The sequence below is a fragment of the Vigna unguiculata genome, chromosome 5 (genome assembly GCF_037176805.1).
Source record: "Vigna unguiculata cultivar grain cowpea cultivar isolate G323 ecotype 2 chromosome 5, ASM3717680v1, whole genome shotgun sequence".
Classification (NCBI taxonomy): Eukaryota; Viridiplantae; Streptophyta; class Magnoliopsida; order Fabales; family Fabaceae; genus Vigna; species Vigna unguiculata.
The window spans coordinates 44,728,460-44,872,638 of NC_140796.1; the positions used below are offsets into that span (position 1 = coordinate 44,728,460).

Sequence of the window (144,179 nt, forward strand, 5' to 3'; positions counted from 1 at the left end):
AATAAGTTAAAATATCATTTTTCTTTAAATTAAAAGTTATAACAGGTCAATAACCCTCTCATTTTATACCATCATATTACAATTGTTACTCTTAAACAATTTAACTTATATTTTAATTAAACATTTTAGTTTTAAAAAAAGTTATAAATCTACTTGTTGGAAAAAGGTAGGTGTCAAATATCATGAATATCCGCTTTGTGAAGAAAACCATCAATCCACACTTACAACTTTGAATCATATAATGGTATATTACGAAATAAAACAAAATTTCCACCATGGTACAAAAGCTATATCGCTACATCTAATGCATAAATAATAACTAAATAAAACCAATACTCAACAAAACAAAACCTCTCATGTGGGTGCTCTTATGATCTCATAGCACATAGCAGTACTTTCTCTATCTCACAAATCCAAACATCAATACAGCAACATTCCCGGAAGCAAAATCGATGCATTTAACAAGCGTCGTTGTGAGGTAGATGAACTCCCAAAAATGAAGCTGGCCACAGAAATGATGCGAAAGGAAAAGGAGTTGTTCTATTCCAAGCTTTTTAGAGGATGGAAATAGAGCCAACTTATAATTTACATAAAATTTCCTAAAACCTCCAATGCAACCATAAGTTATTACTCACTGATTGGGCCCAGCTCAGATGGAACCTTAGGAGGTGAATCCTGTTCAGATGTAACACTATCAGGAGCTGGAATATCTTCGTCTGCGTTATGGTTAGGTGGTTGCTCAGTCGCCTCCCCCTTCAACTCATTCTCACTATATAAATCCTTTTGAACAGGAACACTTATTTGCTGCTGTGATGAAAGAACATCTGCGATAGCCTTAATAGCAGCAGATGCTTCATTGCCATCAACTGTATCATCTATGTCAACACCATTAACATTAGGTTCTTCAGACCCTTCTTCCTGCTTAGGAGGAGGAACAAAAAAGGGAATTCTACCCCTCTGCCAGTCATGAAGTACCATTTTTGCTCCAGTCATCAGGTCAGGCTCACCACCCTGAAACAACCAACATAGGAAATAGTCACACAGTACGTTATCCAATCTTATTACTTAAACAGAAGTTGCTTTTCATTGGATGGATCAATTAAATAGATCACAAGACACCATTAAGTTCAGTAGCAGATTGGCTTCTGACTCTCAATAGTCAGCCAACCCATATTAGAAGAGGATGCATACAGAAAGCGTATCTAGTCTCGGCCAAATTGAGCATAGCCAAAACACATTAGTAAAGCTGTTCCCTTTCCTCGACAACAATGCTATCATGAAATAACTATCAGATGTTGAACTAATAATTCAGATCAACTAAAAAAGAATACCCTCAGAAGTTTGCCACTTGATTTGCAAAGCTGCAGTAAGAAGTCATTCTCGTCCTCCCTGGTGACAACAAAAAATCCTTCAGACATGACAGAACAGAAAAACAGGGTGAAAAGTTACTGCAAGGTATAATTCTGTCATTTTTTGTTTACTTGTAAATTGTCTAGTCTATAGTTAGCATGTGGGTTGATAGTATGCAATGGCATAAAAATGTTCTACATAAACTACAACAGCACATTATCAGAGATGAAGATTTATCACTGGATTGGCAAACTTTGGATATTTCAATCAAACAAACACACGAATACAAAAGGAGGACACACTATACAGTTAACCACATCTACAGCACAAAGTTGAGGAGACAGAACCATACCAATCTTTTATTTTGTATGCTCTCTCCAAATGTGCTTTCTTCACACGTTTCAACACCTCGCCTATATGGTCTGCAGCATCTTTCAAATTAGTTACCCGCACCTGAAAGTAAAACATCAATTAGCATGACTGTATTGAATAATAATAATAATATAATCAACCACAGAAAAATTAAATCCACTTCTACAAACAAAAGCAAGGAGCACATTGTCCACTGGACAAGCAAAACAAGTATGCCTCCTGAAAATAAGACTACAACATCAGATTACCAAACTAAAACTATGATGGTGCAGGAGATGTCAAGTTGAAACTAACTTCATCTCACTCAAATATACTATCATATATCAGCAATAGATAGTCACCATTCTGATAAATCAGGGAGAAAAACATTAACCACCTTCATATTTTTTGTGACATCAAAGTTTTTTAACAGTTTAACTTGTGTGTCAATACCTGGATATAACACCCAATTAAGTAAAACTGGTCATTCATCCTTTCAAAATACAAGAATAGTTTCCTGGACTCTAGTCCAACAAATCACAGTGTAATCAAATTAAGCAACCCAACAAGTTAGATGATATCACAGGAGACAACTAGGTTGATTAGATTACATTAAACCATATCCCTAGACAGTTTTAACCATTACAACACCAAAACCTTTTCCCGACTTGGTGAAATTGCCTACAAGGACTAAAGGACTACATCAATTCATTAAACTACACTAATAAAATAACCATTAAAACAAGTCTGAACAAAACATTCTTGATAAAAGCACATGACAACCAAAATTAGAGAAACCAGAAGGTAACCTACCACACCCTTCAACACAACATCTGTCTCAGAATCATTGTTGTGGTAGACTACACCTGGACAATCTATCAAAAAGATTCTCTTCGTAAGCGTAATATACTGCCAGACTTTCGTTTCCCCTGGAATTGGAGCAACCTTGCAGACCTTTCATCACATATAGTTAGATACATGTTAGTCAAATTGTTAAAGTGATTATTTCACAACAATAACTTAATACTTCAAAATATCATGCTGCCATTAGAGTTTGCATACACGCATAAGCAAAAGCTTAAGCAAAAAATGAGAAGAATTAAAGGAGATAGAACTATTACATTCTTTGTACGCAAAGTGTTGATTACTGATGACTTCCCAACATTTGGATATCCAACAAATCCAACAGATATTGCTTGCTTATCCCGTTTCAAACGTGCAAATTGTCTAAGTACTGATAGAAGAGAACCCTAAACACAATAATGACAAATAAGAAAGCAGAACATAGCAGATGCACAATAGCTATATCAAATTTCAGTTATATTTCTATCATAAATTAATAAAATTGGCAGATAAAGTAAACAAAATAAATGAAAGTGTATCAGACATACTTTTCCAAAGGACTTGTTAATGTTTGCATGGAATGCAAGAGTTGGAAATTCTTTAGACAAAACTCTAAGCCATCCTTTTGTTGCCCAAGCAGGAACTAGATCACACTGGAAAGGGAGAAACAAAATTAAGTTTGTTTTATGTCACAAAATAGCAATACAGGGCATTTAACATTTTAGATTAATACTAAAAACAAATGATATTGTTACCGACCTTGTTCAATAAAAGCACCATGTGTTTGTGCTTACAATTTTCCTTCAAATGCTTCTCTAAATGGTAACACCTTGTGCCTTGTGGATCCCTTGCATCTAGAACCTGCAGGAGGATGCATAAGGTATTCAAACTTAGAGGAAGAGAAGATGGATATGCAGGACAATTTCAAGGGGTCATGTTCAAAGAAATTTCGCCTACCATAGACTCTTCATCAAAACAAAGCCCAAAATAAACACAAAGAAAGTTGCTTAAAAAATGGAAAAAACTAACCGAGACATTTTTTCAAATTTGAAAAAAGATCTAACAACGACCATACATTGAAAGCAACATAACAACAGAAATGTCTAACATAAAGCTCATTTCTTTATGGCACAACCATGTCCAATAGAAACACAAACATGCACACTGCAGAAACATAGACATGAGAAAATCTACAAAGATAAAAAGAAAAAAAAAAAAAAGAGAAAATACCTGGACAACCACATCCGACGAATCTATCACTTTGTAAAGCTCACCCCATATGCGTTTACTTTGACCCTTTTCAAACATGGTATGCCGCACTAAATCTCTAAATCCATCCCCATCATTAGCTTCTCCAGATGCACTAGAACCATACTTCTCTTCAAAAGCATCTGTGAAGTATCATAGAAAAGAGTAATGACAATAATCTCATACTAAGTAAAACACAATTAATTTGTACAAAGAAACTACCAATCACATAAAACAAGAATTCCCAAAATACAAACAAAGAAATTGATTGTTCAGTTTCACGTGAGAGAATCTGTTAAGTACATTATCATAGAACAAGTAATAGACCAAGGGGTGCTTTAGATAAGAAACAAAATCTAAACTTCATAATATAACTTTTAGAGCTGTTATTTCTAACTTTTACAAAAGTACTTCCCATCTCCTGTTTTCTCAAGTGATCTGGTGAAATGTAGGTCAGATAATTTATATAAAATAGTAAACTACTTTAGAAAAGAGTTAATAAGCAAGACATAAATAAATAAACATCATTGTTCTTGAGATTTCCTTATTCGGAGAAACTCGTGTAATCTCTGAATTTTTTTTGCTCGAAAATTTTTTCTCAGAACACACACACAAGCAAACAGGCCCTAGAATCTTAAAGATGATAACAAAACCCCATTGCTCATCCTACCTACAAATTCAAATAGAAACCATCCTTTTACCTTGAGAACCATCAGCTTTCTTCAGTAAGGACTCGTAGTCAGCCGCCAAGAGGCTGGGGCGCTTCCTTTTGGTCTTAGGTCCGAAGGCATCTTGAAAAGGCTCTCTATCAAGCAGGTGAACCCTGGCTTGCTACATTCAAAATCCATCAACTATTACTAAATTCATTCTCATTTTTACTTTAAAAAATGAACACTAGTCGTTCAAGCAGAACCTATCAAACAAACCTTCTGGTGATCATTGAGCAGCGACAGCGGCAGTTTCTTCTCCTTAAGAATCACATTGTAATTACTCGACATGCGGCTCTGCAGCTCTTCCCGGAAGAACTCCAGCTCCTTCTGATTCACAACACGCGTATTCCCTGCGGATTGTAATATTCGCAAGTTCAAGTTAACGAAACGCGATTATTATTATTATTATTATTATTATTATTATTATTATTATTATTATTATTATTATTATTATTATTATTATTATTATTATTATTATTAAATTAAGCAATTAAGTGATTGTTGTTACGAAATTGGACGTACCAAACCACCGGCGATCAGGTTGAATTCGTGTGCTGGGAAGCTCCTTGGATTGAAACTCGTTGGAGAGGACTTTTCCTTTTCGGTCGCGCACGGGCCTGGTGTTGTACATCTTGAGGCGGCGCACGGTGGCGGCCGAGCGCCTCTCCTTCTTCGTGTCATTGCTGCGATTAACGTCGAGAGAGTGCTTCGGCTTGCCGGAGACATTCACCTTCTTCTCCTTCTTCTTCGCCATTGCAGTGCAGATAGAAAGAGAGATTCAGTTGGGTTTGCTACCACTGAGTGCGAAACCAGCTAACGATGTGAGGGTTAGGGTTTTAGTTATGTGGAGAGGAACAACGAGAACTTTTTTCTGGCCACAACGATGGAATTAGAGACCCGGTTAAGTTAGTAAATGGGCCTGAAAGCCCAATAAAGGAAAATACAAATATTTTTTAAAATAACAAAATTAAATTCATCAACTTAAAATATAAAGACGCATTTTAAAAAACAAAATAGACTTAGAGAATTTATTAAAAAATATGCGCTAATTTATTTATTTTCAAAAGTAATTTAGATTTAAAATTTTGATTTATAAATAATTTTTTATTGTATAATCTTTAAAGAGTAAAATAAAATATTTAAATAAAATTTATTATCATATTAAAAAAATTAAATACCTCCTCTTTTAGAAATCAAAATCGTAGAGTTATCACATCTTAACCATATTCAATTGGTCATATATAGAAGGTTCAAGAATGAGTATTTAAAAAAAATGATTGGAATAATAATAGTTTATTATTTAAATAATATATTTTTAAAAATAATACAGAAAATTATTTGACTGATATATTTTCAAAATAATAATAATATGTAAATAGATATCGAACTAACCAATTAATAATTGCGAGTCAAACAAAAGTTCGTGTACTATAACTCCATAACCTTATGCTACAATAACTTTTTTACATGTTTCTAAATATTGTGAAATATCTTTAACATATATATAAATAATATTTTATAATATAATAATTTATTATTAAATTTTATTATATTTTTAAGAGATTATTGTATAATTATTGATTATCTAATATTTCTAAGATATTATGATATAATAATTTATGGATTACATATATTTGTAGCTTTTCAACTTGTATGCGAAATTGAAATATGTTTATGTCCAAAATTTTGGTATATTTTTGTTCCAAAATTTTAAAAATGAATGGATATAATCCTCTTACATGTTAAATGGCCTTTTAAGCTCCCATTAAGTTTACAATGCTTCAAATAGTATAAATAACTCAAACATTTTTTGACATGTCAAAAAAATGTAACGCACTTGGGTTAGGAGGATTATATCTATTTATTTTCAAAGTTTAGGAATCAAACTGTATCACATATTGAGATAAAGACAAATTTCAATTTTACGTCAAAGTCAAAGTTTAAGAACTACAAATGTATTTAACTCATAATTTAATAATATCTCTAAGTTATAATACTTAATTATTTTTCAAATAACAAAATCTTTTTAATATATTTTTGTTACTTGGAGAGTTAAATCCATAATCTCTCTCACCTCTCTTTTAAACTCATTAAATCAAAATCTTATTTATTCAAATTGTTAACAAGGGAATCAAACCTATGACCTTTCTCTCCCTTCCCTTCCATCTAACCATTAAGTCACCTTATCACTCCCCCTCTCATTATGCATAAGCTCAGCCCAGACTACTCTGAAGTAACAACTCAACATTCAAAAGCAACAACTCTGCCTTAAAGATTCCTCAATAAAATCTAGAAATAACATTTGGCACCCACCATGGGGCCCGAGTAAAGCCTGACTTTAACCTATTAACTATCATCATGTCAGGTACGCCATGGAAAAATGATGTTGTCATGGAGGTGTTCTACTTCATCTCCTGCCACACCCCTCAATCACCACGCTCCATCGGTCACCAGAGTGTCTTCCCCCACTGCACCCTGATACGATAACACAACTTTAACTTTGAACGCCACAAGCTCTGCAATAACTCATTGTGTGTCATATGTTCCATGTCCCACCAAGCCCACTACACAATCCACCTTAACCCATTAAAACCCTCGAGTCCTTTCACTAAAACGAAGCCCACTTTGCCTTTGCCCATTCCAAAACCAAGTGCCAACACAACCAAGTATATATCTCACCCAAATCTCGAAGCCCTAAAATGATATATATGGAGTACCTAACTCCAATAAAAATGAACTTCAAGATACAAGGGCAGAATCTCTGATATTACCTTATATATTTGTTAAAGTCGATATTCATGGCTTAATAGCTCTTTCTCTCTCTTTATCTTTCTCCCTTTATCTCCTTCAGTTGCACTCAAAGCTCAGTCTAGGTTACTCGATTGTAATAGTATGCCACTCAAGACCAACTTCACCTTGGAAACTTGATAAGTGTGTATTTATGTCCTCGTTTAGTCTTTAATTTTGGATTTTTTAATTGATTTTGTGCTTAAAAGATTAATTTTATTAGGATTCTGATAATGAGGCTTATTGAGCTTGTAAGATAAAAAATACCTTAAAAAGTGTTTTTTTTAGTTGCATAAAATATTTGTTGATGCAACTGAAGTTAAGTTAAGCTCATTGAAGGAGTAAAAATAAATTGATTAAACTTACAAAACATCTAAAAAATAAGTCAAAATCAGCAAATTTTAGAAAAATCAGTATTACATCCCTCTTACATTACTTATACATTCCTCTTATTCAAATGGACTACACAAAACCTATTCCTACACTTTATTGTTTGTTTATTTTCACCCCCTACCACTCACCAAATCAACCCCAATTAGATGTAGACATGTGTCATTATACCCGCTTACAAAACTGGCCAACCAAATGTTGCCACATTGCATAATCCTAACACTCAAAATTTGGCCAACCAGAATAAGCCATGTGTCCAACAGTTTCTTCCCCCTAACCAACCAAAATGTGAAAGTTCATACCACCATAGCTTCCTCCATGTACCTTGTCGGCATTCCTCCACCAAATCATAGCACCAAGCCTCATGAAGCCACCACAAGCAGATCAAAGATCACCCACGTTGGACGAATCGAGAACCACAGTGAGAGCACTTCGTGACCACCACCATTCTCCAACATAGATTGACGATGAGAAGCAGTGAAACATCCATGCAAGTCGTGAAGCAATGCAGCTCTCCACCACCATGCACTCGTTGAAGAGCCTCCATCGAACCACTGTCACCCTTTGAGAACTTCTGCGAGCTACCCAACAACAACCACTTGAAACCCTAATGGAGGAGGAAATGCTTAATTTGAGATAAAGAGAGAATTGTCACGTTACAGTCTCTCATTAGGTAGTAAGCAGGTCAAACAATCAAAGTTTGGTCAAACAAGAGGGGTTAAAAATACAAATATTGATATCTTTGGATTTCTCTTCAAATTTGGACTACATGATTGCAAGGACTGAATTGGGAGATTAATGCAAAAATTAGTTGTTGAATATTTATGATATATTTTTAAATAATTTTATTATTTATTTATATTAGTAAATATCAACAAACAATATTTGTCAAATATTTTTAAAATTGGCTAGATGTCTCCAAATCCTTTTAGGTATTTATTATAACCACCATAAAAACAAATTATATTTATGATTATTTAAAAGATATTTGGAGAATATTACATTATCAGAGAGGAAATTTCATAAACAAAAAAGTCAGACGAAAGCCCAATCAAATTCTATATAAGGATACACAAGGGAAACACATTAGGAATGTTTAGGAACCCTTTGCGAGACCTAATCGTGTTATGCTCTCCATTTTTTTTTTGTTATTTCTATATTTCATGGAATGCTAAAGCCTATGAGATTGATTATGCTATAATTTTACTATGGATTATGATATTATAATGAAACTGTACCGTACCTAGCCAAACTCAACCAAGTAAACAGTATACACATCGAAACCACCTAGTATCTGGTACCCGGACACCACCAGCACAAGCCATCTAGGCAAGTAGCCGGTCGAGACCGACTACTTGCCTAGAATGGTAGCTAGCATCGATGCCTCGCCTTCAATAAGTTTCAAGAGCCTGATTTGGGGCCCAGGCCCATTCATGGCCCAAACTAGAGCCCAAGTCAAAACCCGACCCATGAAATGGTCAAACGTCATTTAATGCTCTATAAATACGCGTGGACCCCAGTAATTAAAGGTACGCATTCATTAATCACTGGTTTGACTCTCTGAGAGCTTTGACTAACTTGAGCTTCGGAGACTCTTCTGCAGGTAACCCCTCCTGGGTCCAAGCCGACATGTATCGACTGGGAAGAGGCCAACTGAAGAGATAGCGGACTGCATGGTAAGGTGACGCTTGTGCCTAACTTATCTTGTTTGTTCTCTGCAGGAACAATTGGCGCCCACCGTGGGGCACGAGACGAACACCTTTAGTACCCGTTTTTCTCTGAAGATGGTTTCTACCCGTAGCAAAGCTGGAGCTAACAAGCAAGTGGACGCTGGTCCCTCTGGACCTTCTCGCATCACCCCTGACTTGGCCGCCATCTTAGACGGCCAGGTGAAGATGCAACAGGAGCTCGCAGACCTGAAGAAGCGCAACGCTGAAGAAATGGAAGCGCTGAAACAAGAGAACTCCCGCCTCAGAAGGAAGATCGAGGCAGATGCCAACCTGAAGGGGAAAGCCAAAGAGACCTCTGAAGCTGTGAAGTCTCCGCCCTTCCAGCCTACAGAGGAAGAAAGTGAATATAATCCCACCCCCCACACCTTCACCACCACCCAACAAACCCCCCTTACCTCCACACACCCCCAACACTTCCCATCCGGTCACCCGGGGCCCACAGCTCCCTCAACCACCCAAGCTCCCCACAACATACCCACTGCTCTCCACACAACATACGTCCCACCCTACAATCCGCAGTATCTTCCCACAACCCACATCCCTCCTCATAACATCACCTCCACCTTTCCTACTATGATCAACCACCCACCCCCACCCCACATTCCCCCCCCTCACCAGCCCAGACGCCGCCACCCATTCACAGATTTTATCGTTAACACCCCTCTCCCGGCCCAGTGGGAACCATTCAACCTCGATCGCTATATTGGCGAAACCGACCCCGATGAACACCTTAAAGTTTACATCACACACGTTGCCCTATATACATCCCAAGACGCAGTCTTCTGCAAAGCTTTCCCCACAACCCTCAAAGGCCCCGCCCTAGAATGGTTTACCACCCTCCCACCCTACTCAATTGATAATTTCGACACCCTTTCCCACATGTTTTCCACACATTTCGCCGGAAGCCGCCCACATCAAACCACCACCATATCCCTACTGGGCATCAGACAGGAGCCCAATGAACCCCTCAGAAAATTCATCGATCGCTTCAGTAAAGCAGCCCTTCGTACACCACACCTTAATCAGGAAATGATACTCCAATGTATGACCCTCACCCTACAACCCGGACCCTTCGCCAACAATGTCTACCTCCACCCACCCACATCCATGCACGAACTCAAGCTGCGCGCAGCTGACTACGTTCGCATGGAAGAAATGCAAACTCTTCACACCAAATTTTGTAACGACTATGCCGCCAACACCTCCAACCCCACCTCCAATCCTACCCCACAGCCCCACCCGCGCCCTGACACCCGCCCACGTGAACCCCACCAACCTCGTTTCACCAGATACGCCCCACTCACAGTAGCCCACTCCCGCATCCTAGACGAGGCCCTCCAGGCTGACCTCCTCCCCCCACCACGAAAGACAACCACCCCTCCTAACGCTGACATGACCAAGTATTGTCGGTACCACCGCAACCACGGTCATACCACAGAAGAGTGCAAAGCGCTCTAAGATAAGATCGAAGAACTGGTACGCGCTGACCATTTTCGTCGCTTCATCCGCAGGGATGACCACGCCTCCTCCTCCCGAACCCGCCACCCTCCACGACACGACCACAGAAGACATCCAAGCGGTACCCACCACAATAACCACCCCACCCAACCCGACGACCAACAACCACAGCCCGCTCACACCAATGTTACCCCTGCTGACCCCTCCTTACGAGACACCATTAACACCATCTCTGGTGGCTTCGCAAGCGGAGGCTCCACCTCTTCCGCCAGAAAGAAACACCTCTGCCACATACAATCCATCAACCACATCACCCAATCCCATCACAGACGACGTATGGCCCCCATCGTATTCACAGACGACGACTTCCATGACCTCGACCACCAGCAAGACGACCCCATGGTCATCACAGTTGAAATCGAAAATTACGCCGTTAAGAAAGTCCTGGTAGATCAAGGCAGCTCCGTTGACATCCTCTACTGGACCACCTACCAAAAGTTACAGCTCCCCGACATTGCTATGATACCATATGATGAGCCCATATACGGCTTTTCTGGCGAACAAGTATCCACCCGAGGCTACATAGACCTCCATACCATCTTTCGGAAAGGAACCCAAACAAAAACAATCCTAATCCGCTTCCTTATAGTTGACGCACCCACATCCTACAACATACTCCTGGGCCGTCCTTCGCTCAATACCCTTGGTGCAGTCGTCTCCACCCCGCATTTGGCCATGAAGTTCCCAGCACCATCCGGTGACATCCTAATCGTCCACTGTGACCAACGTTTGGCACGCGAATGCTACATGGCAAGCTTAAGGCCGCAACTCCCAATCCAACAGACGAACCACATTGAGAGACCACCTAATTCCCGCATAGCCCTATCCGGCGAGGACCCTGACCCCAAAATAGGCCGAGATGTCCGCCTCGAACCAGTCGAGGACACAACCCCCCTGGAACTTCCCAACAGCCATTCCATCAACTTGGGCACTGGTTTGAATCTTGATGAGCGTGCCACAATTACACCCATCCTCACAAACAACACGGATCTCTTCGCCTGGTCAGCCGCCGACCTCCCCGGGGTAGACCCTAAGGTCGCATCCCACAAGCTCTCAATATACAAAGAAGCCCGCTACGTATCTCAGAAAAAATGCAAACTTGGGGAAGAACGCAGACAGGCAGCCAAGGTAGAGGCTGAGAAGTTGCTGAGCGCAGGATTTATAGACGAAGCACAGTACACCACCTGGCTTTCTAACGTTGTCTTGGTGAAGAAAGCCAATGGCAAATGGCAGATGTGCGTGGACTACACAGACCTGAACAAAGCGTGCCCACGCGACGCCTATCCCCTACCCAACATCGACCGCCTCGTAGACGGCGCGGCAGGAAATAAAGTACTTAGCTTTTTAGACGCATACTCAGGTTATAACCAAATACCCATGGCCACAGCAGACATGCACAAAACCGCCTTCATCACAGATGATGCCAACTACTTCTATAGAGTCATGCCCTTTGGCCTCAAAAATGCTGGGGCAACCTACCAGCGGCTAATGGACAAAGTCTTCAGCCACCTCACAGGACACTGTGTCGAAGTCTACGTCGATGACATGGTCGTCAAGTCCTCAAGCCATCATCAGCATGCTAAAGATTTAGAGGCAGTTTTCTCCGCCCTGCGCCAGTACAACCTCCGCCTAAACCCCGAAAAGTGCGTATTCGGCGTCGACTGGGGTAAATTTCTCGGTTTCATGTTAACCCAGCGCGGCATAGAAGTTAACCCCGAAAAATGCAAGGCCATCATCGAGATGCGTAGCCCCACCACCATCAAGGAAGTCCAACGACTAATTGGCCGTCTTACGGCTATATCTCGCTTCCTACCAAAACTAGCAGAACAAACTCAGCCCATAATTCAGCTCCTAAAGAAATCCGCCCGGTTCACGTGGACTGAAGATTGTGAACAAATCTTCCTTAAGCTCAAAACATCCCTAACCTCACCCCCATCCTTCGCAAACCCAACATCAGCCAACCCCTGCTAGTATACATCACGGCCACCGATCACGCCGTCAGTGCTGCTCTTGTCCAAGAAGCAGAAGGCACGCAGCATCCTGTTTACTTTGTAAGCAGAACACTACAAGATCCTGAAACCAGATACCAAATGGTAGAAAAACTAGCCCTGTCCTTGGTCCACGCTGCACGCCGCTTACGCACGTATTTTCAAAACCACACCATAACCGTAAAGACCGATTACCCAATTCAAAAAATACTACAAAAACCAGATTTAGCCGGACGCATGTCATCATGGGCCGTGGAGCTCTCCGAATTCAACATCCGCTATGAACCACACGGCCCCATCAAAGCACAATGTCTCTTAGACTTCGTCAATGACCTACAGCAAGCACCTGTTGAGGACCAATGGACGCTTCATGTAGATGGCTCCTCGAACCCAAGGGGTGCCGGTGCCGGCATCGTACTGGAAGGCCCCAACGACATCCTCATCGAGAAATCTCTTCACTTCGCTTTCAAAACGTCGAATAATCAAGCCGAATACGAAGCTATCCTCGCCGGGCTCTCTCTAGCCCGTGAAGTCGGCGTCAAAAAGTTAACATGCAAAACCGACTCCAAGCTCACCGTAGGTCATCTGAACGACGAGTTCCAAATCAAAGACCCCATCCTCCAACAATATTACCATCTGGTTCGCGCAATCATCCAATCCGCCTTTGAACAAGTCCGCGTCGAACACATACCCAGAACCGACAATGTCAGAGCCGACATCCTTTCCAAATTAGCCAGTACCAAACTCAAAAACCGTAACCGGTCCTTGCTACAGCAAACACTATCCACACCCTCCGTCACACACTTGCCAAACGTTAACCCACACCCCATCAAACAGTATCACCCCCACCCAAAACCTAAACTGGACCACCCCTTACATTCAGTACCTCAAGACTGGCAACCCCCTGCCGATGCGGACAAAACTTGGCTGGCCAAGGCCGCCAAGTACACTATGGTAGGCGACGACCTCTACAAACGCGAATACGGCCAGCCCCTACTTAAATGTGTCACGCCAGAACAAGCCCAGTACGTCATTAAGGAACTACACGAAGGGATCTGTGGTTAGCATTCAGGCGCGCGCACCATGGCCACAAGAATTCTCAGAGCCGGGTACTTCTGGCCCACAATAGAGGCGGACTGCCAAGACTACGTCAAGAAATGCAAACCATGCCAGAAGCACGGCAACCTTATACATCAAAAACAAGAACAGTTACACCACATATTGTCCCCCTGACCATTCGCTAAATGGGAAATGGACATCCTAGGCCCCTTCACACCCGGCAAAGGACAGGTTAAGTTCCTAATCGTAGCCGTTGACTACTTCACCAAATGGATTGAAGCCAAGCCATTGACCACTATCACGGCCCAGCAAGTCCAGCAGTTTGTGTGGAAGGACATCATATGCAGATATGGTATACCGCATACCATCATAACAGATAACGGCCGACAATTCATTGATAAGGAGTTAGCAAAATTCTACACTAGCTTAGGCATCAAACATATCACAAGTTCTGTAGAACACCCACAGACCAATGGGCAGGCAGAAGCGGCAAACAAAGTTATCCTCGTGGAGCTGCGTAAAAGATTGGATACCGCTAAAGGCCGATGGCCAAAAGAATTAATTGAAGTGTTATGGGCCTACAGATGCACCCCTCAATTGTCAACAAATGAATCCCCTTTCAGCCTAGTCTACGACGCAGACGCCATGATACCAGTAGAAATTGGCGAACCATCCCTGCGCCGAGAACTGTACGACTCAACTCACAACCACCAAAACATGGCCTTACATCTCAACCTCCTTCCCGAACTCAGAGAAAAAGCTCAAATACGCAATCTCGCCGCCAAACAACGAGCTGCCAGGAAATATAACGCAAACCTGCACCCACGATCGTTTGTCATAGGAGACCTAGTATGGAGATGGCCAGCAGTGCTAGAAAGAAGGATGGCAAGTTCTCCGCCAATTGGGATGGCCCATACCGCATACGAGAAGACGCAGGAGGTGGGGCTTATCGCCTAGAACAACTATCTGGGGAAGAAATCCCCAACACGTGGAATGTATCCCACCTCAAGTTCTATTTCAGTTGAACATGCACCATAAGCGGATCCATACTTGTAACCACGGGTGTACTCTTTTTCCTCACTTGGTCTTTTTTCCCTAAGGAGGGTTTTGGCCAAGGAGGTTTTAACGAGGCACCCCTATTTGAATAAATAAAATGAGTGGTTCCCTACTTTATGACTCTATATTGCTTTACTCGTGGTTAATTCGTTTAAGTTCTCCACCCTTACCACAAGTAAGCGGCCTGGGTCGAACACCCTTTACTCGTGGTTAATTCGTTTAAGTTCCCCACCCTTACCACAAGTAAGCGGCCTGGGTCGAACACCCTTTACTCGTGATTAATTCGTTTAAGTTCCCCACCCTTACCACAAGTAAGCGGCCTGGGTCGAACACCCTTTACTCGTGGTTAATTCGTTTAAGTTCCCCGCCCTTACCACAAGTAAGCGGCCTGGGTCGAACACCCTTTACTCGTGGTTAATTCGTTAAGTGGCTTGGGTCGAACACCCTCAATAAAAATCGAATTTACAAAACATCACATACATCAAAACACTCGCTCATAATTATACCATACCAATAACGCACCGCTATCACACAAGTTATCGGCATCCAATAAAACACATCATACACAGAACATTCATCATGTTAAAAACAAACAATGTACGGGGTATTACAGACATAGTGTACGAATTATTACAAACATAATTCCAGTTTTCAAATTATAAACATTAAAGGTCTTATGCTGCTTTGTTGTCATCACCCTCCGCGGTCGCGTCCGCATCCTTCTCTTCCTCGGCCGCCTCGTTCCCAACCTCTTTCCCACCCTCTTCATCCTCCCTTACCAACTTTCCGCCAACCACATCTTTATCCACATCGAATCTTGAATCCTAGGCATCCACATCCTTATAGAAGAAGGCCGCCTGTCGCAACCCCTTCTCAAAACCATTTATATGCTCTTGTATAACGCTGTTCTTCAAATCATCCAACTCCCCAACAGCCCCGTCATACTTGTCCTTCAAATCCTCATAATCTTCTTCCAGCTCCCCTATACACTTGTTCAGTTTCTCCTCAGAATCTAAACAACGCACCCTCCATGACGCCAGCCTCTTCCTCTCAGCTTCCCACCCTTCCTTCTCCTTCTCTAGCGCCGCCTTCTCCTCCACAAGCTTGTCTACCTTACCCTACAACTCCCCTACCTCCTTCACTTCCCTTCTGTAAAGGGACCCTACACGTCGGCCCAAGACTAAAGCCTTACTTCCAAACTCCACCATTGTTCTCACGATGTGATCAACCTCCATGTTATCAATAGAGTTCACAACAGTGTCTGGAAGGTTGATCGAGATGTCCTTCCTCACGGATATCTCCGGCAACTCAATCAGCCCGGCCTCCGGCAACCTCTCCCCGCTAGCCGATCCCGCCCCACTAGCCGACCCAAGGATAGCCGCCCTTATCTTCTTCACATCCTTACCCTTCCCAGGTCGAGGCGGGAGTTCAGCTCTCCTCTTCGTTCCACCGTGCACATGTACTTCCACAACCGATTCCTGCAAATTTAGAACATCAGCTTTCCCAGCCTCCTTGGCCTTGGCGGCCATCTCCTTCCTCAGCGATTGAAAGAGCACCAGATTCTTCTTACCAGATTGCGCCATATGCCCTGCAATAACATATCACAACTCGGATCAAAACAACTTAGCATCATTAACACAGCTTAAGTAATAAACAGATACCTTCAATATCTATTATCGGATACACCGAATTATAAACCCTAACTAGGCCCTTAGTGGGCAACTTATCCACAAATCTCAACAATATTCCCACCACCTCCTTGTCTCCGGCCGACAACTCCTTCACTCCCATGTCTTTGTAACGAGAAGGATTGTTGGTCCAACTAAAAGGGAACTTGGTACTCCCATCCGCATTCAGAAAATGCGGCTCACCTCCCTCCTTCACTACGACCTTGAAGTACCCGTCTTTGAAGTGCTTGAAAGATTGGGAGAATGCATCCAACCTGCTGATGCTGGGACGGCTGATTAAAGAAAGCCAAGTAGTCGGCCTTCGGGGTCTGGTATCATAAAAATACAAGAATGCATGGGGGGAAGGCTCCAAGTACAAAGACTCGCAGAGAATGCGAAAGGCCTGTAGGTAAGCCCAACTATTAGGGTGTAGCTGAGTAGGCGCCACATTCAACGCCCGCAACACGCCCATAGTGAAGTCGTCAAAGGGTAGTCGTACGTGAAGCTGAGAAAAATGGCACATATACATATAAAAGAACTTCTCAGTAGCCCCTTCCTGCCCGTGACATACCCGGTCGATGGCGCTCACCCTCTCCAGCGAAACAATATCTCCGCTGACCCCCCTAGACATGACGGGTGTGCAGTTTAACCAAGAGTTTAACAGGCGAGACCACCTAAACAATGATGACTGGTCACGAACATCAGCAGCGACCCATCCATAGCCGCCCTTGGCCGGCCAGTTACTCTCCTCCAGCTCCTCGGGAGGATCCTCTCGAACTTCCCTCACCACTTCCATCGACATCCCACTTGTACCCACTCCAGAACTCATACCCTCTCTGCCAAGCCGGTCATCCCTACTCCTATCCGACTCAGTACTTTCACTACTACTAGACGCAGATAACGATGTGCTATCGCTACTAGACATACCTGTTTTCGTTTTTACGGGAAGATGTCGGCTGAATTTGGGAACTAGTCGGACAGTATGATGCGCACAAGATCTCTGAATTCGAAACTCTCGCAAATGAACCAAGTAAACCCTTTGTTGCTTTCAAACCCATATTTATAGCCCTCGATCCCGAACGACTAAAACTCTTCCCGCCAAAATGAAACCCCAGACCAATCGACACCATCATTATGAAGGATATGACACCTAAAAGAAAAAAGAACGACGGCGCCAAAACTTTAACGATGTGACCACCTGACGCCCTTTCACCTACCTTCTGACTAGAGATGGCAAATAAACCCGTCCCCGTGGGTATTATCCGAACCCGTCCCCGTTTTGACGGGGAATCCCCGCATTGACTGGGTATGGGTATGGGTATGGGGAATCCCCGATTTTTTCAATTGGGTATGGGGATGGGTATGGGGATGTACATATACCCGCCATAATACCCGTCCCCGCCATATCTTCATTCTCGTTTAAATTATTAAAATATTCACAATTAATCAAGTAACCCATATATATATATATATATATATATATATATATATATATATATATATATATATATATTCTATTTTTTATTTCTTTTAATTATTTCATTTGTCATTAAACTCATTCTCATCTCCAATATATTTTTTATCTTATCATAACCTTTATGTAATTATGTTAAAATAATGTATGTTAATAAAAAAAAATTATGCCTTACATTTGAATATTTATATTATTTTTTAATATTTTTATTTATTATAAATTTTCCTTTCACATGAGAATGTTTATACTCTCAATTTAAGGTAATATAAAAAAAATTCTTTACTTATTATTATTATTATTATTAATTTTTGTTTAATTTGAAGAACTCTTTTGTTTCATTAAAATAATTTTCGTTATTTTTCAACCATTAAGTATATATGTTGATATTTGAAAAGTTTTCTTAGTTCTCTGAGATATTTTTCGTCTTATCATACCTTAGTTATACATTTGATTTCCTTTGTGTGATTTTTTTCGATAGTCTCTCAAATTATTTCTAAAACACACATTTGTTAGTTTTTTAATATTTTTATTTATTGTTTTTATTTTCATCATGTAGAATAATATATCATAATGTAATTGTTTCACTTTAAATTCTGTTTGAAGTGGTTAAAATTATATATATATATATATATATATATATATATATATAATGATATTTAGGAATAGTATATGATAATTCACTACAAGAAAAAATGAAATGGTGACTGATTTAGTCAGTAACCCATATCAGTCACTATTTTTCGTCATTGGTGGTAGTAGTTGATTTATTGTCTAAATTAGTGACTGATTCAATGATCGAATCGGTACTTGATTTAGTGACCAATTTAATTACTAATTTATTTGTAATTTAATGACAAATTTTTTGGTCACTAATGATATTTCTATTTATTTTTAACCACTTCAAACATAATTTAATAATTAGTTCTCTAAGGTTTTTTTCATTTTATCATACCTTAATTATACATTTGATTTCCTTTGTGCGATTTCTTTCGATAGTTTCTCAAATTATTTCTAAAACACACATTTGTTAGTTTTTTAATATTTTTATTTATTTTTTATTTTCATCATGTAGAATAAAATATTTCGATATATTCTATCTAATTATTTGTTATTTTATAACTCACTATTAATCATACTGTAATTTTTTTTTACTTTAATTGTATAAATAACTTTTATTTACTACAATATACAAATTTAATGTAATTTCTATGAATATTTTTGTCACTATGCAACATATATTGAAGTTCAAAAGATACAAAATCTATGTCAAAATTTTATTATTATGTTTATTATTTGTTTTTTGTGTTATTTTGATCAAGTGATGTATTATAACTTTTTATTAGTGTATAAAAAAGAGATTCATTATAATTTAAAAAATTGAAGTAAACAAATATTTAAAATATATTTTAATTTGAATATTTGTTCTTTGTATCATTTTGATCAAGTGATATATTATAACTTTTATTAGTGTATAAAAAAGAAACTCATTAGAATTTAAAAAATTGAAGTAAACAAACATTTAAAATATATTTTAATTTGAATATTTGTTTTCCTTTTATATTTTTTTGAAATATTTTTTAATTTTATCAACTAAGTTCATCAATGTTGTAGTTTGCAAATTTAATAAATGTTTTGGTTCACATGAAATTTTATTTGGTATTCTAATATAAAATATAAACAATTATAATTTATTTTATTGTATTTGGCATCGAAGAAAATCCTCCTAATATTAAATATTTCATAATATTATGTTTTCTTTACCGTAATTTTTTTTCTTTTATAAAAATTAATATTGAAGTAGTTAGAACATGGGTACGGGTATGGGTACGAGATTATACCCGTTACCCGGTGGGGATGGGGATGGGAAAAAAGTTTGATACCCATTGGGTTTGGGTATGGGGATGGGGATGAATTTTTTATGCGGGGATGGGTATGGGATAGTGAAACCCGTCCCCGCCCCGCCCCGTTGCCATCCCTACTTTTGACACTTGCAAATTCCAAGCCTTAACACTGTTCACCACACTTAAAGGCTGGGGGACTGGTGTATCACACCTAGCCGGTTCTACTAGCTCACCAAACCACATATCATCCTTGACCGACAACCCATATCGGACAAGGCTGGGGGACTGGTGTACCGTACCTAGCCAAACTCAACCAAGTAAACAGTATACACATCGAAACCACCTAGTATCTGGTACCTGGACACCACCAGCACAAGCCATCTAGGCAAGTAGCTGGTCGAGACCGACTACTTGCCTAGAATGGTAACTAGCATCGATGCCTCGCCTTCAATAAGTTTCAAGAGCCTGATTTGGGGCCCAGGCCCATTCATGGCCCAAACTAGAGCCCAAGTCAAAACACGGCCCATGAAATGGTCAAACGTCATTTAATGCTCTATAAATACGCGTGGACCCCAATAATTAAAGGTACGCATTCATTAATCACTGGTTTGACTCTCTGAGAGCTTTGACTAACTTGAGCTTCGGAGACTCTTCTGCAGGTAACCCCTCTTGGGTCCAAGTCGACATGTATCGACTGGGAAGAGGCCAACTGAAGAGATAGCGGACTGCATGGTAAGGTGACGCTTGTGCCTAACTTATCTTGTTTGTTCTCTGCAGGAACAGAAACAATTTCTTTGTTCCTTTTATTATGGTTTTGGTTTATATTTTATCTGTATCTCTTGACTCCAATTTAAGTAAAAAATAATGATTTTTACATTGTAGCTAATCAGCAAGGTGTTTTAATTTACGACATACTCATCATATGAGTTTAGGGTTTTATCAATTTAATTGAGAGTTTACTTTTATTTTATTTAGATATTTTCATGTGATTAAATGAGTTTTTACCAATAATTAAGACTTTACTTTAATTAGAGGTAATAACTTCAAGAAGAATTAATCAAGACTTTAGTTTGGTAATTAGCTTTGTACTTGATAATGATACAAATGAATAAACATGATTAGACATAGTAGAACTTAATTGAGATTGTACTTTTGTTGAATTTGCTATGAATAATCTAAAAAGTTATCACTTTTAATGGGAATTATACTTTGGTTAAAAGTGAGAACACCAACAAGTTAATTGAGACTTTACATTAATTAGTTTAAAAATCTAAGATATTTATTAATTGAACAATAATCTTTAAATAATCGATGATGAATATATTTTGAAAAAATAGTGCAATTAACATATTTTCTTTATTATTGTTTTTATCTATTTTTATCTTTTTAGCAAATTAATTTCTTTTTTCACTTATTATTTTGCTATCTAATCTTTTACTTATTTTAATCTTCTTATATTATTTTTATTTTATATGACTAACCCTTTTGTATAGTTTATAAGAACTAACTTGTTAGAAATTAATTACATGTTTGTAAGGAGACGACTTAGAATTGACTTTATCCTTTTTATTTTATTGGCTACTATATTAGCAATACTGAAGTTGTTATGATTTAGTAGTATTAATTTGACCGCGTCAACGATAACGTTATCAAAACTTTCCGACAATGATTGTTCCTTGGGATGCCCCTAGTCTAAGGATGGAAAAACAGGCTAACCAAGCCTATTTTAGCCCGACCCGCCAAAAATGAGTCGGGTAGGTTGGCTCGTGATACGAAAACGAGTTTAAACGTTGAACCCGACTCATAACAAGGTTGGCTAGGCTGCCAATTTTACTTTTTTTCTTTTACTGATGAGGCCCATTTTTTTTCCTGTAACTAACCACTTATAAACCAAGTAAATCAACACAAATAAACAAACAACCAATTCATGATCCAAAATTCAAAATAATACATATACATGCCATTGCCAATTCCACCTAAATACACAATGCATATACCTATTCATCATACGCAATACATATCCATTAACACACTAAGAAAAGGAATACAACCCTAATCCAAAAACAGAACAATAAACAATATGAAATTGGATGAACACAAAATCGCAACTGAACAGGAAATCAAAATCACTCCACACAATCAATCCCAATACAGGGGAAAATCACGAAGAGAAATCGGGCAACATCGCGAAATTAGGGTTTAGAAAACTGTGAAATCAAATTAACTTGTTTCGAGAAATTTGTTGTGGTCGTCGCTCTCCCTCATTGGTGGCTCATGGTGGTAAGAGAGAATCCACGAGTTGCCCCGACATAACCTGCGGGTTGGCCCAACGGGCCATCGGGTTGAGTAAGCTAGGTTGAGATTTCTCATTCGAAAGGAATCATAAACACAAAATTAAAAATTAAAAAGAAAACGCTAGGAGGAGGGCTTGAACCTCCGACCTTGTGGTTAACAGCCACACGCTCTAACCAACTGAGCTATTCCAGCTTTACTCCTTAAAGCATAAGCCAATAATATGGTAACAATTTATATAATTATAAAAAGTGTAGAAAGTATGATTTCACACGCTCCAACCAACTCTTTAATGCTTAAGCCAATTCCAAACCACACATCTCTTACTAAATGTAAAAATAAAAGTTAGAAGGAAAACGCTAGAAGGAGGGCTGAGCCTCCGACCTTGTGGTTAACAGCCACACGCTCTAACCAACTGAGCTATTCCAGCTTTACTCTTTAATGTTTAAGCCAATAAGATGGGAAAGATCTATATAATTATATTAAGTGTAGAAAGTATGATTAAGTATTAGAATTGAGTGGTGAAATGTTGTATTTATAGGCTTTTAGACCATTAATAAACAAATATATTAAAGATATTTTTATTACTTGAATAATTAAGTCTTATTTCTTGAGATATTAGATAATCAATTACTATACCATAATAACTTTTTGAAGATATAATAAAGTCTAATAATAAGTTATCACATTATAAGTCAGATGAGAGACTTTGTCGCGACATTAGAGGAAACGAGAAAGCACACCACATGTTATTTCTTTAACACAACGAGCAACGAACTACCCTGACTGACCAACGAGTTGAGCAAAATGCTAGAAAGAGGGCTTGAACCTCCAACCTTGTGGTTAAGGGCCACACACTTTAACCAACTAAGTTATTCCAGCTTTACTCTTTAATGTTTATGCCAATAAGATCGTAAGGATTTGTATAATTATATTAAGTGTAGAAAGTAGGATTAAGTATTAGAATTGAGTGGTAAAATGTGGTATTTATAGGCTTCTTAGACCATTAATAAACAAATATATTAAAAATATTTTTGTTACTTGAATAATTAAGTCTTACTTGTTGAGATATTAGATAATCAATTATTGTACCATAATAACTTTAAGATATAATAAAATCTAGTAATAAGTTATTATATCATAAGATATTATTTTTAAATATCTTAAATATATTTTATAGGCTTAACTAGTGATTTAGTCTCCTAATTTGTTGATTTGGTTCATTTTGGCTCTCTTATTATTTTTTTGTTCAATTTGGTCTTCTAATTCTTTAAAAAGGTTTAATTTGGTCATTTCCGTTAAGTTAAGCTTAATATGGTGTTTATACAAGCCATGCGTCATTTTGTGGAATTTTCAATTTTTTTTTTATATTTCTTTAATTTAAAAAAAAATGTCATGTGTTACATCATGGTTGTATCATGTGTCAATTCGAGATTTTTTTTTAATTTTTAATTTAAAAAAATGTCACGTGGCAAATCATGATTGTGCCATGTGTCAAACTAACGATGACTGTTTTCATTTTAGTATCTTTATTTACAATTTTGATTTAATTTAGTCTCTATTTTTTAAAAGGCTTAAGTACCTTTTTGGTCCCAATTTTCGTGAGCTTTGTTTCGTTTGGTTCTCATTTTTTTGAAATGTTCAAAATGGTCCTAATTTTTGTAATTTGTGGTCAATTTGGTCCTTTTTGCATACGCCGTTTAAATCGTTAACAGAAGGTGAATAGTAATTGTCATGTGTCACTTTATGGTTTTTAAATTTTTTTAAAAATTTTTAAAATTTTTATTTTTTTTAATTTTAAAAATGTTGTCGACGTGTCAAGTCAACATTGTGACACATGGCAGTATCTCGGGGCTTATATTCAATTTGGTCCCAATTTTCGTTAATTTTGTTCAATTTAGTCCCAATTTTCGTTAATTTTGTTCAAATCAGTCCCAATTTTGCTTCTCTTCAAATTAACCAAATTTAATTTCTATATAAAGGTTGTACTGAATCATTTAAAAAATAATGAAGAATTTTTCTTCTAATTTTAAAAATAATGAAGAATTTTTCCTCTAATTTTAAACTAACTTTAACCCTATTTTTTACATGTACCAAAAAATTAAACATATATAATAATTTTCCTCCAAAAATATAGTTAGGTTTGGTATAAAAATAATGAAAGAAATATTTAAAATAAATTTTAATAAAAATAAAAATAAATTTTTCAATATAACATTTATATAAAAAATAAATTTGATCATTTTGGATAGAGACAAATTTACGACTGAATTAAACAAAAATAATGAAAATTGGGACTAAGTTCAACAAAATTAACGAAAACTCTGTCCAAATTGAATATAAACCACGAGATACTACCACATGTCACAATGCTGACTTGATACGTGGACCACATTTTTAAAATATTTTTTTTTCTAAAAAAAAAAAAATCATGGAGTGACACGTGACAATTACTGTTCACCTTCCATTAACAATTTAAACGACGTCTGAAAAAAGGACCAAATTGACCATAAATTACAAAAATTAGGACCATTTTGAACACTTCGAAAAAATGAGGACTAAACGAAACAAAGCTCATGAAAATTGGGATAAAAAATGTATTTAAGCCTTAAAATGATTCAATTTTGTCTTTCCCAATTTGACACATGGCACAATCATGATGTGACACATAGTAGTTTAATTTTAAAAAAATAGTAAAAAATAAAAAAATTTAAAATTTCACAAAATGACACAGGGTAGTGTTAACGTTAACTTAACAAAAATTAATAAATTGAACATTTTTAAACAATTAAAGAACCAAATTAAACAAAAAAATAATAAAAAAACTAAAATGAATCAAACCAAATTAGGTAACTATATTACTAATTAAACCTATTTTACAATATGTCGAAGGTAGGTGCAATTATCACGTAAAAGATATTAATGATATATTAATTTTTACTTAATTTTCATATCAATAAACATCGTGGATTATATTTTTAAAACAAAGATAATTAGACTTATGTTAGTTATAACAAAATAAATTCAAACTTAAATTTAAAAAAATTTCAATAAAGTACCTAAAATTCAAAGGGTATCTCTGTATTCAAATTTACTTGCGTATTTATAACAAAATCATTATCGATATAGTTTGATTTAAATTTATTATTTTAAAAGTCAATAGAATTATTATATATAGTAATACTAAAAACTTATAATATTAATGTGTTTTAATGAAATTATTTCAAAACTACATTGACTCTTAAATTATGATACACTAAAACCAAAATAAATAATGTATTAAATTATCCAGTTTTCAATATTCACAATCAACTTATAAGAGAGCTTTGTCATCACACTTTTCATTTGTTTCGGTTAGAAGGAAATACAAAAGTTATGAGATAGAAAAACTAAGGAAAAAGCTTTTTTGTGCAAGTATTTGGCTGAACCAACGTAGAAACAAAGAAAAAAACGCTAGAAGGAGGGCTTGAACCTCCGACCTTGTGGTTAACAGCCACACGCTCTAACCAACTGAGCTATTCCAGCTTACATTTTGTGATGTCAAAACACTTTATTTAATATAGGTCTTGTCTAACATTTAAGTAGCATTTTTCTTTCTATCCATGCATGTAAGTTCTTGCAGATGAAGAAATACCACTAACCAAGAAAAGGACACCAAATAATCTCAGAAAAATATGCATTTAGAAAATCCTTCCAACTTAAAAAATACCATTAGTTTTTGCGGAATATAGGAGATTTTAAGCATATTAGAAAAAAGATATTGATAGTGTTTTGAAAATAAAAGTTGTCAACGAGCTTGTCGTACATTGTCTAGGTTCAACAATGAATTCAAACATTTGCTTATGGTGGTTCAAATTTGTGAATTTGTCTCTCCTACAAGACCCTTTTTGCTTGCTGATGTTGTGGTTGTTGGTTCATATTCTTCAACAAAAAATGCTATAAACAAAAAGATGAGTGAGTGCTACTGATACAATTTTTCAAACATACTCTGATATTATTAAATCACAAGTGACACTCAAGAAATTCCAAGTTCCAGAAAATTTTATGACTTCCAACAAATTTCAACCAACAATGAAATATGCTACTAAAGAGTATGTTGCTAGTATTCAGCTAGTTCAAATAACTTTGAAACCAGAAGTCATTGCATCTTTGCTCCTAACATATTGCTCACTCAAGTCTTGTTCTTCAGTGTTGGTAGTGTTGTTGAGAAAACTAGAAAACCATTGAACAGAAAGTTTAGGAATCCGTTCAAGAGTATCTCTATCCACATAATAAAGACCATATCTGACATCATAGCCACTTGCCCATTCAAAGTTGTCCATCAATGACCATATCATATATCCTCTTACATCAGCACCATTCCTGCACATAACAAAATCCTCCTTCTCAACAAAGTAACTAAGAATAGGCCTTAAACAATGTTGCTACTCATATCATACCTCATGGCTCTAAGCAGAGCTGCAAGGTAAGCTTTATGGTATTCTACTCGTTTGAAATCTTGCACTAGATCATTCATTGTCACATCTGGTTTTGGTGGTGATGAATATCCTGAAACAATTTTCAAGTGGCCATCCATGAGTTATTAATTAATACCTTCAGAAAAGCAACCCTCAATAGTTAAGGTTCCTTGTCCCTTAGGTAAAGTGTTTGAGATTACATTAGTCATTCATTGATCAAGAAGAACCCAGGAAAATAACAAAATGGGAGAAAAAGAGATCATGAAATGTATATTAGTTTTCACTTACCATTTTCTGTGATATACATGGGCCTGTTATTGTATCTTGTCTTGATGTAGTCTACAATCTTCTCCAAGCCCCTTGGAACCACAAAGAACCTTGGGTTTCCTGTCTACTAGGACAAAACAAAATGTATCACAGATAATGAATGTTTATTCCTTTATCAAACATTTGAGTAAACCCTATAACTGATGGGAATAGTCCAAGTGAGTCTAAGTTAAACTCATTGTTTTAAGGTTTTGAATTAAAAGTGGTGTCAATCCTTTATATGGGTTAGAACAGTTGGAAGACACAATAGTACCTCATCACCAATAGGAATGCCATCTCTTATTCCGGTTGTTTCTACAAAGCCTCTTATCGGACGATCTGCTCCTAGAGGACAAGCAGAGAGGGAGCAATCCTTGGCATAAAGAGTTCCATAGTTATTGATGCCAATGAAGTCTAAGCTTCCTTTTATGAGATTCTTCTCCTCATGAGAGAATCTTGGCAACTGGCTCCCAAGAATAGAACGCATTTCAGCAGGGTACTCACCAAAAACCAAGGGATCTAAGCACCTGCAAAATATCAGAATTTTCTTGTGCTGCTAATCTGTTCATTAATAAAGTACATACATAGTGATTTATGATAGTACTTATTAACACAACTTACCAGGACACAACAAAAGACAAGACTCTTTTCACAGCTTGTCTATGACATTCTTCATCTCTAAGAGGTTCATACATGAAGGTATGAGCAACAATGCCAATGATTCCACCTTGCTTTTTCTGGATTAGTTTACGAATTAGAAACCCATCTTAGGCTTTAACCCTTTTCCCCCTAAACTAGAAAGTGTGACAACGAATACCTGAAAATGCTTTCGGTACAACTCAACAGCCTTGGCATGTGAAAGTAACATATTGTGCATGGCAATGAGAGGCTCAACATCAGAGTTACCAGTAGAACAATTTCCAAAAGGTGGAGAGCAGTGACCAGGGGGATATTTTCCTCTTATAAAGCCAAAGTCTGCAAGTAAGTTTGGTTCATTGATGGTAGTCCAGTACTTAACCCTGTCTCCAAAGCTCTTGAAACAAATCTCAGCAAAATAAACAAAATCTCTCCTACAACAAAAGAATACACGGTTATCAAAGTTTTACAGTAAACTTAGCTTAACTTTCTGGCTACAGTTATCCTGAGGAATTAATCAGCTTAGAGTACAGTTTCTTAGAAGAAGTGGAAAATTTCCAAAATCACTAGCATATGTATATAACAGGAAAGAAATAGTAAGAACAACGCATTTACTGTATCAGGGGACTAAGCCAACCACCATATTTTTCTTCCAGTTCTTGTGGCAAGTCATGATGATGAATTGTCACAAATGGCTCAATCCCTGGATTAAGCACACCATGCTCAGATTTAGGTACAACTTAGGACAATGTCATGCGGTTATAAACACAAACATTAAATATAAAGTTCCACAAAACAGCTGTAGTTTGGGTGAGTTAGTTCTTGTGTCTTGCTAAAAGTGAATGCCATCAATATGAAGCCAAAACAAAGTAGTTATGGAATAAAGAACCATGGGCAATTTTACTTCACCTCTAAGCAGCAGATTGTCTATGATTTTGTTGTAGAACTTTATTCCATTTGGATTTATGCCCCCATATATCCCTTCTGTTAATAAAGACCAAATTCATCAGAAATTTTTTATGATAAGATCATGACAGTTATTTACATGTATTGTTAATTACATACTAGGTAGAATCCTTGCCCATGAAATAGAAAATCTATACACGTTTATCCCAAGAGAGGACATCAACTTCATGTCTTCCTGTCAAGTAAGAAGGACAATGATTAAGCAATTCAGTGAAACCAAAAACAGGTAAAATATGAAGCTGATATTTACCAAATATAGATGATAATGATCATCTGCAATGTCACCATTCTCATCATTGGTTATCTTTCCTGAAAATTCATCAAATTGCAGAATGATCATTCAGGTTCATCATTATAATTCCATAACTTTATTCTCAACAATAAATGAAGAGATCGACTTTGCATATTCAACCGACAGAACTTACCTGGAATATGACTGAAAACATCCCAGTTGCTTAAACCCTTGCCATCTTCGAGAGGTGCTCCCTCAATCTTTCATTTGAGAAGAAAGAAGAAAAAACCCCATTATAAAAACAGCAACTTTTAAGTATTTCAGAAACAGAGAAGGAAAAGTAAGCAACTGTGTAACTCCAACAAACTTGGTATGTTTCTGGGAAAAGTTAAAGTTTGGAGTAAAACATGAACCTGGTAGGAGGAAGTGCATGCTCCGAAGAGGAACCCTTTTGGGAATTGAGATCTGCTGATTTCATCTTCTAATCCAAGACAATTTTGGACATGAAAAGGAACACAGCAAAGTAGTATCAACACAAGAACCAGTTGTTTTTTTTCCAACATAATCGGTTTATTGACTTGTGTTAGCCAAAATGTTGGAAGCATTATATAAATGGAGCACGTGGTTCAGACATAACATATCATATGATTGACAAAGTAGTCTCTGCTAGTTTTGTAGCTAACTACCAGTCTACCATCATCATTTGCCGCCCGTACTTTGATAATGTTATCTTTTGGTGAAGACAATTTTCCTGGCATTTTTTTTTTTATCAACTTAAATGATGGCTACATTTTTTCTAAGTTTTTAATAGATATTTGTTTATGTTTTCAATATAATGGCATTTCAGTATTTTATTTTTTTAATAGTTTGAAGCATTTAATTTTCATATATAATAATATAAAAAATATTTTTTATTCAAGTATAAATTCTCATATAAAAATATAAAAAAATATATTTTAATGTTTTTTTAAAGGTTAAATTAGATAAATAATATATAATATATGAATAAATTTTGTTAAATTATTAGAATTACGTATTTAATGTGAGTACAAATTTAAATAAGATGAGACATGTGAATGTTATGTTACGAAGTACTTAAATAAAATTATATGTGATTTTTAAAATATAACACATGTAATATCTGTAATTTAGTAATTTAAATTATACAAATGTTTATATTATCTTTATTGTTTTAATTTATGTAGATATAATATGACTTTATATGAATAGGAAAGTTCTTCTTTTAAAAAACTTAAAAAAATAATAATGTATAGTATATAATATATAAATGTTTATTTGTCTGTCTTATATTAGACAGTAGTAACTTTTACTCAAATGTTTCGTTAATAAATAAAAAAAACTGTGACATTCAGGAAAAAAAATTCAATACAATAATTTCATTAAATAATATATTATATTATAAATATTTTAAAATTATTAAAAAATTGTTATTAAAAATAATAATGTATCCATTATAATAAATTGTGAACATATAAATATAACAATTATAAATATATAAGAAATCCAAATTAATTACATAATAACAATATAATAATGTTACACTCCAAAATTATATACAGGTTTAACGGTATATAAATATATGTGTATAGATCAGAATATACAAAGTATGAAAATAAAATTGAATAAATACAAACATTTAAAATTTAAAGCAAATGGATAAACATAAAAATTGGACTGAATAATAAATATATAACGCAACAATGAATGAATAGTGTTAGAAAATTATTATTATATGTAATATAAATTAAAAATTACAAGATAATGTAATATTTAATGACTTAGTGTAGACATGTCAAAGTGGGGTCGGCTCACCACTAGTCGGGTTGAAAATGAGTGAACCCAACCCAGCTAACTTTTTGGTGAGCCAGAAATTTTGTAACCCGGCTCAACCCACCACGGGTTGGTGGGTTAAGTGGGTTGCCTCACCAACCCACCTAAAAAAATTATATTTTTTTTTTAGTATTCAAATATTTAAATAAATTTTTAAGTAACCTTTGAGATAACAATCATAGTAAAATCAATGTTTTGATCATGCTCACCACCAATATATGAAGAATTATTTCCAAGAAAGTATCCATTAGTCTAAGAAAGCATGACTAATATTACAAATTTTCTGCCATGCTATTCAACAAAATATAAATAAAAAAACTATACATTTTTTTCATGCTAATTTAGAAAAAATTGTTTATAAGACGGTTACTTGAGTAATTTACTATAAAGATTATAGTTAAAGATTAAAGTAACAACATATATATATATATATATATATATATATATATATATATATATATATATATATATATATAACTTGACAATCAAATTAATTAAACATTCAAACTATTCAAATATAATTAAGCAACATTCTAGTATTTAAAAATATTAAATTATGAACAAATATAAAAGAAGTAGTAAATAATTATTAAAAAAATTAAAAAGAAATTAAAAGAAATTTAAAAAATTAAAAAGAAATTAAAGAAATTAAAAAAATTAAAAAAAAATTGTAAAAAAATGTTGGTGGGTTAAGTGGGTCAACCCACTTTTGAAAAAGTTGAATTTTTCTCAACCCAACCCGGCTCGAACCCGTGGTGAGCCGGGTTGGCTCACATGTTGAAACCCATTTTGACATCTCTAACTTAGTGACATTATTTATCCTTTTACTGTGAAAAGAAAAAGAAAAAAAAATCTCCGAACGAGAAATTCATATCAAACTAAAATAACACACTAAAGAGATTAATTTCAAATCAAACCAAATACAATTATTACTTTGATCAAACTAAAATAGCAAATCAAAGGAGATTAATTTCTCTTTAAACCAAATGCAGTGATTACTTTACCAGAATAAATAACAAGGTAGGTGATGAAAGAGAAAGGGAGGAAGAGGTGGAGAAGAGGCAGTCAACAAAAGAGTTGGTGGAGAAAAAAATATTATTTTATTTTTATTATTTTTTATCTGTTCATAATTATTTTTATTTTTATATTTTTATATTTATTTTAATTTCTGTTTTTTGGAAAGTTTTGAAAAATCAAGCGTCGATGACTTTCATCAAGTGGGTTCTCATGTGATTGAGTGTTGTTATTGTTGTTGTTATGAGAAGTTGTTTATCTTTTGTGTGATTCAAAGGAGATGTTTATTTCTTGTGGATTTAAGAAAGTTGTTTCTTCATCTTGTGATTCAAAAGAGATATCTTCTTTTTCTTGAGACTCAAAGGAGATGTCATTTTTTGTGGATTTCAGGGGAGATATTCTTCATCTCTTGTAGCTTTAAAGTATAAATTTGTATTAGTCAAACCATTTCACCATATCCTCACGGATTTTATACAAACGTGAATATTGTAGGCAAAATATGCCTAAAATGGATAAAACCATAAATAAAAAGAATTCCTGAGGCGTGTAGAAAACACTGCCCTTAAGGATTTATCTGCAGTATATGCGCAAACCCAGGTACAACAGGAACATCTCGGATATATCCCGAGGATAGTAGAAACTAGCAAGATAAGTAATCCAGGATATAAGAGAAGAGAAAAGGAAGAAATAAGAAAAGGAGAGATGAGAAAGGTTCTGTCTTGGAAGAGGATTTAAGCTCCTATTTATAGGTGATGAAAAAAATCCAATCTCTGTAACTGAAGTCTAGTGTGGAAAATAATATCCCATAAAATGTGGATGTGGGATTAACATGTGGAGGAGATCTCGCTGCAACAACATGCACCATCCTAAAAAGGAGGGAGACTTGTTCACGTTGCAGCAACTGCAAGACTATTATTTTTGCAATATTATTATAAATATATAACAATCCCCCACATATTGCAAAAGATAAGAGATAGAAAGAAAGAAAGAAAATCCTGGGTCTCATATTAGATGTAATGCATCAGAGTTGGTATAGCAAGCTATATGAACCAGTCTTAGATTGAGAAACTTAACACACAGTGTAGTTGGTATAGCAAGCTATATGAACCAAGGACACTTGACGTGTGTTAGCGTTGTATCAATCACAATACACCCCCACAATTCTTGCTGTTATCGTTGTGTTGCGCTACTAGGCCATGCGCGTGCCCGGTATTCATGAGTGCTCTAGAGATCATGCCAATATCTCATACAAGTGGCCCCACTCGACACTCATATAGGTGATTTCATCAAGTGTATGCTGCAAATCATACACCACCCATAAAGGATATGAAAATCATTAAAACTTTGTTTAAAATTCTTCCACCTCAAAGAATTTTAATTACAAAGTTTATCCTCTCAATAATGCAATCTCTAGCACTTTCACATACACCATAGGAATGGACATAATTGATTAAAATCAATCAATTAATTTAGTGCTATTAGAACTAACAAGTGACTTGTTCTTACCCATATGAACCTTATTCATGGGATCTCCAATCACAAAGGTTGGGTTACCATCACTTGTTTGTTTCAAATGGCTTGAGTCTCATTCCCCTCGATGTTTCTATAATCATATTTCATCCTAGGATTTTGTCAAAGGATCTACTAGATTCTATTTTGACTTCACATACTCACATACTCAATGTTTCACTCTTCAGTAGCTACTGCCGATTGGCAATCACAATATATTTTCATTCCTAGTGGAATGTTAGGTAAAAAGTTCATCAACTACTCAACTTCACTATCAGCCCTTTCAAGAACCACATACTCACATTTCTTGTTGATCTAGCAATATCATTTGCCTGGTTGATCTCTAAAGAATCACACTACCCCTAAGTGTGAATTTATTACCACTAATGGATTTTGTCTCGTCTGAATCAGAGATTCAGTTAGCATCATTATACCCTTCTAGTACAATAGGAAAATCCACTATATTCAATGACATATTCCATTGAATCTCTTAAGCGTCTCATAAGTCTCAATATTCCTAATTAGAATATTAAGTGTATCTTCTCAGTCTACTTACTTCATAAACAACACTAGATCTAGAAAAGACCATCACATGTAGTAAGCTCCCAACTATTTGGGCATACTGAGGTTGAGAAAATAATTCTCCTATATTTTTCTTTAATTAGTATCATAAGAGATATTCACTTATTTATAATTTCTAAACTTCCTAAGAAGTTTCTCAAGAACACTTTTAAAATAGTAATACTATCACCCTTCCTTATCTTAAAAAATAATCACATGGCTTCATCTAGAAACAACTTATATTTTAGAATAAAATTCTAAAACAACTTAGTTCTAGAAACTATCAAATTGCATATATCAATCATCAGGTGAAAAAGCCATCACAAATAATTATTTTATTTTCCTTTGAAAATGGGTTAAATTCATTCACACATTTATTTATTTTTATTTTAAATAATTGAATAAAATTATTTACCCCCACAATCTTAAATATTATGATTAGCACACAAATAAATACCTGATGATATCATCCACCGAATAACTCCATCCTTGAAGATGAGCTCTCACGAAAGTCCATTCTAAAAGCCCACTTTCATCTCTTAACATTGTGGACCAACGTTGCACCTTAATATGATAGACTTTAAGTTTTGAATATATGCCACTTCCGTGGAATGCACACCTTGATCACCACCATTTCTTCAAATAATTAAATTTATTCAACAAAGGGACCTACCAGCATATGCGTAACTTCATGCATTAAAACTTTTTTTTCTTCGTAACTTCTTTCTTAGGCACGTAGGGCAGTTTTATTCTTCATATGACAAACTCCATAGCGTAACTGTTCATCACTTGCCATTGGAGACATCATCCACCGCACGTACTCGCATGTTCCTCTATCATGTGAAACCGCTGCACGTGCGTTAGGCCAAAAGACGCGAGCTCTAGAATAGATTGTGCATCAATGACCACTACAGCTCCTCCCTGCATGCTCGTCGGACTTTGCTTTCAACCCTCCTCGGAGTGGGTTTCAACAGGTGCAACTCCGTCATACTTCTTCTCACACGAGCCACACCATTTCATATAACCCCTGCATCACTGGTCGGACTCCATGTGTAGCCTCCAAGATCGCCCATGGAAACCTTTGTCGTAGTCGCCTCACACGCGACTCACATCTCCTGGACGCTGATTAAGATCCAGTGGGCTTCTTCCAGCAACTACGTCAAGACGCTCACGCACATGAGGCCTTCGATCCTGCCCTCTCACCGCCGGAAACACCACATCGTCGCAAAGAGACGCCAATGTGAGGGAAATTTGTAAAAAGGGGTCACTTTGACCAAAAATTTGTAAAAAAGGGTCGTTTGAAATTTTATTTGCAAAACTGGGTCATGTCGTCAGAGGGGAGGACGACTTTAAAGGTGAAATCGTCCTCCCAAAGGCCGGTTTCCACTTTTTTTTTTCTTTAAATGAAGTCGTCCAGCTGAAGGCCAGTTTTTGGTTTGGCGTTAGTGAAGTCGTCTTTGCGGATGACGACTTCATTTTAGTTTTTTTTTAACCGTAAATGGGAATAAATAGAAATAAACTTTAATATATTTTTTAAATGATTAAAAATTAAAATACAATAATTTAGTAACATGAAAATAATGAAACAGTCATCTATGTCCTCCGATTCCACATGTTGGTCTTCTTCTGGGTCTGTTGGGACGTGTTAGTGGTTGTTGTTGTGGTTCATCATCGTCATCGTCATCTTCATCTTGTTGACTTTGGACATTTTGAGGAATTTGTGGTGATTGGGAAGGCATTGGCGGAGGATAGAATGACATTGATGATGAAGATCCTAGATAATAGGTAGATGGTGGTGTCATGGTTGTGGTTCCAAACATATGTGATGGACCAGCACCATAAGTTGACTGATGCGGGAAGAAACCGTATGAGGAAGGGATGTGTTGGAATGAGGTGTTTGATGGGTTGCCAAATTAAGGATGTGAATGTCCAAACATTTGACCTTGACCTATAGGGGACTATCCGAAAAAGGGTTGGTGATGATGCATGAAATCTGGAGAAGACCCAACATGGGCAGTGTAGGGTTGTGAAGCAGGCTGAGAAGGTTCTTGTGATATGTCGTACTGTAAAATAAATAACATGGTTATTGCCATGAATAAGTATGTATGATAAACAAATGTACTACAAATGTATTATAAATAACCTCATCGTCGGAAAATTCTGATGGAGATATATAATGGATAGTGTGGTTGATGTACCACTGCATATACGGTGTTTCATCACGCAAATGACCGTTTCCGCTGAACGGTGTACCTTGAATGATCCGATTTTGACGATCATTCCAAATTGCAATCCATTGGTGATGATGCGCCACCCAATCTTTGTCGTTTCTCCCCCTCAAGTCATCCCTGTGAACTTGATCCAGGTTAACCGGCTCAGGCAGAATATTTTGTCTTAAACCAAATTGACGCATCACCCTATCCGCCTGATGGATTTCTACTGTCGCGAAGCAAATTATTGGTACTGTTGCTCTGGACACCGGAGGGTTGTCAACCACAATCAATCGCCTAAGTTCGGGTTGAATGCAAGGCCTCCACAAGAACTGAAACCAAATTGTAGACATTAGTTTTAAACTTTTAAAAACAAAAAACTTGCAATTACCTTAAGTATTACCTGTCTTGTACGTATTTGATCAAATCTCAACCAAAAATCAGTAACTGAAATTGAAGCTGGATTTATCCGATGCGTTACGTTCATCCACCTAAATAAAAATGTTGCAATTTAAAGTTAGTTAAATGAGAAGGAAAAAAATAATTTAAAGGTTAGCTTTCTACCTTCTACAGACAGGGAAACCATCCCCATCAACCACCTCCTGATCACTTAAAGGTTGAAGTGGTGGGGTTATAGAAGTAATCATTTCCCAAACCCAACATTGTAACAAAATCATGCATCCACCAATATTTTCTTGGCGTAGGTGAATGCCATGATCTAGGAAACGATATAGACAAGCCAAGACTGCAGAGCCCCAACTATAATTTCTGACGACATCCAAGTCAGCTAGCCTAAGTAGATACATGACATGTACCCTAGCTGCAGACGTGTCTGGCATTAAAATGCTTCCAATCAATGTGAGAATGTACGCTCTCGTATATTGAGCAATAACCTCATTGTTTGCATTGGGTGGAAGCTGTTGGAAAGTAGTGTTTAACCAAGATACTCGAATTGAGTTCCCCCTTATCACCGTCGGTGATGGAATGACACCTAGATGTTCATGGAAGGTGGTGAATATGTCGTCAACCGTAGTGGGACCAGTTACCACATCTCCTTCTATTGGTAGGCCAAGGAGGATAGCTACATCTTCTAGTGTCACGGTGGTTTCTCCATGGGGGAAGGGAAATGTATGAGTTTCTGATCTTCATCTTTCTAATAAAGAACTGATGAGGAAGTGGTTGGCATCCATATCTGGGATGTACAAGGCGTGTCCGAATCCAGCTTGATGCATTAAATTTATGACACGGGGATCAAATATGTCTTGATTGTTTAGTATCCAAACTCCAGCTCTTCTCGATCTAAGAACTCGTTCTCGTCCTTCCCATAAGTCGTGAGTGATATGTTCGTGCTGAAGTCGGAGTAGTGACATATCTCGAGGTAGACGTCCATTTCCCACCATGCTAAACATGTTTAGAAATGGTAAACGAAAATTAGAACATACGTATGCAAATTAATGAAGTTAAAAATATTAAATGATACTTAAACCTTGAAAATAGAAGCAACTAAAAGATTGATGAAGTGTTGAAAACTGAATACTCCCCGCGCACAACTTGAACAAATTTTCTGCCAATGCAAACACAATGCACAAACCAAAGTGATGGAAATGGGCACAAGTTGAAGCTATTTAACCAATACCAACACTCACGTGAATGCACAATGTAGCTGTCCATCAATGCACTATTTTTTCGTGCAGTCCATAATTAATTCCGTGAATTGTTACTGACTATTTTCGTGCATTCAGAAAAGTAATAAAAGCTGCCATTTATTTATACTATTACATGCAAAATTTAAAGTGTGCATGGCATAGGGAAAGCAGGAATCTCTGAATTCCACTGTTGCTCCTGAATTTATGTTTGAAAGTGGTGCAGCCAGGACATAAATATATCACGAGCATGGTCAAAGATGCAATAAATGCGCGTAGATTCGCGCGTGTGATGGTGGCAGCGCCTCGGGACAGCGAAGTCGTCATCAAAGCGGACGAAAACCAAAGTGAAGTCGTGCTCGGTGCGGACAACTTTCAATTAATGTCGCCAGGCCCCGTGACGGTTTCAGTGTAATGGTGTCGCGTGGTCCTTAATGAAGTCGCTGGGTTATTAATGAAGTCGCTGACTGATTTAATGAAGTCGTTGGGTTATTAACGAAGTCGCTGATTGCTTATTAGTGAAGTCGTTCCCATTAATGGCAGCTTCTGTGTGCATTAAAGGGGGTATTTATTAAGAAACCGTTTCAATTAATATCGGCTTCTGTGTGCATTAAAATTGTTGTTTATTAAGAAACTGTTGTTTATTGTTGTACACACGATTTAAACCCCATTGTAGATGATCGATTTATTTAAACAGTTCTGAAGTCATATATTTTTTGTCACCTTCATATTATCCTTCCCTATGAAATATTCACTCTTCACCAAATTTGCAATGGCCGGACAAAGTCAATATCCATATATTTTGTCTGATTTCAGTGAAGATGAGTTGGTTACCAACCAATATACAATCCATACAACAAACCATACTAGCAGTATACTGCATATGTCATATTGCTTCCAATTTCAACAAAAAATTCAAGAATCACGAATTGAAAAACCGGTTAAAGAATATGGGTAATAAAATTTTTCTTTCAGTCACCATATTCGATAATTAAATTAACTAATATAATTGCATTTTTACAGCTTACGAGGTCAAACAACCCATATTCGACACTAAATTTGCGGCTTTGAGATCACATTCACCAGAAGTGGTATCTTGGATCGATAGGATACCACTACAAAAATGGACTCAGGCCTACGACGGGGGTAGTAGATTCAGACACATGACAACAAACCTGGCAGAATGTATGAATTCTGTTTTGAAAAGAGCTCGTTCATTACTAATTTGTGCTCTAATTAAGGCGACATTTGAAAGGACCGCATCATGGTTTGATGAGAGAGGGGTTAAGGCAGACTCCATGTTACAAGCAGGCCACCAGTATCCCGAGGAAATTAATACTATTACTAGAAAAAATCAACAACAAGCGGGAATGTGTCAAGTGCGTCGATACTCACGAGACAATAATGAATTTCAAGTTTAAGAGATGTTTTCTCCACATGATCACCGCCTACCAATGTCTTTTACAGTTAAATTAAATGATTGGTGGTGTAATTGTGGTCATTTTCAAGCTGTTCGACTGCCTTGTCATCACGTAATAGCTGTTTGCTCTTTCTCACATATAGACCTAACCACATACATCCACCTAGTTTATAGCCTTTACAACATCAACAAAGCATATGAAATACAGTTTCATCCGGTTAGGAATAAAGAATATTGGTTCATATACACCGGACCAAATTTTATTCCAGACCCAAACATGCGTCGTAGGGTAAGGGGAAGACCACCAACTAATATAATCCATAATGAGATGGATGAACCAAATCCAAACAGACGAAGCAAATATTCATATTGTAGAAATGAAGGACATCATAGGGGCAACTGTCCCTACCGTCAATAATTTATTACTTTATCCAATTTTCATGTAACTTTTATTATATTATTTTCATTATGTAATTTTTATTATGTCATTTTTATTATGTATTGATTGTGAATTTTTATTATGTTATTTTTATTATGTGATGTATTTTTTTAAATTAATTTATTATACTAATAAAAGAATGCCAACAAATTAAATATACTATAAAAAAAATTAAGAAATGTAAATGATTGAAAAAACTGAAAATTGAAAATTTATAAAACATAAAATAAAAATACAACGAAAAAAAAAAAAAACTGAAATCAGCCTCCAGCCAGACGACTTCAGCACATTACATGCAGAAACTAGCCGGAAGTCAGACGACTTCATTTAAAAAAAAAAAAAAGGAAACTGGCCTCTGGGAGGACGACTTCACCTTAATGTCGTCCTCTCGCCGGACAACACGACCCACTTTTGCAATATAATTTGAAACAGACCCCTTTTTACAAATACACCTCGAAACTGACCCCTTTTTACAAATTTCCCCCAATGTGAACCAACGCCTTCATCACGAACAATTATTTCTGCTACGATATATCTCTTTGCATGTACAACAGATGGAGAAAGAAGTTGATCGGAAGCAGCCTCCTTGAAGGTGATGCGTGGCGATGAAACCCAGGTCGAACGGCGGCTCATGAGAAGCGTGTACTCCACGCCCATGATGAAAAAGAACCCCAAGGCGAAAAAACACGGCATCCAACGGTGTATCGCCACGTGGACAACATCCACCGCGGACCATTTCATGAACGAGGCATAGGAGAAGTACTTAAAACGGTTTTGGCCATGGCGTCATTTGCCACTCTAAGGCATTGGTAGAGTCGACGGCCTCAGTGGCGACAAGGACCGGATCTGGTAAGGTGGGGTCTAGGGTTTTGTTAGGGTTTTCCGGTGCAGGATTGTTGTCATTGCTGTCGGTAACTGTTGCCATTGGAATCGGAAGTGCGATCGAATCATCAAGGGAACGAACGACGAAATAGAACAAACGAGGAAGCTGAGAATGAAACGAAGCGACAACAAAACGTTGGCAAGGGATTCCATTCTCTTCCGAAGACGAAGAGGGGTTTTTGTTGTGTAGTTCTTTCTCTAAGTTGTAGTGAGTATCATTTCTCAGATTAAATCCTTAAGATTGTAGGCAAAATATGCCTAAAATAGATAAAACCATAAATAAAAAGAATTTCTGAGGCATGTAGAAAACACTGCCCTTAAGGATTTATCCGCAGTATATACACAAATCTAAGTACAACAGGAACATCTCGGATATATCCCGAGGATAGCAGAAACTAGCAAAGGAGAGATGAGAAAGGTTCTGTCTTGGAAGAGGATTTAAGCTCCTATTTATAGGTGATGAAAAAAAATCCAATCTCTGTAACTAAAGTCTAATGTGGAAAATAATATCCCATAAAATGTGGATGTGGGATTAACATGTGGAGGAGATCTGGCTGCAACAACATGCACCATCCTAAAAAGGAGGGAGACTTGCTCACGTTGCAACAACTGCAAGACTATTATTTTTACAATATTATTATAAATATATAACAAATATTCTAGTGCACGATTCTAACACTTTTCAAAACCAAACAAAAGAATTAAGAAAAAATATATTAAAAGTAATATAAAAATCCCTTAATATTTTAATCTTAAATTTTATTTATATTATTCAACTTTATGTAAATAAAACATTTAATCTAATTAATCTTTAAAATTCAAACAAATCTATCTATTATAAAGAAGATAAGTTGCAAAAAAAAAAATTAACAAATCTTATTAGATTAAACTCTAATATTAGCTTAGAAAAATTTAATTCAATTTTATGAAGTCAAAGAGATGATATTTGTATAACTTGTATGCTATAATTTGATCTTATATGAAATTTTTAACAAAAATAATTTATTTAAAAACAATACACATTATTATCATATAATACATGAATCCCCTCATATTTATACAAGAATATGAACTTATGAAAATATATGAACTTACAAAAATTATAAACTGTAAACAAAACAGCCCTCCAGGGCACAAAGTATTACAGATTGATAAAATGTAGAGAACAATGAGTGATTCCTTTTATTATATACTTGCACAGTTGCAGATGAAGAACATGTTAACAGAAACTGATCAGATAACTCAAATCAGCACTGGTAACATCTTTGATCATATGATGCTGTGACTCAATTCTTCTGTTATGTTGGTTTTCTTGAGGAAACCAGAAAACCATTGTGCAGAAAGTTTTGGAATTCTGATAAGAGTGTGTCTATCCACATAATGAAGTCCAAACATTGTGTTATAACCCATTGCCCATTCAAAGTTATCCAATAAAGACCATATCATGTATCCTCTTACATCTGCACCATTCCTACATATCATAAAATCACTCTTTATTAGCACACAAAGTAATTCAAATGGCCCTAATTCAAACAAGGACATTGGTACCCTTCACACACCTTATGGCTCTAAGGAGGGCTGCAAGATAAGCCTTGTGGAATTCTATTCGTTTGAAATCTTGCAATAAATCATGTACTGTTTCATCTGGTTTGAGCAGTGATGAATATCCTGAAACAAATTTTGTATATAACAAACCAAAATTTGTTATCTAACTCATTTCTCAAAAACCAGACATACATAATCATTAGCAAATTTCCATAGTTATTGTTCTTGGCCTCAGATGAGTACCTTTTTTAAATTATTTATAAGGTTTCAGCTAACTAGGTTTACCAAACACATCAAAAATGGAAACAGAAAATGTTTTTGGATAATCAATTCACCCACCATTTTCTGTAATATACATAGGCAGATTATGGTATCTTATCTTAATGTAGTCAACTATTTTCTCCATGCCCTGTGGAACCACACAGTAGAATGGTATTCCTGTCTGCTAAAAACAACAAATTATACCAGAGATTATGTTCAACACTTACTCTATTGTCAAAAATTTGAGTACACAACACAACACAATGAAAAAGAGGGTGAGGGACATAAAGTTATACCGGATCACCAATTGGAATGCCATCTCTTGTTGAAATTGTTTCCAAAAAACCTGTTATTGGATGATTTGATCCAAGAGAACAAGTAGAAAGGGTGCAATCTTTGACATAGAGGGTTGCATAGTGATTGATGCCAATGAAGTCTATGCTTCCTTTTATAAGACTCTTCTCCTTAGGAGAGAACACTGGCAACTTACTCCCAAGGATAGAGAGCATCTCTGTAGGGTACTTTCCAAAAACCAGAGGATCTAATACCCTTTTTGTCATCAAAAAGAAAAGGAAAATTTTTATTACTTAAACCACAAACACTGAACTCTAGTTGCATTGCATCTATTAAAACATTAGTTCTTAACAACTTACCAGGCTATGCTAAAAGCCAAGGCCCTTCTCACAGCTTGTCTATCACATTCTTCGTCTCTAAGTGGTTCGTACATTTCTGTGATTACAACAATGCCAATATTTCCACCTTGTTTTTTCTGGATCAGCATGATTATTTTACTGGTTAAACTCTTATCTTAGCCTTTAATCCTCTTTTCCCTAACTAGAAAACGTGACGTGACAACAAATGATATGGTTTACAACATTCTTTGTTACCTGAAAGTGCTTGCGGTATAATTCGACAGCCTTGGCATGTGACAGTAACAAATTGTGCATGACAATGAGAGGCTCGACATCAGAGTTACCAGCAGAACAATTTCCAAAGGGTGGAGAACAGTGACCAGGGGGATATTTTCCATTCAAAAATCCATAGTTTGCAGTCAGTGCTGGTTCATTGATTGTAATCCAATACTTAACCCTGTCTCCAAAGCTCTTAAAACAGATTTCAGCAAAATGAACAAAATCTCTCCTACAACAAAGAAAGTACAGTCATAAAAGTTTCTTTCACTGTTCTCTTGGCTCAGAATTTTGGACTATTAATGATTATGCAGGAGGAATTATCAGTTTACAGGACAATGCACTGAAGAAATGATATACTTCCAAGTTCTTTAGCATCACACATCAGAAGTAAACTAAGAAGACAGCAGTGGATTTACTGCATAAGGGGACTGATCCAGCCACCATATCTTTCCTCCAATTCTTGTGGCAAGTCTTGATGATGAATTGTCACAAATGGCTCAATTCCTGGATTAAGTACACCATGTTCAGATTTATGCACAGCTTAGGACAATCTCATGCTGTTATAAATATAAACAGAGAAATGTTAGTGACACACTCTCATGTATTTGCTGAAATTCAGGAGTCTACTCATTTTTCATTTGTTAGGTTTCACTCACAAACTAGTAGAGCAGAAATGAGTTTAACCAACGGAGGAAAGCCTAAAAGAGTGTGTTGTATGGAGAATGTTAAAGAAAGTATTGCTAGCTCTTCTAACATTAACCATTTGAAGTTTCACTAAATTATTTTAGTTAGATGTGTTAAAATGGGTTCCTAGGTTGGCTCGACTCGTACAGTGAACCGATCCGTGTAAGCTAAGTTGACTCTATTACTTTTTTGAGAAGTGTTATTTCATATAGTATTGAGCCTTAAAACATCCAAGGATTGAATACTATCAATCTAAAGACAAAACAAAGATGCACTATGAAATATGAAGAACCGAGTGAGTATTGACATTGGCATTGGCATTTCACCTCTAAGCAGCAGATTGTCAATAATCTTATTGTAAAACATTATCCCTCTTGGGTTTATGCTCCCATATCTCCCTCCTGTTACATCTCATGAAGATCAAACTAAGCAGAAAATGTGAAAGAGAAGATTATGGGAACTAGCATGTAAGTATTTTAAATGATTACTTGGCAAAATCCTGGTCCATGAAATAGAAAATCGATATACATTTACTCCAAGAGACGAAATCAACTCAATGTCTTCCTGTGGAATGTCAAGGAAGCAGTTAAGTGAGTCAATAATACAAGTAAGTCAGAGTATGTAAATACAAAGATGACATTTACCAAATAACGATGATAATGATCATCTGCAATGTCACCATTGTCACCATTGTTTATCTTACCTGAAAACAGATCAAGTTCCACAGTGATTATCCATAATTCTGCAGCTGAATGCACCACAAGCATTCTAGAGTGAAACAAGCTCATCAATTTTCATAATTTATTTACCTGGTGTATGGCTAAAAACATCCCAGTTGCTTAAACCTTTGCCATCTTCAGAAGGTGCTCCTTCAACCTGTTGTTGCAGAAAGATTTTAAACTCCAGTATATACATTTTTCTATGTTTAATAGTTGTTGATAACTTCATATAAGTATCGGTGAAAATATTGAAGGTTTAACCTGATACGATGAAGTACTTATTCCAAAGATGAAGCCTTCTGGGAACTGAGATATGCTGATTTCAGGTTGAATTTGATGCGAACTTTGGACATGAAAGTGGAGAAAGCAGAGCAGTATCATCACAGCACTTCTCTTCATTTTGTTGGTATGATTAAACTGATGCAACAGAAACGTTTCAAAGCTTATAAGACAACATAAATTATTCAAAAATTGTCGCCACCATGCATTAAAGGTATACAGTAACAGTTAATTAACCATCATGATTAGAATAAACTTTAAATTTTATTATATATATAATTTAATTCATATCTATTTAATTCTGAATATTTTTGTAGTTGAAGATTGAAGAAAAGACTGTATTGATGTGATTTTTGAGAGTCACTAACATCCAATGATTTGTTATCTTTAACCTAACTCCCAATTATGATTGGTCACCCGTGATCTTGAAGCTTGCGAATCTTTGTCTACATCTGGTTAAACAAATATACTTATCAATCTTTCTTTAGGAAAATGTTTTTTTTTATACCGCTGTAAGTTGATAATTTATTTTTAGAGATATTTTTAGTAATTAAAAAAAATTAATTTTTACATTTTTAAAGAAAAACGAAAAACGAAAAATGAAAAAAATAAAATAATAAGTATAAAGTGTGTTTAAAAATTTATTCTTGTTAAAACAATAGTATTATTATTTTTTTGAGATAGATCACTTAAAGATGAAAAAACTTTATTAATATTAAAAAAACACATGTGTATGTTTATTTTTTTTATTATATTCGAAAATAATAAAATTACTATTATAAATATGAACATGAATAATTTATGATTTTTGGCAAAAATGCCACCGCCTCCTTATAGGCTTCGGTTCAATGGCAACCGAGGTCTATAAGGCGAAGTAAAATGTCAAATCTGCACCAGTGACTACATCCTCAATTATATTTTCTTAATACGTTTGCCTCTTCTTTTCTCTCAACGTAGTGCATTTCCCGTCCAATTCAACCTTGTTCTTCCCCATTCTTTTATGATCTTCATTTTTTTCTTGAATCAGATCTTCATTTTTGTCTTGAATCAAAGGTCAGTTTTGGGTTCGTGGTAGAGTCCTCTTCAAATCCACTCAGACAGTTTCCTTCATCTTCTCTACACTGGTGCATGGCGGTGCATAGAATTTTGGATACCACCCAAAAATTCTTGCACCTGTAAAGGTTCCAAAAATCCCCAATTTCATTTCTCTGCCTATTTTCACAATCCTGCAAGTGACCATGGTTAATGTTGTAACATTTCTCAACCCAAACCATATCCATTAACATTTCCAGTTCAATTCATATAATCATTAATTCTAGAACATAAAACCCTAAGTTTCCAAACCCTAAAAGTTGTTCATCTGATTACCTCCAATTAACTCCAATTACAACGTAATTCAATAACCGTATCCAATAATCAACCAACAAAAGCAACTCCCTTTTCCCCCTATTGGAATCAACCCCAAAACCCCAAAACAACAAAAATGAGTCACATTTAGCTCCAATCGCCTGGCGGATGTTCATCATCGCTAGGCGGATCATATAGAAACCTAGAAAATTCGGTTGGAAAGCATGCGTCACCTGACGGTCAGTTCATGTCGTCAGGCGGTTCCTCTTTGGAACCCAGAACTATACATAAAAGGGTATGAGTCACCTGACGACTTTGATGGTCTGTCAGGCAGTTTCTGGAAAATTTTCAAAACCCCGAAAATACAAAGAAATTTAGAGGGAAACATATATTATCATATCATACACCATGCAATATAGCAAAAAACATGAAAATTACGGGTTCAACTCCTCTAACTTGGTTGTTCTGACTGAAATGGAAAATGCTAGAGTCCTCTTGCACCACAATAGATCAAACTCCTACAACCAATTCATGTTTCATGATAATTCTTATAAATCTATGATTATATTATCACTCATCATGATCAAGTACATTATAAAAAAAATAATAAGCAAATAAATCAACATACAATTGGCATACGCAGGACTCAAACCCAAGTCCTTTCCTAAGGACCAAGTACTCTCAACCAATTAAACTAGTACTATTCAACGTCACAAACCCCCAACATTAAATGCCATAAATGTTTCCATCACCCGCATTTATTAAATAATTATTTATTTAATTATTTAAATTTCTCGGGTCTTACAAGAGCCCTTGTTGCTCAAGCAAGTGTCCTTGTCGCTCAAGCAAGAGTCCTTATCGCTTAAACGAGAATTTCTAGCTCAGGCGAGAATACTGTAAAGTTTTAATTTCCTTATTTTTTTAATCTGTAATTGACTGAGTTAATTTTAAAAATATGATGTATGAAACTATCCATGAACGATGTTAGTATTTTGATACTTGACTTGATATGTTGTTGTAAAATATGTGATTGTTTGATATTTGGAATTTAAGATTGAATTATTGATATGTGAATATGAAGATATGATTGTGAAAGTATTGTTGTGAAATTGTGATGATAATGGGTTTGTTGATACATACAAGCATTATATGTGTTTGACGTAATTCCATGGATCTCATGGAAAGATTTTATGGTGGTGTTATTTTAATGCATGCATTGGACTATGGATTCAAGTAAGGTGACATCCTGAAACTCTAATGATCATTCGCACTCAAATAGAGTATAATGGTCCATGTGGTGAAAGTAGCAGGAGGTATAGTCTAAGGCAAGATAATGACCTTAGATGATCATGGATTAACCTTGTGTGTGGTAGGTGAAACCCACTGACAATGACTTTGCAAAGTAGTAGAGGCCACCACAAGTGCAAGTCTCCAGTGATTTCAATTTTAAATGCATGTATCTGGATAATTGAGTTTAGTGTCAATTGTTTGTGTGCAGTTATTTGGATTATTTGTAGTTACTCATGCATGACTTATAGTTGATATGAATTAAATGGTCTTAGGACAATTCTTTTCTATATTAGCTTACCCTTGCATTATGTGGTCTTGTGTTGTGTTCTTTTGCGATGATCATCATTATGGAGGGAGTAGATGAAGATGCGGGTTTAAAGACACCTTTAAAGGATGAGAAGTTCGTAGTTAGAGTTGTGAAATTGCAGTGAATGTATGAGTGGTTAGTACGTTTAGGGGTGTAAAAAAAATTCATACCCGTAGGTATCCATAGATAAAACCCGCAACAGGTAAAAAATGGATATATTGTAAATGGATACCCGTGGGTAATGGGTACGAGTAATTTTTATACCCGCTTGTTAACAGGATGGGTTTAGGTATCATAGTATCCACATTTGTGGGTACCTATACCCACTATACTCTAATTTAAATTAAAAAAAGAAAAAAATGATTAAAATATTAACACATTGATTTTGGGTTGTTTTTATCAATTGGTTTTAAAATGCAATCTCATTTTCTTTGTACCCGATCATTCAACACTATTTAAATGAGTTATTTGAACTTTGTTTGAAATTTATGAATGTTATGTATTCCATTTTATTTAGATTTATGGTTAAGATATGTTATTAAATATTTCAATTGTTTTTTTAAATACCTGCTGGTATCCGCGAATATCCATGAATATTAAAAAAACTATGTAGATACTCGCACAAATATGGGAACAGGTACGAGATCAATATTTATCCAGCAGATAGAGTACAGGGGAGCTACTACCCGTACCCTATCCACCCCATTGATATCCCTAAGGCTCTGTTCGCTTGAGCTGATTTGAATAATTAACAGATTTGGAGAGATGCACTTTTAGTGTAATTTGTGTTCGATTGTGGTGAAACATAGTGATTTGAGATGAAGGATTTTCCAAATCTAATAAAAACTTCATCTTCTCATTGATGAACGAATTTGGGTGAATAAAACTGCATTTTACCAATTTACCCCTTACACATATTTTTTTTTACTCTCATTTATGTACTTGTCATTAATAATAGTTATTATTAATAATATATGTATATAATAGTTAATAATTATAAAAATATATATGTAACATAATAATTAATAATATATATATATATATATATATATATATATATATATGAATATTAATAATATATATATATATATAATAATTAATAATAAAAGTTAAAATATTATTAAATTTTAATATTTTTTATTTATTTAAAAATTATTTATTTTTATTTTTATTAAAAGGGTAGTTTGGTAATTTTTAAATTTGATTTATTATAATTTCTTTTTTAATCTATCACATCACTCAAAATACTCACTAACTTTCACAAAATTCATCTTCAAATCCATTCATTTTACCCTCTAAATCCACTCAAAAACATACACATATTCATTTACACAAATCCACATAAATCCATCTTCACACTCTCCCTTAAATCCATCTTCTTAAGTGAACAAAGCCTAATTACGTTCAGTATAGGGATACCTTTGCTTTGCAGGTTTGGTGGTGTTGTATAAATGGTGTATTTTTATAGTCTGAACTATTAAAGAATTGTATTAATATACTTCCTATTCCATAATTAGCCTTTGAATATTATTATAAAATGTCTTATTTTATTAGTTTCATACTACTAAAATGAGATGTTACAATTTTATTATAGATAATTTTTATTTATTTTATAAATACCTTTTTATATAAATAATTATTTTAGTTTTAAAATGATTAATATTAAAAAAAATAAATAGAAATTAATAAAATTATTATTTTAATTCAAAAAATTATTATTAAAAGATAAAATTAGAAATAAAATATGTATAAAGATTGGAGTAGTATGTAACAATGCTTTTATTTTTTATTTTCTATTTTTAATTAACAATCTCAGGCTTTCTATTTCCTATTTTTAATATTAATTATTCTTTTAAAATATTACAGTGGATTTTATCTTATAATAAAAACATGTGTATATATTATTATTATTGATGATAATATGATTTTGTTATTTAAATTTAATATTAGTAGTAAAAGTAATGTAATTTATTTTAGTTGTGAGAATCTGAAATAACTTTTCATTAAAAATGGATATAACTTAAATAGAAATAACACAAAAATCACATGTAACAAATATACATAAACAACTTATACAAATACAAATATATTTAACACAAAATTTCTAATGCCTTAGCATTATACAAATAGAAAAACCTTTCATTTATAAAATTGGTGTAATAGTCTTTTTTTTCCCAACTATTTAAGGTGATCATTTAATTTTTCTTTTCCTTCTCACATTGTTCTTATTTTTGTTAAAAAGAGTGTAACAAAAGAATTTACATGGTCACTTATATAGTACTAAAGTGACTTGATTTTTATTATTTACAACATTATGTTGTCGGCCTGATTTAATAGAAAAGAACACATTAACTTATTTTAATAAAAATGACATTACATTGACAAAAATATTAAAGAAACACATTGAATAATATCAATAAAAATAAAGGAAAAAAAACATTAAACCTATTAAATCTATCTATAATACAATTGATTGAATAATATCAATAAAAATAAAGGAAAAAAAACATTAAACCTATTAAATCTATCTATAATACAATTGAAAGTATCACAAAAAGCAAAATGTTACACGTGTCATCTTCTTAGTAATTCTTCAATTTCAGATTTCAAACTTTCTTTACCTCTTAAAGTAAATTTTACACGTGTCTTCCCAGTAAAAATTCTCAACCCCTCTTTCTTACTTTCCACCACACTCACTTTTTTCAGCTCTCTTCACTTTCCATCTCTCAAACCCTACCATGTCTTTCGCACTCTCCACCTCTTTGCCTCCTCAAACCCTAGCCACCTCTCTACCGTCGCCTCAAACCCTCTCCCTCTTTTGCCTCCACAAACGCTTTCCACCTCTCTTCCACCTCTAACGCTCTCCACTTCTCTTCCTTATCAAACGCATTCGACCTCCACCTCTAATGCTCTCCACCTCTTTTCCTTCTCAAACGTATTCAACATCTCTGCCGCCTCAAACTCTCTCGGCGTCTCTTGCGACTCAAACCCTCTCCAGTTTTGTGCCGCATAAAACCCTACCATTTCAATCTCATATCTTCTTCGAATCGCACTCTCCTCTTCCTTCTCGTGGATCTTTTATTTCTGGTTTAGAGTGATGTTTTGCTCTCAGATTCATGAGCACCGTCAAGAACATCAAAAAGGTAAAAAACTTTTCTGATATTTTTCGTTCTTCTACCATATTTGTTCTTCTCGCAGATCTTTTCTTCTTCTCCAAGATATGAATACTTTGAATACTCTTTTATGTTTTTTTGTCTCTAATGAATGAATGCTTTTCGGCAGATAGATGAAATGTGTCAAGAACACAATAAAGGTTGAAACTTTTGTTCTTCTTGCGTTGTTCTTCTCGCGGATCTTTTGTTCTTCTCCCAGATCTGAATATTTTTTTATGTTTTTTTTTCTCTGATGAACGAATGTTTTCTAGCAGATGGATGTACTATTCCAATAACACAATAAAGGTCGAAGCTTTTTGTTTTTCTTGCGATATTTTTTTTCTTCTCCAGATCTGAATACTTTTTTATGTTATTTTTCTCTGATGAATGAATGCTTTCTGTCAGATGGATGAACGGGTTGAGGAACACAATAAAGGTAGAAGCTTTTGTTCTTCTCGTGGATCTTTTCTTCTTCTCCTAGATCTTAATAATTTTTTGTGTTTTTTTTCTCTAATGAATGCATGTTTTCTAGGAGATGGATGAACTGTTCAAGAACGCAATAAAGGTATAAGTTTTTATTCTTCCCACGAATCTTTTCTCCTTCTCCTGGATATAAATACTTTTTTATGTTTTTTTTTTCTCTGATGGATGATTTCTTTCGGTCAAATTGATGAAATGTTTGAAGAACACGATAAAGGTACAAGCTTTTCTTCTTCTCGCGATTTTTTTTTCTTCTTCTCCCAAATCTGAATTTTTTGTGAATCGTTTTTGCTTCTACCACCGATATGTAATGTTGTATGTCTTCTTTCTTCTTTTTATCAATGCAGTTTTGATGCTTAATGTTGGTGTGATAGGAAAGAATTTTTTTTTTTTAGATTATTGGTGCTCTGAGATGAAGTTGACGAGGAAATGGTTAGTTTTCGAGTTTTTCTTTCAAAATATAATCTTAAATCCAATAATTTAAAACAGTAATTGTTTAATTTCAGATAAGATTTCGTAATCTAGGATAATATTGCATATGAATGAGATTATATAATTTTAAAACTGATATCAACACATACATTACAAATATTGAGTTTTTTCTATGTCTTTAATTTGTTCACCCGGTAATCCATAACTTTGTTCTCTATATTTCTTACCAACTTTAGGCTATGAATTTGAGAGGAAGTTCATTATAGCATGTTATCTAATTTGATAACTGTAATATCATATTCCAAATAATTTAATTCCTTATGTAAGTTATATATGTTGAATCTAACTCCAAAATAGTTCTGTTTGACAAATAGTTCTTAAAGAGTATGTACTGTAGTCAAACCGTGAAAAAGTTAAAAATAAATTTTTTTATATAATTAATATATTTTAAAAGAAATTATTGACTTTCAAAATAAACATGTTTATTGATTTGGAATATTTTATTATAAATGGATTGTCATTTTAAAGTTGTTATCTACATTATTAATATTCATTCATTTATAAAATTACTTATATTTGTAATTTGATGTTAAATTTAAAGGATTATTGAGTATAAAAATAATGATAATGAAAATATTTATATTATTTTTAAAGTTAAAATTTATAATTTTTTTTTGTAAGTATAATAAACACACACACACCTACGTTTCCTTTTCTATTTGGTTTGCAACCTTTTGATGAGTTTTGAATTTTTGATGTGCAAGTGGCAAGGATTTGTTTTTTTGGAGGTTAGTCCTGCTATCAAAAGATGGAGTTGAAGAGTAAAATGGAACTTTAACAGTTAATTTTTGGGTTTTTTTTGTCTTCTCTAATTGTCTGTTTGAGTGTTTGTTGGTTCTATTTATCTTTGTTTCAAATGAATGTTAACTTCATTTTTTTTAATATCTGAATGGATTTTTCATTCATATCCATCAACTCATTAGTATCATATCTTCTTGAGCTCCTTTATTGCTCCATATTAACTCCTATCTTTGTAAATATATTTGGCAAATCTCTGTGTACAAGATCAGACTGATTTTGTCTCTGAAATTTTACATGTTGAAATTGCTCCAGTGGAAATGGTGGCTATTTGTTTTTAAATTTGATCACACACCCAAAATTACTCCTCTAATTCTCTCTTGCACCCAAAATTATTTTACTTTTAATTTTTTTTGTTTTTTTTTCGTACTAATCTAGCAAAAACTTGACAGAAATCAAAATTGCTTATTCAAAATGTTTTTGAATTCAAAATTTGAATTTCAATTATTGCATCCACATCTATTGTACCTTTGCAACTCATTTATATGTACACCTCTAGACTTTGTTCAAATTTATGCTTTTATAACAACAACTTGCCAAACATGGAAATTGAACAAACCAATGAGGCTGAAGTTGGAGAAAAGAGTTGAAGATTAGAGCAGTTGAACATGCAGTTTAGGTTTGAATCCTTCGCAGAAGGAAAAATTCAAGTCATAGGTTTGTTCTTGGATTTCCTAATGATACTTGATTTTTAACATATAAGTTTTAACTACTTATACTCATTTTTGTATTTGTATCATACAAGTGTTAAAAAGTGAAGTTTAGTTGGTATAATATGAAAGTTTGGGGAGAATTGGTTTCAATATTCAACAGATTGTTTCTTTTTTAATATTTATTTTATTTATGTTAATGTTGTTTTTCTTTTCAGTGACATATTTTGATAATTTGAGGAGAAGGAAGACTTTTAGCATGGAGTGGTGTTGGATAAGTAAAGTTGATTGTGAAACGGTAGAAGGTATGGATTTGCAATCACACATAAAGGAGCACAAGAACATGACTATGAATATGGTTAAGACAATCAAATTTTTAATCATCATAGACTTTTAACTATTGGTGCTCTTTTTCATTTTATGTTTTGACACATATTAGAGTAATGTTCAGAATTTTGATCCATTTAATATACATATTTTCTTTACTGGGAGTTAATTTTTGTTATCAATATTTTATTTGTTAGGCCTTCTTATGTAAATGTAAATGTATCTGTTAATTATACTCAAGTTTCTGTTCTACAGTGATGACATGATTAACTTCAGAGATATTATGATTCTAATGCGAATGAATTGTAAACTTTTGCACTTTATATTTTTTTATTGCGTATGATGCTTGACTTATTTATTTTTAATTTTTTTTGTTATAATTTTATTGTTTTGAAAATTAATTAGAGGCTTTTGGTTGATGCAGAAGAGTTTTTAACCTTATGTGATGAAGTCTACAAACTCTATAATAGTTTTTGATTCAATCGTATAAAGTCGTCATTCTTTCAATATGTATATAATCCTTTACTCTTTCTTTCCTATCTTTGCTAAATAAAACTTGGATTTCTGCATTTCAATTTTTTTTTTATGAGTACAAATTTTGATGTAAAGTACGATTGTGAAGCCGAATCAAATGAGAAAAGTTCAAGAGGAAGGAAGAGTATGGAAAAAGGTCAAAACAAAAAAGAAGAAGAAAGAGAGTCTATTTTAAATATGAAAATTTAAATAAAAATATAAGGAAAGAAGCTTTAGTCCTTGCCTTTTTTATTGTGAGTTATTACTAGATTTTGATTGTAGAGGGAAAAGTTTTGTTAAAACCTCTTATTTGAAATGGTTTAAAAAAATTTATGTTCATATATTTGTAATAAATTATTTTTAAAGATCTTTCACAAATTAATCAATTAATTCAATTAATTATTTTAAATTTCTTTAATTACCTTTAGATTTCTTTAATCCATATATTTCTAAATTGGATTCTTCTATTTTTGAATTTAAATAATCTGAAATTATAAATAGAATTTAAATAATATGAAATTATTTGAATCCATATGTTTGCAACCATTACTTATATGAATTGTTAAAAACAGTTTCCATTAATTATTTTGATTTTTTTATTATTTACATTATTTAATCATATTTTGTTTAATTATTATTACCATTATTAAATACATGATTTTTACTAAATAATATTTTTTTCAAAATCAGAAAATAGCAAATTTTAAGTACACACATTTTGAAGAAAAATAAAAATAATATTATATAATTATATCAATATTTTAATTAATATAACAAAGTTAAGTAAATAATTTTCAACAAAATATAAAAAGAATTGAAAGAAATATATTTTAAACAAGAAGACTTACATATATAATTTTTTTATTGTTTAGTGTACTTCATTTAAAATATGAATTGTTATATTTTTAATTTAAATATATATATATATAACTAAATTATGTTTTTATAATATTATACTTTTAATCCATTGTATTTAAGTAAACTTTGTCAGGAATAAGTATCGATAACCAATTCAACGATTTAATAAAAATCACTTTTAAATAAATACTTTTTATTTGGTAATATTTTATTATAAATGAATTATAATATTGTTTGTTTTAAAATTGATCTCTATTTCATTATGTTTATGATTTATTCAATTATATTTTAAGTCTTTTTTATATTTATTTTTTATTGAGGAAGAATTATAAAGATAACAATTAAAATTATTCAATTATTATAATTATTTATTTATATACCTAAAATACAATCATTATACAAACAATATTTGAATACATATACTTCATACACATACACTTTATTAATGATATTATACTGTAGTTCAATCTTTATCAAAACACAAATCAATTGATTTATTATATTAATGAGCAAATAGTATTTTGATAAATTTAAATTTTTTTAATAATTTACTCATTTGACCAAATGGACGTTCATGAACTTTGTCGGTAATTATTTTGAATGTCAGCTATACAATGATAATTCAAATAAAATACTTCAAATTACCATTAATTATAATAATCAATATACATGATTTTATATATATTATTTATTATGATTAATATATAATATTTTCTTACACCAAAATTATTTATTTATTTAATATATTCTAAACTTAATACATTACATTACATTGAACCAATTTTTAAAATATTTAATGATAATTCCGATTAAACCTTAAAAATTGATAATAATATAATGTTATAAATTTAATCATTAAACTATTTATGTTATTTTAAGGTAAAGAGTTTGAAATATAAATTTGTACTAAAATATGATTATTCCACTAAACAGGTTAACCAAATGTCCGATCTTTATATTTTTAACAAATTTAATTTTTATATTTGATATTATTTGTAGTTATAGATCCTTTACTATTTTTCTTTTGTATTGTTTAACCTTTATATTTTTAAATTTTTATAGATGACATATCATATGTAGTTTTATATAGTCTATTTTTTATAGAGATGTCAAAATAAATTGGAATATGCGAGTCAACCCGGTCCACCACGGGTTCGGGCAGGATTGGGTTAATTTTTTTTTACAAATTTTAATACGGGTTTATTTTTGACTTAATCCATCTAGAATCCGGCTTACTCAGTTGAACCCATGGTGAGCCGAGTTGGCTCACCAACCCGCATATAAAGGGTCATGAAGTATTTTTTGTTAAGATGAGTTATATTTTAATGAACAAGTTATGTTTTAAAGCTTTTGGTAAATCCTTGATAGATATAGTGAGAGCTAAAAGTGAAGATAATGTTGAAAGACCATTTGGTGAGAAAGTTTTGGTGTTGGAAGTTGATTTCAAACAAATTTTGTCGTTGTAAAAAAAGGATTAAGATTTGATATTGTGAGGATATCAATATACTACTATGATTTGTGACAACATTGCACAGTTCTAAAACATAAAAAAAAATGAGATTAAGACTACAATTTCAAATCAAAGTGCAAGAACTATAAAAGAATTTACTGATTGAAATCTACAAATTGGAGATGGAGGTATTGATTTGAATGAAAATGGTGAAGGCAATATTTGTATAACATTGGATCTTTTAATTCAAGAATCTGAAACACCTTTACTTTTTTTTTTAGTAAACTTTGTTTATCCTGGTCTATTAAGAATATCATGAATCGTTTGTGATGGGGCTATAACAATTGACTTTATTAAACAAGTAAATGACTTCATTCTATCTTTGATACATAGTGAAGAACAAACAAACTTATTTAAGTTCAAACACTCCTTACCAATATGATGAAAATCAAAAAATTCATGGTGAGTATTTTACTTTAGAGTTTCTCAAAGATATTAAATGCTCAGGGATTCCCAATCATAATATTAAATTGAAAACTCCATCATGCTTTTAAAAAACATTAATCAAACAAATAATTTTTGTAATGATACAAGATTTAGAGTTAATTATTTGGGAAGAAAGGTTATCTCTACCATAGTAATAATAAATAAAAATATTAATAGTAAAATATTCAAACTAATAATAAACTTGACTCCTTATTCCAATATATCTTTCAAGTTTCATACCAATAAATTTATTTTAATAAACTCATGCATTTTTTTTAATAAACTCGTGCGTTGTACGGGTAAAAATTCTAGTATTATAATTAGATGAGAGAATATAAAACATGCTCATCCCATCATTCAAGGTAAGTAAATAAAATCATCTTCACATCTATTAAAGAAAGATCAGATAAATACTTAAATATATAACTTTTCTACTATGTTTGACAGATTCCAAATGAAACAATAAATGGATCATATTCATGATCGATGAATTTTAATCCAAATTGCCGACGCAGTTCAAATACAATATAAATCAACATTTCTCACATCTTTGCCTCTAAGATGTTGCATCTTCAAATCTCAAATCTTCTCTTGTGTTTGTGTTGATAGTGTTGTTGAGGAAACTAGAAAACCATTGAACAGAAAGTTTTGGAATTCGTTCAAGAGTGTTTCTATTCACATAATAAAGCCCAAATCTCATGTCATACCCTCTTGCCCATTCAAAGTTGTCCATCAATGACCATATCATGTATCCTCTTACATCTGCACCTTTTCTATACATCACAAAATTACTGTTTCTCAGCAAACAAATCATCCAAAATAACCTTAAACATGGATGATGCAGATATGTTTATCCTCATTACTCACCTTATGGCTCTGAGCAGAGCTGCGAGATAGGCTTTATGATAATCTATTCGTTTGAAATCTTGTAATAGATAATCTATTGTCACATTCTGTTTGAGTGGTGAACAATATCCTGAAACAATTTTGAATTAACAATCCAAAGTTTGTTAATAAACTCATTCCTCAGAACCAGACTAAAACTCAGAAACACATTAGTCTTTGATTATCAGGTTTGAAACATTGTAAGAACAGAGATTAAAGCAAAATGGGATTTTGGAGATACCATTTTCTGTAATGTACATGGGTATATTATAGTATCTTATCTTAATGTAGTCAACAATTTTCTCCATGCCCGTTGGAACCACAAAGAATGGTGGCATTCCTGTCTGCTTAAAACAAAAGAAATTGCATGAAAGATTATGTTCAATGTCTGTTCCTTGATCAAACATTTGAGTTCACAACGTAAAACAATGAAAAAAGTTCAAAAAAGGAAAACATAGATTAGGGAACCTGTTCACCAATTGGAATACCATCTCTGATTCCAGTTGTTTCTACAAAACCTGTTATTGGATGATCAGCTCCCTGAGAACAAGCTGAGAGGGAACAATCTTTGGCATAGAGAGAACCATAGTGATTGATGCCAATGAAGTCTATGCTGCCTTTTATGAGTCTATTATCCTCAGGAGAGAACACTGGCAACTGATTTCCAAGGATAGAGTGCATCTCATCTGGGTACTTACCAAAAACCAGGGGATCTAAGACCCTTCATATCAGCAAAAAGAGCAGAAAAAGAAAATATTTTAAGCTAAAACCCTTTTGATTATGTTGCACGTATGAAATGGCACTTGTTAACAACTTACCAGCTTATGACAAAAGCCAAGGCCCTTTTCACAGCTTGTCTATCACATTCTTCATTTCTAAATGGTTCATACATGAAGGTGTGTGCAACAATGCCAATGGTTCCACCTTGCTTTGCCTGGTTTAACATGAGTTGTGTACTAATTAAACAAACTATACAATCATGGCCTTTAATCCTTCTTTCTCCTAAAAGGTGACAACAAATTGTACGTGAGAACTTTCTTTTTTACCTGAAAGTGTTTGCGGTATAATTCAACAGCCTTGGCATGTGACAGCAACCTATTGTGCATGACAATGAGAGGCTCAATATCAGAGTTACCAGCAGAACAATTTCCAAAGGGTGGAGAACAGTGACCAGGGGGATATGTTCCTTTCATATAAGCATTGATTGTAACCAGGCTTGGCTCATTGATGGTGGTCCAATATTTAACCCTGCCTCCAAAGCTCTTGAAACAGATTTCAGCAAAATGAACAAAATCTCTCCTACAACAAAGAAAGTATGCAGTTATAAAAGTATCACTATGATTATGTGGGGGATTCTGCATGGTGATTTCCAACCACAGCAACAAAGTCTTGTTCCTCATCCACTTAATGAAGTTGGTTAATTGAATCATGCGAGATATTTCATAGAAAAACTGATAAAATCTCAAACCCTTTAGCTTTATTATACATTACGCGTAAACAAAAGTGAGAGTTGTAAATTTACTGTATTAAGGGACTAAGCCAACCACCGTATCTTTCTTCCAGTTCTTGTGGCAGGTCATGATGATTTATTGTCACAAAAGGCTCAATCCCTGTACCAAGTACATGTTTATATTTAGGTACAGCTTAATGGATTTAGAGTAGCAGTAATACTATCTTATAAAATAGTTTATTTAAATAAATTGTACGAAGCATCTTTTAAGAAATAGAATTTAAATTTAACTCAATCTTATAAAAATAGTATGTAATGTAAGTCTGCACTCAAATGTAATCCTAAAACTTGTTTGCAACATAATTTTCTCTCCAGTATTTTGTTGAGTGGTGAACAAACTCGTATAGGTTTATGGATTCTTCTTTCATCTTACTTTTATTCAATTTTGTTTATAATTCACCTTAAATTCCTAAGAAACTAAGTCCACACAAAGTAGAAACTATGGATATAATATAATGAACCAAATGAACATTGACATTGCTACTTCACCTTTAAGTAGCAGATTGTCTATTATCTTGTTGTAAAACATTATCCCACTTGGATTTATGTCCCCATATATGCCTCCTGTTAAGGTTAATGAAGATCAAATTAAGCAGAATTTTTGAAAATTAAGATTATGGTATCTACTGAACTAGTATGCAGGTTTAGATAGTTACTAGGTAGAATCCTCGTCCATGAGATAGAGAATCGATATACATCTACCCCAAGAGACGACATCAACTCAATGTCTTCCTGTCAAACATCACAAAGAGAACACTTCATTGGTATTATCATGTACTTTGATATCTCAGTTATGCCGAAAATTTTAGTACTTTGCATTAGTCAAACTCAAAGTATAATTAGTGTATCCTAAATACTAAACTAATAGTTACCAAATAACGATGATAATGATCATCTGCAATGTCACCATTCTCATTATTCTTAATTTTACCTGAAAATGGATCAAAAGCACTAGTGATTATATGCAGCAGAAGCAATGAAGATAGAGTGAAATGATGAAATGACCAGTGAGCACTATTTAACCTGGTATATGGGTAAAAACATCCCAGTTACTCAAACCTTTACGATCTTCAAAGGGTGCCCCTTCAATCTGTTGTTGTCGTTTCAGAAAATTCCATTAACAGAAACACCATTTTCAATATTTGAAGAGGGAAAAGAACCACTGTAAGGAAAAATAAAACTACTTTAAGGTTTATGGAAGCAGAGAAAGCAAAGTAAACACTAAAGACGTGCCTGGTAAGAGGAAGTGCTTGTTCCAAAGAGGAAGCCTTCTGGAAAGTGAGATCTGCTGATTCCATCTTCAACTTCATCACAGCTTTGGACATGAAAATGAACGCAGCAAAGCAATATCATCACAACTCTTATTTGCCTCTCTAGCGTTTTCATCTTGTTGGTATGTGATTAGTGATATCACTCATTCAACATGAACACTGTCTCAAGTTATGGGTACCAGAAATTGATGCTTGTGCTCAACATTCAATAATTGAAATATATGTGTATCAGGTGCTTTTTTGTCACTTTACAGGACACCCTACTATTATTACTCTTTCATCATGTCTCATTCGTTCTCTAACTTTACCTTTCTGCCTTTTATTTATTGGAGAATCATTTGAATGAGTTTTTATTTCATAATTAAGGAAAAATATTATAAAGCTGTTATACTGTGAGATGTGATTAACCGATTGATCCGCAGCCATGATGAATTGATGTAATAATTGATTTTATTTTTCTGACAGGACAACTCCCATTTTTGTAGTCATATTCTTTATTTTATTATTTTATGAGTAGTGTGAATCATTAATTTTTTTAAAATAAATATAATATTACATCAACTAATGATTTACATTCAATCATGTAAATATAAAATGAAAGTCAATGAAAATTAAAGTATAATTTTTTTTCGTCGCCTTGTTAATTTAATCAAAAACTTTATACAATGAATTTCTAATTTTTTTTTAAAAATCTTTAACTTTATTTTTATTATTCCGTAAAATTTTAATTTACAATCGAATTATTCATAATAATAATAATAATAATAAAAAAGACTATTTTAGAATTGACAATCTATTCTTCGTTAAACACGAGGAAATAACAGAATAATAATTTTTTCTTTATTCACTTTTCAACTTTATGCCTTTCTACCTACCTTAGAGAGTTGGTGAACCATCACATCAGCCGTTTATTTATTTATTATAAGAAAAAAAATATACTTTAACATAAAATTTTAATTTCATTATGTTCTAATTTCACTAATAATCCAGGTTATTCAAAGTTAAATATATTCATATATTTATTAAAATTACAGAATTTATTTATTTTTAGTAATTATTACGTGTATTTTGTTAAGAAAAAACAATTTTAATATCTAATTAATAAATTATTAAATATTTTTAATTAAAGAATAAAGCTTAAATTATTTGGACATAAATTTTTTTGTTCATTCAATAAGAACACGTAATTTATGCTTAATTATATTAATTAATTATGAAAACAAAATTAATATTTTTGTATTAAATATAATATTTTTTATTATACTAAAAGTAAAAATATGATAATATTTATTATAATGAATGAATTATTTCTAATAGATTATATATATATATATATATATATATATATATATATAATCGCTTAAATTTATTTTTTTAATAGTTTTGTAAATGTTTATTTTTCGTCTTCATAAAATTTTAATTATATATTTAATTTTTCTGATAATATTGTGCACATTAAAAGTAACACTGGCATATGTTCTGATAAGCCTCAATTATCTATCTCTCACTTAAAATTTATTTGAAACTAAAAAGAAAAACGTATACGAGAAAATTGAAAAAATATTTAATGGATTTCATTAAATTTTAATATTTGAAATATAATATTATATAATATTGATTAAAGCTTTATATATGACATTGATTTTGTTTTCACTTTAACACGTGCCTCTTTTCTATAATTCAGAAGGTATTCTTGAAAGTATTGATTGAGATTGAGAATATTTTGTCATATAATTGATTTTGATTGACAGGTCCGAAGGGAGTAGGGATCGCAACGGGTGGGGTGGGACGGATTTCGCTATCCCATACTCATACTCATTTTTGCATAAAAAATTCATTCTCATCTCCATATCTAAACTCAACGGGTATCAAATTTTTTTCCCATCCCCATCCTCACCGGGTGACGGGTATAATCTCGTACCCATACCCGTACTTGTGTTCTAACTACTTCAATATTAATTTTTATAAAAGAAAAAAAATTACGGTAAAGAAAACATAATATTATGAAATATTCAATATTAGGAGGATTTTCTTCGATGCCAAATACCTTAAAATAAATTATAAATGTTTGTTTACTTCAATTTTTTAAATTCTAATGAATCTCCTTTTTATACACTAATAAAAGTTATAATATATCACTTGATCAAAATGACACAAAGAATAAATAATAAACATAATAATAAAAGGAAAACAAATATTCAAATTAAAATATATTTTAAATGTTTGTTTACTTCAATTTTTTAAATTATAATGAATCTCTTTTTTATACACTAATAAAAGTTATAATACATCACTTAATCAAAATGACACAAAGAACAAATAATAAACATAATAATAAAATTTTGACATAGATTTTGTATCTTTTGAACTTCAATATATGTTGGATAGTGACAAAAAATATTCATAGCAATTACATTAAATTTTTATATTGTAGTAAATAAAAGTTATTTATACAATTAAAGTGAAAAAAATTACAGTATGATTAATAGTGAGTTATAAAATAACAAATAATTAGATAGAATATATCGAAATATTATTCTACATGATGAAAATAAACAATAAATAAAAATATTAAAAGACTAACAAATGTGTGTTTTAGAAATAATTTGAGAGACTATCGAAAGAAATCGCACAAAGGAAATCAAATGTATAATTAAGGTATGATAAAATGAAAAATACCTTACAAAACTAATTATTAAATTATGTTTGAAGTGGTTAAAATTAAATAGAAATATCATTAGTGACCAAAAAATTTGTCATTAAATTACAAATAAATTAGTAATTAAATTGGTCATTAAATCAAGTACAGATTCGATCATTGAATCGGTCACTAATTTAGTCATTGATTCAGACAATAAATCAACTACTACCACCAATGACGAAAAATAGTGACTGATATGGTTTACTGACTAAATCAGTCACCATTTCATGTTTTTCTTGTAGTGAATTATCATATACTATTCCTAAATATCATTATATATATATATATATATATATATATATATATATATATATATAATTTTAACCACTTCAAACAGAATTTAAAGTGAAAAAATTACATTATGATTAATAATGAGTTATAAAATAAAAAATAATTAGATAGAATATATCGAAATATTATGCTACATGATGAAAATAAAAACAATAAATAAAAATATTAAAAAACTAACAAATGTGTGTTTTAGAAATAATTTGAGAGACTATCGAAAAAAATCACACAAAGGAAATCAAATGTATAACTAAGGTATGATAAGACGATAAATATCTTAGAGAATTAAGAAAACTTTTCAAATATCAACATATATATTTAATGGTTGAAAAATAACGAAAATTATTTTAATGAAACAAAAGAGTTCTTCAAATTAAACAAAAATTAATAATAATAATAATAATAAGTAAAGAATTTTTTTTATATTATCTTAAATTGAGAGTATAAACATTCTCATGTGAAAGGAAAATTTATAATAAATAAATATTAAAAAATAATATAAATATTCAAATGTGAGGCATAATTTTTTTTTAATTAACATACATAATTTTAACATAATTACATAAAGGTTATGATAAGATAAAAAATATATTGGAGATGAGAATGAGTTTCATGACAAATGAAATAATTAAAAAAAAATAGAAAAAAAAAATATATATATATATAGGGGTTACTTGATTAATTGTGAATATTTTAATAATTTAAACGAGAATGGAGATATGGCGGGGATGGGTATTATGGCGGGTATATGTACATTCCCATACCCATCCCCATACCCAACTGAAAAAGTCGGAGATTCCCCATACCCATACCCAGTCAATGCGGGGATTCCCCGTCAAAACGGGAACGAGTTCGGGCAATACCCACGGGGACGGGTTTATTTGCCATCTCTAAAAGGGAGAGAGTGGATTAGTGATTTTGTAGTTAAGGCGAGGGGTTTTTCTTGCTCTACCACTAAAAAAAATTACTATTTAGTGGGAGTTAATCTATGGAGGTTATAAAAACTCTCCACAAAACAATAATATTTAAAATAGTTGTGTTAAGTTGTCTAAGTGTTAAGATTAGTGGGGATTTTAATTGTTTTTTGAAGAGTTTTATAACCTCTGTAGATTTCTACACCTTTAACTCTCCTAAGTTTTTTAACCTTTCCCTCCAGAGTTTTACATTCTCGCTCTACTCAAGGGTTTCCACACATTTCCAAACTCACATTCTCGTTTTTGTTCAGAATGCTCTGTCAAACTCGATTTGGATTCATCAAATCAGCATTCATCTTCTCATCTCCGTCCAAGGTTTTACACTCACTCTCCTAAAGTTTTTTCTAAATTTCCAAACACTAGCATTTTCATTTTTGTTCAGAAAGGTCCCTCATCAAATTGGCGTTCTGAAAGCTCATTCTCCAAGTTAGATTTGGATCCATCAAACCGGCGTTCATCTTCGTCCTCGCTCGTCCGCTAGTGTTCGTCGTCTCCGTTATCGCCCATCGGCCAGTGGTCGTTGATCAGTGCTCGTTGGCCGTTGCTCATCTCTCAGTGATCGTCTCTTAGTGAGTGTGGGTTTGACCCTAATTTTTTAACCCTCTTTGATATGCAGAGAGATGTTTAGAGCATTGGCTCGCTTACATAGTCTCAAACTCTTTTATTTGATTTCAAATCATATATTAGTACCTGAATTAGAAATGCAGTTTGGACAAATTAATTTAACACCTTGTTTTCATAATTGTTCAGGGACTCATGGATGAGTTTCCCATACCACAAAGAGAAAATCCAAAATCAATTCAGTTCATACCTTCATAGGGGTTTGCTAACGGGATGTTTGCTCTAGTCCTTTCATTTGGCCTTCTCCTCACTGCATTAAGAAGCAGAAAGGCTAGGTCATGGCACTATGGTAGTGGTAAGTGTTTGTCACAATGTCATAGATAAATTATAATTCCAAAACCTTAAATTTTTAGGTGAAAACTATGACATCAGAAACATATAATCTGTTACAGTAGCAGACTATTTATCTCTTTCTTTTTGGGATGAGATTGGGGAGAGTAACAATGATAGAGACAACATGCTTCTTCAACTGGAGCAAGAATGCCTGGACATTTATCACAAGAGAGTTGAGGAGACGAGGAAGCACAAGGCTGACATGTATCAATGGTTGGCAGATGCTGAAGCTCAAGCAACTAATATTGTTTCTTCCATTGGGGAATCTACGGTACTCCCACGGGTAGGTTTGGTTACGTTGCTAGTTCATTTTCTGTCGTTGTAACTTGTAATTTGTATTAGTTGTGATGTGAACAAGAACCAGAATGTGCTATATGATGTCCTCTGTTATCTTTTATGAACACTGGTAATTGAAAATGTAACCTTGGCATAAATTGAAGATCAAATATTTGGCTCTCCCATGTTGTTGAGATAGGAAGAGTATGCGGTCTTAACTCTTAATAATGGCTATACTAGAGGAGGATAGGTGTTCCTGTTTGTAAATTAATTTTTCGAAGTGAATTTCCACAAATATGTTCTAATTTTCTAAATTTTTTCTAAAATTAAGTTTCATTAAATTTTGAACGCTATGTTTACTGGAGTCATTAAATATTCAATAGTTGATTATTTCTTCTCATTTTTTTACTTTTTATTGCCATTTCTGATTGTTATTTACAAGATCTTGTGTTTCCCTCTTTAGAGTTAGCGTCACACTATTGAATTGACAAAGTACTTGTTCAACTATTTATCTGCAGAAAATTAGTTGTATTTAATAAGTAGTTACTCTTCTTCTCCGACCTTCTTTTTTGTGTAGCCTCTTAAAATTTTCTTGTCTTCTCTCCAATTCAGAAACAGTCACCAGATTTGAAGAAACACAAGTGCATCAGGGTAGATTTCTCTCCTAAGGGTTAAAAGAGTGAGCGAGTATCTCAATGCTTCCTAAACTAAATTCCACCTTTATTCCTACTTTTGCTTTGTTTGATGCTCCTCATAATTGTAGATAACATGTGGAATGATGGCTTCTCAATTTTAGGCTTTTCTTGATGCTACTGAGTGTCTCTATAAAACACAAAAGCTTGCTGGCAAACCTGCTGGAATTATCTCCAACACTCGATACCAAGGTGGTCAAGAAGAGACTACAATGTAATAACACCCTCTTTCTGATTGTAATTTCTTGTAATTCCCAATTCATTGATTTGAATGAAAGAGTTTATTTTCTTAAATTTTCAGTACATTATTTACTGATTGTGATGGTATCATCCCTCTAGTTCACCGTGCAATGGTATTTGTTCCATTTAGAATAAGATTTACATACAACCATGAATTTGAAAATATGGAGGAAGTGAAAGGTGGAAGTCCTTATGGTTCACGAGCATGGCTATTACTTCTGCATACTTTGTGTGTTTGACGCAAAGAAAGCTAATAGATTTGAAGCAATGACTTCCTCCAGGTTAGTAATAGAATTTAGGCTTAAATAGTCATTTGGTCCTAGTTTTGGTTGACTTTTTTCACTTTGGTCCTACTTTTGAAAATGTTTTCAATTTGGTCCTACTTTTCGTTATATTTTTTCAATCAACTCCTTTCCGTTAGCTCCGTCTAAATCGTTAACGGATGTGAACAGTAACTGTCACATGTCATTTTGTGATTTTTTTGATTTTTTTTAATTTTTTTTTAATTTTTTTTAATTTTTTTTAAATTTTTAATTTTTTTTAAAATGTACACGTGTCAAGCTCATATTATGCCACGTGTCATTATTGATTTTTTTTTAATTTAATTTTTTTAATTAAAAAAAATCCACATGTCAAGCTAATATCATGTCACGTGTCAAAATCATATTTTTATATTCAATTTGGTCCTATTATTCGTTATTTGTTTTCAATTTGGTCCTAGTTTTTTTTTTAGTTTAGTATTTTTTTTCCTCTCCAAAGATAAAATATAATTTGTATATAAATGTGGCTTCATTGTAGTTATATAAATATTCTTATTAAACTACATATTTTTATTAAATATTTTTAATTTAAAATTAGAGTTGGTTTAAAATTAAATATTTTTAACCTCTTAAAATTTTAAATTAATGGTGTTATTGTTTTTTTTCGTTTTAATTTTAAACTAACGCTAATTCTAAATTAAAAATATTTAACAAAAATATGCATTTTAATATATACAAATTAAATTTTGTCTCAATTTAGAGAGGAACAAAAATGTTAAATTTAAAAAAGAATTAGGACCAAATTGAAAACAATTAACGAATATTGGGACCAAATTGAATATAAAAAACTGACTCTGACACGTGGCATGATATTAGCTTGACACGTGGATTTTTTTAAAATTAAAAAAATTAAATTTAAAAAAAAATAAAGAAAAAATAAAAAAATTAAAAAAAATAAAGAATCACAAAAATGACACGTGGCATGATATGGGCTTGACACGTGTACATTTTTTTTAAATTAAAAAAATTTAAAAAAAATTAAAAAAAAATTAAAAAAAATTAAAAAAAATTAAAAAAAATTAAAAAAAATCAAAAAAAATCACAAAATGACACGTGGCGGTTACTGTTCACATCCGTTAACTATTTTAACGGTGTTAGCAAAAAGGACTTGATTGAAAAAATATAACAAAAAGTAGGACCAAACTGAAAACAATTTCAAAAGTAGGACCAAAGTGAAAAAAGTCGACCAAAACTAGAACCAAATGACTATTTAAGCCTAGAATTTATAGTTTAATTGAATAATTCTTCTTCTAAAGGCATTTTTTTTTTCTGCAGGGAAGACCTTAATATGGGTTAATATGGAATTGGTAAAAAAACATATTTAATTCAAATCTCTAAATAAAGTTCAACTTTGTAAGAGTTTTTTTTTTTTCAAAATTCTTCGGATTAGTTAAATGAAATTAAAGGAGAGTTTATTTTAATTTGGATTTTATATTTAAAATATAAAGGGGTTAGTCTTTAACTTATTTTATTAGGTCTTCATAAAATTTTTATTTTTATATATTCTCAGACATGTGAGATGTTATATTTTCTAATCCTATTACAACTTCCCTTTACCTTTTTTTTTCTTAAATATTTCTAAAAGTATAAAACTTAACCGATTACATTATAGGAAAATGAATAAATAGTAATCAATTTTAGGAAAAACCAAATATAGTTATTATAATGATTAATTTATAAACTAAATATTATTAATATATGAAATAGTTTTTATTATAAATAAAAAATTATAATTAATTTATAAATTGATAATTAAATTAGTCTCTAATAATAATTACTAAAATTTAGGTTATTAAAAAAATTAGTTTATAAATTGATCATTAATTAGAGATCAATTTAGACACTAAATTTTTTGGTAGTCAAAATATTAATAACTAATTTACAAATCAATTATAAAATTTTATACATATCAATGATTTATAGTTTATAAATTTGCATTTAAATTTTTCATTATAATAATTAATTACTTTCTATCTCTAAAATTGGTAATTATTTTAAAATTTTCTTATAGTGTATTTTTTTTAAGAAAAAAAGAATTATATTTTTCTTAGAATGTGATTCCTGAAAATTTAACTTCTGAGACAATTTATATATATATATATATATATATATATATATATATATATATATATATATATAGATAGATAGATAGATAGATAGATAGAATGTGATTGATATATAACATGAAATCATATACATAAGCTTAATTATTAATTCCTTATAATTTGAACCATTAATTTGACATTTTCTTTTCTGTCTTGAAGCTAATATTTTGTCTTGAAACTATAATTGAGTTATGCTTCTTCAGCTTTATCATTCTGACTTATAGAAAAAGTTTATGCTTGTTTTCATTCATTATTTGTCTTCTAACTTGTATGCTTTACCTTTGTTAGGTGCTTAAGCATTGATGCAAGTTTTGCTTGGTGGTTTTGATTTTTTTCTTTTTTATTCAAGTTGGTTAGCAGTGAATATTTACTATTCTGTTTTATAAAGGCTATGTGCTATCGTAAATTTTAAATAGTTCATTTGGACTGTGTTGAAGTGCTTTATTTTGTGACTAATGATTTTGTATATTTTACTATCATAATTTGCTTATATAGAGATTTTTCTTAATGCAGCGAAACTGAAAGATATGAACAATTTTGTCATGGGCCGCTTTGGGATGATTGTGGACAACTTTAAAGTTGTCAAAGATCCAAACATTGGTTCTTATTCTATCTCATTCCAACATTAATTTATGTACAGAAAAGTCATAGCATCAATGATGTTTCAAACTTTTTTAACTCTATTTGCTAATATTTGGTTAGGTCTCAGTTTTATTAATTCCATAACTTTCATTTTCTTGGTTGGAGTTTTCTTGTCATTATGGTTGGGTGAATCTGTCCTAGGCCTTGGGGAGTGGTTTATCAAGCGAATGCCACTTGTTCATCTTATTGGATTGGAAAAGAATAGGTTCTTTCTATATGTGTCCTTTTCTTCATTCTATCTCTAATTTCTATTTCCCATTTCTAACTTCTTCAAACAGTGACGTCGTCCACATGGTTAGCTATGCACCTCTCTTCGTAAACAATAGAAGGTAATTTTCCTATCCTTTTTCATTTCACCACTATTAATTGTTTTTGTATATTCATGCTATTTGATTTGAAATGGTGTGTAGGTGGACATCGGATACAGTTGTATTTGATTCTCACCAGCGCATGGAACTTCCAGCTATTTGATTTTTGTGTATACTTTTTTCAACATTAAGTATTTTCTTTTTTAATATTTATATTGTAATTGTTAACACTTTATCAAATCATCAATAAAATTAATTTTAGTTCATTTTTGTGTACTTTTTGAATTTATATATTTTATTTATTTTTTATTATAAAAATAGTTTTATTAAATTAATAAATTATAAATGCAGGTGTGTAATTGTAAACAAAGGAGGTTTCAAACCTCCACAATAGTCACCAATAGAAGAGGTTAAAACCCTCTACAAAACAACCTTCGCAATATAACTTGGAAATAGTAGAGGTTAAAACCCTCCACAAAACAACCTCTGCAATATAACTCGAATACCAGGGGTCGTCCAAAACCTCCGCAAATAATTTATGACGTCTCTAATTTTGGAGGTTTAGAAAACCTCCACAAATTAATTTGTGGAGGGTGAAAACCCCCACAGATTGAAAAAATAACCTCCACTAAATAATATTTTTTCTGTAGTGTACCCTAATATTTTTTCTGCACTTCTAAAAATTTATGTTCTTTCATTTTTGTTTTTGAAAAATTAAATAAAAAAAAATTAATTAGGTAAAGGTAATAATGAAATAATTATGAAGTGGTAGAGACAGTTGGTTGCTTAAATTAATTGATAATATTTGTATGGAAAATGGTACAGTGATTATCCAATTTGACTACCCAAGTTACTACCTTACGTGGAATATAATATTTCATTTTTTTTAATTGAAACAAATGGAGTGGCACGTGAGTGATGAAAATTTGAAATTAAGTTACCCTTTCCCGTGTTGCCGTAAATTAACAGTCATCCCGTGAAATTGAAAAAAGAGGGAAAAAGTGAAACTGTAGAAACTTCGCAGACAGTGTTTCGGCTTTTCATACCAACAGTTTTCTTCTCCACCGCTCCACTTCACCTCTGCACTGCCACACCCCTTCGAAGTCCACCGCACAGGCACGAAGTCCACCGTTCGTTTCGAAAATCCACCAGCACGACGAAGTCCACCGTCCTTGCAAAGACTACCGTGCCTGTGAAGTTCCCCGTCCCTGCGAGGTCCCCCGTCCGTGCGTAGTCCACCGTTTTGGTGGTCTCCTTCGAAAATCCACCGCCCCGAAACACGGAAAGGTAACTTCTTTGTGTTGTTGTGTGTATGGTAAGTGTTTAGGGTTTTCCAGTGAAAGGGGGTTTTTAACATCACAGTGTTCTCCATTTGCAGGGTATTCTTCCATTTGGTTCAAGGTATGATTTTCTTTGTTTTCCCCAAACCATTGACGTCGTGGTTGTTTCAGGTTGTTTCCACCTTGTTGAGAGTTTTTTTGAATTTCTTGCAGGTTGTTTCAGATGTTGCTGCCTCTGTATATGAGCTCAGCAATACCTTTGTGAAAGAAGGTTTTGAGAAATTTGGACGTGGAAGTAAGGGTGGCAGAAAAGATGAGCTAATGGAAGTTATTTAACGTCAAGAACAAATGTTGGGTGAAATTCAAAAAGAACTTTATGAGTTGAAAGCAAATATGATTGACAGGAAGAAGCAAGGCCATGATGAGGTTGAAGATAATTATTATCAATGGGATGAATCTAGTGTTGCTGACATAGGTGAAGAAAAATTCAGTGAGATTGCTCAACATAAATCTGGGGATATTGATGAAGGTAATTTTGTTGAGACATCGACGGATCAACTTGAGAAAGAAGAAGATGGTCTACATCAGGATGGCAAGGAAATACAACAAAGCAATATGTATGTAAGACGCATGGATGAACCAAGGAAGCGTTTCAAGAGTATTTCATTAAGAACTCCTTTTGCAACATATAGCAGGAGGAAACGCAGTCAATAGTTGATTTAGATGAATGTTGTTTTGTGTTATTAAGAGTTTAGCTAGGATTATGTTAAATTCACATTTACATATGGTAGTTGTGAAACAATTGTATTTCATACAACTTTGTTGAAAATTTTAGTGAAGACTTGTTACTGATATTCAACTGTTTTGTTTAGGATACATATTTTGGTTTGTAAAATAATATTGAAGTGAATACAACATATTGTATTTTATAATTTTTTGCAATGGAACCCAAACAGCAGACCCCAATTCATTTTTTTGTGCAAAATGTTATGGGCAGGTCACCAGCTAATACATCACGGGTCAACAGATTATTCAGTCAATGTTAGATTGTGTGTGCTCAAGCACTTGTGGGCTAATTATTCCTGACCTTTCTGTATTAGGAATGTATATACCTACTGTAATTGTGATTGAGGTATTCCTTGACAGCCTTAAGGTTTTAGTTGTGGACATCCTTGCAACATAGCAAAGGTGAATAAGTTGTGCAAAAAGTTTAGGGAAGGTCACCAGTTATCAATTGTGTGGTCACCAGATATTTCGTGCAGACTTAATTTATATGTGGTGAATTATGTGGACCAATTTTGTCGCACCAATATTTATTAGGTTTAACATAGCCTGCACACATGCTTTGAGGGTCATTCTCTTCACTGTAAGTGGGGAACAATTTTGCTGCTTATACAACAGACCCCAATTTATTTTTTTGTGTAAAATGTTATGGGCAGGTCACCAGATAATACATCAGGGGTCAACAGATTATTCAGTCAATGTTAGGTTTTGTGTGCTCAAGCACTTGTGGGCTAATTATTCCTAAGCTTTTTGTATTAGGAGTGTATATACGTACTCTAATTGTGATTGAGGTATTCCCTGACATCCTTAAGGTTTTAGTTGTGGACATCCTTGCAACATAGCAGGGGTGAATAAGTTGTGCAAAAAGTTCAGGGAAGGTCACCAGTTATCAATTGTGTGGTCACCAGATATTTCGTGCAGACTTAATTTATGTGTGGTGAATTATGTGGACCAATTTTGTCGCACCAATATTTATTAGGTTCAACATAGTCTGCACACATGCTTTGAGGCTCATTCTTGTCACTATAAGTGAGGAACAATTTTGCTGCCCATGCAACAGACCCCAATTCATTTTTTTGTGCAAAATGTTATGGGCAGGTCACCAGATAATACATCAGGGGTCAACAGATTATTCAGTCAGAGTGTGCAGAAATATCATATGCAGTTCGATTTTATCAGTGAATGTTGCTTAGGTGAATAAAGAGGTCTGCATAATAACAACAATAACAGACAATTACTACATTTCTTTAACCAAATATTGTTTGATAGTTCAAAGTACAAACAACAACATTCAATGCGCAATCAAAATTTAAATAGCATGGAAATAAAAGACATCAAATAGTTTTGAGCTAACTAAGTGAAATATTATCCAAGGTAGATGATTCATCCTTAGAGGTCTCCCCAAGTTCATAAGAAGGACTTTGAGTTGAGGGAGGAACCATCTTCTGTAGTATTTCGTCCACATTGACCGACACAAGTGGTGGGTTGTTGGTGTCGACATTTGCCCCCACATCATGATCCATATTTATGTTTTGATTTACGTTTAAATCAGATTGCACATTTGTCTCCATATTTTGATCGACAGTTTTTTTCGGAACATAGTTAAGTCGCACTACAGGCAAAGAAGCCTTTACTTCTTCTTCAGTTGGAGGGCTAATGTCATATTTGAAAACCTATTAAACAAAAAAATGAGAAAAGTGTATCAAATTCAACCACTTGTACAAGTGAAGAAAATACTTATTTATGTGTTGTTATTTTATTTGCCTTGACAATGTTCCTTAGACTGCACACGGACGGGGGACTTCGCAGGCACGGTGGTCTTCGCAAGGACGGTGGACTTCGTCGTGCTGGTGGATTTTCGAAACAGATGGTGGACTTCGTGCCTGCACGGTGGACTTCGAAGGGGTGTGACAGTTTAGAGGTGCAGTGGAGCGATGGAGAAGAAAACGGTTGGTATGGAAGCCGAAACACTGCCTGCGAAGTTTCTGTAGTTTCACTTTTTCTCTCTTTTTTCAATTTCACGGGAGGGCTGTTAATTGAATGCAACACGTGAAAGGGTAACTTAATTTCAGATTTCCACCACTCACGTGCCACTCCATTTGTTTCAATTAAAAAAAATGAAATATTATATTCCACGTAAGGTAGTAACTTGGGTAGTCACTGTACCATTTTCCTATTTGTATATATAGACATGTTGCACCCCAAAGTATTTTTCCCTATTTTTACACTTTCACTTATATAGTTTAAAAGAATTTTTTGTTGTTGTTTGAGGTGTGGATTTTGCGATTCATTGGATTCATCGTTATTTCACCACTTTGCTTCATTTCATCTAAAAAAAGGTACCCATTGTAATGGGAGATAAGTTTATATTTGAGGTACTTAAATGTTAGATGAAAAAAAATAAAAAAATTGAGTTGGGTTTTTTATGTTGTTGACATAGCTTTGACGAAAGTCATTTTTCCACCCAATACCATATACGGAAGTCGACTTCCGGAACACAATAAAAAAATTTCAAATTTTTGGAAATGGACATCTGGAATTGTCTGTAAAAAAGATGTGGACTTCTGATCTTTAAAGTGGACAAAAGTGAAGTTATTTGTCGTAATCTTATGGAAGTAGACATCCGAAAATGAAATTAATCAGATATCGACTTTCGGTCTTTACTGATTTCAAAAATGGTAAGTTGATTTTTTTTTCTTTTACTGATGCGTCAAGCTTGAGTTTGAGGTGTGAATGTTTTGGCTTTTTTTTTTGTTTTCCACTTCGAGAAGATATATAATGTAGATAGATTAATTTATTTTTTTATTTTGTTTGAATTTGTAATCTTGTTAGGACATGAGTAATAACTTATGCTTTATTTATTATTTATTTATGTTTTATATTTAATTTTTATTTACATGAATATATTTTTTGTTTATATATTTTTTATTGTTATATTTTTGTGTGTTTTAATTGTTATTTGTTTAAGTTTACTATTTATTTATTGTTTGTTTTATATTTTTGAATGAATATATTTATTTTTTATTGTTTTAATTTGATTTATTTTGAATTATTATTTTTTATGGTTTAATATTTATGTATGTTTTATTTATTTATTTTTGTGTTATATTTATTTTATTGTTGCAGGAATATTTTAATTTTTTTATATTCTTTTTTATTTTGAAAAATGTGGTATTGATTACTAATGTTAAATTATAGGTTGTGAAAGTTATCTAAGATGGACGATTTTCCTTTAACTTTCATGGTATCACAAGTAAATTTGAGTTTCATTCTAGATTTCTCTTCTTTTATAGATGAGATGTATGACAGAGAGTATACAAATAATTTTACGACTGATCCGATATTTTCAACATGAGATGAGTTGATTCGGTGGGTTCCAGGGATAACATTTCATCTTGGTTTTGTTGTTGTCACTATAAGATTTGACAATGCTACTGGTCAATCTGGGAGGAAAACATATGTATTGTTAAGCTGTGGAAGGGGTGATAAGTATAGGAAGTATAAATATGATGTTTAGCCTAGTGCCTCTGGCATAAGAAAATGTGATTATACATTTAAACTTAGATGCAAACCAATTAGTAATACCTACAAAACCAACAAATATCGATTGTCATTACTTTAGATAGTGGGGGTGACATCTACAGGGTTGACTTTCTTTGTTGGGTTTGCATTTATATATAGTGAACGAGAATCTAATTTTACTTGGACTCTAGAAAGACTTAGAGGATTATTCATGACCTTTGAGGGCAATCCACAAGTAATTGTGAGCGATAGAGACCTTACTTTGATGAATGTTATTGACAATGTTTTTCTTGATTGTTCTCATCTCCTATGTCGATTCCATATTCATAAAAATGTGCAAGCGAAGTGCAAAATGTTAGTCAATTTTTTTGACGCACGGGATGTTATGATAGAAGCATGGGAAAATGTTATGTATTGTGAAGATGAGTCGACCTTCACTGATTGTGTTGACCGCCTTCGTCATGTTTGTATTTCATGGCCTTTATTCTTTGAGTATGTCAACGAAAGTTGGACAATTCCTTACAAAAAAATTCTCTGTAAAGGCATGGACAAATCGAGTAATGCATTTAGGAAACACAACATCAAGCATGTATGTTTCATTGTTATTTTCATCAGTTATCTTTTTACTTCACTTATTATATTGTTTATGTTAAATGTAATAACGTTGAGTCAATGCACTAGAGCCTGAAGAAAGTTTTGGAAGTAGTATGAGAGACTTATGCTCATGTTGGGATGCAATTCATAACGTGATTATCCTCCAACATAATGAAATCAAGGCGTCTTTGAAAAAAGTTTAAATCTGATTAGTGACGCGTATAAGGGAGGCTTGTATAAAAGATTTGTTGGAATTGTATCAAGACATGCTTTAGGACTCATTGCTGATGAGGTTGAACGAGTCATGCATATATGATTTGATAGTGGGAGTTGTGGATGTGTGTTGAGAGTGACGTATGGTCTACCATGTGCTTATGAATTAGCACGATACGTCTATAGGGTGATTCTTCCGATTGTTCTTCATATAATGTGGAGTAGATTAAGCTTCTCAAATATTTCATCAAAAGAATCGCTTCCTAGGTTATGCATTGACAAGGAAATTGATATGGTGGTGAATGTTTCAGTGAAGTCGACATTGCAGGAAAAGTAACAATCAAACAAAAGTTACTTGAAATTGTGTGTCCTGCAATGACATCAATGGTGGCTCCAATGCAAAAATTTTAAATCAAAGGTGCATAACATAAAAAAGTTCATCGATTTGAACGGTCCACTAAGCGTGATCCATCCTACTCTGAGCATGTTGACGCCTTCTTTTCTTCCTAGAGTGGTTATTCCTTCAAAAGTGACACGAAATCTAAAAGGAAATGTAAAGAAATTTTTGGATCTATAGAAGAAAGTGCAATTCCCATGTTAGATCAGTTTCATCCTATCTGTCACCCTTACATTGTCAATGTTGTTGATGTGGTTGCTGATGGCCATTGTGGGTAGAGATGTATTGTTGCCTTGTTAGGGATGGGTGAGGAATCATGGCACCTAAACGACATGATCTTTTTAAAGAAGTTAGTCAATGGCGTGATGAATACGCAAGATTAATGGGATTTTATGACCGTCTTGAAGAACTAAGGAAGTCATTGTTAGTGGAGTCGCAAGTATGGGTATTTTATATTTGCTTCTAAAACTTTACTTTTTACTTCTTACGAATACATTGCTTAACCAATATTTATCATTAATTACAAGCTAATATGGATAAGTGGATGACTATACCTGATATGGGCTATGCGATTGCTAATCGATATAATGTCATCTTAGGCTGCTTATCATCATGGCAAAACGTTACAGCTTTTCCACTGCGTACCATACCACCTACTGATTCAAAGCAACATAAACTAATATGTACAGGATATGTTCACAGTTCTCATTTTGTTTAGGTAAAATAATTATTTTATTTTTAATTTGATTTACAATTTCAATGTATTACATCATTCATTTCTTACAGGTTCACCTAAAATATGGTTGTCCTATACCAATGGTAGATATCATATGATCTACACATTGTTATCCCGAGGTTCGAGTTTGGTTTGCATTTTACGTTAACAGGATGCAGACATTTGTGCACTTGATGGGTGTTACTACTAGTTATGTGAACCTGCAGCGAAAATGTGTAGCGAAATGATTAGCGTTTGGAAAAAAACCAAGAGGGAGGGTGAAATGGGTTCTTAATAAAAATTATGCTTTTAAAATTTTTCCCTTTTAATATCAAAGTTCAATTAAAATTTCTTCCTTTATTTTAATAAACACAATAAAATAAAGAGAGTATGGAAGAGAAAATTGCACAAGGTATTTATATTGGTTCAGATCAAAAGACCCTAAGTCCAATTGTTAATCTTAAAAAAATGAGATTAATTTAATCACTAAAATAAATCACGAATACAATCACAGATAAGAAAGTTTAGGGTTTAGAAAACACATCTCTTGAATCACACAATAGATGATGACACCTTCCTTAAAATCCACAAGGGATGAAAACACCTTCCTTGAATCACACAAGGAATGAACACCTCCTTTGAATCACACAAAGGTTGACTGACTTCTCCTAGCAAAAGTAGCAACACTCAATCACTCAAGATCCCACTTGATGAAAGTTATCGTCTACCCACACTAGGTTTTTCAAAGCATTCCCATAGAGAGTTCTCAAGTACTCAGGCTTCTCTAACTTATGTATCTTCGAAATGAAAGCCTACCACTTTATTTATAGAAGCCTATTTAGAAATTAGGTTAAGAATATGAAAAATTTAAGTCACAACTACCACATATAATAGATTATCATAAGTGATAATCGATTATTCTAGAGCAGTTTTTGAAAAACATTGTTTCGCGCTGATAATCGATTATTCCATAGTAGTTTCTGAAAAATATAAAAGAATACTTATGATAATCAATTATCACTTATGATCAGTAGTTGGTTCGAGAGGATGATCAGCCACACTAGGACTGAGACACAGCCTAGACTCGTACGGGAGGCAGCAGTGGAGAATTTTTCGCAATGAGCTAAAGCCTGACGGAGCAATGTCGCATTAAGGTAGAAGGCCTACGGGTCATGAACTTGTTTTTCCAGAGAAGAAGCAATAACGGTATCCGGGAAATAAGCATCGGCTAAGTTTGTGCCAACAGCCGCGGTAAGACAGAGGATGCAAGCGTTATCCAGAATATAATAATCGATTATCATAGTGCATTTTGTAGAACTAAGACTTTCTCTCAATGTTCTGCTGTTTGGGTTATGCCTTTTGACTATTGACCTACTAATTTAACTATCTTAAATAATATACACATATTACAATACTTTAAACAACTACTCTTAATTCTTCAATTAATCTCTTGAATCAAAACATTCTTTTAAGTCTTCATCATTTTTCCATGCATCATTATTAAATTTGTCATACTTCTTCATAAGTCATCATCATTTTTTGATTGAGGACATTGGTGGGGCTGAATTGTGTGCAAGATGTACATTCATGTTAGACCAAAAGAAGGTAATATCACATGTTTCACTATTTATTAAATTTAGTTTTATTTTAGGATTTTAATTCCATCTAACATATATGTATTTAATTCAAATCACAAGGCCTGTTATACAGGATCTTCTCCCAAGAGTGGATCAAAGATTGTGTGTGAGACACTTGTATGCCAATTTTAGGAAGAAATTCTCTGGTAAGAATCTCAAGTGTTTGATGTGGAGGGCAACAGGTTGGACACAACCAGAAGCATGAGAGCAAGGAATGAGGAACATAAAATAAGTGAATGATGATGCTTTCAAATACTTGATAGCAATTTCGCCAAGGTATGCGTTTAATTTTTATTGTCATTGAGTTGCTTTTATCATGAAGCAAACCATTTCATAACCACAAGACTAATTTGTCACTTATTCTGGAGTAGGTATTGGTCACGCTCTAGGTTCATAAACACTACCCAATGTGATACATTGCTAAACAACATGTCTGAGGCCTTTAATAGTGTACTGGTAAATACAAGAGCGAAGTGAATAATCATAATTTTGGAGGAAATAAGGTTGTACATGATGCAGATATGGGAAAAAGAAAGAAAGAAATGTGCATCATATTCACGTTCCATTTGTCCCAAAATTCTGACAAGATTTTCAGCACGAAGTAGAGTTGACAAGACATTGGATTACACCATATACTAATGCCTTGTCCCTACAAAAAAAAATGGCAAGAAGACCAAAGAAGAAAAGAAGATTACAAGAATGAGAGTTAAGAAAGGATGATACACAAATGAGAAAAACGAGTTTATGCAAAAGATGTCGTATATGTAGGCAAGTTAGACATAACAGAAGCAACTGGCCCCAAGCATATCAAGCACAATTAAACTCAACCAGATTGGGTTAACCACATCAACATACTTCAGAGCCACCAACCCAAGCATCACAACCTTCTACTCAATCATCCCAACAACCTTCACAACCATCATATCCTTCTACTTAAGCATCCCACCAACCTTCACAACCATCACAACCTTCTGCTCAAGCATCTCACTAACCTTCACAAGTATCACAACCTTATAATCAAGCAGCCCAACCACATGACATAACATTTGTGCCTTCTATGCATTCATCTATGCAACTCAGTGAAGCACCAAAGCGTTCTACTTAACAATCTCATCAACCAACCCAACGATTACGTGGAAGAGCAATCATGAGCCCAAACTCAATGCAAGGAGGGGATGCATATGAAAACCATGACATGCAACCATTGGTATATAATCTTATCTTTTATTACTTGTTTGATTATTAAGAACTTAATACCACCTGTTTGTATAGCTTTTTGAAAGACTAAATATCAAGTTTTGGACCACTATATTTTGTTATGTGTAATTGTTAAGTGGTAAACCACTTTATTCTATATTTTGTTATGTGTAATTGTTAAGTGGTGAACCACTTTATTCTATTATGTGATATTGTTAAGTGACACTTTATTTTAGTATGTTAAATATTTAAGTGGTGGACCACTTTATTTTGGAATTATGAATATGAAGCAAGTGTTTTATATTTTATGGACCACTTTAATTTATGCTTATCAATATCTATGTTTCAAAACCAATGCTCAAACCAAGTGCTGCAAAAAAATTTAAACAAAGTAACAAATACTACAACATTATCATTGATTTCCAAACATTACATAGAGAACACAACCCACCCTTGTCAACTAAAATAACAACTCTCTCAACTCATCTCTTAATTTTTCATCAACAACATTGGCAGAATAATTATGTTCAATACACAAACCACTCTAGTCAATACCTTAATCATTTTTTCAAAAGACTTAATACATGTCTCCAAATCAAATATTTTCTTCATATCAACAACCGCTTCTTCTACCATCATGCAACTCTTCCCCATTTGTTGTGAATTGACAGTGTCACCACCCCTTGCTTCATTGTTGACAATGGCAACAACCCTTTCTTCAATCTTCACACTTCCACCAACCTTTTCTTCATTCATGACGTTGTCACAACCCTTTTCTTCAATCACAACAGTGATTCCATAACCCTCTTTCTTCAATCCCAACCTCACTAAACCAACTGAAGTAATTGCACCCACCACAGTGTTCACTTCCACTCTATTCAAAAAAGACCATTGACGTCATCAACAACGACAATTTTTTATGTTGTCATTAACAAAAACAAAAGAACCATACAAAAGTTATAAAAGAATATTACCTTGAAGTTTGGGCACCCCTAAATTCTTTTTCCTTTGTTCTTTGTAGTTCTCAACACATATGATGTGATCCCAACAAGGCTTATAGCTTGGGTCAACGCCTAGGCCCAAATCATGCTCAAGGCCCAATACATGGCCCACATGCACCTTCAAGCCCAAGCCCATCAAGAGGCCTAATAACAAGGAGCATGCTAAAAAAGATCCAATTGGGCTTCATTCAAGATGGCCCAAACCCACATGGGCTTCTCATACTCTTCACATGGGCCAAAGAAGATGTGAAGATTTGAAGAGGTGTCTTAGAGAACAATAGAATAGCAATAATATTGGCCCATTGTTTAGGCTTTGCTTTCTAGAATAATAAGTCAAACAATGAGTAGTTCAATTGATAAAATTGGGATTGACTAAGCCCAATAGGAGATTTGGCCATGAGCTATCAAAAGAGCCAAGGTGGACTAAGTGGAAGTCAACACTTCTTCCTACACCTCATGGATCCAAAGCATCCAAGGGTTAGGAATGCTTCCTCCTTTTCCAAGGCATCATCCAATGGCTAAGATCAAGTCTCCTTCTCCAAGCTTGATCTAAGGGCCAAGATCTAGGCCCACTACATCCAATGGCTCTCCTTTCTCATGTGTAAATGGCTTCATATAAAAGCCAAAATTTCACTCATTTGTAGACACTCTTGAATTTTAAGCAATAGATGCAACTTGAGTTGAGAGCACTCCTCCCTCTATTGCCTTTGAGAGTCACCACTTTCTAGAGATTTCCTCTCTCTACCTCTAGCCACCTTCCTTAGGCTAGCATAGATTAGGAAATCCTATCACCTTTTTCACCTTCCATTGCTTGCAAGTGCCTTCCAACTTGCCTCCATTCCTTCATCCATTTTCGCTACCCATGGAGCTCTTCATGCACCTTTGGAGCTCCACCAACATATTTCTTCCCATAATAGCAAGTGGGTGTTACAGTTATACTTCTACACCTACATCCACCACAACACGACACACTAGGGTTCTGCTTTCCCTAAACATTAGAAGTTGAAGATGAAGAAGAATGCCTAAGATTCATGACTCACGCTCACCACAACGAAAGAGAAGAAGATGAATGATTTCACAATTTAGGGATTCAAGCAAAACACCCACATTTCACGTATATCTCCCAAAAATTATAGAGTATTCCATTGCATTTCAAATATAAGTGACACGTATCCGTTACACAAATCAACCTCAACATCTCCAAACATTGTTTAGCCCAACTTAATAGAAAGGGCATGTAACATCCCTACTAAAAATTACTTAAATAAAATAAATAAATAAGAAAAGAACATCAAACGTCAAACTTATATTATTTTCGACACGGAAAAATTCAAAACATAATTCTATGCCCAATAATTCAAACAAACTTAGACTAAGAAACTTATTACAATTTTGTAAGAATTCTGATAAATAATAAAATCATAACAAAATCCCTAGCTCCAACCCAAGCTAGCCCCTCTCTTCGTCTCAAGCATTAGCAGCATCACCTGTATCATCAACTGCTCTCGTGTAAATAATTACACAATTATCACCATGCACAACAGAAAGGGTGAGCTTAATAATAAAAGGAAACACATCAATTAAATAATATAAATACACCAGTTATATTATTAAAGTTAAACCTTGGCCAAGTCCTTAATACCCCAAGGCTTTGCAACCTTCAATTCACACAACATAGTTAGCCATGGACTTAGGATTTATGATGCTCACACGAACCTTCCCGCTCGTGGTTTTACCTCTACGAACCTCCCTGCTCATAGTCCTACTCTACGGACCTACCCGCCCGTAGTCCAACACATGTGATCCACCAGCTACGTACCTTCCCGCACGCAGCATCTCTCAAATGTGAGCACGAAACATACGAACCTACCTCGCTCGTATCCCCACATGAGAGTACTAAGTATGAACCTCCCCACTCATACCATCACGTGTTAACCACCATCCATGAACCTACCCGCTCATGGCAGAGCATCTCCTGATCCACGTCCGCATCACCGCCTACAAATGACACACACCAAACTGCACCAATCTCGCTTAGGCTGCTAGAAGCCTTCGCTCAAGCGATCAGGCCTGACTCGCTTAAGCTGGGCGTTCTCGCTTGAGCGAGTGCGTCACAGGGACAATTCGCGAAGGCTCGCTTAGGCGAGACCTCTCTCGCTTAGGCGAGACTACTCTCGCCCAAAGCCAAAATTCCATCGCTTAGGCGGCGATTCGAGCAAGACACGCAAATCCCTCACAATTTCTCGCTTAGGTGAGTAACCCTCGCCTAAGCGAGATACTCTGTCGCCCAAAAGGTTGGGCTCTCCGCTTGAGCGAGAGGCTCAAGCAGAATCATGGTTAAACCACTACTACTTTCGCCTAGGGGAGACTAGCTCGCTTGAGCGAGAATAACAGAGATTTTCCCTGTTTACGCACTCACCACACCAGAAACCAATGCCAAACCACTTTCCTAACATCACCAAACAATTCTCTAACAATGGCAATTTGCATAAACATGTTCTAACTCAAAGAAATCACTCAAAATTCAAGATTTGATGCAACAATCATACCATACAGGAAAACCCCCATTATTAGCATACAATTACATAAGATATTGTTCTAGAAACCATCAAAATAATGATCCTCTAATTCACTCACATTGAGCACAAAAATTCAGGGCACACAATCAGAAAGAAAATCATGAGAAATGACTCTTAATCATATGCATACATAAAACACAAAATTAGCTCCCCTTACTTGAAATTCCTTGCTCCAATTGGTCCTCTAACCCTAGCTTTGTGCTACCCAAGGCCCTCATTTGCTCTCCCACGAAAATGTAGCTCTTCTCTCAACCCAAAATCACTTTTCCAAAACCCTCCTAATTGCCTTATTTTCTTTTTTATATGGTCCTTAATTATGGTTAATGGTCTAAAAACGAAAATGACATTTAAGTGAGCATAATTACCCTTCAAAGGCCATTATGGGTTGTTTTTCCAGCCTTCCTTGGCTGCCCATTCAACCCACAACCACTCAATCACAAAGTAAGTGCATAACCAATTCAACCAAGTCATGTTTCATGACAATTCCTAAAATTTTATGATTACATTATCACTTCTCACATTCAATCACAACCTTAAAATAATGCACATAATAAAATATTTCCTACAATTGGCATACATAGGACTCAAACCCAAGTCCTCTCACACAAACAAGTACTCTCAACCACTTGAGCTAGTACTTTTTCACATCACAACAATTAACATTAAATGTCATAAAGGCTCCGATTACCCACATTTATTAAATAATTATTTAAATTTCTCGGGTCTTACAGGGCATCTTTGATACCATTTAACAAAATTGGAGACCTAATCGAGACTTATAAAAATAGACTGACCAAATCGATATTTTTAAACAAAAATGGTGACCAAAGACATAATTTAACCTTTATTTAAATATTGAAATGTGATATTAAAAAGTTAAAAATAGATATTATAAGACAAAGATTTAAATTAAACACATATCAAAATTAACAATTTATTCGAATATTTTGTTTTAACTCATCTAATTACTAAAGTATGAAAACTTTATCTTTTAATGAGAAAATTGTAACACTCGTTTTAATATCATAATACTACTAAAATAGGATATTTCATAACTAATAGTCAAAAGCAAATAATACAAGATATATAGTATATTAATACAGTAATCCAAAATATAAAACTATAATAATATAACACATATACATATAAAGCTACTCTACTTTAGTTCTATTCCAAAAGGATACTTAACATGGTTTAATATCGCCCCATGACTCAAAAAGTTGACTTTCTATGCACAAGAGGTGCCCTTACACATGCATTTTCATTTGCTCACACTAATAAGATGATCATTGCAAAAAGAATAAGACAAACACAACAACAACAACACATAGCAGGGTAAGCTAGCTGCAAAAGAGGTAACATACATCTACAATATAATAAGTCATTCAATTATCACATAAATTCCTACATATAATCAAACTCTTATAGACTCAATTTATTTGGATAAGTGCACTTAAGTAAGACCCGTGAAGCCAAGCACTTGTGGTGGTAAAATACTGCTTTACCTAGCTGTCATACATAAGGATAGTTCCTGACACGACCATAAGAACCCCGAGACCATCCCTATGACAAGACATCCTATCACCCTAACCACCTAACTATTTTCCATTACATGAGTATGAATGGTTAGTAGAATTCAGGATAGCTTCACATAATGGAACAATCCTTACCTCACTGCACATCTTACTAAAAGATGTAGAACAGATGGCACCCTACGACATCAGAGGTGCACCCAACGTTGGCTCTATAGGGGCTTGGCACCTATCGAGCCATACTGAAGCCCAACGAGGAGGCCCCTAGTATACCTATAGAATAAAATGTTGATAATTTTGCCCAATAGCAAAGGTTGGCACCCAATGCCACAAAGTTAGTGAGCTCTTTGACTTTGGTTTTGCCTAACGGAACACATGCTCGTCAAATGAAAACCATTTAAGAGGCTCACTATCAAAGTGTCGCCTAGCGACACAATCTAACGACCAACGACTTAGAGCAAAAATGCTCCCAGACTTGAAATTTTGTTTTGGCACTTGACACCCATTAATACTGCCTTACCATGACAATAAAAATGTTGAATGAGAGAATCCCACTCGCTCAATTGCTTAAATTGGTACTTTCTACTTTCTTCTTTAGCTCAAAGACACTTTAAACACTTTCTAAGTGGTGCCAATTTGCCCAATTCCTCAAATTGTAACTCTCTTATTAAACCTTACATCAAAATCCCAATCCAACACATAATAGCACAACAATAACATGTTGATCACAACTTTCTCAGTTAAATAATACATATTCATTAACTTATCGAAAACTATAAACTATCTATTCATCCACAAGCAATATTAAAATTCAATTACCAATTCACACAATCAAAAATATAAACTAGCTTCCCTTACCTTTTAAACAACTCTAATAACTCTAAAAGCATCACAACTCCTTTAGTTTCACATGATGCTCTATCTTTACATAAAAACATCACAAGAATTATTAGATCATACTACTATGAACATTGATCAGCAGAGACTCATATTAATTACTTAAACAATATGTGCAACCAAAAGAGGACCACATGCAAAGATAAAATAGTTTGGACCGAGAGAAAAAGTGCAGAAAGCTAACTTACGTAAATGAAATGTTAGCATAGACACATGTTTTAGGCACATTTACTTGTGGTTTATAAGGTTAACTTTGTGTGTGTATATATAACGCATATCTTGTCACATTTTATACACACTCAATAATATATAATCCCCTTCTTCATATATTTATTTGTTTTCGACATGGTATCAAGAACATCAAATTGAGAAGAGATTCTTGCAATAGTTCATCTTTCCTAAACCTTAATCTCTAAGCCTTTTTCACAAATTTTATGATTAAGAAAGGATTCTTGAAGTACGTTCCTTTTTTTCCGAAACCCCAAGCCCTAAGCCATAAACCCTAAGCCCTAAGCCTTTTTCACAATTTTTGAGGTTTCACCCGATCACAATTTTATTTTCTACTTTGAAGAGTTTTTTGAGGTTATGCACCATGTTCTTTATGTCATTTGAAGGTATTTGAAATCCTCTAATATTATGTTTGTATTATGTTTTGTTTGTTGCTTTTGTTCTGTGGTTCGCTTTTGTATTCAATTTGTTATGACAACTTGTAAACTCTTTAGTCTATTACTGTGCAGTTGGATGGTAAAACTTATTTCTATTAGTGTGTTGTTATGAATTTTTTTTTTCGTGGAAAGTCCATGTGGTGTTATATTTCAGGTGTTAAAACAAAACTAATTGACACTAAAGAAAATGATTACGCTAATGCTTTAGAGGTCTGGGAAGTTGATAACTCTAAAATTATCACCTAAATCAATAATTTTGTCATACACTCGATTAATGCTTAATTGACAAAATATGTTATTGCAAAGGAGGTATGAGATCACTTATCTCGATTGTATACACAATCTAATTTTTTCAAAGAAAATAAATTTAAGATATATGTTCATGCACTAAAACAAGATGACATGAACATTCAGAGACTGAAGCACTGAAACAAAAGGAAAAATTTTATTCATATATAACTTAAATAATTGACAATAGCGGAAAGATTAATTAGATCTAATTTTAATTTTTATAATATTCTTAGCTCTTATAAAATGTAAAATTTTTAATTTTAATTTTTGTAAAATATTTTTATTAATTTTTTTATTCTTCCAAAAATTTAAATAACTGAATCTAGTTCATTAATATTTGTTTAAAATAAATGAATAATATTAACCTTGTTACTTTTAAGAGTTTCTAAAATAATACAAACTAACGTTGCATTACAAGTAAATAAGTAATTTCTCATCTAATATTATATTATAGATTAAAAAATTCATAATTTTCTTTCACAAAAACTACAATAAAAATATACTCATTTTATCATATGTAAGCGTAATGAATTTGTTAAATACAATATCCTATTGAGATATTTTAAGTTTTAGTTTAGCCATTGCTTTAACATTACTTTTTATGTTTTAACACCAAGCTGAATTGAAATTGCACCAAATGGGAGAAAAGCAGTTCATTTAAACACTGTCATGTTCTTGATTTCATAGGCACACTTCTGAAGTTCTGATGCTATGAAAGAATCATTGTTATAATTATTATATTATTCTTTCGAAAATCATTTGAAATTTGGAACGCATTCTTCGTCTCCGCTGGATCTGATCTGAACACGGTGCCATGAATCGGTTGCTGAAAGCGGCGAGAGCGTCTGGTTCTCTCAACCTCTCCAATCGTTCCCTCACGTAAGCCCTATCCAATTCTTTCCACTGCTCCGTTCATTTTTATGTTTTCCGTTATTCCAATTCAGTCGAGGATTGCTATTGCTGTTGTTTCGATTTACAGAGAAATTCCCGACGAGGTTTACCGGAATCTGGAGGGGCTCGGCGGCGGCGGCGACGACGACAAGTGGTGGGAGGTAACGTACATTTCAAATTGAACAGAAGTTTCATTATGAATAGGAAAACGGAATGAAATTTAAAATGGAATGAAATGCATTTGAACGAGATTTACAGGCTGTGGAGCTTCAGAAGCTTATTCTGGCTCACAATAGTATTGGATCGTTGAAGGAAGATCTGAAAAATTTGCCTTTTCTCGTTGTGCTGAATCTAAGCCACAACTGTCTCACGCAGCTTCCATCTGCTATCGGAGAGTGAGTTTTTGTAACGCTCCAGTTTTGCTTGTTACTGTTTTCAGTTTGAAAATGTGTTGCTGGATTTTTCATTGTTGTTTGTTTCTTATGTGTAGGTTGCCTCAGTTGAAGATGTTGGATGTTTCGTTCAATTCAATAATTGAAATACCGGAGGAGATTGGATCGGCAGCATCGCTTGTTAAGTATGCTGAATTCTGTTTCTTTTTCTTTCGTAGGTTGATTGATATGAGGAAGTTTGCTTCCCTTTGTACTTACTCTGTTTGCATGTGTGACTTGCGTTGCGCTCGGCTTTTGCATTTGCTTGTTTAGGCTTGATTGTTCAAATAATAGGCTCACGGAGCTTCCAAGCTCTCTCGGCAGATGCTTAGAATTGTCGGACTTAAAGGTAATGACTATGTCTTGCTGAAACTTCGGAGTGTAGATGTTAGTTGTGTAATTGACTTATGCTGCTCATCTTACACAAAAGGGTTTTTTTTTTTTTTCAAATTGTGCTTGTGATATTGTGAATTAGACCTTGAAATGCTATCAAGTTTATTTACTATTTTGACGCCTATAAAAGGCATTGTTTATGGAGCCCACTAGAAAGAAAGTATGGACACAACACAACATGGAGTAGTGATGTCTGACAAATTTTAAAAATTATGGAACGTGAAACATCTATTATAATTTTAAAATATAAAATTAGTATAACATTATAATAAATCACAAGTCTTAAACCAATATCGGGAAATGTGTAAAACGAAAAAAGAAAAATCAAAGAGAACCAATGTTTTAAAAGTGAGCTTGATTCATAGTAGGAATAATAAAATGTTATAAATATTACTAATACTAATCTAATTATTGTGATATTTGTCATTTGTATTGTAATAAAATTGTAAAATATAAAAGAGAAAAAATGGGTACAGCTACTTCTTTGAAGTGTTCAAGCTTCTTTATGGTTCACTTTGTTCTATGTTTATGTTAAACATTCTAATTGATATCATTGGGATACTTCTAAGACCAGTATCCAAATTCCAAACTGCACTACAATTAATGGAGTAATTTTTCTTTTGGGTGCATGATTAAGGAAGTAGTTTCCTTTCTGATAACAGTGATGTACTGCAATTTGTTGGCCAAATTATTTTCTTGTTCCAAGAAGATTTGTTCAATTCCTGTCACTGGCACTGCCAAAGAATTAATTACTTTCCTGTTAACTGTCATATGTATGTGGCATTTCTCTCTACTCTACAAGTTTACATCTCCTTTTGACATATTACCCTTCCATTTGTGAAATTTCTTCTCGCCTCTTCAAAATTGTAGATTTCTTAAAAGAGAATTAAGCTTGAACCTATTTTTGTGACATCACATGAATGAAACCAAGCTGATGCTGTGCAGACTGTCGATCATCTTTATCTTTACAGCTACAATTACTCATTACCTGACTTCAAAATATAAATGGACAGTGATATTGATGATAGATTTTGTCAAGATCCCCTGACTTCACTAGATGGTCTTGGTCTTGATAATGGTCTTCACCTGATATATATTATGTCCCTATGACCCCAAAGTTAAACGAATGGAGCACAATTTTAGTGTATAGATTCTGTAGTTTACCTTTTCGTGATTATATATTTTTATTTCTTGGTCCTTGATTTAGGTCATTCAGCATACTTAATCTATTGATGAAGATTGTGTTTAATTTAAATTGGGGGCTGTGAATTTTTCCTTACATACATTGCCTGGCTTTACAATTGAACTGAAATCAATTACAACTTTTTTTTCTATTTATTGGTGTAAATCTTTATTCATGTGAAATTCTTGTACGTGCTGTTTGATGAAGTGAGGCTTATAATGCAGGGATCAAACAATCTTTTTACCAGCTTGCCAGAAGATTTGGCAAATTGTTCTAAATTATCTAAGCTAGATATGGAGGTAGTAATTAGTAGCAAAAAATTAGTGTATTAATTAGCTGCAAACATCTCCTTAAACCATTACAAAATTATTGTTTCATTAACTAGTGCTCTCTGTACATTACCTTTTTGTCTTTGTTAGGGAAACAAGCTAACAGTGATATCAGAAAATCTCATTTCATCATGGACCATGCTTACCGAATTCAATGCATGTAAGGTCCTTTATTCTCTAAAGTCACGTGCATAATATCAATTAATTTTATTCCTATTTGTAAATCTTTTGATATGGCAAATGTTTTTTCATTGTTACACTTGCTACAGCAAAAAATTTGCTGACAGTGTTACCAGTCAGCATTGGAAGCCTTTCACGTCTAATTCGTCTTGACCTTCTTCAAAATAGTGAGTTTTTTAAACAATGGTCAACTTTCTTTTTTCTTTTGGTTTCTCCATTATACATTCTCACTTAGAAATTATATGTTTCAATCTGTGCAGGAGTATCGGCAATCCCTTCATCAATCAATGGTTGTCATTCACTTACAGAGCTTTATTTGGGGTCAAATTCTAACCTATTCCGATGCAAGTCTTCATATTATTAAAAGCATACTGTGCGATGTTTTTTTTTTCTGCTTAAACCACTGCATTTCTCATACATTTTGTGTTTATTTTTCCTCTCAATTTAGGAATAACAATATTTCTACCGTACCAGTGGAGATAGGGGCCCTTTCTCGACTTGGGACTTTAGATCTTCACTCTAACCAGGTAGGAAGTAGCGTGTTTAGAAACAATATTTAGTGGAAATAATTGATTGTTAATGCTCTCTATTCTCTTGAAGCTAAAAAAAGTATTGCAATTTTCGTCTCCTGATAGTTTGTACTCTTCTCCCTCAATACTTGATTATTAATTCAATTGTTTATTGATGTTGTGTATTCACAGCTGAAGGACTATCCAGTAGAGGCATGCAAGTTGAGTCTTTTAGTTTTAGATCTTTCAAATAATTCATTGAGTGGGTTACCCCCTGAAATGGGTAAGGTCAGCAAGTTTTGGTACTATGATAAATATAGTTTCTTTATTTTGAAAAAAAAAAAATTGTAACTAAAAAGTATACTAGTCTACAGTAAATATGCAATGATTGTAATTTTTTTATCTCAACTCTCTACTGATTTCAGTATCTAAAAGAATTGCAAAGAAATTGATAAGTAGTAAAATTCTAAAACAGGGCATCATTGTCTGTGATAACGAGTTCTAAATAAAAATAATTTCAGGTGCTGGACCTGGATTATACTTCATTGTCTTCTCAATGCTCTTTGCTAACAATGAATCTCTACCTTTTGCTTCTTGTTTAGGAAAAATGACTACATTGAGAAAACTTCTGCTTAGTGGAAATCCTTTGAGAACTCTTCGAAGGTACAGAAAATGGTCCTTTCAGAGGTTAACATTAGTGTGTTGATATATATATATATATATATATATATATATATATATACATTTTTTTTCCTCTAATATTTTTTTTTCTTCTCACCAGCTCATTAGTATCTGGACCTACACCAGCATTACTTAAATTTCTCCGAAGCAGACTCTCTGTGGATGAAGGTATCTTACAATGTTAGATCCATTATGCATTTTACTTCAATTTCAATATGTTACTGATGTTAGGTATAATATTGTAAAATTCTTCTGCAGATTCTGAAGCTGTAACCCCATCAAAAGAAGAGGTGATTGCAATGGCTACCCGATTATCTATCACTTCAAAGGTGTTGCTTCTCTTAAAAGGAAAATATTCATTCCATAGATTTCTTTTTTATGATAAGCTGTTTGTAGACTGTGTCAGTGTGTTGATATAAGAATGTGCATTAATTGCTTCAACACGGTTGGAAAGTCACTTTGTACTGTTGCATAGACCAAATAATACCCGTGCTAATTAGTTGCTCAAAATTACTTGGTTTTTCCAAGGAACTCATTCTTTATGTTTTCTTCTGCTTATAGAGGTTAGTAGGATACTGTATGATACTTAAATGTTCTAGTGAAAATTCAACTATCGAAGTCAGGCACATCGCGTTGTGCCAGAAATAGGGGAAAAAGGGACAAAATCTTTTTTTTCTTTTTAACTTTTTGTAAGAATTTCAGAATCTTTTGGGGATAAAAATAACAAAAAAACGAGTATGTTTGTTATGTACCAATCATGATGTTAATATTGAAGTTGATTACATTGTAGTTTGACAATGGGTTAATGTTATTGTGTTTTTCTAATGTGTGATCACATTATCGTCTAACTAAAAAAATATTTCTTTGTTAACTTGCTTAACTTTCATTGAGTTTCTTTACCCAGACATTCGTTTCCCCTCTAATTACCGATCTATTTATAATTGTCTTCAGGAACTTTCTATGCAAGGGTTGGGATTAACTGCTGTCCCATCAGAAGTGTGGGAATCAGGGGAGGTCATAAAACTTGATCTTTCAAGAAACTCCATCCAGGAGCTGCCTGTTCAACTTTCTTCTTGTGTTTCACTCCAGGTTAAACCTTATCTTCTGGTTTTCATAAGGATTGTAATTTTTTGTACCATTTTCTTGTTTTTGTTCATATTTTTCCATGTACCATAAATTATAGTTTACAAATTTTTTTTTGCAATTATGCCACTCTTGTGTTTGCGCTGATATTATACAACAAAAATGATCCTTAACATTCCACTAAATTGGAAGGAAAATGTTTTTCAGTTACCTTCATTTTCTTTGTATATAGATAAACATTTTTCATATGGTAAACCCTTTTCTTTCTGTGGAGTGATTATTTCATGAAGATTCAGTCTCAAAGCAATTTATGGATATATTAATGATAATATGTTTCCAGATTTAATGATCATTTGTTGATTGATAGATGTTTGAGGGTTAGGAAGATTGCTTAGGTATTCTGATCATAAATGGACCTGCTACAGATTGAAAATGCTGTATTAATTCGTTTGTACATCGTACACTTTACAGACATTGATTTTATCTAAGAATCAGATTATAGAGTGGCCAAGTTCAGTTCTTAAATCACTTTCAAGCCTTTCATGTTTGAAGATGGACAACAATTCCCTCAGACAGGTAACAACTAATGATCCTGAGAGGTTCTCTTTGTTCTTTTTCTTATAAAATGAATGGTGGTATCAACATGTATATAGACCGTTAATGGAGATAATACTTTATGAATACTTAATATGGTTTTTCAAATTGTAAAATACATAGAAATAATGTTTTATCTCTCGTTGATGGTCATTGCTTTTCATACAATTTAGAGTTATCTTAGAATAAATAAAAGGCCAATATATGTTTTAATTCCTGCATAGTTATATAATTGACAAGTTGAAGTGATATATGGCCAAAATAATTAGTAATTAGTTTATAATAGGCATGTACTCTGCTGCATGTTATGAAACATTTTGATATATTAATTTCTCTCGGTATCTGTCAGTGATTTTAGTGAGAGAAACCCTGTTGGTTGTGAAATTTCTTTGTTCACATGCTTTGTTATCTGCCATAAATATAAATCACATGATGGTGTGACTGACCTTATCTGTCATTTGAACTATAGATACCTTCCGATGGCTTTGAAGTGGTGCCTAAGCTTCAGATCCTGGATCTAAGCGGTAATGCAGCTTCATTACTAGATGGACCTGCATTTTCTAATTTGCCTTACCTGCAAGAGCTTTACCTAAGGTTGGTTATGTCAAGTGTGAGAAGATAACTTCACACACATACACAGATTTAACTTTCATATTCCTTTATCTTCTTGGTAGCCTGTGCTTAACTTACACATCACAAAACTAACAGAAGAATGAAGCTCAGTGAAGTTCCATCAGATATAGTGGGGCTGCATCAGCTACGGATCCTTGACTTGAGTCAGAATTCCCTTCAATCAATTCCAGTGGTAACATTTCTTCTATGACTCGAAAACAGGGATTAAGCTTGTGTAGCTGCTTTCTTATTTATATCTCGTGAAAAGTTATGATAATATCCTTGAGCTTTACATCGTTTAGATAATGACAATAACTAGGGATCAGCTGTTTGTATGTGTGCCTATTGAGTTCAAATCATATAGATAATGTGCTCACAATAACAAGTTCATAAAATTGAATTTTTTTCTACCATAGACTTGTGATTGAAGAAAAATGTCATATTTCTATCTTTCGCTCTGTTAAATTCCTTAACATGCTTTCTTAAATTATTGGTGATCAGAAAGCTGAATTTCAAGTATAATTTGACCTCTCGAGTTTGAGTCATGTAGATGCACGAAGTAATGGAAACTTAGCTCCTAAAACTTGTCTTTTGCAGTATCCTACGAACTATTTAACTAATTTTTTTCTATTACCTTTTTTTTTTCCTTTGCTTACATATGAACTTCTTTTTTTCCTTTGCTTACGCATGAACTTGTTTTCAGGGGTTAAAGAATCTCACTTCTCTCAAGGAGCTTGACCTATCTGATAACGACATCTCAGTTCTTCCACCTGAGCTGGTGAGAAATATATACAGTCCCTCTCTCAAAAGGGGAGAGTGGGTGTTAATTTTGTTGACCTAACTGACAAAACTCCCAGCTACGTATAAGTAATTATTTAAGTAGAATCCAAGCAATATAGCTTAATAAAAAAATAATTAACATAATAAAAATATGTACATAATTAGTTAAGAAACAGGTTTAATATTAATAAAAGAGGTTAGGAGACAGAAATGACACTTGATAGTGGATTCTAATTAAAATAAAGGGGTGGTTTCATTTCTTTACTGTGACAGTATTTCCCATTCAAATGTATTCCGAGAAATAGTGGGTGATAAAATAAGTCCCACTGGTGGGCCTGTAAAAAGGGTCAAACAGGAAATTTTGGTTGAGTTTATTTTGACTCTGTCTCCATGAGGTCACTTATCATCTGCATCCTTGATATCACTTTGATTCATTGTATTTATTTTAGAAATTTATTTGATTAGGGTTTGCTGGAACCAAGCCTACAGGCGTTGAGACTTGATGGGAATCCTCTTAGAAGGTAACCTCCCCCTGCCCCAACCTTTCCATGTGCTTTCTAAAAATGGAGAACTATTTCTTTGGAAACATTCTGGGTTTTGCAAGTATAGTTGCTGTTTGCCTATGCTATATTTATGCTTCAGATTTAACAATCTTTCAAATGTGGAAAGATAAATTCTAAAGGTCAAGGCCAAGAGTTACATTTTAAATTTATTCCCCCTTTCTTCTGCCTTTTTCATAATTAACATTGTGTTCTTGATTGAATTGGATAGTGCTTCGACGCATCTGTGACTCACCAATTTAACTATGTTTACACGTACTTAGTATTAAATTACACGATTATTACCATGTTGTTTAGCACTTTCTCAACTTACCCTGAATTTTGGATTGGAGTGAAAAATATTAAACTTTGTGAACTTCCCTTAATTTAACTTGAGTTTTAGACATATAATTGAGCAAGTGGTAAACTGCAAAGGGTATAGTGTAATTACCCTTACTATTAGATACGGTTTTACTTAACCAACTGGACTGCAAAAGTAAAATTCTGTGCAGCTTGAGTTCCTAACAAAGCAGAAATAAAAATATAGGGATAAGCTAGATCTCAACATATGGGAAAGCTAGGTGTCCAAAATGAACTGATAATTGATAACCATGATTGGTGAAAATTGATGTTTCTTCACTTGTTGCAGCATTCGAAGGACTGTCTTGTCTAAAGGAACTAAAGGTGTTCTGAACTATTTGAAGGACAAATTGCCAGAGTAGTTTTCTTTTTTTTTCCTCCTCTGAAAAGTGTGATGTTTATTTAACATGAACAACAATATTTAAAGTGTTCAATTTTTTTCCTGGTGTCACACTCTTGTGTTAGTGCTTCATTTTGTTCAATTATTGTCCGATGTTGTACCTCTGTTTTTGTGTGTTATTTCATGTAACTTGTTCTTAATTTGAATGGTTAATATTACAAAGAAATTTCCATGGCTTGATCTTTAATTTATTTCTGATTTTGATTTTCAATTTTTTGTAAAAGATGCATGATTTTGGCTTGATCTTTAATTATTTTCTGATTTTAATTCTATTTTGATCTTATTGAATCCTAGATCTAACATTTATTTAAGATATCATAGGGAAGCAATCTATTTGAAATATAAAAAATTAAATAAACAAATGTATGCAAAATTAAGGATTAAATTAACATTGCAGATTTTTAAAGATCTGACTACTAATATTGTTGAAAAAATAAAAGATGTAAAAGAATATGAATTATAATTTAGTTTATTTTAATCATTTAGTGCTTATGTTGATTTAGTGATAAAAAGAGAATTAGATTAAAAAATGTTATATTTGAAGGAACAATTATATTTGACTTGTCTAAAGGTAAATACGATGGGGTTGATGATCAATCGACGAACAAATGGATAGAACGATAAAACACTGATCCAAATTCTAAGAATTGGACCTAAGTTTCATGAAATATTTTTTTATTTAAAAGATATATTATTTGTAATCACTTCATTTTATTTACTTCATTTATAAATAAAAGATTCATTTATAAATAAAAGAAAGCATGCCCAAAATTAAGACACTTTAATTTCTCAGATTCGAAAAATTGTTAATTTTAAACCAGATTATTCAACTCTTTATATTTGTTCTCCGAGAAAATTATAACAAATTAAATGAAACAAACTATATTATAAAATATATAAATAAGAAAACTAGCATTATATAAAATAAATATTCAATATTCCTTAAAATTTTCCTAATAAAACAAAATTGTCCTATTCAAATAAATTCATTTTTAATGTATAATATCTTTTATCATTTTATCCAACTTATTTTTTAACTAAAATAATCAATTATAATAAAAAATTACTTGTAAAATAAATAATAATTGTTTACAACAAAATTATAAAATTATTTACATCTATCTATTACATTAATAAAATTATTTTACTGAATAAATTTTATTATTTAATCTTTTAAATAATATGTTTAAATTAAAATAATCATTTATAATAGAAAATTATCTATAAAATAAATAAAATCTATCTATAATAAAATTATAAAAATTATTTACATTCTTTTATAACTATTAACTATTTTCTAGAAAAAAATTTATAATTAAAATAATTATTATAGTAACAACTTTTTTATTTTTGGCTGTTATAAATAAAATGTAATAATAACTAATTTATATTTTCATATATGAAAACTTTTTTTATAATAATTACTTTATATTTGAATATTTGAAAAACATTGAAATTCAACTTAGATTTAAATGTAGAAATCTAGAGTTATTATTAGATAAGTCTAGTTTAATAGGTTTAACAACTTCGGGTAGCAGTGAGAAAGCCACCCAATCCCTTACCACTTCTCACCCAAATCGGAACATCTCTTCGTTGCCGTGCCGTCTGCACCGGGCGATCCCGTTGCCGCGCCGCCCGCTGCTGCGCCGCCCGCTGCGCTTCACATTTGTATCATTCAAGGTGTACTATTGGCTACCTCTTTTATAGGTCCACCTTAGTTAGTTAGGTTTTGGATTTTATTTACTCAGCATGTTAAAATGGATTAAGTTACTCTCTTTCTGGAGGAGAAGTGTAATTTTTAAAATAATTGTCTCTTAGAAGAGGGGATTGCAATTTTCTGTGACTTTTTTTGAATAATCTTTTATAATGTTTTTACTATAATTATGGTAGTCATTCACCACCTAGTGTGTCATAGTGCTGTTTCAGTTTTGAGTTTGAGCCTTGAATGTGTAGTTGCCTAGGATATTGAGAGAGAGAGAGAGAGAGAAATTTTCGCCCACACTTGTCCTACAAGACACCAATAGTGTAAACGAAAAATATGATTGATATGATCTTTTAATAGATGAATTAATGGTGAAATTTTAAAATTTGAACAAAAAAAATGTGAAAAACTATACCTTCATGAGTTTTGCACCCTCTTTGACACAAATGGCAGTACAGTTGAAGAAGCTCTGCTTTGTGTGGACTTTTGTTTTTGGTGTTTGCCTCCTCAACATTTGTTATTTGATGTTAGGGTTCTAAATTTCATCTTTTTTTTTTTTTTTTTCTAATTGCATTTGGCATTGTTAACCGAATCTCACTTTTCACCATCTCTAAACCAATTTTTTCCTTCATTTCAGATTTGCTATCTTGAGTCAGTATTTAATTGCAATCTCTGCACTGGAATATGGAGGCAAATTCAGCTTCATATGAACATGAGGATCAAGATGAATATGTTCTACTTGACCTGGATGGTGTTTCTGACCTAATTAACCTTCCAGCAAATGCCAAGTATGTTCTAACTGTAAGTTCTCCACTGTGGCCCTTTCTTCATATGTTTCACTGTATGTGTATCAACTTCATCAACTGAATTGATTTTCAACTCCGGCACCATAATTCGTTTCCTTTCTACGATAAACAGGATTATTTATCTTGATTGAAATGAAATGACACTGCTTAATTGTTTAAGCTTTCTATTTTGTGTTTTGACTTTTTGTGCTGATTAACATACCTTCTACACCAAAAATTAAAATTCAATAAATTTGAATTTCCTTATCTAAACAAAACATTAAAAAATAATTTTAATTTAAAAATCCAATTCAATACATGTTAATGTCTTTGAAATTGTGAAATTCTGTATCCAAATACATGCTTAATTTCACTGTGAATGCTCTCTTTTATTTCTTTTTCTGTTTCCCACACTTTTCTGGTGATCTTTATTGCTTTGTTCTATCATACCAAAGTTAAGCATGCTTATATTAATTTTTGTTAATGATAGGGCCTTGATACATTAAACCCAGAATTGATCATTGATGACAAATTTAAGCTGGTAAGTTGCCTGCTTTAAATTCCTTGACTTTTTCTGCCTTAAGAGTTTTGATTATTGAGAGTTTTTTGGGTTAAGTTATATGTTTCCATTTTGGTGCTTTTGTAGTCTTGTGTAATCTGTTGAAGTCATATAGATTCTTGAAAACTGTCTATTTGCTTAGATGTATATTCTTCAATGCTTACCTATAGGATTGGGCAAATAATTTGAATGATTTATTTCAGCTAGAAGTTTCAATTGGCTAAAGTTGCTTCCATCAATTTTTGTTTGATAAATTGGCTGAATGGATAATGATCATCTAAGGATTGTTATTTCTTATGGTGTTTTGTGTTTTGTCTACAGATTGGGGAATATGAGGAGTCAATTGGCACATGTCTTGCTTTTACCGAACAAGGTGAGTTACAGTTAATGTGTGCAGAATTAGTCTGAAAAAGGTTATTAGTCTTGAAAACTATAGTTATGTCTCACTTGTCAGATACTCTGACCTTGGTTGTTAGAGTCAATGCTTTTATGTTTTTCTAATTATAAGAGTTAACTGTTTCCCTAATGTTTCTTCCGCATTTCCTCTGTAAATAAAAGATTTACAATGTCTTTATTCCTGTCTTCATTGAGATTGAAAATCATGGGCTTTTCCTACAATGTTGTTATTTATATTTTTTTTTCCCAAATTTATATATTTGCTTCTCCACCCATGGTGCCACTATAGTCTCGAGCAAACTCTAAAATGAACTTGCAGAAGATTTAGCAATGAGGAATATCTCTATTTCCTATATTTATTCTATTTTTTTTTTTCTTTCTACCAATCAATTGTTGAATTAGATATGTTTTCAGAAGAATAGCCATCCTTTCATCGCTCAGTAATGATGCCTTTCAAATTGTTAAGATGCTCATGTTTTATGGAACTAAGTTTTAATTTGATTTGCTTCCCGCTTTAAAATAAGTTATTTGATAACATGCAGAAACCCCTGTGGTTCATGAAGAAACAGGATCATCATCTGAAATGATCCTTTTCTCTAGAACAAGACTAATTGATTCAAATCAACCTCCAACAAAGCAAGTGAAACCTTTGTGTCAGCTTCACAAGATTCTCAAGTTTAAACTATCACCCGATTCTGAAATCCAAAGCCTCGCACCTGAGGAGGTCAAGTGAATCTAAAGCTCACCAGAGAACATGGGAATCGGTGCCAATTCTGTACCTTTTTGAAACATTACCTGGTCCCTTGAATTTTCTTTTACATTTGTACAAAGAACAGAACCTTTTTCAAACATTGTTCTTTCGTAGGTATATATATACATATACGTTTAAGGATTCTGCCCCCAGTTTATCAAACAGCAAGTTAATGTATTTGATTTGATAATTTTTTTCTGGCGAACCTCCAATGTTGTTATCAAAATTTGAAAAAGAAAGAAAAGAATTGGATATGGTTAGAATATCTATATTCCACTGTAATGGAATTGCGAAATCATTGCCAATGTATTTTCTGTTTGTAATGTGATTTCAAAATCATTGTTCAGACCTTGGATCATGGAAGCATTTTCTTGACGGGTTTGTAGAAATTAAAAAGGCTAGAAAAGGCACCTAAGTCTAGTATTCTACAAGCAGCTAGCCATGTGACGAATTTGTTCCCTTGGCTTTCTTTTTCGTAATGCATGACTTTTTTCATACAGAAAATTTAATATCTAAAACGCGTAAACTGTACAATCATTAAATTAGTTATGATGATGGCTTTCAAGATTAATTAGACGAACTTGTAATTTTTTTTAAAAATGTATTTTAATAAAATCATCATGTATTAGCGATTTTTATATGCTTAGATAGACTTACAAGAAACAACAATTCTTCTTTGAAACTTTATACCAATCTAGTCTTTCATATTTAGAAATACGTGGATTTAGTCCTTTTTATCAAATTTTAGTTAGGTTTATTTGATATTTTAAATACACTTTATGATGATATTTGAGTTAACATTGAAGCGAAAATGTGTTAAAAGGTGTAAACAATTCAAATACTATCATGAAATGCGCTTAAAATGTCAGATAAACTTAGCACAATTTTGTTAAAAGGATTAAATTGACGTATTTTTAAATATGAAGGACTAAATTGGTTAAAAATTGTGAAGAGAGATTAATTCTAAATTTCACTGAAAATTGAGGGATTAAAAACATATTTAACCCATATATTCTCGGTTTTAAACTATTATAGAATTTTTTTTTACTATGAAATTAAAAAAATAATTGATTTTAAGAAATATATTTATTTTATTAAGCTTTACAAAAATAATATAAAACATTATCTTTAAGAAACAACCTATTTATGTTATAATTTATTCCACATAGAAAAAACAATTCGCTTATCAGTTGTTAAGAAGAATGACTTTTATAAAATTCAAAAATGAACGAAATAATTGCTTCTCTTTCTTTACAATGATTTTTTGCATACAAAATAAACCTAATATATATATATATATATATATATATATATATATATATATATATATATATATATATATATATATATATAAAGAAATAACATCAAATTAAAAAATAGGTGGGCTTCTTGTTCATACAATTCAAAATTAAGAAATAACATAAAATTTTAAAATCAAAAGCAAAATAAAGATAAAAGAAGGTGATAAGCTTGTTTTTTGTCCTTAACTGAAGATATCTTTAACCGAAAGTCAGAGACTGATATTTTTTAAGTATTAAATGCTATTTGCTTATTAACTGTATCGTATCACATCATGTGGATACAAATATACTTTTTTTTTGGAATGGATTTGAGGAAGTGTGTGAGAATGAGTTCGGATAAATTTAAGTCAATGAATATGTGATTTATTTTGAGTAGATTTAGAGAATTAAGTAAGTAAATTTAAAAATAAATTTTGTAAAATTTAATAAATGATTTAAGTAAAGTGTTAAATAAAAATTTATAATAGATAAAATTTTAAAATTATTAAATTATCTTATATAGTAAAATTAAAATTAAATGATTTTGCATAAGTTAAAAATATTAAATTTTAACAGCATTTTTATTATTATTATATATTATTAATTATTATATATTATTATTAGTTTATTATATATATTATTTCCATTTCCATTTTAATAAATCAATCTTAATATTTTACCTATATAATATAAAAATTAAAAGAAAAGAAAAGGGGGAAACCCACTTTATCACCATAGAGGAAACTAACCTGGTACATTCCTATATGTTCACATTTGTTTTCTAAAAGAAAAAAGTTGTATTTAATATAATTGAATGAGAAAAGTGAAATGTTTGAAATTCAAATTTGATTTTGAAATTTGAAAGAAAAATGTTAGGTAGCATATGGACAAATTGTGGCTTTGAGGTGTGGCATTAGAAAAAGTGATTCCACCTAAATAATTGTCACATTAAGCATTATATATTATATTATGCAGATGGAGCATGTGACTCTGTTTCTTTTCTTTTCCCACTTTTTTTCATTTTGGATGGATCACTTCACTTCCTTCCATTATTTTGTCCCCTTTAATGTCAACAACTCCATTTTCAAATTTCAATCCCATTTTCAAATACCTTCTCAAATAAAACAATACTTCCAATGTTATTTTTGATGGATATTGTTTCCAATACATTGTTTATGAATTGATATCAACAATAATTTAAATATATTTTTCTTTTTCAAGTTTTCAAAGATAAAACTATGCAAGAGTTTTAGTTTTTAAAACAAATAATATATCAGATGCATGAATTCTTCGATCTTCAAATTTAAGTATTCAAAATTTGTTGTTTTTAATCCATGTGAATGTTTCACCTGTAATTGAATTTTGAACTAAATATTTTCTTTGAATTTTGTTAAGTAGCCACAATGATTGTTGATTTTATTTAAACATAATAAATATTTGAATTCTTTGTTGAGTTTTTTTATATTATTATTGTAAGCTCCTTTTTCTGTTCTTAAGAGTTGGGTCTGGTCTTTTCGTAAGTCCAAGACCAGCCCTCTGTAGGACCCCAATACCCTACCAAGCCTTCACACTTTCCATTTGTCTCAATTTCAGAAAGTTGTTCCCCTTCCTCAAACACCTTTGAACTCCAGCTAGAGCTCTGCTAGGGCATAAGTTCCCTTTCTTTCCAGCTAGCTAATCTGCTTTGTACTCTCAGGTAAGTTGAACTTCAACTTCATCCTTCTTCTTTTCCAGTTAAAAAAAAAATCTGGTTTCGTCTTAGGTTCTCTCTAGTACCCCATTCTCAACTTCGTGAATGTTCGTTTTCAGTTCTGTAGCTTGCTCCAGTGCTCTATTGCTCTTGCTTGGGTTATCACTCTCTGTGTTAGCATCCAAAAAGGAAAGGGAAGCTAGGACTTTGCGTTTTTAGGTTATTTTTGCTCATTCCTGATCTGTTTTGTGTGTCTGGTGTTTGACTGATATTGATGGGTGCATGAATCTATTTTTGCTGTGTATATGCTTGACTGTAAATGGTAATGCAGGTGCTAACAGGTGCGAAACCTGCTAATCTCGCCCAAGCGAGTGACCCTCGCCTAAGCGAGAGTAGCAGGGATTTGCCCCTGGATTCCAGCTTGAGTTGCCGCTTAGGTGACTGGTTTTATTTTTGAGCGAGACGTAGTCTCGCTTAGGCGAGACGCTGTCGCCTGAGCGAGAACTCGCTGGAATCCTGCAGTGGCCACTGTTGAGCTCTCGCCTAGGCGAGAAGGGGTCGCCTGAGCGAAAGGAACCCCTTCACCTGGGCGAGAATCGTTGACAGGGGTTGTTGTGTTGGCTAATGTGGCTCCAAGCTTGTGTAAATTCTTTTCCTTGCTCGTAGTATGTGGCTATGCTTGACATGTATGTTTGAATGGGGCTGGAATGAAAGTATTATTATGAAAGGAGTTATGATTTTGTTGGATTGAATATTGGTATGCATGTGGAGAGCATGAAATGAGAAACATGATATATTTGTTGGAGTAACTTCATGAGAATTGGGTGAGTTGTAAGGCATGTGGAATGAGATGGAAAGGGAGTTTCATTGGGAAACTCTTGGTGACATATATATATGCCTAGTGTATACCTTGATATAGGAGATGTCTAGATAAAGGAATGTATCCTAAACTCTAATAATTGTTCACGCTCACATAGAGCAGAATGGTTCATGTGGGGAGAGTGACAGGAGGTCCTAGTCTTGAGACATATTGGACCCAAGACAATAGAAGATTAACCCTGTGTGTAGTTGAGTGATAACCCCTTGTGTCTAGACTCTGCAGAGTTTAGAAACCAACACAGGTGCATACTTCCTTTAGAATTCTATATCAAGTGTATGATCCGGATATCGAGTCGTAGTAACTTGCATTTGATTGTCCTCACATGATTTGAGTGTTTTCTATTTAATTGTTAATATCTTTCTTTGCCTTGTACGTGCCCTATAAATTATTAAAGATATTTTACACTAGCTTACCCTTTTATCTTCGTGTTGTGCTTGTTTTGTTTTCTCTTTTGCAATGATCATCATGTTGGTGGAAGCAGATGGGAGAAACGTTGAAGGTGGACCTGATGGTAACAGCGGTGCGGTGTAGTGGGTCCTGTCACCTTTGGCTCCTAGGAGCAGTTTTATGGTCTTAGTGTTATTTTTTTTTCATTCCTTGCTCTGGAAGTTTTGCTTTTGTATAATTGTTGAATCCCTGTGGTTTATGTTTTGTTAGAGACATGTACGACAAATATGTCTCAATTTCTTTAAGTACTTCTAGGATGACTGTAATGGTAAATCTTTATGTGTACTGTTTCTTCTGAAGACTCTTTTATTCCTATAACTATGTGATGTTTTATTTAGTATATTATTGGCTATTTAAATGGGATGTCACAATTATTCTATTGTGTCTTTAAAATATATCGATAAACATTAATTTTAATTTTGATGTATTAAAATATATTATTAAAAATATTTTTAAAGTACTGATATCAATGTATTATTAATGTTTAAGGAAGAAAACAATAATAAAAAAATGCAGTAAAAGATTTAGACTCAAACATCATAAGCTATCATTTTTTTTAAATATCATTGTTTTTGGCATGAAATTTAGTTGAGACAAAAGCTTTGAAAAGTATAAGAGTAGTTCTACCTACTTAATGATGATAGTTTGATTTTATCATATAAATATAACATTCTTCCTACTTTTAGTGAAGCTGAGATATTATTATCTAACCACAATATTTGGCCATTAAAATAGAGTTAATTATATACCCTTTCCAGAACCTTCCTACTTTCTTCATATTACTTCTCATACGCTTTTTTAAATGTCTGTTTTCATTTCGAAATCAGTTTAATGTGAGAGTAGTTGGGGGAGGGTCAACGTTTTATTATACCAATAATATAAAAATATTTACATTCATGACATGTGAAAACTAAATTCATAATAAATTATCAATTTTCCAATATCAATCTATATAAGAACGAAGCAAAAATTATAAGATTGTTTTCAGTTCTGTATAAATTTTTGCTGCCAATTTTTTTCCAATTGAGAAGAGATAAAAAGTGAGAAAAAATAAATATAGTTCTAGTAAATAATATAATGTGATAAGAAGAAAAAAAGTTAAAGATTATAATTATTTAGAATAAATAAAGTACTCAACATAATAATAGTCCAAGTTTTAACACCAAATTTTATATATGCTTAGTAGAAATAAGTTTAAAAAATATTATAGATTAAGATTTTAAAATATGTAATATATATATATATATAATTATTTACTTTCATTTATATTATTATCTCTTTAAATTTCTTTTCTGAATTTTTCTTTATTTCTTTGATTATAAGTCACAATTTAGAAAATAGCATAATTTGGGAAAATAAGAACTAATTAGAGTTTTATTTAAATGAGTTTTTTGTTTTTCTCAAATAGTAAGTTTTATTTCTTTTTCCGTGAATTACATGTAGAAGTTTCCTACGTGAATTTGAGAGATTTGAGTATAATAAATTAATTCATGCTAGTCTAGAATCACACTGATATGTTTTATTTTGTAAATCAAAATCTTTGGAAGCAAGTTAAGACATTTTTAGTGTTTTTTTTAACTTTCTTATCTTACTAGGTGAAATGTATCATACTAGAATAATAAAATTATTAATAATTAAATTATATATATATATATATATATATATTTTTTTTTTTTTCTTGCATGTATACAAATACAACATGATGTTTTTTTATCACCAAAAAGTCAATTCATATGAGTTTTTTTTTTTCTTTTTTACTTCTCGAACCAATTTAATTAGTTTAGTGTAAGTGGTGAAAGTGTTAAGTGAAAAAGAAAACCAACAAACGAAAGAGATATAAAGATATTAAGAACTACAAATATTTTTTTAATCAAGTTAATTACTTTTTTAATTCTTTGATCTTAATGAAAAATAAAAAGGAACGAAAATATTTTTTAATTTTCGTACAAAAGCAAGTAAATATTTGTCTTAATTACTCGTTCAACAATACATTTATCAAAATGAAACATAGTAAATATTAAGCAACTTAGAAACGAAGTATTCTAACTAAATTCATTTCTAAATTAAATATAAACATTCTATTTTATACTCCTTTAACAAAATCATTGTGTGAATTTCATAGTTTGGTATCTTACATGGAATGCACCATCATCCTTTTACTTTATTATTGCACACCAGAAAGTATGCACTAACAAAAACAGTGTAAACATTTTTTAATGCATTATTTTTCAATGAAATATCTTTATCTCTTTATTACAAAACCCTCTTCAATTTTGTTATTGTTTTAATCTTTTCAACCACAATTATACGAATTAATAAACAGTAAATGACATTGAATTTAAAAAATAATAGCCATTTTTGTCTTTCCATCAAAGCTTGTAAATTACTTAAACCCAGTAATGGGATGGTAGTACTATTCTAACCCTACTTGAGAAACACACAGTTGCTGACGTGTCACAGTAAAAAGCTGCCACGCGTAATGAATCTGAACGACAAAACATAGATGGAATCTAAGCAGCAGGTACCACCAAAACAACACCGTGTTTTTTTCCCCACTTTTCATTTTCATGCTTTCAGAACAAAAATCAAAAGAAGAGAAACACTGCCATGAAATTCCTCAATTTCTTTCTCTTTCTCTCTCCAATGTTTCCCACACACTCACAAAACCGAACATTCATTCACACACTGAAAGCCTAAGCTACTACCTAGGCTCAGCAACTAGGAAATAAATAGCAGAGAAAATAATCACTATATGCAAAACCCTAACTAACCTTTTTTTCTCGTTTTCACCAAACCAATCAATCACTACCCTCCATTCCCCTCTTCACTCATTCCCTCCCAAACACGCTCCTCTTCCCATTTTTCTCAAAAAGTTACTTCCTTTCGCCTTTTTTCTCTTCTGGGCACGCCTTCTTCACCACTTGCTTTCTTTTCCTATTAGGTTCAATCCACCTTCTTCCGTTCTGATCTCAAACACCCACCTTTTTCTTTCTCAGTTTGTTTTCAACGGTTACGTGCTAAGTCCGTTAGATCAGTGTTTGCTGATTTAAATTTGATCTAATTGGTGTTTGGTTGGTTGCGGAAGTTCGTTCGTATTTTTTCACAATTGCGTTTGTGTGTGTGGGAGGGTGTTTTCTTTTTTCTGTGTTGGATGTGACTTTGCATGTCAAGAAGGTCCATTTTGATCTTCGATTTTGAACGGTGATTTTTGTGGGGGGTGTGACCAGTTCTCTTCTGATGTTTTATTTCCAACCGTTGTTTCAATCATCACCTTCTAATTATCCATCCTCTAGACCTCCTTTCTCTTTCTCAATTTCCCATGTTTTTCTCCGCTCTGACGTGTTCTTCATATGCTGCTTCAATTGCCTGAGATTTCGTCTCAAAATTTGATGTGTGATCCAGAGGGGAGTTGCTGGTTGTTGTCACTGTGAATCTTTCTGCCGGTTCTTTGAATCACATCTGGTTACCTTTGGTGAGGAGTAAGAAAGAGAAAGAGCGAATTTTGAGAATGGGAGACCGTTGTAGACATTTTTCCATTGAGGAATTACCATCACATTTGGTTTTAGAAATTCTGTGCTCGGGTAGGCTCAGTGCAATGGACCTTGTTTGCTTAGAATTGACTTCCAAAACTTTTGGTGGTAGCCATGGCCTGTACCCTTTTTTCAAGTTTAAGTCCTTGATTGACTTTGCTGCATTTCAATTGTGTGCCTCCCATGTTACCTATGCTAGGATGGGTTTGGTTTCTCAGAGGGAGTTGTATGATAGATGTGAAGGAAATTGGAAGCGAGTTTTGAGGTTCTTGCAGTCTGTGGAACAATCCTCTCAGATGGTCGAGACATCATCAGGCAATGTACTATTTCATTATTTCAAATAATTACTTTTGTCTGCTTTTGGTGAAAAAGATAAAAAAAAAAAAAGTATTTCCTGCGTGAATTATGAGGTGCCTTATGTATTCCTTTTTCTTTTGATAAAATTAGAAATGTGTTTCTCAAGGGTGGAGATATTTTCTTTTTGCTTTCGAAGTGTAAGTGTTGACACTACATGGTTTGCCCCCCACCCCCTTTTTTTTCAATGTCACTATTATAATAAAATGTAATAAGCGTTTGTAAACAATTAAAACAAAAAGAAAAAAGTTTTAAATGTTATGAAAATACATCTCATAGCAACGATAGACATTATAATGCTTTTGAACTGTCCTTTTGAAGGAAAACTGGTGGAGTTGTAAATAATGATGGAAAACATTTTATTGGCAGATGCAAATAACAACGGGAAAATATCACACCTTGTTGATCAGCAATTCTTCTGTCTATTCCTGTGGTTCTGGTTTATGCGGAGTACTTGGTCAAGGGCCTGAAACAACACAGTGTGTAGCATTTACCCGGATTGATTTCCCACCTTTGGCACGTGTGGCTCACGTTTCAGCCTCCTTTAATCATGCAGCTTTTGTCTTGCAATCTGGAGAGGTTAGTGGTTGCTTAACCTTTATTAAGCAAGTCATTGATCTGTAAGTTTTAGAATATTTCTGGTCAAAGAAACAACTTGCCTAAGAAATGTGTTTTTCACCACAAATTGAAGAGTTTTGCTGGAAGATGGGAATGGAGATATCATAAGTTTTCTTTTGTTTGACTCTTTGCCATTCCAGTGCTTTTATTCATGACCTTGTTCATATTATTTTGAACTAGCAGGTTAGAGTACAAGATACTCTGCATTCAATGTCCTGTTTTTGACTTTTGGGTCTCATGAGGAGAGCTTTTTGTGTAAATTTTCTTTAAAGAAATATGCTAATTTTACCGTTTTGTTTTAAAGTAAACACCAGCTAGCATAAGTTCAACTTTGGAACCGAGAATTATTGCTGTTCTCATGCTAGAGTGAAAATGAGTGCATCATAGAAAAAAAGAATGAGGATTTGTTTCTGGGGACTGGGATAGAGTTAGTAGAATTATTCAAGTCAAGAATGGGGGAACCATTAAGATGGATTCAAAACTATATTCTTTATTCCATCTGTCTTCCTTTAATATATTCTTTGTTCTCCAAAGATTAAAGAATGTGTAGGTGAAGTGAGAGTAAGACTGGATAGAATAGAAATATGGACACTCTTGTTGAAGTTCCAGGTCTTTTGTGTGTACTCGCATCTACTTTACAAATGGAATGAGACGGATCATCTTAGATTCTTATACTTGCTTAGAGAATGCCATGAAGATTTTTTTGATCAGTATATGAATTGGGTTGAATAGATGTAGTGATTGAAATTTTTGATTAATTACTTACCAAGCTTGCTTCCGAGCTTCCCTTTTGAAGTAATTATTAAATGCCTCGATGCAAACCAGAAAGGAAATTCACACAATAGTAATAGATGAGTAATATGTATTATTGATGATACTGACCTAAAAATGCAGTTGAGAAACCTTCACTACCCGAAGAGCAAAACATTTCACTCAAAAAGATATTTTTCCTCCAACATATTTCCAAATCCTCCTCGCATACACTTTCCACACTTTGGACCTATTCAGCTGGGCCTCTCTACTGTCCGAGGGCCTATCAATACTCCCTTCTTGAGCAGCACATTTGTCCTCATGTCTTAGGTTGGGAAATTGACTTTTCACAGTAAAAGTGTCCTCAAATGTAGCCTCTTCAATTGGTTTATCCCAACACAGGATAAGTATTTGAGACAGAATGTGTCCCTTGGTTGACAACTCTGGAAGCCAAGACGTGGAGAGCTTCCCAAGCACTAGCTGTAGCACTCTCAAGGTTATTTGGCAGATTTTTGCTAAATATGGTAATGTCCAGCAGCTCACTTTAGTAAAGAAATGTCAAACACTGGGTGGATGCAAGAGTTGGTTGTTGAAGCTTGTAGGGTACTGCTCCAATGAGCTCAATAACCTGAAATGGACCATAGTATCGAGGTGCTAGTTTTTCACTCATGAGGACGTAATTAAAGAAAAACCAAAATCACCCATAGCAAATTGGACATCCTTTCAGTGTGAATCGTCCAAGCTCTTCATGCCAGTCTAGGTCTGCGTTAAATTGTGTTCCAATTGGCACAAACATTCACCCATTTCCAATAAATCACACTGCACTGCTTTGATTTTTGTGTCTCTGGTTAAATAGGAGGAAAGAACGAAGAGGTGCTACTCATAGTCCAATGATCAATTAATATTGAGTGCACTACCTCATAAAAGTGAAAATTCTTCAACTTTTGTCTTTCTTTCATGTCAATATATAGACTTTCTCACTGTTTCAATCATTTAATCCAACATTTAATGGGAGCAGTAAAAGTAAGTATGTAATCAACCGTGCCCCACCAGATATCATCCAACGAAGTTTCTCCCATTTTGCCTTCTCATCAACATCTTCTTTATAGGATCATTCATCATTAACAACCATCCTTTGGAATACTTTTTTCAAGCTTCTAAACCTCTTCTTGAGTATTATTATTGTTGAAGCAAATTTTGTGGGAGCAACAGATAGCAACTTGAAGGAGTTGAAGTTGTTGAGCATTGGCAATCTCATAGAGTCCTCATAATGAAGTTTCTAATATATGTCATACGTTCAATTTGCATGATCCAAGGACATTGTTGGTATGAAACACTATTTTTTCAATACAACACAAGGAAATAGATGGAAGGAAGCAATGCCTCTATTAGCACATCTATTGCGTCACAAACAACTGCATTGTTAGTAATAAATTGTGCCACATTTATTGGTCCAAACCCCATAGTTACATTTCTCGTGTTTACCAATGAATTCTTTGTCTTTTATCTAAGTAGAGTGATTTAATGCCCTTAAAAACTTGGTCCACTCTTAGTGACAACCATGAAATTGATCAGAGGCCTCTTTGAATATCACTCTGCCCATCGCTACCGATGATCATGCCCCTTGAACTCCATATTTTTGTATTGGCTGCAGAAGATTCTCCACAAGGTTTCTTTCCTTTGAAAGAAAGGTAGTTCTTAACTTTTATTGTTACCTGGAGATACATACCCACTAAGATTAGATTTATGGAAGCATCAGAAAATGCTATTCTAAACAAGGATTCCTTCTTAGAGGAAATGGTAGTTTTGAAGAGTAAAACATCCTTGCAATTTCACAATCAAGAGTATTTGTGCTTTGTGCTTTGTGCTTTGCACATTGAAAGTAGATTCCAAAGGATGTTACTTTTTTGGTTTATATCCAATGTCTATGACTCCGTCTTCATTAGAGATGTGAGGCAAAGAGACAGATTTTTACTTTTACTTCTCAATTTTCAATGATACTTCATTGTCCAACATCTTAAACTAACTGAAGTTGTTGAGACTTTTAGTATTAAGATCTATTGAATACAATTTCACATAAATTGCACTTAATTTCAAAATTTCCACTGGTAGGAATCTTTATTACTTAAAAAAAAAGTTCCATGGAGGACTAATTTTATCCTCTTGTTTTGTTGCTGGATTAGTAGCAGTATTCATCTCTAGAACAAAACAAATAAATTGATACATTATAAAATCACCTTTCTGTAGTTATGTGTGTGTATAGGTAATAACAGGTAGTTTAACTATTTCTAATATCTCTTAATCAGAGCTACATCATAGTAAGATTTTGTATTGTAACGTATATCCGTCAATTATGATGTTTTCTTCATCAGGTCTTCAATTTCTGGGGAGATAATCCAAATATTACGAAATGATGTATGCGACACTTGCACTCATTAGCGTTTGTGCGTAGATGTTCCTTAAATAGTAAAACTTAGCCACAAATTTCTTATAATTCTTAACTGCTCTAAATATAATGCTAGGTCTACAGAATTTGTCTGCATGCTCCCTATTGATAATTCAGATCCACGGTTGTTTTCTTTTCTTGGGATTGAAACCGATGGTATGAGATCGTAAAATGATTAATAATTTCTTCCTTCATAAACAAGCAATTTCAACTTTGACTGATGCAGGTATTCACATGTGGAGATAATTCATCTTCTTGCTGTGGGCACAGAGATACTAGCCGACCAATTTTTAGGCCACGTCTTGTTGAATCCCTTAAGGGAATTCCGTGCAAACAGGTATAAATCATCATCACATTATTTAGAGATGATAATTGTTGACTGAGTTGAAAACAATGGTCGGTGTTCTATTGTTTATTACTAGTCTCATGGATTGACTAGTTGTTTGCTGAGTTCAAAATTATTTCAAGACGTGAAATCCACTTTTTCTGTAAAATCTACAGTAAATTATTTTGTAATTTTAGTTTCAAACCATGTTAGTTTATTCTGGTTCTTATTTCTTTTATAAGAGTGTTTTGTCATATATTTGAGTCATTGTGCTTATTTCAAGTTGCACATCTGTAAATCCTATATTGAGACCCGACAACTGTCCATGCTGGTAGGCACAGATGTTCCACCAGTTTGCTCTGATGTGCTGTTTTCTAGCCATTCATTGGATGTCCATTCACTACTAATTCTTTAATTCTCAATTTCATTACTGTTCCATGATGTTTATTTTTGTAAGGTCCCACTTAAAAGATATTGAAAGTGCCTGAATGTCTCAGGTTGCGGCGGGGCTTAACTTCACAGTCTTCCTCACCAGACAAGGTCATGTTTATACATGTGGAACCAACACACATGGCCAACTTGGTCATGGTGACACTCAGGACAGGCCAACCCCCAAAATGATTGAAGTCCTTGGATCTGTTGTTCAGATTGCTGCAGGACCAAGCTATATCTTATCAGTAACAGAAAATGGAACATTATACTCCTTTGGGTCAGGTGCAAATTTCTGTCTTGGCCATGGTGAGCAACACAATGAGTTTCAGCCACGTGCTGTACAGAAATTCAGACGGAAAGTTATTCATATTGTCCGTGTATCTGCTGGGGATGAGCATGCAGTGGCCCTTGACTCAAATGGATTTGTGAGTTTCAATGGACAAGATATATTTCCAGTTTTATTTGTTATTCTTGGTTTTCATTATTTAAGCACTTGTGAGAATTACTAAGATTTTGTTATTAATGTTCCAGGTATATACATGGGGCAAGGGATACTGTGGTGCTTTAGGCCATGGCGATGAGATTGAGAAGACAACTCCAGAGATGTTGACTAGTCTTAAGAATCAACTGGCTGTTCAGGTATTATTGTATTTCCATATTCTTGATCAATCTTTGTTGAGGTCAATGGTTTACAACATTTGCAATTTGCCTTTCTAGATCAAAAGTCCTATGATATCCATACTGTAAGGGCTTATGTTTATTTGTTACTTGTAGGTGTGTGCAAGGAAGAGGAAAACATTTGTGCTAGTTGATTCTGGTTCAGTCTATGGCTTTGGCTCCATGGGATTTGGCAGCCTCGGATTCTTGGACAGAAGGGTGTTAGATAAAGTATTGAAACCTCGAATCTTAGATACCTTGAAATCTCACCATGTTTCTCAAATTAGCACTGGCTTGTACCACACTGTTGTGATCACTAGCAGGGGAAATATATTTGGCTTTGGAGATAATGAAAGAGCACAACTTGGTCACGACACATTAAGAACCTGCCTTGAGCCAATTCAAATTTTCAATAGAGACACATCTGAAGATGTAGAAAGCATGTGAGGTTCCTAATGCAATCACCTCTTTTTATGTGTGGTTCTGATACTCTGATACATCAGATACCTGACTTCTCTAGTGTCATATGTTCACTACTGTTTTACTTTACTGTTATATGTTGTATTATGTTATAGTTTTTTAAAATAATGATAATAAATAACACAACATTGTAATCATTTTTCATTACCCTAAAGGGTGTGATTTTGTTTTGTTAGACAATGCTGGAACTCATTTTCTATTTTGCTGGCTTTCATATTATTAATGAAATAATTATGTGTTAGTAGTTCTTCAAATGGACAAACTTTTAGATTCATTGTTGCATTTATACTAGTTGAGTATTTGTACTAAGACAAATATTACTTAGTGAGGTTTAGCCATGGTATGGCCCAAGTTATAATGTAATTCATTTGGTTTGTTTTTATCACTTTTACAATTTATACGTTTTTTTAGTCCTTTGTGTTTATTTTAATTAAGAAAAAGTAGATAAATTTTACACTGTGCCATAACTAATACTTGCAAGATTAATTAAAAATATGGATCGACAATTCATTCATAGAATTTAAAACTTAAACTTTCTGAACATACAGAAATGGTTATAAAAGAAGATCGTAGATGCTCGAACTACTTGGATTAGTTTATAATATAAAATGCTCTCAAAATTTTCAGGAAGTTACTAGAAAATCAGATTTATTAGAAAATAAATCAATCTTGTCAGGCATAAACCTGAGTAAATGAAAATTATAATTGAAATTTTAATATGTTCTTATTAATCATTTAAAATATATCATCATGTACTGTAACAAATTAGTTAATTTTACAATACTCATGCCTGGGTTAGAAAAATATTGTAAAGTCCAAGAGAACTTGAATGACAAAAATACCCGGCACTATTTGTCTTCAATTCTTAAAAAGAACTATTGTTATCGTGTATAACCCCACCGTGTCAGAGCTGATAAAAACAAAAAAGATAAGATCCCATACGAGATATACATACACATGTGCAAGGGGTGTGTCGGACACGTGTCCGACATAGGAACACTCTTGCTTCATATAATGTAATAAACTGTCTAATATCTTCCAAAGTATTATAGTAAAAATAAATAAATATCTCTGCGCATCTTGCATTTTCTGAAACTAAAGTGGTACAAGAAAATGTGTCTCTTGTGCTCTGTGTTCTCTGTGAGCAACCACATTATGATTTCAAATTTCCCCTAGCCATACACTTTAATCAAGTACTTCACTGATATTCTGATGATGTCCAACTGTCTATATCTAAAATGGTCAACAAGTTAATAAGAGCACAGAGACTTTCATAATCTGACATAGGGCCACCTCAACTATAAACTTAGGTTCTTCAATAGTTTCAGTCAATTCCAAAATGTATTCAAGTTCAGAATACTTCCTTAAAAGAAATTGTGGGTGTCACTCATCTTTGTGACAGTAGGAACCTTAAAATGTTCACAATAAATATGCATTTCAGAAAACATCATTGTTATGAGAAGTTGTAGTTACCTTACCTAATAATAAACTGATGAAAGTAAACATGGGCTTTCAACTTTAAAACACAACATCCAAAGTAAATTGATACACAAATCTCATTGCAAAAGAAAATGTTTCGTTGGAGAAAGGAACATTTTAAGTACTCTCAGACAAACTAAGGCAGGAAAAACTGGTCCTCTACAAAGAATTGCGTTGAAGGGAGTTTTATTAGAAGGGGAAGCACACTGAAAAAAAGTACAACAAAAACCAAACCTCCCGGGCCACATTGCAATACTCATAACAACAGAAGGGCCATGTTCATTGACCTTGGTTCATGCTTCTCACCAGCAGCATCCAAAGCCAAAACCTCACCACAGTATTCCTAACAGTCTACATGGTCTCTAAATGTTCTCTGAACACCTTCAACATGTTAGAAAAAGTAGCAATGCCAACTAAGCTACAATCATCCTCAATAACCCACAAGTAGTTCACCCTATGAGCAATGGCCTGGATCATCACAGCAATGAGCGAGCTCTTGGGATGACAAACTATAGCCTCTGCTTTCCTCACCATCCTGGCTGAATAGCTAGATGACCTTGAGTACCTGCCAGACCTAGTCATTGTTCTTGTTGGTGACTCCTCATCAGAGGAAGAGGAAAATGCAGAGTGTAAACTCTCACAGGATGACAAAATTGTGAACTCCTGCAGCATTTTCTCCAAACTCTTCTCCTTCAACCTAGCCTTCACCACTCTCACAAGATCCTCAGGAGGGCCTCCACAGTCAATGTAGGCCATCAAGTCCCCTGCAGACAAGGTGGCAATGGCTGCCACAACCGTCTCATCACAAGAAGCAAGGGTGAAGGGTGATATCTCCCCAATGAAAGTTCCATCACTGTCCAGAATGGCAACAGAAGTTTGCTGGGTGAGGGACTTTGAGATTGCTCCCACTGCTGAAGATGCAGGGGAGAAGTAGTCAATGGCAAGCACATCAGAGCTTATGATCCCAAGAGAGTCAAGAGACAGTGCAGGAAGTGGAGTGAAGACCCCAATGGAACCAAGAAGGAACCGAATCACATCCTCTTGAGTCAACCAGCAGAACTCACAACCGTTGTGGCTGTTGATAGTTGGTGATGCCCTCAGATGCTGTTTCCTTCTTGAAACTCCACTCCTCTTTGTTGGCAATATTGGCACCACAAGATTCTGTGCCCCTTGGAGTATAAGATCAATAGCTTCCAACAAGCTGAAATATCAGAAACAACAAAGATCAAGAATGGTTAATTCACCTAGTTCTTCGTCTGCTCTGCATACTAAAACACCAGAAAGAAACAAAATTTAACTCCACCCCCCATAAAAAATTGCAGATTCAACAGATTCCAGACAGGTTATAATTAAACAAATTAAACTGCAGTTAAAAATAAAAATAAAAAGAACCACTCAACCTTGCTTTATTAATTCGTTCAGATTCGTTCAGATTCTCACCTCTACTAATCTCTCGAGATTCGTTCAGATTCAAAATCTTGATTTTTTTTAAAGAACTGGTGTCCGAATCAGATTAAGATCATATGTTCAAATCATCCAGACACCTTTCACTCTGACCTTGACTTACTTAATCCAACACGTCTAAGGAATTATCCTCACATTTTATTTCTCAAATATTATTTTCCCTTATACAACAAAACTTACATCCATTTTTATCAAGTAATTTATGGGTTTCTATGACAAAAAATATCCACTTCTACACAGAAAGGGAGAATCAAAGATCTTCACTAAAATATGATTTCAAAAATCAGCTTAATACTGCAAATTTTGCCATAACATATTGGAGCGTTTGCTCGGAATCATAATTGTGACAAAATCAGTCAATTTTTCAGTATATTTCCCACGATATCAAAGTAAAAAGGTGAAACTACAAACAATTTAAACCCTAAAAAATATGTAGTAAATCACACCAGTAATCTTGAAGTTTCGTAGATTGCTTAAAACCCTTTTTTTTTTCAACCTTGACACCAAATTCTTCCATTGTTCGAAATATACTACATTAACATCTTACAGACTATATCAATCCCCAATTGTGTAACAAACATTAGCTGGAAGAGAGATCCTTGTAAATATTAGAGAACACAAGAAAATAAAATTTAGAAAAATCTCATAAAAAGTCTTCGGATTTTTACTTGAAAAACCTTACACTAATAAAATTAATTGAAGGAATAATAGTATCAAAGTGTGTCCATATTTATGTCGAATGTTTGTTGAAAATGGAAAGAGAAAAAGGGGAGCACCTAGAAGAAGGTTGAAGATGAACAACGAGAGAGCAATCCTTAGGGAGAATCACAGAAATGGGTTGGTTAAGAGCAGAAGAAGGAGACAAGAGATTGTCCTCTTTGCAAAGGTAGCAGATAACATCAACCATGCACACTTTCCCTACACATCTGCACTGTTCCTTCTCCTTCTCGTGCTCACAGCAGAGCCACACGCTGATGAAACTCTCGTCGGAGTTTTTCAGCACGGCCAAGGCGTCGGCGACGGTGGCGGCGGTGGACAGCGACCTCAGCGGCGGCTTCCCAAGGCAGAGGTCCGATACATCGCGCGCCAGAAAGCTCACTGCCATGCAAAGGATGGATCTCCGGGGATATGAATGCGGTGGCGCGTGAAGAATGTGTGGGTGGTGGTGGTGGTGGGTGGGTATGGAGAAAAAGGGAGGAAGAAGGGGTTTATTTATAAGAGCGTGGAATAATTTTGAGATGCAAAATCTGATTTTTATAACATCTTAGTTAAAATAAATATCATAAATTTTCATAAAATAACTCTTAACATCTTTTAAAATAACTCAATACTGTCATACTTTAAAACCTAAATTACAAATATTTTTTGAAAACTAAAATCTAAAAATAAAGATTTAATAGTACTTTTTACTATTATTTTCAATATTTTTAATTTACTTAATATAACCATTCTTGCAAATTAGCGTGAAATTACTAAAATAATAAATTATAACTTAACGACAAACCAAAATCAATTTCTTGATGAATAAATTATATGATTAAGATAATAAATATCCCATGTCATTTTAATAGTGCTGTCATAATAAACTTAATTAAAAATTAGATTAATTAACTAAAAAGGAAAAATGTATAGTAATAAATATATATAAAAAAATAAGATAAAGAAACACCTTTTTCAGCCGAAGTAACTAAAAAATAGTACCAATATTTTTTTAAAAAAAATCATACCCTAAAAAAAAGTATGTTTGTACTGTGTTTTGCTATTACGAAGTGTGACACTGTGTTACAGAGTGTACGGTACTAAGGTACAAGAATGTGTGGGACCACTCGGTTTTCTTTTCAGAAAAAAAAAGAAGAACAATATATAATACATGAAAATAATTAATGTGCTTTCACACCTTGGTCAGATCAGAATGCGTGTTTGATTTTATTTATTCCAATACAGAGTTTAGATTATGGCATATTAAATTTCTAAAATTGAAAATTGAGTTCTAAATAAGATTTTAGGTTTCAGAAATAAAATATAAAGTTTATCAATTTAAGTTATAAAAGTTTAAGCAAAATTGAGAAAATGTAAATGTATATTTTATAGAATCTTGAGAAAAGTATTGGTATGATAAGATCACTTTAAAAACTTACGTCACATTATCTGGAGATGACTACATAAACTCATTTAATTTTTTCTTAGCTTTAAGCATATATACCAATACCAATACGACAACTAACACCTAATCTTTCGGTATATTAAGACAGTGATTTTCTTAACTCTTTTCATTTGGCAATTATTAATTGAACATACATAATTAAATTTAATATTATATGTAATAAATATAGAGTGAATAGTCCCTTCATTATAATAAATATATTTTATAAATACAATAAATTTTAATTTAGCTAATTATTAATATAATTATGGATGTGTCTGCTTTTAATAATTGTTACATTGTTACAGATGTATATTGAAAAGAAAATTAGTGTTAATATATAATTGAAGTCTTTTCATAAGTACATATGATAACAATTACTAAAAGACATAATTGTGTTCAATTAATTTAAATATCATCAAAGTTCAAACAAAATTAATCAAACTAAATCTTTTATATTAAAACTGTAATTAATTATGTTTTTAGTCACTAAATTTATTAAATTTGCATGTGAAGTTACAATTCATCTTTTATAAAAGTTTGATTTTGATTATTAAACATAAAAAATAATGAATAGTATCTTCTTAATTCAATTACGTTAATTATTTCTTTTATTTATCAAACACAACTAAAATTATTATTTAAATTATTTATATTATTTGATAAGATCTTATTTTAATATTTATTAAAAAATACATTTCATGTCAAAACAAATTTAATTTAATTGAATTAAAAAATTAAACTCATTTATTTTTTAAAATATAAGGATCAACATATATTCAAATTTCAGACAAATTTTAATTTTTCTTATAATTTTAGGAAATTACAAAATATTATTAACCCAATTTTTTATCATAATAAAAATGAAAAGTATTCGTATTAACTATATTGAACTTATATAACCTATTCCTAAAAATATAATTATTTCGATCTCTAATTCTTTCGATCCGTAAGAGAAGTTAATTATATTTTTTTACAATGAGGTATCATATTTAAAACAATAAAAAGTTTGTGAATTAAGTAATAGTAAATCATATTTGTAACCCTTTCAAAAAATTTCAGTTATTAAATCTTAAAATATACCGTTTTTCATTTAAAAATTAAGTTTAATTTTAAAAAGTGATATATATATATATATATAAAAGTAAATATGATTTAGGAAATCATAATAGTAAATCATATTTAATTTGAAAAAGTGATATATAAATCATCTTAAAGAATAGAAATAGGGTATACTTCGAAATTAGAATAACTAAAATTAAAAATTTTAAGATAATTAAAACCAAATAATTCTAGAGAATAAAAACATATGCATATATGCACTCCTCCATTTCAATTACTTTCCTTTAACCAACCATACCTAAACAATTTGGTGCATGCAAAAACATATAATTATTGTCTAAGTTGTTATTTTTCTTATATCGTTCAAAATTTTGTTAATTCATTTTATTCTCTAATCCTTTTATTAGTTGTAATAACCTTTATCAATGTAATAGAGTTGTACATTGTTATCATGATAGAGATGTTTGTACCAAAAGAATATCATTCTAGATTGACATAATTTTGGTCCTAGATAACACAATTATTATCTATTTATTTAACTGGTAACTATATCATTTAAATCTAACAAAAAAATATATATTCTTAAGCTTTATTTTAAATTTTGTCTACCTCATTCATATATTTATCTGTCTATTTATTTTACATAAATTCTTTACAAAATTGTGTGTTTTCATACAAAAAGATATTTTCTGGAAAAGTTGAAAAATTGATTATTAATGGATCAATAAATTGTATATTTTAGTGCGATATTCAAGAAATTTTTTTTAAAACTTTCCCATTCTCTGTAATAGTCAAAATAACATATTTAAAAACTGAAATAATTAATTTTATAGTAAAAATAACATCACCATCTCATGGCAGGCTTGAAAGTGAAATCATGCCTTTGGAAAATAATTAATTGTTGTGTGTATGAGTTTTAGATGATGGGTTAAATATGTTTTTGGTCCCTTAACTTTCAGTGAATTTTGGAATTAGTCCATTTCGAAACTTTGGACCAATTTAGTCCTCCATCTTTCGAAATACGTGAATTTAATCCTTTTGATCAAATTTTGTTAATTTTGTTTGACATTTCAAGCTTGTTTCATAACAGTATTTGACTTAACATTAGAGCATAAATGTATCAAACAATATAAACAACTCAAATACAATCCTGAAATGCGTATGAAACATCAAATAAACCTAACAAAATTTTATTAAAAGGACTAAATCCACGTATTTCGAAAGATGAAGGACTAAATTAGTCCAAAGTTTCGAAATGGACTAATTCCAAAATTCACTTAAAGTTAAGGGACTAAAAACATATTTAACCCTTTAGATGATCTCACTTTTTCAAACTTCAAACACATTATTCTTTCTTCCCTTCTTAACATTAAAACTAAATAAAAGGTTGAGATCCTGCAATATATATTCCATTTTGGAATTCCTTTGTTGTAAAATTATCCAAATAAAAGTTATATAAATAAAGGAAAAAAAAAAGCCATTTATGCAACTTGATTCCCTTTTATTGTAGATCCATCAAAACTTTACATTATTTTAATCCGAACACAATCTTACTTTGGTACACAGACAAAATTTAGCAGAGGATGAAAATAATTGGAAATCCAATTGTCTTGTATAAGCATTCCAATAATAGCATATATACATTATTAGGGTTTTTTTTTTTTTTTTACAGCAAAGTATTAATGTACATTTTTTCTTGATGAAAGTACAGTGTATGAGCATGGGCATGAAAATGGAGTTTAGTACCACTCGTCCTACTCAAGCTACAAGCCAAAAATGTCCACATGTTTATGTTACATATAAAATAACACTTACAAGAAGGAACTTCAGAAAATTTCTTTTTCTTCATACCAACTCTGAATTAAATTAATGAGTTTATTCTTATTTTGAATGGATAATTAATGCACTCACAAATATTATTATTTATTATTATCTTTAATGCTTTTTGTATGACTAATCTGCATGTTCTCAAAACAATTATTTTAACATATAGAGTAGTATGTTTTTAAAAGTGTATTAATTAATCGTATCAACAACCTTTTTTATTGTATTGTTTTTATTTATATATTAATGATAAAAAATAATTAGTCATTGTAATAAATAATTTATATATTAAGTTATAAACTAAATATTATTAATAATTAATATTTTTTAAAAATTAATTGATTTCTAAATTAATAACCGAAATAATTTATATTATTATTATTATTATTATTCTTTTTAATTATTTTCATTATAATCATTATTATTTAAAATATGTGGAAGTCATTTTAAAATAAACAATCACCGGTCAAAGTAATTCTTCAAACTTATTTTGAAAATACAACTAGTTTCCCATATGTTAATACTCGGTGAATGATAAAATTTATCAATTCGGTCCATCTCCATCATGTTTATGGATTTTGAGCTTGAGGGACTTGTGTGGCACGTACCCTCTAAAATATATCTTCCAAAATATTAGAAAAATATCTTTAAAATATTTATAAATAATATTTCATGATATAATAATCGGTTATCTTCATAAATATCTTTAAGTAACAAAATATGTTTAACATTATATTTGTTTATCCATTGGTCCAATAATCCTATAAATACACTATATCGGCAAGGAGTACTCACTCAATTCCTTCATTCTTTATTATTTTTATATAATCTACAATTTTCTTAAACTCTTACGGGCTTAAAAGTTGGAGAATCTTTTTTTACAAGTAATTATTTTTCTACTTCTCTTCAAATTTTGGAACTTTCTCGGTTAGGTTTTTAAGGACTTATTATCTACATCAAAGGTACTATATCCATAAGAACTTTGTTTGGAACTTTGTCTAAACATCATTTTTCGGATCTTAGTGATAATTCTAATTTATGCTGGTGGAGTATGGAAGAAAAAGATTTCACTTTTTTTTAATGGAAGAAAAATATTACACGATGAAGAATTTAAAGCTTCTTCTCAGAAAGTGGAGGAGACAAATTATAAAGATTTTGAAATATGATTGTTATTATGTTTTGGAGTATTATGATTGTATGTTTGATTATTTTGGCTGTGAGAAGTGGAGGTGATATCTAAAAATAGTTGATGTCATGTCAAAATATAAACACTAACATCATAAAAACATTGAATCCTTCTCTTTTATAATGTCAAATAAGTAAATAATTATATTCTTAACATTTGACTCATTGCACAACAATATGGGAAGAAGAAACAAAAGACGAATATTTGTACCCACGCCAGCAATATTATATTGTAGAAATAGAGGAAGAAGAAAAGAAAAGAAAACACCAATTTGAAACCCTAAAAACACGAGTTTGCATCGAAGAAAAAGAAAAAGAAAAACTAAGTAAACTCTAAACACCAACTCTAATTGTTTAAATAAAACAAATGAAGAATCTTTATAAATTTATTTATTTTTTTAATTTTAATATGGACTACTTGTTAGTAAAAACTTCTCTCATATCATCTAAAACAAACACAAAAGTACATTTTTTTTCTTAAAATATCAATAACAAAATTTGTCGATTTAAAACATAAATAATAAAAGGTACAAAAAAGAAAGAAAAAATGTACAAGTTCTAGTGGTAAAATGCATAAAAAGTAAAGATAAGAAAAAAAAAACTCATGTTCTTTTTAAACAAATTAATTTCAATTCCAACTTGAATTCTTTATCAATAGACATCTGCATGTCATGTCGTCACCAAATTAAACATTTCATAGATTTAATATTAAACGTATAACATATTTAATTTCAAAACATAAATAGAAAATTCGCTACATTAAAACGTAAACTATATTTAATTTTAAAACATAAATAATAGAACTCGCTAAATTAAAACTCTAATATGAAAAATTCTAAAGTCATATTTGTAAAATAAGTAATTAAAAGAAAAAAGTTCCCAAAAAAAATAAAATTGAAAGCATATATGCTGAATGTAAAAATATAAATATAGAGAAAAAGTGGGTTTTATTTAATATAAGTAAATATTATGTCTCACTTTACAAGACATAGTAAATGTTGGGTGAGAAATTTTGTTGAATTTATACGCATTATTGAAATGTGAATTAGTTTCACGATGGGTCCAAGATATTGACATTTATTAAAATTTTACGATTTTGCTCTTTCAAACAAAATATTCTCACTCCGTTGTCATCTTTGACAAAACATCACAATTTCAAACGGAAATGTACACGTTCTTATTTATTTATTTTATTAATATACTCACTTTTAATTTCAATATTTTATAATCTGAGTTTCAGTTTGTATTGCTTATGTTATTTCAAAAACAAACTCTCCAAGTCTGTTATCATATATTCATTTATGGGTTAAATATGTTTTTGGTCCCTTAACTTTCAGTGAATTTTGGAATTAGTCCATTTTGAAACTTTGAATCAATTTAGTCCTTCATCTTTTGAAATACGTGGATTTAGTCCTTTTAATTAAATTTTGTTAAGTTTAGTTGACATTTCAAGCGCGTTTCACAATTGTATTTGACTTAACATTAAAGCAAAAATGTGTCAAACGGTATAAACAACTTAAATACAATCCTAAAATGCGTATGAAACGTCAAATAAACCTAACAAAATTTGATTAAAAGGACTAAATCCACATATTCCGAGAGATGAAGGACTAAATTGGTCCAAAGTTTCAAAATTGACTAATTCCAAAATTCACCGAAAGTTAAGGGACCAAAAACATATTTAACCCTATATTCATTACATGTTCTTATATTATATTGAATTGAAAATTCATTTAAACACGGATTATGAATGTAAAAATGTTAAAGAAAGAAACTAATGTAAAATATTACCATTTATTTATATATATTATTTAAATTTCTGTACCTTTACATATTAGTTTTATTTATTTATTTATATTTATTTTTAGTTATGTATTAATTTTATTTATTTATTTATATCTTTAGATTTTAATACTTATTATTTTATTTTCTTTATAGTAAATAAATATGCTAAAAAGAATTTAAATTGTTAAAGATCTGATGATACTGTAGTTAGAGAAGTTTAACCTTGGAGATTTAAAGGATATTTAACGTGAAATTTTCTTGTGTTATTATTTAAAAACTCACTTATCACAATTAGCATAAAAATAAATTCTTTTAAATATTTCTAACTTAAAAATAAAAGAGGATATGTATTTGTATATTATTTTGGTATGATGTGATTTGACATCACGGAGGTGCCAAATTTCCAAATTATATCGCTAAAGAAGGTATTATTGATGGTTAAAATTCTATTGGTAAGCACAAAAGTCTGTTAGTAAAATAAAATTACTAACGACCGTCGATATAATGTTCGTCGATAAACCTTCATTGTAAGAAAATCTTAAACTCCAGATTGAAAGTTCAACTTTTAGAGAAAACCTACTGAACCCAACGAATTAGGATTTCTTGTGTTTGTGAAATGAAGGGTAATATTATTGTGAATGGATGAGAACAACATCGATATAGTTAAAGATATCACTAGTGCATTTTTCGCTTTTTACCTTAGCCTTTAGGTCTTGGTTCTAGCGCACCCGCAACATATAAAAATGTGGTGCCATTTTGGTAATTATCTAGAATTTATAGGTTTCAATTGCATGAAATCCGAAGCATATAACACAATTTGGCTTCGGTTACAAACAAACAGAGACCTAAAAGCATGTAGAAATTCAAATTTGGACCATTTTTATTATGATTTAATCAACTGGAGCTTATATGCATCGGTTTTAAACCGACCGAGGCCAAAATACGAGATTATATGCTTCGGGTGGAAATTATAACCAAAGTATAAGGTTATATGTCTCGATTATCAATTAGAATGGAGGCCTAAAGTTCAATTTAGGAATTATCAATTATATGTTTTGAAGGTGATATTTATTCAAAAGTTGTAGTATGCACCAAGTTGGGAGTGCTAATGATTGGTAATGCACATAATTGGCACGAAAAACACCTTCTGTATCTTTATTATTGCTCACGTGTCATGCTCATAGGTGCCTATAATCTTCTAACCTTTATTTTTGAGTATGAGTCTATATTTTTTTATGTCATTTATTTGGATGTTAGATATGTTATTAATTTTATGCATAAATATCGTGTTAGCCTTAGTTTTTCGTTTGAGATTGAATAAGAAAATTATTTATTGTCTCCAATTTTATTTTTTCGAAGAAATTGTATTTTCTAAGATATAATTTAAAAGGAGACAATACTAGTAATTTAAATGTATTCAATCTTTAATTGTACGGTCAGACAATAGTTTATTAGTGCATATATATATATATATATATATATATATATATGTATACATATATGTATACATATATATGTATGTATACATATATATATATACATACATATATACATATATATGTATACATATATATATATATCTTAAAATTCATGAATATTTGTCAACTGTATTTTGTATTGATCTTCAGGTGTTATTTGATTATGGTTGATAATCACTTTCATTTTGTGTATCCTGAAGACCAATGCAAAATGTTGACAAAATTTCGTGAAATTTAAGATATGTATTTTAAAAGTAATATGTTCCAATAAAATAAAGAAAGTAATCTTATTGAATGGGATAGGGTCACACCTTGATTACACAAGCGACATGTGCATTGATTCAAAGATTACTAAAATTGTTCACACAATTTCAGTATATATATGTATGGATCGAGATTGGATTAATTCACCACACATCAATGTTGAGTATGAGAACGAAGTAGAAGAATTTATATAATTTGCGTAATGTTATGAGGGTAGAAGTGATGATGAGGTGAAGTTTAGATGTTCTTATGTCAACTGTTTGAATGGGAGAAAGTTGAATGCAACTCAAATTAGGGAACATCTTATTTGTGATGATTTTCTTAGAAGTTATACAATATGTACATGCACGGCGAATTAGTAGACTTTCCAACTGTTTCCCAAACTAAACATGTTGTCGATTCCACCATGGAATATGGACATGCCAGAGGTTTTAAGACTTATGAATTTGAAAGCAACCAATGGGTGGATAGATAAAAGTTTTTCACAGAATTGCTCGTACTCTTGAATGAAATGCTTTCTAAGAGAAATATTCTACCCACTCGAAATTATGACGCCAAGAAAATTCTTTGTTTGATGAGTATGTAGTATAAAAGGATACATGCATGTCCTAGTGATTGCATATTATACAGAAAAGAAATTGAAGATTTAAAGAAATATCCAAAGTATGGGTCATCATTAGGGATGTCAAAAAAATCCGTACCCGTGGGTATCCGCGGATAAAACCCGCAACAGATAGGAAATGGATATTAAAAATGGATACCCGCTACTCGCGGGTACGAGTATTTTTGATACCCGCATGTTAACGGGGCGGGTATGGATATCATAGTATCCGTACCCGTGGATATCCGTACCCGCTAAACTTTAATTCAAAAAAACATCCTTATATATATATATATATATATATATATATATCAGTAAAAAACATTATGAGTCTTCATTTAATAATGGTGGTCGGATTCTTACCCCACAACAGAGTAGATTACTTCCAGATACTGTGAAAGTATTGATGTGTCTCCAAGACCGGTTATGGACCAACATGGAAGGTAATGAAATTAACACTTTTACTTAGATATTTTAATTAAGTGATTGTTAGAAATTTTTAATAAGCTTCTTATGTCTTCAGGCTCTTCTAGATTAAAATTGGACAACATGAAACTTTATACAATGTTACAAGAGGTGAACATTGATGAAGTTAGTAATTTCTTTAATATTTCATTCAAAAATAAACTACAATATAAATTGTTAGTGATTTTTTATTTTTTTATTTTTCAAGAATCAATCGGAGAAAGGGGACTTGTTGATCCAAGCACTAATTATGGTTAAATATTTATTTTTTAAAATATTTTTGTAAATACCCGCAGGTACCCGTGGATACCCGCAGATATGAAAAAAATAGGCGGGTACCCGCATAATGGATACCCGACGGATATGGGTACGGGTACGGGGCGAATATTTATCTAGCAGGTAGGGTACGGGGGAACTACTACCCGTACCCTACCCGCCCCGTTGACATCCCTAGTCATCATGTTACAAGCAGAAGAGAAACAATGAAGATAATGATTAAATAAAAAAGGAAGGATCTGCTTTGAAAGTAGCTTGGTACCTTCCGATTGTGTCTAGACTTAAGCTTTTGTTTGCAAATCCTAAAGATGCTAAAAACCTTAGTTGTCATGTAACTGAGAGAAAATGTGACAGATTGCTTCATCATCCAGCTAATTCAATGCAATGGAAAAATATTGATTAGGAATTTTCCAAGTTCGATCTAGAATGTAGAAATGTTTGGTTTGACTTAGTTACCAATGTAATGAATCCATTTGGTAACTTAAGTACAAACCACAGTTGTTGTTGTTGTTGTTATTGTTATAGAAGAAATCACTAGGAAGGTCACTGAACAACTTATGCGACAATTTGAGAATTATGGCATTTGTTCGCCATTAGATCCTCCACAGAACTAGAACCATTTGTACCTTCCACAGGTAAAATTAACAATATTTTTTCTATAAGTTATGAATTGAATAAAGGATATTTAATCAAATAATTGAATGACATTAATAATTCATTGACTTTAACAGGTAGAAGCAGAAAGGAGAGTTGTTCAACTTCACCCATACTAGGGGATGACATGGATGACACTCATCCATGTTAGTTATATATTTCGGATGGTACAGGGAAGACACTAGTGGCTCGTGGAAAAGTATTTGAGGCAACCACAATTCTTCATGGTTAAGGTCACGGTAGAAGAGGTTCTCGTGCCATTTGCTTTAGTTCATGTACCAACAAATGAGGTATATACTGTGACACAAACATTCTAATGTTTCCTCGCCTGACCTAGAGATTTGGTTGATTCTGACCCCCCGGTACAAACTCTTAAACCCACCACAAACTAAATTTTTAAGTTTACATGTATATTATATTCAACCTTAAATTATATTCCATTTTAACTCAAATTGCATCGATATTGGAAGATCCTCAACCAAAGAAGATTCGTCTCTCTTTGGACGATCCTCTTGGTGCATTACTCCAACTTGCTGAAATCATAAATGATAAGCCGATGCAGGTTCCTTGGGATTCTAAAATTTTCGGGAAAGACCTTGAGATCCCACTTTACTTGTATTTCCAAGATGCCTTGGAGCTTGCATGAGGACGAGAGGAACTGAATATTACCATTATTCAATTATGGATGATGTAAGCCTTTAAGTCATTATATATAATTATTTGATTTATTTATCTATTTACTTATATCAAATCAATTTTATGTTTAGGTATCTATTTGGTGCTACTGAAACTAAGGGATTGAATGATCTATATGAATTTGTAGAACCCCAACTCACTCATAAAGGCAACAAGTTTGATGACACCAAAGCATATGTGACCAAATGCTTTAAACGCGGAAAATAAATTTATTTTGTCCCTTATGTTGCTGGGTAAGTCATTTTTGTAAACTTGTGAATATAATCTCTCATTTTAACGCATAACAATGAATTTATTTTCTTTTTATGGCTAAGGTAAAATGTCTTGCATCGTGTGCCCTCCAGGTTTGGTATTGCTATCCATATATTTTTATAGTTGTTTCATTTGATTTTCTTCCTTAATTAATTGTAAGGTTGTTCATATAATGTAGTGTAATAAACAAACTGGCTCTTATGAATGCGGTTACTATATAATGTAATGGATGACAACCATTGTGTGTGCTCGTATTACAACTAATTGGGAAATAGTAATATATATTTGAATTAAAATGAATACTTTGCAATATTATCTTTCTATATACTAACTTAAGTTAATGTCTTATTTTTCAGGCATTCAAGAGTACTGCAACAATTCTTGCGAAGTTCATAAAGTTTAGTAGGATAGCATGTGCCAAATTTATAATTCAAATGTACAATAGTATTGGTTAGGATATGTATTTGAATTGTGGATGATTTTCCAATTGTCTTTTAAATGTATTTGGATTGTGGATGATGTTATCTTTCATAAAATATTATGTTCTGATTTGTGCTGGTTTCTGAAAAAATATGCAGATTTAAATGTGGGAACGATGCCAAAAATACTTGTTGGTCTCTTGGCAAGCGTACCAAAAGTCAACTGTAGTATAATGATTTAAAGTAGGAGTGTTGAACCCACGAGGAACAGATTCAGTGAAAATTAATAATTATCTCAATTAGCATATGTATAAAGATTTTAATTTGACTTGACATTAACTATTGCATAAAATGAATACAATAAAAGCGGAAAAGTTTAGAAAAATACAGTAAAAGAAACTGGGATTGAATTTAATCTATCTCCCTTGTCTGTAATCTGGATGAATATAATATATAACATCTGAAAATACTAATATTGATGCACACTCAAAAATCATTTATACCGATCCCTCGTGTATAAAATTCATAAGATTAGTTCCGTGAATATTGATTCCTCACATATTCAATAAACTATCCAGCATTAGGATCGAGTGTTAAAAGCAATTGATATATTGAGATCTATTCCTAGCATCACAGTATATCAAGTATCATTGTTCAAATCAGATTTTCAAAAATACCTTCCGGTCAAATCTAAAAATCAAAATCAAAACATCTATTGATCAGATAAAAGTAAGCATTAAGAGCAGAACAATAATACCAATATTGAGTAAAACAGAAATGCTATATATAAATATCACCAGATTACTTCCAAGTTCGAGTAGATTACATTCAATCCCAAGGAAAGAGATTAGCCACTCATGGTAGCTATCAAAATCCTAAGAGCTAAAGAAGAAGAAGAAGAAAATGTGAACTCTGTAGCTCGTGGTCACATCTCTATCAAGTCTGCAGTTTTTCTCCCAAAATCTCTAGCTGATCTTCACTTCCTAATGCACGGAGAATTTATACCCACGAAGGTCTCGCTCAAGCTACCTGAGTCTCGCTTGAGCGAGACAGCATTCTTCATCCTAAAGAGAGCCTCTCGCTTGGGCGAGACGTGCTGAGGCCAACATCTCGCTTAGGCGAGCAAGAGTACTTCGAGCTGAAGAAGGGATCTCGCTTAGGCGAGATTGGCAGCATCTGATCTCTCTTGGGCGAGAATGGCGGCAAGAGAGGGTCTCCACTGCACGATAGCTCGTTTAAGCGAGGTCCTGCGTCGCTTAGGCGAGAATGGCGACAGTGACTTTAGCTTAGGCGAGCATGCTTTGGTTTTGAGCGACTTTGACAACATTTCTTCCCTATTTTCTCTTTTTCTTGCTTTCTCCTTTGCTCCTTTTAAGTTCTTTCCTTTTTCTACTCTATTGTACCTGAAATTTACCCAAAACAGGGATCAAGTGACTTCTTTTCAACAAAAACTTGGAAGCTCATTCTTTTCTAGATTTAGGGAGAATCAATCATGATATAAACACAAATGAAGAACATAAGTGCCCTTATTTCATATGAAAATTACTCATTTTTTGCACTTATCAACTCCCCCAACCTAGCATCTTGCTTGTCCTCAAGCAAAGTAATATGATGTTACAGCCAATCACAACTCTAATTCTGAAATTAGTTATTGAGAAATCATTTTCATAGTTCCTTACCAGACAACTTTTGCATTCAAAACCACATATTCAAAATCAGAAGCAGATGGTGAATCCAATTATCAAATAACATTAGGATAAGAGTGCAACCAATTTTTTAGGAAAACTAATTGTAAGAACAAGTGATACTAACCAAGGAAATTCTCTCTTAAATCTCACAGGCATGTGTCTCTCTCATTTTCCACTGAATTTCAACAAATCAAAATTGCTAGTCATTTTCAATCGAACCACAAACACACAATCAGCATGGATCTTAAGGTCTTTTCAAGGTTGTAATGAGGCTAGGCTTTCAAGAATAATGGTTTTTCAAGATTACCAAAAGCACAACTTAGAAAAGAGAGCATAGCTACAATTCAAACCCAATTCTACTCTCCATTCCTCACAATTCAGACCTCAATATACCAAGTTTCTTTTTCATTCATAATTCACTCTTATCTCTTTTTGTTCTTTTTTTTGTGTAAATATATACATTCCTACATAATACTAAAGAGTGAATTATGATACTCAGTCTTTTTCTTCCTTAAGTTCAATTCTACAAACCAATTACTCTTATAGTTGAAAACGGCACCTATGCTCTCTATCCCTAAGTGTGCAAAGGGAAAGGATAATAATTCAAGTTAAGGTTAAGGTGCATAATTCAAACAATTAGGATCAAATGGGCTATCAACAAAGGATGATTATTTACAGGTTGGCTATTTGGCACTGAGTTATAAATTCAACAAAATTGCCTTAATCATTTCCATGCTTCAAATGTGATGTTATCAAATGAAAACTCAAGCAATATCAACTTGTCAACAAACAGTGGAAACACTCAAGCTGTTTAAGGATTCACACACTCACTGGGTTTTCTGGTTTATTTCCTTGGTATCTCACTTGTTGTTACAACTGATTATCTTGACTAACTATCCAACACTAATATCCTAATCCTGTTTAATTATGAATTCAACCAAAATTTTCCTTTTTCACCTCTGTGTTCAGTTCACTCAATTGTTCTAGACTCAGGATACTTACCGAAATCAGATTTCTCTTTAACCAATTTCCTCAAGAAAAATTTTCAAAATGATTCCCAAAAAATTTTAGTTGTCTCTAAGTATTATGCACAAAATACTAAGCCAAAAAGTAAAGTTAAACAGTTAATTAACTAGATAATATAGCATTCTAGCCAAAACAACTAAAGCAAAATAGTAGTAATTACATAAATACTGCAAAATGCTAAAAGAAAAAGAACAATGAAACCGTATTTATAAAGTTCTGAAGGGTGGAATGGTGATGTGAATCAATCCCCTCCAAAATCAATCTCCTCCTCAATGTCTGCTCCATCTGTGTTAGCAGCAAAGTCATCTATGTCCGCACCTTCTGATGGTCCCTCACCTGCAGCAGGTCCACTTCCCCCCGGGAAAATAGACTGTCCCCAAGCCACTGTAGATAAGTCAAGAATTCTAGTGGAGTCATGTCTGGGTATGGTCCACGGACATTCTGATAGAGGTACTCCTGAAGGTGGAGTTGTCCTCTATGAATGGAAGCATTTTGCTGGTGGGTGTGCTCCATCTGCAACCTCAGATATCTCATCTGCTCAAGCAATATCAACTTGTCAACAAACAGTGGAAACACTCAAGCTGTTTAAGGATTCACACACTCATTGGATTTTCTGGTTTATTTCCTTGGTATCTCACTTGTTGTTACAACTGATTATCTTGACTAACTATCCAACACTAATATCCTAATCCTGTTTAATTATGAATTCAACCAAATTTTTCCTTTTTCACCTCTGTGTTCAGTTCACTCAGTTGTTCTAGACTTAGGATATTTACTGAAATCAGATTTCTCTTTAACCAATTTCCTCAAGAAAAATTTTCAAAATGATTCCCAAAAAATTTTAGCTGTCTCTAAGTATTATACACAAAATACTAAGCCAAAAAGTAAAGTTAAACAGTTAATTAACTAGATAATATAGCATTCTAGCCAAAACAACTAAAGCAAAATAGTAGTAATTACATAAATACTGCAAAATACTAAAAGAAAAAGAACAATGAAACCGTATTTATAAAGTTCTGAAGGGTGGAATGGTGCTATGAATCAATCCCCTCCAAAATCAATCTCCTCCTCAATGTCTGCTCCATTTGTATCAGCAGCAAAGTCATTGGCGACGTCAATAGTCAGATCCTCCCTCATTATGCAATAAAGGAGATGACATCTAGGGACGTTCAAGCCTGACACGTGGCCAATGGACACTATGTTTGCAAATAAGAATGTGGTCCAGACTTGGGCTAAGGTTTTCATAACACCTCTTAGAATTCTGAGAGGATTTCCAGTGGGTCCGACTTGATAAGATCGGTTGGCAGCGCATATAAGGAGTGCCACTTCATTTTCATCATAAGGTTCATGACTCCTCCTTCTTCTTAAGAAGTCACAGCGTTGCCTTGGTTCTAGAGGTAGTGGATTACCAAGGAATTCACTGATTGTTGCTCGATCATAATTGACCCACCTCCCCCTAACTTTGGACCTCTTTTCACCAGGATTGTCCTCAGAATAGGCATTTGCATAGAACTCTCTGACAATCTCTGGATCAAATTTGTGAAGCGGGTCAGCCAACTTCATCCAATTCCTCCTGATAAGTCCATTCAAGAATGGATCATATTCGTCCGGGAGCAGGACCACCTTTCTTTCTTTGATAAAGACCCAATTCTTTATCTTCTCATACCGTTCTTCTCTTTCGGGGTCTCTAAACAGGTTGCGGTTTGACCTTTCAAGAGAAGGGCTACTTGCATGTTTTATCCTATTCCCTTTGCTGAATTCAGTAGCAGGAAGTCTAGATGTTGTCTTTGTTCTAGCCACTGCAAGGAGGAAAATTAACCCACCAAAAACATGCCAAGTCAGTTAATTACAATGCAATAGCAGTTTCCAGAATCCATTCACTAGCCAACCAAGCACAAACAAGAACACATTCAGCATGACATTTCATCAAACACATTGAGTGCATTTTCAAACTGTGAAAATTTTTGAAGCAATTCATCCATAGGCAACCCACATTGTTCAGTTCTAGCACTAATTCACACTAAAACCCACAGTATAAACATAAAACGCATCAAAATAGATTATGGATACTACCTAGGGTTTGCAAGAGCACAAGAACGTGACTATGCTTGATGGAAATGAAGATAATGAGGAAGAAGAACTTACCTTGAAGTGAAATTAGCAAAGGGAGGAAGAAAATTGTGAGTTAAAATGCAGAGAAATGAGTGAGTGAAGGCGCGCCCAGTGTGAGAGAGAGATGACGTGAGCGAGAGTCGTGAGCGAGGGCTTGGGGGAAAAGAAAATGAGTGATTTTTGCCCCTGTCCCTGCCTTAAGCGCGATTTCTCGCTTAAGCGACGGAGTCTCGCTTAAGCGAGATAAGCGTGAGAGAAAAATTAAAAAGTCTCGCGCAGGCGATACTGTGTCGCCTAAAACATCCTTGGTACAGGGCATTCTCGCCCAGGCAAGCCATGACTCGCTTAAGCGAGTATATCAGCAAAACTGTTTGGCTCAGGTTCTGCATATCTCGCCCAGGCGAGACATGTTTAGCTTGGGCGAGATTTTCGTGCAGTTTTGACACACACTGATTTTGCCAGTTTTCAGTTTTTGGTTCAACTTTCACACACTCAATTCATGGTCCTTTGAGTTCAAATAACTCAGAAACACACACCAAACTATGCTTCAATCAATTATCTATCATTCCAAAAGGTTTCACATCAACAAACTAAAAATCAAGCTATCAAACTCAAATTTCACAATTTGGCCAAAACAAGGCAATTTTTAGCATTTGATGATCTCTCATTCCCATACTTAAAATACCAGTTTTGTTTGAAAACAACCAAAATTGCATGGTTTGCCTTATTGAGATGATTGGATGCTAAAATTCACCTTTTTACACACAAACATAGAGCTATAAACACAAACACATAATTACATACACAAACACATTTAATCACAAAAGATGAAATTGAAGTGCAAGAACATAATTAAAACACTGGGTTGCCTCCCAGGAAGCGCTTGTTTAACGTCACGAGCCTGACGCCTGTTTCATTAATGTTCATCCAGTTGAATGATTGTGGCGAGCCTATCAATCTCACCACCCAGATAGGGCTTCAACCTTTGCCCGTTTACAATCCGAATCCTTTTGGATTCAGGATCCTCTAGCTCAATGGCTCCATAGGGTTTCACATCTTTGACAAGGAATGGTCCTGACCACTTTGATTTTAGCTTTCCAGGGAATAATCTCAACCTGGAGTTGAACAATAGTACTGATTGGCCAGGATAAAATTCTCTTTTGAGAATTTTCTTGTCATGATAAGCCTTCATCTTTTCCTTGTAGAGCTTAGAGGACTCATAGGCACTAAGTCTCATTTCCTCCAATTCTTGCAGCTGTAGTTTTCTCTTTTCTACTGCTGCCTTTGGATCAAAATTTAAAAATTTCAACGCCCAGAATGCCTTGTGTTCCAATTCAACCGGTAAGTGACATGACTTACCATATACCAGCTGGAATGGGGGTAAACCTGTGGACGACTTATAAGCAGTTCTGTAGGCCCAGAGTGTGTCATCCAACTTCATTGACCAATGTTTTCTTGAAGATGCCACTGTCCTCTCTAGAATACGCTTGATTTCCCTGTTTGACACCTCCCCTTGTCCATTGGTCTGTGGATGATAAGGTGATGCAATTTTATTCCGCACTCCATAATGTTCCAAACATTTCTGAAATTAAGCATTGCAAAAGTGTGAACCACCATCACTAATCAACACTCTTGGAGTACCAAACCTGCAAAAGATGTTCCGCTTGAGAAATTTGATTATAGTTTTGGCATCGGCCTTAGGAGCTGCTACTGCTTCAACCCACTTTGTCACATAATCAACTGCCACCAAAATGTATTCATTTGAGAAAGAAGATGGCAGTGGTCCCACAAAGTCGATTCCCCAATAATCAAAGGCCTCAACCTCTAAAATGATATTCAGTGGCATTTCATGTCTTTTTGAGATTCCCCCTATTCTCTGACAGTTATTGTAGTGTTGAACATATTTGTGTGCGTCTTTGAATAAGGTGGGCCAATAAAATCCAGATTGGAGGACTTTTGCAGCTGTCCTCTCTCCATTAAAATGTCTTCCATATGGGGAACTATGATAGTGCCACAGAATGCTCTTTGCCTCATCATTGGATACACACCTTCTCAACAGTTGATCAGCTCCGATTTTGAACAAATGAGGATCATCCCACACATATTGGTGTGTATCTCAGGAATTTCCTCTTCTGGTGCCAATTAAAATCTTCAGGTATGACCCCTGCAGCTTTGAAATTGGCCATGTCAGCAAACCATGGCCTTTCTTGCACCATCATCAATTTTTCATCAAGAAACTCCTCCTGCACCTCTGATTGAGTGTTGGTCACCTCAGTATTCACCAATCTAGACAAATGATCAGCTACAAAGTTTTCACTTCCCTTTTTGTCCTTGATTACCAAATTAAATTCCTGCAACAATAAGATCCATCTAATTAGTCTTGGTTTTGAATCAGATTTGGTTAGCAAATATTTAATTGCAGCATGATCAGTATATACAATGACAGATGAACCAATCAAATATGCTCTAAACTTTTCCAATGCATAAACTATAGCTAGCAATTCCTTTTCAGTTGTTGCATAATTAATTTGAGCTTCACTAAGGACTTTGCTAGCATAGTGTATAGCATGGAAAACTTTGGATTTTCTCTGTCCTAAAATTGCTCCTATGGCATAGTCACTTGCATCACACATTAACTCAAAACCTAAATTCCAATCAGGAGCAATTATCACAGGAGCTGAAACCAATTTTTGTTTTAACAATTCAAATACATGCAAACATTCAACATCAAAATTAGAGGGTGTATCCTTGTTGAGTAGATTGCTGAGTGGTTTGGCAATTCTGGAGAAATCTTTGATGAATCGTCTGTAGAACCCAGCATGGCCTAGAAAACTCCTGATACCCTTCACATTTTTGGGTGGTGGCAGCTTTTCAATGATCTCCACTTTAGCTTTGTCGACTTCAATACCTTTAGCAGAGATTTTGTGGCCCAGCACCACACCTTCCGTTACCATAAAATGACACTTTTCCTAATTCAAAACCAGATTGGTATCAACACACCGCTTCAGTACGGTGTGTAAGTTTTCCAGGCATTGATCAAATGAAGCCCCAAATACAGAGAAGTCATCCATAAAGACTTCTATGCATTTTTCCACCAAGTCCGAGAAAATTGCAAGCATGCATCGTTGAAAAGTTGCTGGTGCGTTACACAATCCAAACGGCATTTTCCTGTAAGCAAACACACTAAAAGGACAAGTTAAAACAGTTTTTTCTTGGTCTTCTGGATCCACTGCAATTTGATTATAACCAGAATATCCGTCTAGAAAACAATAGAATGCTTGCCCTGCTAACCTTTCTAGCATTTGATCCATGAAATGTAAAGGAAATTGATCTTTCCTAGTGGCCTGATTTAATTTTCTATAATCTATACACATTCTCCAACCTGTGACTGTTCTAGTAGGAATTAATTTATTTTTATCATTACAAATAACAGTCATACCTCCCTTTTTTGGAACTACCTGGACCGAGCTGACCTAGGCCCTGTCGGAGATTGGATAGATCATACCTGCATCAAGTAACTTCATTACTTCTTTCTTGACCACCTCTTTCATGGTTGGATTCAATCGCCGCTGAGGCTGTGGTACAGGCTTGTAATCTTGCTCCATGTGAATTTTGTGCATACAGTAGGATGGACTAATTCCTTTAAGATCAGATAAAGTCCAACCTATTGCACCCTCATTGGCTTTAAGAACTGAAATCAGCTTTTTCTCTTCAGAAGCCGTTAAAGCATTACTGATCACCACTGGTTTGTCACCTCCATCTGCAAGAAAAACATATTTTAAATGAGGAGGTAATACCTTTAGCTCCAACTTCTGACTTTCAGTTCTATTTACTTGCTGCAATTTCTCAAGTTGTATATCATTTGATGCAATTTCATTTGCTACATTCATATGTGTCAAGTATTCATCAACTTTCTTTTCTTCATCTTCCTCCAGATCATCACAAGCACCAATCAAAGCTTTTTCTAATGGGCTTGCCTTTGTCAATTGCTTCCTAGATGACAGAAAAATTTCATCTATCACATCCATCCTGAAGCATTGTTTCTTGTCCTTCGGGTGTTGCATTGCTTCAAATACATTAAAGTTGACTTCATCATCTTGCACCTTGACCTTCAATTTGCCATCATCAACGTCAATAATGACCTTGGCCATCTTCATTAAAGGTCTTCCCAGTATTAGAGGAACTTCAGAGTCTTCCTCAATATCCATTATTACAAAATCAACTGGGAACATGAATTTGTCAACCTTAACTAAGACATCCTCTGCCACACCATAGGGATACTTCAAGGATCTGTCAGCTAGTTGTAATGTCATCCGTGTAGGCCTCACTTCCAAATCTCTTATTCTCCTTATCATAGACAAAGGCATCAAATTTATACTGGCACCCAGATCAAGCAATGCTTTTCCCACTGGTAATGCTCCGATTGTAACTGGAATAGTGAAGCTCCTAGGGTCTTTGGATTTCTGAGGTAATGATTTCTGAATTATAGCACTGCACCCTGCTTCAAGCTCCAATGTCTCTTCAGAGAATCTTCTGTTTTCTGTAAGGAGCTCTTTCATGAATTTTGCATATGTCGGCATTTGCTCCATAGCTTCCACAAAAGGGATGTTAATCTGTAGTCGCTTGAAAATGTCCATGAATCTTGCAAACTACCTTTCCTTGTCTTTTTTGGAGGGATTTTGAGGGTATGGTAGGCTCTTCAACTGAGGTACCTGTTTCTCACCCTTCTCCCTCTTTTTCTCCTCACTTTTATTTTTTTCTTCTTTTTCTTCTCTTTTATTTACAACCTCTCTTTTATTTTGTTCTTCCTCTCCCTCACACTCATTTTTTTCATTCTCTCTCTCTTTTTCCTCCAACACCTCCTCCTCTACACCCAGGTTGTCTCCAATCCCTCTTCCCACAACTTTACCACTTTGGGTGGTAATAGATTTACAATGCTCCTTGGGATTAGTTTGTGTGTTGGCTGAAAATTGACCTGCTTGCTGATTTGATAATTGTTTTGCCAACTGACCAACCTGTGTTTCAAGATTCCTAATTGAAGCTTCTGTATTTTTCTGATTAGTCAAAGAAGCTTGCATAAACTTTTCTAGAGTATCCTCTAGTTTAGTTGTTCTGTCATGCACAGAAGGATAATGTTGTTGCTGCTGTTGATAATGAGGTTGTCAGTTTAAAGGACCAACATCTTGCTTCCATCCAAAATTCTTATTTGGATTTTGGATTGTTTCTCCACCCCTGTGAAAAGTTGTTATTCTTGGAGAAATTTCCTGGTCTTCCTTGGTTGCTCACATATTGAACTTCTCCTTGTGAGCTACTCTGATAAGAACAATGACCATTTGGATGATCGCCTCCACAAAAGTCACATCTCATGGGTTGTTGACTGGGAGAAGATTGCACAACTTGCAACTCCTCTGGTAATTTAGACATCTGCTTCGTTAGTGCTTCAATCTATTGAGTCAGAATTTTATTCTGAGCTAAGATCGCATCTGTAGTACTAAGATCAAACACTCCTTTCCTCTGAACAGTTTGCCTATTGTGCTGAGCTTGATGATCTGTGGATGCTAATGTCTCAATGATTCTTGTTGCTTGCTCCGCATCTACACTCATCATTGTTCCACCTGCTGCTGCATCTAATATCATTTTGGTGTCAGGCCTCAGACCATTACAAAATATGTTCAGCTGAGCAATATCTTCGAATCTGTGATTTGGGCATTTCCTCAATAAGGAATTGAACCGCTCCCAAGCTTCACAGAATGACTCATCTGGTCCTTGCCTAAACGTTGAAATATCAGCTTTGGCTTTGATGTAGCGAGATGGTTGAAAGAATTTGTTCAAGAATTTCTCCTCAACATCCTTCCAGCTGTTCAAACTCTGATTTGGATATGACTTAAGCTATTCCTTTGCTTTACCTGCCAAAGAAAAAGGAAACAAACGCATGTATACATGCTCAAGATCTCATTCTTGAAAGCCCAAGGTTCCTATCAATTCATAGAATGTAGACAGATGAGTATATGGATCTTCATTATCCATTCCAGTGAATTGATGAGAACTGATTAAGTTGAGGAAGGTTGGCTTCATCTCCAAAGTTTTGGTGGTGGGTGGTATTGCTATGCTAGAAAAATATCTTGGCCTTTGTTGCATAGCATAGTCTCCAAGTGTCTTTCTGGCTGGAGTTGGTCTTTGATTCTCCATGTTTTCTGATTGAGATGTGATGGAAGTACAGGAAGATTCTTCCCTTGTCTTTCCTTGCTTCTTTTTGCTTTTGCCTCTGTTCCTTCTAGCTATCTTTTCTATCTCCAGGTCAAATGCTAATCGATCTTCAGGAACCTGACCTCTTAAGAGCATAAATCAAACAACTCAAGCAAGGATTAGTACAAAGGGAAAATTTAATAAGCTATCTAATAAAGAAAAATATACACAAAGCTGAATTAGATAACTAGAAATTTCAAAAGAACACCGTTCCCCGGCAACGACGCCAAAAATACTTGTTGGTCTCTTGGCAACTGTAGTATAATGATTTAAAGTAGGAGTGTCGAACCCACGAGGAACGGATTCAGTGAAAATTAATAATTATTTCAATCAGCATATGTACAAAGATTTTAATTTGACTTGACATTAACTATTGCATAAAATGAATACATTAAAAGCGGAAAAGTTTAGAAAAATACAGTAAAAGAAACTGGGATTGAATTTCATCTATCTCCCTTGTCTGTAATCTGGATGAATATAATATATAACATCTGAAAATACTAATATTGATGCACACTCAAAAATCATTTATACCGATCCCTCGTGTATAAAATTCATAAGATTAGTTCCTTGAATATTGATTCCTCACATATTCAACAAACTATCCAACATTAGGATCGAGTGTTAAAAGCAATTGATATATTGAGATCTATTCCTAGCATCACAGTATATCAAGTATCATTGTTCAAATCATATTTTCAAAAATACCTTCCTGTCAGATCTAAAAATCAAAATCAAAACATCTATTGATCAGATAGAAGTAAGCATTAAGAGCAGAACAATAATACCAATATTGAGTAAAACAGAAATGCTATATATAAATATCACCAGATTACTTCCAAGTTCGAGTAGATTACATTCAATCCCAAGGAAAGAGATTAGCCACTCATGGTAGCTATCAAAATCCTAAGAGCTAAAGAAGAAGAAGAAGAAAATGTGAACTATGAAGCTCGTGGTCACATATCTAGCAAGTCTGCAGTTTTTCTCCCAAAATCTCTAGCTGATCTTCACTTCCTAATGCACGGAGAATTTATACCCTCGAAGGTCTCGCTCAAGCTACCTGAGTCTCGCTTGAGCGAGACAACATTCTTCATCCTAAAGAAAGCCTCTCGCTTGGGCGAGACGTGCTGAGGCCAACATCTCGCTTAGGCGAGCAAGAGTACTTCGAGCTGAAGAAGGGATCTCGCTTAGGCGAGATTGGCAGCATCTGATCTCTCTTGGGCGAGAATGGCGGCAAGAGAGGGTCTCCACTGCACGATAGCTCGTTTAAGCGAGGTCCTGCGTCGCTTAGGCGAGAATGGCGACAGTGACTTTAGCTTAGGCGAGCATGCTTTGGTTTTGAGCGACTTTGACAACATTTCTTCCCTATTTTCTCTTTTTCTTGCTTTCTCCTTTGCTCCTCTTAAGTTCTTTCCTTTTTCTACTCTATTGTACCTGAAATTTACACAAAACAGGGATCAAGTGACTTCTTTTCAACAAAAACTTGGAAGCTCATTCTTTTCTAGATTTAGGAAGAATCAATCATGATATAAACACAAATGAAGAACATAAGTGCCCTTATTTCATATGAAAATTACTCATTTTTGGCACTTATCAATTGCCCCAACCCTTATGCAAAAAAAGAAGGAAGATAAAGATGCTAGTATATACAACAACAAAGCCAATCAACATTCGTAAAACAAAACACAGAAGAAAGGATAAATGCCCACACCCAACAAAAATTTGACAACCGCAAATCCAACCAAAATGAACATCCCAACAGAATAACAAGGACTTTTTACATTGAAGCTTCCACAATATCGATTTTCGAGGCAAAATCTAAGAACATGATTGTTGGCATCTGCGTGGAACCTTGGTAACATCATAAACCTGAGCATATTCCTTTCCTTCAAAAGGTATGGCATAACATACTTCTTTCCACTTTCAATGATGAACCTACACTTGAAAACACAGGAAAAATGTGTTGTTTTGTATCAACCCTTATTTTTTAAACAAATAACGAAACTCGGAGCATCGTTAACCATCTTCTTATTTTGCTTATTTCAAGGAGTAGTAGACATTTAAAGAATGAGTAGACATGTGATTGGACATAAACATCAATCAAAGTAAGAGAAAATAGTCGTTGAATACTTATTTGTGATCCATGTCCAAACTCTAATTTTTATTAACCTAAAAACTTTCTCATCGTCTACTTTAAAGTTTTTAAAGTTTCTAAAAATGATCTTATTTTTTATAATTCTAAAACTCGAAACAATAATCAAATCAACCACGTGCATCGTTGTTGAATACGTTCCTGGTGAAGTGAATATTTCAATTTATAATGGTAAAAAATATTTTAATGAATTAGTTTCAATATATTTAAATTTTCATGTTCTTGAATTGATTTGTATGAAACAATTGGCTGATTAAACTATTAATCTAAAAATGTCATATTCATCCACTGATTAAACTATTTATCTAAAAATGTCATATTCATCCAGTGGTTGCAGCTAGGGTTGGGTATAATTTACTAAACTATACTAAACTATAGTTAATTGTACTATATTAAACTAAAATATACTAAAC

At 33.3% G+C, this 144,179-nt stretch overlaps 9 protein-coding genes, 1 long non-coding RNA gene, 4 other non-coding genes and 1 pseudogene across 31 annotated transcripts; 6 read left to right on the forward strand and 9 right to left on the reverse strand.

The window, feature by feature from the left end:
• Nucleotides 1–221: 221 nt before the first annotated feature.
• ATNUG2 (GTP-binding family protein) lies at nt 222–5,365 on the reverse strand. The gene is made up of 11 exons (XM_028072741.2): nt 5,025–5,365; nt 4,719–4,852; nt 4,494–4,623; nt 3,775–3,935; nt 3,304–3,405; nt 3,093–3,197; nt 2,823–2,951; nt 2,515–2,655; nt 1,703–1,803; nt 1,332–1,389; nt 222–1,011 (listed from the first exon to the last, which is right to left on the reverse strand). The coding sequence occupies exons 1-11, from the start codon at nt 5,254–5,256 to the stop codon at nt 628–630; spliced, it is 1,677 nt and encodes a 558-aa protein (XP_027928542.1). The 5' UTR covers nt 5,257–5,365; the 3' UTR covers nt 222–627.
• A 17,060-nt stretch (nt 5,366–22,425) lies between these two features.
• On the reverse strand, nt 22,426–22,499 carry TRNAK-CUU (transfer RNA lysine (anticodon CUU)). The gene has a single exon. It is a non-coding gene; the product is annotated as a tRNA-Asn (tRNA).
• A 613-nt stretch (nt 22,500–23,112) lies between these two features.
• Nucleotides 23,113–23,186, reverse strand: TRNAK-CUU (transfer RNA lysine (anticodon CUU)). The gene has a single exon. It is a non-coding gene; the product is annotated as a tRNA-Lys (tRNA).
• Nucleotides 23,187–25,755: 2,569 nt separating this feature from the next.
• TRNAN-GUU (transfer RNA asparagine (anticodon GUU)) lies at nt 25,756–25,829 on the reverse strand. The gene has a single exon. It is a non-coding gene; the product is annotated as a tRNA-Asn (tRNA).
• Nucleotides 25,830–26,277: 448 nt separating this feature from the next.
• On the reverse strand, nt 26,278–29,567 carry LOC114186318 (beta-glucosidase 18-like). Its single transcript, XM_028074375.2, has 12 exons — nt 29,315–29,567; nt 29,095–29,161; nt 28,920–28,978; nt 28,769–28,844; nt 28,613–28,687; nt 28,319–28,406; nt 27,885–28,137; nt 27,689–27,804; nt 27,342–27,594; nt 27,050–27,152; nt 26,744–26,852; nt 26,278–26,666 (listed from the first exon to the last, which is right to left on the reverse strand). The coding sequence occupies exons 1-12, from the start codon at nt 29,504–29,506 to the stop codon at nt 26,420–26,422; spliced, it is 1,638 nt and encodes a 545-aa protein (XP_027930176.1). The 5' UTR covers nt 29,507–29,567; the 3' UTR covers nt 26,278–26,419.
• Nucleotides 29,568–41,431: 11,864 nt separating this feature from the next.
• On the reverse strand, nt 41,432–45,099 carry LOC114186321 (beta-glucosidase 18-like; annotated as a pseudogene). Its single transcript, XR_014994916.1, has 12 exons — nt 44,812–45,099; nt 44,641–44,707; nt 44,476–44,534; nt 44,320–44,395; nt 44,158–44,232; nt 43,564–43,651; nt 43,124–43,376; nt 42,890–43,005; nt 42,533–42,785; nt 42,315–42,417; nt 41,990–42,098; nt 41,432–41,901 (listed from the first exon to the last, which is right to left on the reverse strand). The product of XR_014994916.1 is annotated as a beta-glucosidase 18-like (transcript).
• A 5,395-nt stretch (nt 45,100–50,494) lies between these two features.
• On the forward strand, nt 50,495–53,841 carry LOC114186323 (uncharacterized). Of its 5 annotated transcripts, none has more exons than XR_003605020.2 (8): nt 50,495–50,916; nt 51,056–51,086; nt 51,201–51,231; nt 51,331–51,361; nt 51,458–51,490; nt 51,611–51,622; nt 51,753–51,837; nt 53,564–53,841. It is a non-coding gene; the product is annotated as an uncharacterized LOC114186323 (long non-coding RNA). The 5 variants fall into 5 exon arrangements; XR_014995128.1 differs by having other exon boundaries at nt 51,801–51,837; XR_003605019.2 differs by lacking the exon at nt 51,753–51,837.
• A 3,529-nt stretch (nt 53,842–57,370) lies between these two features.
• LOC114186319 (beta-glucosidase 18-like) lies at nt 57,371–60,891 on the reverse strand. Of its 2 annotated transcripts, XM_028074377.2 has the most exons (13): nt 60,608–60,891; nt 60,398–60,464; nt 60,247–60,305; nt 60,031–60,106; nt 59,864–59,938; nt 59,387–59,474; nt 58,911–59,163; nt 58,683–58,798; nt 58,333–58,585; nt 58,106–58,208; nt 57,847–57,955; nt 57,687–57,752; nt 57,371–57,602 (listed from the first exon to the last, which is right to left on the reverse strand). In XM_028074377.2, exons 1-13 carry the CDS (start codon nt 60,758–60,760, stop codon nt 57,536–57,538), a joined length of 1,485 nt encoding a protein of 494 aa, XP_027930178.1. In that variant the 5' UTR covers nt 60,761–60,891; the 3' UTR covers nt 57,371–57,535. The 2 variants fall into 2 exon arrangements, with proteins under 2 accessions (XP_027930178.1, XP_027930177.1); XM_028074376.2 differs by having other exon boundaries at nt 57,371–57,752; nt 60,608–60,786.
• Nucleotides 60,892–64,765: 3,874 nt separating this feature from the next.
• LOC114183524 (65-kDa microtubule-associated protein 5-like) lies at nt 64,766–69,723 on the forward strand. Of its 12 annotated transcripts, none has more exons than XM_028070569.2 (6): nt 64,766–64,923; nt 64,991–65,177; nt 65,359–65,524; nt 65,622–65,845; nt 66,451–66,489; nt 66,635–66,824. In XM_028070569.2, exons 3-6 carry the CDS (start codon nt 65,443–65,445, stop codon nt 66,746–66,748), a joined length of 459 nt encoding a protein of 152 aa, XP_027926370.1. In that variant the 5' UTR covers nt 64,766–64,923; nt 64,991–65,177; nt 65,359–65,442; the 3' UTR covers nt 66,749–66,824. The 12 variants fall into 12 exon arrangements, 11 of the variants coding, with proteins under 11 accessions (XP_027926370.1, XP_027926375.1, XP_027926377.1 ...); XM_028070570.2 differs by having other exon boundaries at nt 64,773–64,923; nt 64,995–65,177; XM_028070574.2 differs by having other exon boundaries at nt 64,771–65,177; nt 65,625–65,845.
• Nucleotides 69,724–88,049: 18,326 nt separating this feature from the next.
• On the forward strand, nt 88,050–96,600 carry LOC114183048 (Leucine-rich repeat (LRR) family protein). The gene is made up of 21 exons (XM_028069881.2): nt 88,050–88,327; nt 88,428–88,500; nt 88,598–88,734; nt 88,830–88,916; nt 89,044–89,119; nt 90,571–90,645; nt 90,766–90,835; nt 90,945–91,022; nt 91,116–91,176; nt 91,304–91,382; nt 91,557–91,647; nt 91,967–92,027; nt 92,146–92,213; nt 92,304–92,374; nt 92,997–93,134; nt 93,600–93,704; nt 94,192–94,316; nt 94,431–94,527; nt 95,038–95,112; nt 95,580–95,635; nt 96,303–96,600. The coding sequence occupies exons 1-21, from the start codon at nt 88,263–88,265 to the stop codon at nt 96,373–96,375; spliced, it is 1,761 nt and encodes a 586-aa protein (XP_027925682.1). The 5' UTR covers nt 88,050–88,262; the 3' UTR covers nt 96,376–96,600.
• A 1,309-nt stretch (nt 96,601–97,909) lies between these two features.
• LOC114183924 (uncharacterized) lies at nt 97,910–100,811 on the forward strand. The gene is made up of 5 exons (XM_028071114.2): nt 97,910–98,093; nt 98,753–98,916; nt 99,391–99,441; nt 99,781–99,832; nt 100,398–100,811. The coding sequence occupies exons 2-5, from the start codon at nt 98,800–98,802 to the stop codon at nt 100,586–100,588; spliced, it is 411 nt and encodes a 136-aa protein (XP_027926915.1). The 5' UTR covers nt 97,910–98,093; nt 98,753–98,799; the 3' UTR covers nt 100,589–100,811.
• A 6,670-nt stretch (nt 100,812–107,481) lies between these two features.
• On the forward strand, nt 107,482–114,749 carry LOC114183815 (Regulator of chromosome condensation (RCC1) family protein). The gene is made up of 6 exons (XM_028070963.2): nt 107,482–108,753; nt 109,157–109,366; nt 112,828–112,938; nt 113,424–113,783; nt 113,890–113,997; nt 114,133–114,749. Exons 1-6 carry the CDS (start codon nt 108,412–108,414, stop codon nt 114,460–114,462), a joined length of 1,461 nt encoding a protein of 486 aa, XP_027926764.1. The 5' UTR covers nt 107,482–108,411; the 3' UTR covers nt 114,463–114,749.
• Nucleotides 114,750–116,033: 1,284 nt separating this feature from the next.
• Nucleotides 116,034–118,663, reverse strand: LOC114185410 (CBS domain-containing protein CBSX5-like). The gene is made up of 2 exons (XM_028073124.2): nt 118,215–118,663; nt 116,034–117,175 (listed from the first exon to the last, which is right to left on the reverse strand). The coding sequence occupies exons 1-2, from the start codon at nt 118,541–118,543 to the stop codon at nt 116,326–116,328; spliced, it is 1,179 nt and encodes a 392-aa protein (XP_027928925.1). The 5' UTR covers nt 118,544–118,663; the 3' UTR covers nt 116,034–116,325.
• Nucleotides 118,664–138,789: 20,126 nt separating this feature from the next.
• Nucleotides 138,790–143,708, reverse strand: LOC146886475 (uncharacterized). Its single transcript, XM_085673536.1, has 2 exons — nt 143,396–143,708; nt 138,790–143,048 (listed from the first exon to the last, which is right to left on the reverse strand). Exon 2 carries the CDS (start codon nt 140,003–140,005, stop codon nt 138,842–138,844), a length of 1,164 nt encoding a protein of 387 aa, XP_085529662.1. The 5' UTR covers nt 140,006–143,048; nt 143,396–143,708; the 3' UTR covers nt 138,790–138,841.
• On the forward strand, nt 141,061–141,165 carry LOC114186426 (small nucleolar RNA R71). Its single transcript, XR_003605084.2, has one exon. It is a non-coding gene; the product is annotated as a small nucleolar RNA R71 (small nucleolar RNA).
• Nucleotides 143,709–144,179: the final 471 nt, after the last annotated feature.

Coding starts and splice junctions, on each gene's coding strand:
- ATNUG2 (XM_028072741.2), bottom strand. CDS start 5,256: ATGGCGAAGAAGAAGGAGAAGAAGGTGAATGTCTCCGGCAAGCCGAAG. Junction 4,853..5,024: donor ACCTGATCGCCGGTGGTTTG/GTACGTCCAATT, acceptor TACAATCCGCAG/GGAATACGCGTGTTGTGAAT. Junction 2,952..3,092: donor TTAACAAGTCCTTTGGAAAA/GTATGTCTGATA, acceptor TATTGTGTTTAG/GGTTCTCTTCTATCAGTACT.
- LOC114186318 (XM_028074375.2), bottom strand. CDS start 29,506: ATGCTTCCAACATTTTGGCTAACACAAGTCAATAAACCGATTATGTTG. Junction 28,979..29,094: donor TGTTTTCAGTCATATTCCAG/GTAAGTTCTGTC, acceptor ATGAATTTTCAG/GAAAGATAACCAATGATGAG. Junction 28,138..28,318: donor TGGCTTAGTCCCCTGATACA/GTAAATGCGTTG, acceptor CTTTTGTTGTAG/GAGAGATTTTGTTTATTTTG.
- LOC114186319 (XM_028074376.2), bottom strand. CDS start 60,760: ATGAAAACGCTAGAGAGGCAAATAAGAGTTGTGATGATATTGCTTTGC. Junction 60,465..60,607: donor CAAGCACTTCCTCTTACCAG/GCACGTCTTTAG, acceptor CGACAACAACAG/ATTGAAGGGGCACCCTTTGA. Junction 60,306..60,397: donor TGTTTTTACCCATATACCAG/GTTAAATAGTGC, acceptor ATCCATTTTCAG/GTAAAATTAAGAATAATGAG.
- LOC114183524 (XM_028070569.2), top strand. CDS start 65,443: ATGTTTGCTCTAGTCCTTTCATTTGGCCTTCTCCTCACTGCATTAAGA. Junction 65,846..66,450: donor AATCTACGGTACTCCCACGG/GTAGGTTTGGTT, acceptor TCTCCAATTCAG/AAACAGTCACCAGATTTGAA. Junction 66,490..66,634: donor AGAAACACAAGTGCATCAGG/GTAGATTTCTCT, acceptor TCTCAATTTTAG/GCTTTTCTTGATGCTACTGA.
- LOC114183048 (XM_028069881.2), top strand. CDS start 88,263: ATGAATCGGTTGCTGAAAGCGGCGAGAGCGTCTGGTTCTCTCAACCTC. Junction 89,120..90,570: donor TAGAATTGTCGGACTTAAAG/GTAATGACTATG, acceptor CTTATAATGCAG/GGATCAAACAATCTTTTTAC. Junction 92,375..92,996: donor GATTATCTATCACTTCAAAG/GTGTTGCTTCTC, acceptor AATTGTCTTCAG/GAACTTTCTATGCAAGGGTT.
- LOC114183924 (XM_028071114.2), top strand. CDS start 98,800: ATGGAGGCAAATTCAGCTTCATATGAACATGAGGATCAAGATGAATAT. Junction 98,917..99,390: donor ATGCCAAGTATGTTCTAACT/GTAAGTTCTCCA, acceptor TGTTAATGATAG/GGCCTTGATACATTAAACCC. Junction 99,833..100,397: donor TCTTGCTTTTACCGAACAAG/GTGAGTTACAGT, acceptor GATAACATGCAG/AAACCCCTGTGGTTCATGAA.
- LOC114183815 (XM_028070963.2), top strand. CDS start 108,412: ATGGGAGACCGTTGTAGACATTTTTCCATTGAGGAATTACCATCACAT. Junction 109,367..112,827: donor TTGTCTTGCAATCTGGAGAG/GTTAGTGGTTGC, acceptor TGACTGATGCAG/GTATTCACATGTGGAGATAA. Junction 112,939..113,423: donor AGGGAATTCCGTGCAAACAG/GTATAAATCATC, acceptor TGAATGTCTCAG/GTTGCGGCGGGGCTTAACTT.
- LOC114185410 (XM_028073124.2), bottom strand. CDS start 118,543: ATGGCAGTGAGCTTTCTGGCGCGCGATGTATCGGACCTCTGCCTTGGG. Junction 117,176..118,214: donor CATCTTCAACCTTCTTCTAG/GTGCTCCCCTTT, acceptor CTGATATTTCAG/CTTGTTGGAAGCTATTGATC.
- LOC146886475 (XM_085673536.1), bottom strand. CDS start 140,005: ATGGACATTTTCAAGCGACTACAGATTAACATCCCTTTTGTGGAAGCT.